Source organism: Zootoca vivipara, chromosome 2 (assembly GCF_963506605.1).
Source record: "Zootoca vivipara chromosome 2, rZooViv1.1, whole genome shotgun sequence".
Classification (NCBI taxonomy): Eukaryota; Metazoa; Chordata; class Lepidosauria; order Squamata; family Lacertidae; genus Zootoca; species Zootoca vivipara.
This window is the reverse complement of record NC_083277.1, coordinates 101,659,522-101,803,700: the sequence shown is the minus strand read 5'-3', so window position 1 is coordinate 101,803,700 and position 144,179 is coordinate 101,659,522. Positions and strand designations below refer to the sequence as shown.

General features: G+C 43.8%; 2 protein-coding genes across 4 annotated transcripts in view; one reads left to right on the top strand and one right to left on the bottom strand.

The window, feature by feature from the left end:
• Window positions 1–8,671, bottom strand: part of ABCA5 (ATP binding cassette subfamily A member 5) — a 71,617-nt gene extending 62,946 nt beyond the window's left edge. For 2 of the 3 annotated variants that reach the window (XM_035104063.2, XM_035104065.2), the window contains exons 1-3: window positions 8,159–8,309; window positions 1,448–1,566; window positions 351–555 (exon numbers count right to left, since the gene is read on the bottom strand). In XM_035104063.2, the coding sequence (XP_034959954.1) occupies window positions 351–555; window positions 1,448–1,552 (310 nt within the window). In that variant the 5' untranslated portion in view covers window positions 1,553–1,566; window positions 8,159–8,309. Of the gene's footprint in view, window positions 1–350; window positions 556–1,447; window positions 1,567–8,158; window positions 8,310–8,383 lie in introns of those variants that run through there. The other variant, XM_035104064.2, reaches the window with a different exon arrangement.
• A 38,104-nt stretch (window positions 8,672–46,775) lies between these two features.
• On the top strand, window positions 46,776–125,801 carry MAP2K6 (mitogen-activated protein kinase kinase 6). The gene is made up of 12 exons (XM_035104067.2): window positions 46,776–47,095; window positions 81,216–81,282; window positions 88,478–88,526; window positions 95,439–95,552; window positions 99,868–99,987; window positions 106,185–106,301; window positions 107,289–107,340; window positions 110,517–110,644; window positions 112,140–112,217; window positions 115,318–115,454; window positions 119,750–119,795; window positions 125,408–125,801. Exons 1-12 carry the CDS (start codon window positions 47,080–47,082, stop codon window positions 125,483–125,485), a joined length of 1,002 nt encoding a protein of 333 aa, XP_034959958.1. The 5' UTR covers window positions 46,776–47,079; the 3' UTR covers window positions 125,486–125,801.
• Window positions 125,802–144,179: the final 18,378 nt, after the last annotated feature.

The following is a 144,179-nucleotide window of genomic DNA, read 5'->3' as shown; positions in this document are numbered from 1 at the left end:
CTAACATCAATGACAAGTTGAATAGTGGGAAACAATGGAGAACGGCACATTGGGAGATAAGGTTCTACTAAGAGAGAAAAGAAACCCTCCTTAAATACGTCTGTCTGAGCCCTTATATGTCGCTGAGCTGGATGCAAGAAGGATTCAGTAGTTGTGTAGGATTAGATAGTATGACCAAAATGTGAAGTCAAAGGTTTTGAGAATGTAGTGTTTACACAGGAGAAACACTCTTCCATGCAGAGAACATACTCGGTCAATCATTCTGATGACTGCATCTGCCAAGTAAATGCAAAGGGGAAAGGCAAAACACGTTTATGGAAAAAAGAGAGTAGAATGAATGCTCACAATACCTTCTGTAAAGTATTCTGCAGACATTTTGTGCATGATTTTTCTTGTCTCATCATTCGCTGGTGTGTAGCCAACAATTAACTCAGAGATGCTGGAGTGATCCACAGAATAAAGATCAGAATCAGGCACCTCATCATATTTCTTGTTTGGATACATCATGCTCATTAATATTAGCCAAAACAAAAAGAAAAGTGGAAGTAGGACTTCCTGCACAAATGAAATGAATAAGTTAAATGGGTAACAGTAACTAACAGTAGCCACACCTAAGGCTGCATTCCTGTACCTAACCCCATGGTAGGCAATAAGCTTAAATATGCATAATAAACAGGACTGTACCCTTTGCACAAACGTGCTCAATATAAAAGAAGTACATCAAATTAATCAACATTATTCAGATAAATTCAAAATCCTTAGAAGCAAATAATCATGACTAGTGGGTACAGCATCTCAACAGGCTTAAATGAGAACCAGCGGGAGGGAAATTTGTTACACCAGGTCTGGGTTGGTGCAAAATTGCTCTGTCAACAGCTACACCCGCTGCAGACTGAAAGGGTATAGGATATGGCATGTCTATTCCGCTCTAGCAGCACTCATGTCCTTTGCATGATTCTGCCCCATTCTGGCAGTTCCATTGCAGAACAGCTCTTGGACTACAGTATTGCTCCTAATATTGTCTCGCAGTCAGTGTGCCCTCGATGATTCATAATAACAAAAAGCATAGTCAGCTAGAAAAGCACCAAGGCTTCTCCTGAGGTTGTGGCAGTACTGAAATGACGGTGTGATTACAGCAATTCACATGGTTACACTGTTTTCCTACTGAGCTCATGATAATTATCGTATACATTCCAAGCTCCACTTTTTAGAAAACGTGGAGCACAAAGGATTAAAATTGGCTAACTAAAACATTGCATTTAACGTAGCCCATCACACTTAAGCAATCTTGTTTTATGATGAAGGGACCCAAGGGCAAAACTGAAAGATCTCTTTAAAGCACAGCCCCAAGAAATAAAGCAATGCCGTTAAAACTTCAGCAACGTTTTCACATAAATCTAGAAAACACAGATAGCTATAAACATTAGAATACTGCTGTTCAACTCACCTGAACGCTGCTCTTTTTTGTTCTCCATTTAACTAGGCAGTTCTTGTATAAAAGAGCTCTGGTTTGTCGCCACACTCCAACATGTCTTGGAGCATCGGTAGGCATTTTTCACACGTAGCCTGAAAAGCAAGCAAAAAGCATGAGGCGTGCTGCATAAAATGAATTTGTACCTTTTAAATTGTTAATTGTATAATAATGAGCAGACTATTCTTACAGGAGCTTTTAATAATTTCATAACTACCCAAGGCTGCCTTCCAAACGACCTTTCCATCAGTGATTCTACACTATTTTGAGTCATTTATTACAAAATTCAATTAATTATTATTATTATGTAAGTGTCAAATGGGGCAAGGGGGGCGAATCACATATTTTAAGCAGGACCAGCTTTGCAAGCACAGGAAAAGCTACTACAGTGGTACCTTGGTTCTCGAACGTCTCCATTGATGAAAGTTTTGGAACCCAAACACCAAAAACCCAGAAGTAAATGCTTCTGTTTTTGAACGTGCGGCAGAAGACAAACACCACCCGCTGCATGTTTTTCAATTTTCTCAACTGAATTTGCAGACAGCCCTTTGCACCTCGGTTTTCGAAAATTTCAGAACTTGAAAGGTCTTCCGGAATGGATTACGTTCGAGAACCAAGGTACCGCTGTAACAGTATAAGCATACGGACTTAACAATACTTAAAAAAGAAAAAGGCATACCACCCAACTGTCCCGATGTTACCGGGACATCCCGGATTTACATAAGCAACCCCAGCTTCTGAAAGTAACCCTGGATTTCCTATTTCGGCCAATACCACCACCGCCACAGTCTCCACCTGTGGTGGTGCTGTCCTAACCAAGGCTCTGGCTTTTCCGGAAGCGTGCCGACAATGCACTTCTGCTGCACCACAAACTCCACCTCTACTGCATCATGGTCTTTGCCTGTAACCGCAGCAGTGGTGGAGAGAGGAAGATAAGGTGGCAGGGGGGTGAACAGGCAAGCAGTGGAAGTGTCCCGAATTCCTCTCGGGAAATGTTGGGAGCGTATGAAAAGAAAATGTACAGTTGTTACAATTGCTTATTTGTTGCTGTGATGGAGGAGTGCAGAAGGAACAATCCAGCCTGGGCGGTCGTGCACTGCTCACCCACGGTAAGCCATGGTGGATGGCTTACCATGTCTTATAATGCCATCAATGAATTTAATTGTGCTCCATGGTAAGCATTACAGACAAGGCATGGTTAGGTTTCCAATGTTTGCATCTCTTCTAAGCCTCCGTCCTCGGGAACTTTGAAAAAGGAAAAGATTGAAAATCCCTGTGATTTAGGAAGAGAAAGCACTGCCCTTAGGAATATTTCATATCAAATGTCTTCTGGGAAGCCAAGTGCAACAATGCCAAACAACATGGAGTTTTTGTGTGTGTGTGTTTTAATGTTATTCCCACCACAAATATATATATATATATAAGCTATGGCTCCACTCCTGACCTAGTCTCCACAAAAGCAAACAATTTATCAAATCATTAAGTTTGCCTGAAAGATGAGCAAACAAACCATAACTCATTTCTCACCTCTGTAGCTTAAAATTATCTGTCACTCCTGCCGAAAAACCTCTTTAAAACATGGTGCAGAAAGTTAACCATATGTACACAGAGATGGCACATTTGCTATATGAAATAAATGTTCATTTACATCACTAATCTTGCTTCCCCTCTTTGAAGCGTTAATAATAATAATAATAATAATAATAATAATAATAATAATATATTGAAAGGGAAGTTATCCCTTCCAGCATTTCCTCTCCATAAGGATCTGGACTGTGAAGAACTCAGGTTAAAGGGATTTCTGACAAAACTGACAACATTGGCTGGATGAGGCAATTTGCACAAAAAGGGAAGAGGATGAACACATAGCAGGCTTTTAGAGTCTCTCTGTGGACACACAGCATTGTGATTACAGCACTTTGCAATCTGGGTGTACTGAAATAAAAGCACTCAAGGAGGAGAAACTGTGTGAAACCTCATCTGGGGGCCAGTAAGGCAGATTTAAATGTCATTACAGTAGGCAGATACACTTTACTTCAAGAAAGCCAATTCCTGACCAGACAGAGGCACTCTGTTTACATATTTAATGCCCGTCATGTTTGACTGAAGCCTCTTTTGAACTAAACGGTATTCTAGTTAGCCCCTTTTGTTAAAGATCCAGATAACGTCACATGTACAGTATTGGCTTACAGAAGAAGTACAGGCAACTTCTGCAAAGGAACCTCTCATTCCTTTCTACATGGTGCTGTAATACTAAATTAGCAGAAGAATCCAATGCAAATCTGAAGAAAGCAGGGGTGGTGTAGCATGGAGGCCTTGCAAAAGTAGATAGCAAATCAGTCAGGCCAGCTGCAGTGCAGTGAACAAGAGACATTACCCCCCCCCCACACACACAAAAACCCTCCTTGCTAATATGATTTTAGAAACCTAGAGCTAATGTTAGAGGTAACCTACAACACCATGTCCTGGATTTCTGATGCGGATACAAATTTTAAGCATTTTGTAGGTCCTCGTTTGAATTCTTTTCACCCACAGCTCCTGAGAGAGAAAATTCCAAGGTCTATATAGACTACACAATGCAAGAAGCAAAATGATTCATCTAAAATCTGCCAATAGTTTATTGGTAACACAAGTTAATTGAAATTAGCCTGTATAGCTCTCACGTACAATCATACTTGTACTTTGTAGGGAAAGATGCATGACATAATACATTGTCATTCTCCCTCCTCTTAATCCAATATCCACACATGATCAACTTGTGAGCATTACAGATCGCATCCCATCTTTTCTGCCAACTGGCTATTATTATTATTTTAGCAAATGGAACAGGATTACTCTTAAATCTGCTCAGAATATTGCCAATACGTCAAGAGATTAGGAAAAGCTGTGCGCACTCTTTAAAATTAGAACCACTATTTACAGGGCAGGGGTCAGTTAAAGGATGCAGTTCAAAGAGCATAGTACCTCAGCCATATGCTCATTTTGTTTCTCAGTCCAAACATTAATATGAACTATTAATGTAACATACTTCTAATTCCTTTAGGAGGGTCCAAGCCCTCTTGATATGGTGAACCATTAAAAAAATACAGTGCGAACAACAATAATGTAAAAACAAAACAAAAGACAGTACAATGTAGGGAATTGGGGGGGATCACAAAAAATATATATCAAAGAAGTGGTAGTAAAAACATATGAGTTTTGGGATTCTCCTTATGCCTGAAGAACCCCAGCTGGCAATTCAATCCAAAAGTATGGAGCCACCACTAAATAGGCCCTCTCCCTCAAGCCAACTAGCTTGACAGCTCTCAGACACAAGCACTCCTAACAATATTTATTCAGAGTTACGCTTATTTCAGCTGAAGTCACTTGCAAAAAAGGAAAGTTAAGAAAGCAGGCTTCAGATAAAGTTGCCATTTAACAAGGGAAACGCAGTTTTACAGTGAGCCAGCCCAATGAGCAACTGTAGGAGCTGCTGGCAAACAGGATGAAGAAATCACAGTGGAATAAGCTATGGGGTTTAATTGATTAATTGCTGGTTAATTATGCACAAATATGCACATTAATAAAACAGTAGTTCTAATGGGGTTATGGTTTGTTTGTTTGTTTGTTTGTTTGTTTGTTTGTTTGTTTAACAAAGGAGAAGCCCGAGTATTGCAGTCCTAGTGGCGTGAACTGCCAAAGAATGGCTGAAATATAAACTTCAACATACATATTTCACTACCACAGACAACAGCTATATTACAGTTAGCACCAGAGGCAGTATGCCCCTGGCTGACAGCTGCTGGGAATCACCACTGGCAGAATGCAGTTAAGGTTCATGTCTTTCTTGTGGGCTTCTGAAGGGCAACTGGTTGGCCACCGTGAGAACAGAATGCTGCACTAGATGGGCCTTTAGTCTGATCCAGCAGAGCTTTCGTGTTCTTATGCAGTACAGTCGTATCTCGGAAGTCGAACAGAATCTGTTCCGGAAGTCCATTCGACTTCCAAAACGTTCGGGAACCAAAGTGCAGAAGCTCCTGCAGCCAATTGGAAGCTGTGACGGACATTCAGGTTCCAAAAAACGTTCGCCAACCGGAACAATCACACCCGGGTTGGTAGCGTTTGGAAGCCAAAACATTCAACTCGCAAGGCGTTCAACTTCCAAGTTATGACTGTACTGCCAATAACTTACTCTGACACTATGCTTATGGCCTGCTAGATGAAAATCAATGTTTTGTTAATGCAATCAACTTTCCACATGAAGCAGGCAATCACTGTCAATCAGCTAACATATATCCAGGGTGTTAGCCATGCAAGCCTGTTGTATTAAAAGCTACTTCTGTGGGCTAGTCTCCACTTCAGATGCATCACATTGTACGTAAGTTGACCGATCTTTACAGTACATATATAAGGTTGCGTGGGAATGCAGATGGGGAGTGGGAATGTGTAAGCGATAAGGGATAAATGCAATACAAGACCAGACTGTGACAATTACATTAGCGGTAAAATCATTGTAGTGACCATTCATATTTGCAAAGCAGTGTTGACGATAACACAAATTTAATGGGAAGTTAATTAGCTGACCATTCTTATTTGCTCTTCTGATTCAAATCTACCATTTTTCATTTTAAAAAAAGATTTTTGCTTTTGTGAAAATGCAAACATAAAAAAACCGTATAAGTTGTCTTACTTTTAGATAATAAAATATACAGCATATGAAGATATGGTTTAAATTTACAACATCATCATAATGTTGGACCTATCAAATAATATATATATGGTTCAATTATCATGGTATTTCATATTCCACTGATTGTAAATAAACACCACTTTTCAATAAACCTGTCTGTTGAGTATCCTCCTTTTAATCTGTGCGTTTTGGTTAGAAATGCCAAATTTCCTCATACCAAAATATTCTCGAGGATTTCCAAGATGCAGCTACCACTTGTCTTGCTATCGCACCTAAAACTCTTCAAATTTTCCAAGTCTTCCTGCCTGGTGTGACCCTTCAAACATCCCAGAAACAGTCCTTTAGGATTTAACAGAACATCATATCCAATCATCTATTTATCGCTTCTGGAACCTCCTGCCAAAACAGCTTGACAAGCCAGCAGCCCTAACATACATGCGTTCAATCTGCATTATTCACTTTTATCTTATGCCTTTGCGCCACAGGAAGATACAGCATCAATTCAGCGTTTGGCATACCATTGCAGAGAGAGCAGTTGGTGGCGATAGGGAAACCAGAGAATTAATCTGTGCTCTTGTTGGTCTTTTTTTATTTCACAGCCTCTCTTTTACATTTACAACAAAATCACTTCCTAAAAACCCTAACCGGAACCCAGAACGACTACAGTAGAAGCGAACTGTAAAACACAGCTGCTCCTCAAAGCAAAACAAGATGGCCTTTCCTTGTCTGCAGCTAGATACGGACTGTTCCTTCCCGTAATCTAAGCATGTGCAGGCATGACCGCATTCAAAAGATAACTGACGGTGGATACATTGATATCTTGACAGCTAGCCACTCTGGTTGCAGCTCTAGAAGAACAGCCTTGGGATTTGTTCTTAAAGCACCACTGTCTGCATTCCAAACGCGAGGAGGCACACTGCCATGTCATGCTACCCGAATGGATATTTCTTATTTAAGCAGTAGGTGTTACTAAAGCCTCATGCTTTAGTAACTAAAGACCTGAGCTTGCTATTCCTCTTCTTCTCCCTCCCCACTCTGTGTGCACATCTCCTTATCTGCAAAACTGCAAGGATGTCAACTTGACCCCTAATTCATATGCAGCATCAGGGATGCCAACTTGAATAAAATTGGGGGGGGGGCTGTAGCCCTGCCCAGCATAATCCATCACACAGCATTTGAATTGCAATGCCCATCAACTTTGGGAGTTGGGAGGGGGTGGTTTGCCCCCCTCAAATATTTTATAGGCGCATAGCTGCCAAGTTATCCCCCTTTTTAAGGGATTTTCCCTTATGCTGAATAGGCTTCCTCGCGAGAAAAGGGAAAACTTGGCAGCTATGTATAGGCGTTGGCTCCTATGGGGCAGCATCATGAGGTTGAGCAAAAGCATCGCTTCTGGAAGGGGGGCGGGTAGGGAGGAAAAGCGCATAAACGCACACAAGCGAAAGGCACGCTTTTGGCAATGCTCACAAAAACCAAACTCCTTCCCTCCCAGCCGCGTAGCAGCGAAGACGCGCTGCGTTCCGCGCCAAGAAGCGGAGAAACCCGACGCCGTTGTGTGAGAGGCCTGAGAGGGTTGCTCCTCAATTATTGACAGCTCCAGCCCGATATACACCTGCAGCAACAGCAGTAGCAGCGGGAGCAGCATCCAAGCCTGTCTGGGCTCGGAGAGGAGCCGCGTGCGCCGACATGCACAAGACAGCCCCGTGGCCTTGGCAACTCTCCCAAAGAGGAGGCCGTCGGGTTGCAGCCCCCGAGCGGCTTCCCCAGCAAAGGAACGTGGGAAGGAGAGAGCCCTGAGCCTGGGGGGTGCTGCTCGCCCTCTCCACAAAAAAGAAAGGGGGGGAGGGAGGAACAAATAAACAAACCAGCCCGCCGCCTCCTTTCCTTCCCCTGAATATCTCCACACGGTCGCTTCTTCCCCCTCGTTTTGGCCTCCCCTTTCCCCGCGTCTTTTCTCGCTCCGTTCCCGCCAACGCGCAGCCCCACACGGCGCCTTCCCGCCGCCGCCGAGCCTGTACCTGAGAGAAGCCGCAGCCTCGCCTAGAAGCAGCCGCCGCTCCCCAAAACAGCCAAGCCGGCGAGACGCAGCGGCGGCACAGCGTCCTCCACCTCAGGCCCGCTTCGTCAAGGGGGGCTGAAAGGAGGAGGAGGAGGCGGCCGGCGCGCGTGGCGCGCAGCTGCCGCCGTCGTCACGCTCCTTTGCCCACGCAGCCTCGTTCCCAGGGCAGCAGCCGGCAGCTTACCTGGCTCTGCCGCGCGAGAGGGAGGCGAGCTGCGCTGCCTTCCGCCGGCGGCCCTCCTTCGCGCTCGGCCCGGCTTGGACAGAAGGGAGGGAGGAAAGAGCGTCGTCTGTCGGTAGGAGCAAGTTTCCAAGCCCAGCAAGTTGCTCTCCTCCTCCCCGCTCCGAGGGAAGGGAAGAAATGGAAATAAAAGGCGCCGTTCTGGAGGCGCCGCTTTAGACGTAACGGCAGAAAACAAGCATTCTCCCGCCGAGTCGGAATGCGACAGATCCCAGCCGCGTTGCCAGGCAATGCATCATTCGGTGGCCTCTTCACACACACACCCAGGAGGATTATACATTAAGGAGCCTATCCAATCCCGGTGGCGACCCCTAGGACAGCAGGTAGAGGGATCTATAGGAAAAGCACGCGCAACACATTAAGCTGCTGGTGGACCACCAGCTTAGCGTGAGTCAACAGTGTGATGATGCAGCAGCAGCAAAAAAAAGAGCTGCTGCATCAACACGGTTGCCATTTGTTGTTGTTTAGTCGTTTAGTCGTGTCCGACTCTTTGTGACCCCATGGACCAGAGCATGCCAGGCACTCCTGTCTTGCACTGCCTCCCGCAGTTTGGTCAAACTCATGTTCGTAGCTTCGAGAACCCTGTCCAACCATCTCGTCCTCTGTCGTCCCCTTCTCCTAGTGCCCTCAATCTTTCCCAACATCAGAGTCTTTTCCAAGGATTCTTCTCTTCTCATGAGGTGGCCAAAGTATTGGAGCCTCAGCTTCACGATCTGTCTGACGGTTGCCATATATGTCCTCTTTTTCCAGAACAAGTCCTTTTCTTCTTCTTCATGGATCTTTGAAAAAAGGGAGCCGTCATAGCGCTCCATAGTTAAAAGTGGAAGTCGGCAAATGTTTTTGGCTCTTCCAAATACCACCTAGCAGTTCGAAAGCACGTCAAAGTGCAAGTAGATAAATAGGTACCGCTCCGGCGGGAAGGTAAACGGCGGTGTTTCCATGTGTTGCTCTGGTTTGCCAGAAGCGACTTAGTCATGCTGGCCACATGACCCAGAAAAACTGTCTGCAGGCAAACATCGCCCCCCCCCCCTAGCCAGTAAAGCAAGATGAGTGCCGCAACCCCAGAGTCGTCCGGGACTGGACCCTAACGGTCAGGGGTCCCTTTACCTTTAACAGAAGTTTTGGGGGTTTTTTAACATCTTTATTTCTTTTTAAAAAAAGAACATCCATATAAATATAAAAAATAGCAGAAGCAGTACATAAGATAACAAAACCAAAAACTGGACATAAAATACAAAACACACAAAATACAAAAAAAGAATTATAGTAGAAATACAGTACAATAAAATAAAAAGAACTTCCAGATAATGAAATCGGTTCCCTATCACCAATCCTATACCTTTATGTTTCTTCCTTATTATATTCCTTCACTATTTTTAGATATTCCTCGGATATGTTAATATATATATGTATTAGCATCTATCTTCCTTGATTTTAATTATCTGTCTAATAACTTGTTGGTGCTAATCTAGACAAATCGCCCATCTTGAACTCACTCCTTCTTTATGAAAATAATCTACCACATAATTCCATTCCGTTTTTACTTTCTGTTTGGGTGTTTTCCTAATTATTGCTGTTATTCTAGCTAAATTCATGTACTCTACCAATTTTAGGTGCCAATCGTGGACTGATGGAACTTTGTCTCCTTTCCAGTTTTTTTGCTAGCACCATTCTGGCCGCTGCACATGCGTACAGGAGGATGTTTCTCCTATCCTTAGGGGTGCTCTCCGGTATTAAACTTAGAAGGAAGATCTCCGGTTTCTTTTCAAATGTCCACTTTAACATTCTTTTCATTTTCTCATATACCTCATTCCAAAATATGTTCACTTTATTACAACTCCACCAGCAGTGGAAATAATCTCCTGTTCTTACATTGCACTTCCAGCATGTATCCGCCTCCTTTTTATATATTTTAGCTAATTTGGCCGGCATCAAGTGCCACCTGAATACCATTTTCCACATGTTTTCTCTTATGCCCACGCAGGCCGTAAAATTTAGGTCCTCCCCCCACAATTTGTCCCACTGAATGCTATAGATTGTTCTTCCAACATCTTGTGCCAATCTGATCATGACGTGCTTAACCACCTCATCTTTCATATCCCATTCCAGTAAGAATTTATAGATTTTGGCCAAAGATTTCCTGGGATTGTCTAATAATAATTCTTGTAATTTTGATCTATTTTCTACAAAGCCAACCACTTTATGTTTATTAAAAATACTTTGAACCTGACAATAATGAAACCAGCTCAAACAAAATTGCTCTATTTGGTGATATGGTTTTAGTACGTACTGTTCATTCACTTTGTCTACCAATTCTTTATATGTTACCCACCTCCCACCTTTAGGCTCCTTGCTCATTGAAGACATCTCCAAAGCTGAGGCCCACCACGGGACTTTTGGTTCTAATAATTCCTTATATTCATTCCATATATTATACAAAGTTTTTTTGAAAATGTGATCGGAGAAGGTATTATAATCTCCTGTTTTTTCTTTTAACACATATGAATGCCAACCCCCTGCGTTCCTGAACCCTTCCAGCTTAAGCAAATCCTGATCTTCAAGCAAGAACCACTCCCTCATCCAGCATATACACGCCGCCGCATGATAAATCTTCAAATTGGGAACCCCCCAGCCTCCCCTCTCTTTGGCATCTGTTACCAACCTGAATTGAACCCTTGCTTTTTTCCTTTGCCAAATAAACCTACTAATATCCTTTTGCCATATGTCAAATGTCTCTTTTTTAATTCTGATTGGTATCATTTGGAATAAAAATAATATTTTGGGTAGTACCATCATTTTAATCGTCACTATTCTCCCTGAAAATGTCAAATATAATCCTCCCCATTTATCCAAATCCTCTCTAATCCCCTTCCATGTTTTAGTATAATTGTCCTCAAATAAATTAACATTATTGGGTGTTATTATTATTCCTAGATATTTTATTTTATTCGTTATTTCCCACTCAATAATATTCTTCAATTTATCCAATTCATCTTTCCTCAATTTTTTTGTCATTATTTTGGTTCCCCCCCCCCATTTACTCCATTTAACAGAAGTATAGTGTCAACATGGAGGGAAGTCATAGTGCTACATCTGCCCTCCCATCAGATGTTGAAGAAATAAAGAACTACAGTATCAGACTTTTAGAAGACATCTGAAGGCAGCCTGTTTAGGGAAGCTTTTAATATTTGATGAATCATTGTATTTTAATAGTCTGCTGGAAGCCGCCCAGAGTGGCTGGGGAAACCCAGCCAGATGGGTGGGGTATAAATTATTATTATTATTATTATTATTATTATTATTATTATTATTATTATTCTGCCTTGGTCAGACCACACCTGGAATACTGTGTCCAGTTCTGGGCGCCACAATTTAAGATGGGCGTTGACAAGCTGGGATATGTGCAAAAGAATGCAACTAAGATGATCAGTTGATCTGGAAACCAACTGGAAAAGAGGATACTAAGAGGAGATAAGAAAGCCATCTTCTAATGTCTCAAGGGCTGTCACATGGAAGCTGGAGCAAGCTTGATTTCTCCTACGCTGGAGATGGCTTCAAGTTACAAGAAAGGAGATTCCAACTAAATGTACGGAAAAACTTTCTGACAGTAAGAGCTGTTTGACAGTGGAACAGTCTCTCTTGGGAGATTATGGACTCCCCTTCCTTGGAGGTTTTAAAGCAGAGGTTGCATGGCCCTCTGTCACCTATGCTTTAGTTGAGATTCCTGCATTGGAGGGGGTTGGACTAGATGACCCTGTAAATTCAGAGCATGTTCAATGCACATGCCTCTCAGCAAAGGAAGGATCCTGGGAACTGTAGTTTAAGGATCCTGGGAATTGTAGTTGCCATGATTCCTTGAAGGAAGTTGTGTAATTTAAATGTACATACCCTCCAACATTTCTCTGATGAAATTATTATTTTTATTATTATTTTTATTTTTATTATTATTATTATTAGTAGTAGTAGTATATTTATACCCCACCCATCTGACTTGGTTGCCCCAGCCATTCTGGGTAGCTTCCGACATATATAAAAACATCATTAAACATTGAAAAAAAACTTCCCTATACAGGGCTGCCTTCAGATAGCTCAGGGCTCAGATAACTCCATACCCTCCAACATTTCTCCAATCAAAATAGGGATGTCCTAAGGAAAAGTGGGACATTCCGTGATCAAACCGAGATGGCTTCTGTAAATCCGGGACCTTTCCCCTGCTTAGAAGTAAGTCCCACCTGGTTTTGTGATGCTTACTCCCAAGGAAATGTGGGCAGGATGGCATCTGAGGCTTTATAAACCTAGGTCTAACAGGAGTGGAGAGAGACTCCTAGCAAGATTACAGATGCTTTAGGTCTGAATCTTAGTTCTTGCCTTTTAATTTCATTCCAGGCAGAAACATGAAGCTTCAAAGACAGGGGTCTAATTTGTTGCTATTTCAAGACACTTTGGAAGGAGGAAAACTGAGCAGCTGAACAGAATAATTCTTCAAAGTAGAAGATGCTTATTAGCCCCACAGTCTAGGAAGAACTAGTGAGCCACTTGTAATCACCCTTAGACTTCTTACCAAATTCTGCTGCATTTAAAAAACAAAAACAACAGTTTGCCACCTGATATTTATATAAACAATGGCATCTTGAGTAGAAATCGTGTATATTTGTTATGTGTATTATGTAGTAGTTACAGGAAATCAAATCCACGCTGTCACCATATGTGTAACTGCAAACTGCAAAAAAGTAAAAACAAACCTTTCTACCATTTTTAACCAAAGAGTGTCTTCTTGTCATGCAGGCAACATTCCAAAGTATGAAATACCAGTTCATTAAATATGGGGAATTATTATTCCAGTTATCAGGAACTTTTGAACCATTGTCCCTTGCAAGTAAACTCCATAATATTTTATAAAACTGTGCTATCCGTGTCAGCTGCAGATAACAAGCCAGGCAGATGCTGGCCTGGGTTGTGAATCACAGGTAAGCGAAACTATGGCTTATGGGGCTATGCAAATGTGCAGGCTCCCAGAGAGGAGTTCAGAACCACTTCCTTCCTCCCTGATCCTCCCCCCCCCATGTCATTGCTGAGCCAACCAGGCTACTGTGCCCCATAGAAGGAATACCACAAGCCCTCCAACACTGGGAAGTGGGATTTTATAAACGCTGTGCAGTTGCAGTGAGCACAAATGTCAGCTTTTGGACAGATATCAATGAGCATTCTCTAATGCATGTTGAAAGGCTGCTGTTGTCCCCAGATGCTGGGTCAGCTTTCCCCCCTGCAGACAAAGGGTTCCTACAGATCCTCTTGCCATGCAGTTTTCAACCTTTTCTGTGCCGTCTGCCTGAAATACCAAGCAGGGTGTTATATAATGTGAAAACTTTTACTGCTACCAGTATATCTGATCTATTCTTTACCCAGTGCTGAAAGGCACCAATGTGTTGCTTGGAACAGGTTGGGCCAATTAGGTTTCATAACCCCTTGTTTTTGAGTTACTAAATAAGAAAATTCCTTCCAGTAGCAGCTTAGAAACCAACTAAGTTTGTCATTGGTATGAGCTTTCGTGTGCATGCACACTTCTTCAGATACACTGAAGCAGAAGTTTCTGTTTTTAGTTACTGTAGTTGTTCATGTTCTTGGGAGAAAAGCAATGACAGACCTAGACAGCATCTTAAAAAGCAGAGACATCACCTTGCCGACAAAGGTCCGTATAGTTAAAGCTATGGTTTTCCCAGTAGTGATGTATGGAAGTGAGAGCTGGACCATAAAGAAGGCTGATTGCCAAAGAATTGATGCTTTTGAATTATGGTGCTGGAGGAGACTCTTGAGAGTCCCATGGACTGCAAGAAGATCAAACCTATCCATTCTGAAGGAAATCAGCCCTGAGTGCTCACTGGAAGGACAGATAGTGAATCTGAGGCTCCAATACTTTGGCCACCTCATGAGAAAAGAAGACTCCCTGGAAAAGACCCTGATGTTGGGAAAGATGGAGGGCACAAGGAGAAGGGGACGACAGAGGATGAGATGGTTGGACAGTGTTCTCGAAGCTACCAACATGAGTTTGACCAAACTGCGGGAGGCAGTGGAAGACAGGAGTGCCTGGCGTGCTCTGGTCCATGGGGTCACAAAGAGTCAGACACGACTAAACAACTAAACAACAACAGTTGTTCATGAGAATGGAGTTCCCCACTCTTTGAACCATACTTTTTCGAATCTTGAAAAAGGAGTTGTCTGTTAGTATTAAAAGTGAGGTAGACAGGAGTTGCTAAATTGCTTGCAGAGAGTTTCCTGTGAGCAGTAAGGATGTAAGGAACAGATTATACACAGTTTGAAGTACAGTACAGACAAAGTGCCTAGGATAAATGCCATGGCAGTTTTCCTCCAGGGAGGCCATTGTTCAGAGGCAAGTTCTGTGGATATATTATATACTGAACCCTCTGTCCACTGTGAACAAACCATTTCGGTCCTTAATATAGCACTTAATGCTTTTAGCAAGGATGTTTGAATAAATTAGAATCTTTGTTTAGTTCAATGATTGGCCTGTAAGATCCCAAATACATGCATCCATACATTCTAGGCTTAGGAATAGCTGCTATTTCAGTTTTTCTCTGCATCTGGGAGATATCTTCAACTTTCCTTAGCTGTGTCTTTACAATGAAATTTTTTAAAATATACAGTGGTGCCTCGCAAGACGAATTTAATTCGTTCTGTGAGTCAATTCGTTTTGCGAAAAAATTGTCTTGCGAATCGCGATTTCCCATAGGAATGTATTGGAATTTCTTTCTTTTTTGCCCATAGGAACGCATTAATTAAATTTCAATGCATTCCTATGGGAAACCGCGATTCGCAAGATGAATTTTTCGCAAAACGAATTCGTCTTGCGAGTCACCATCAAATCGCAAGACGCATTCGTTTTGCAAAAAATTCATCTTGCAGGGCATTCATCTTGCGAGGTACCATTGTATATAAATCCATCTAATCCCCGTGTTTGTTGTTTTTAATATCACTCCTTAACTTCCTCTTCTGAGATTTCTAGAATTGGATTCAGTGATTTTCATTTATATTCTGCTCTCGACTAGGGATCTAAGTAGTAATACTGTCTCCATTTAGCTTACAAATGGACAAAAGCTCCTAACAGTATTCAGCAAAAGAACTTCAACATATTTTATTAAATAATGATATTACATTACCGTCTTTATTGATAGAAAACCAATTTCTTGCATGCTTTCTTCATCAAATAGTTGAGTAAATGTTTAGCTGACTAAATGTTTTGAGTTATAATAGAACTCATATTCATAGCACTTTTGATATGTCATGGTTCAATGCAACTTGCCAGTTTCAAGAGCTTTTCAGTTTTGCTCTTTTGACTAGCATTTTGGAAATAACTTGTGTGCCCCCCCCCCGGTTTATCCAATATTACTGTTGGCGGGGATTCTTGGCTCGATTTATGGCTTGCTGCTGCTCAGAATGCACAATAATGTTTATTTTTATTTTCCAAAAAAAAAAATTACAATTAGACCAACATTTTCCAATATACATTCCATTAGTGATTGACTTCTCTTCCACGGTTTCCTCAAATTATCTATTACTGTTGCATATTGCATGCAGAGTAAATATTAGTCTGCTGCTTAGTGAGAGAGCATCATGCTTGGCAAAAGCAGCTTGGCCCAGTCTGAGCTCTGGGGCTTTACTGAATGTGCCTCGAGACTGATGCTGCCATGGTATTCGGCTCTGTTGCCTACTAGGATCAAACGCACAAGCTAACATGCTAATATGAAAGAGCCAAGTAGAGATGAAAGACATTTAAAATTGTCAAAGAAAAATTATAAATATGGGCCCATCAACAGTTTTTTTTTTTAAAGCAACAACAACAACAACAACAACAACAAAAGAATGGTGCAATATTACCCTCAAGAAGAGTATTTACAGGCGGCTCTAAACTTACGCAGGGTTTACATGCTGGGGATAGTACATAAAGCCAAAATTGTGTCCGTCAGGCATTGTAAAATAGGAAGCTGCTTTCTACTATTGGTCCCTCTCACTCAGTACTGCATTTGCTGACTGGCAGTCGGTCTCCAGGGTTTCAAGATTCTCTCCCAGTCCTACCTAGAGGTTCAGCCAGAGGTTGAACCTGGGACCTTTGGATTCAAAGCAGCCTTTTCCCCTGGGCTGCCACCGCGCCACGATTTCTGTTCTCATCCTGAAGCAAAGTTCTTAACCCGAGGTACTATTTCTGGAAGTGAGAGCTGGACCATAAAGAAGGCTGATCGCCGAAGTATTGATGCTTTTGAATTATGGTGCTGGAGGAGACTCTTGAGAGTCCCATGGACTGCAAGAAGATCAAACCTATCCATCCTTAAGGAAATCAACCCTGAGTGCTCCCTGGAAGGACAGATTGTGAAGCTGAGGCTCCAATACTTTGGCCACCTCATGAGAAGAGAAGAATCCTTGGAAAAGACCCTGATGTTGGGAAAGACTGAGGGCACTAGGAGAAGGGGACGACAGAGGACAAGATGGTTGGACAGTGTTCTCGAAGCTACGAACATGAGTTTGACCAAACTGCGGGAGGCAGTGCAAGACAGGAGTGCCTGGCGTGCTATGGTCCATGGGGTCACGAAGAGTCAGACACGACTAAACGACTAAACAACAACAACAACTATTTCTGGGTTAGCGGAGTCTGTAACCTGAAGGGTCTGTAACTTGAGGTACCCTGTACCGTACGTGGGATGAAGCCTTGCTGACGTAGTAATGTAACAAATCTGTCACTCCACTAGATGTCCCCAAAGAGTAAAAATATTATATTGTAAGGGCAAACTGTGTAACCCCATTAAGGCACTTTATTCAGCGCAAACAGCATAAATACATGATAGAAGTAGTTAAATTGTGTCATATTCCCTCTCCCCGTGTACTACTTCCTAACACATGAACCTCATCACATGTGCCACACAAGCATACATGCATGCCATTGACAGAAGGATGTCTTATAAGATATTGGGGCTAGAATAACTCCATGGTGCTGGAGAAGTTGCACAGCACACTTAAGATTAGGGAGAAATCGGCAACAAAATGCAGACTCCAATTTATATGGAAAGCAAAGGTTCACAGTTATTACAAAATAGAAAGGCAGTCAATAGGTGTGAAATATGGGTACAACTGTAGGAACACAGGAAGCTGCGTTAAACCATTTGTCCATCTAGCTTAATAGTTCCAACACTGACTGGCAGCGGCACTTCAAGGTTTCAGGAAACAGTATGCCTGGCTTCGGGAATGTGTTGCTCCCTCCCTTTGCCTGTGGATAAGCGGAACAAAGCAAAGCAGTCCCTTACCATTTAAGTAGATTTTAATGATCACAGTGAAAGAACCAAGCGTTCACGCTCAGAGTAAAGGTGCTCCCAATTAATGTCTACACCCACTTCCCCACCCTTGTCACTTCCTTGCCTTGCAACCTGATCTCACAACCACTACCTTATCTGCTCTACGTGACCTTGGACTGATAGGCTGGACACTTTCTAGCGAGAGAGTGTCTGTTGGCTCTCTCTCTTTCAGTTCTTCTTCACTCTGCTGTTCACCTCCCCAGTTCGTCCCAACTTTTGTCTTCTGCGCTATGCCCCTCTGCAAACCACTGTTCCAAATCTATAGTGCTTCACTGCACCTGAGCAGCTACAGGATCCTGGTCAGGAGCAGGGGGAGGGGGAGGGGGAGGCTCCCACCATTCCTCATCAGAGCAGTACTCCTCCGCCTGGTCTACAACACAGTATTTCCTAGTTCTAGCTGGAGATGATGAGGATTGAACCTGGGTCCTTTTTCATACAAAGTGTATATTGTACCCTTGGCCTGTGGCCCTGTCCACATTCATGTACAGGCTTACACAAACACAACATGGCCTGGACTGACAACTCAATCGACTTATCCGAGGGAGGGAGGGAGGGAGGGAGGGAGGGAGGGAGGGAGGGAGGGAGGGAAACCGTGGCTGCTGTATATAGAGAGGAGAGGGTGTTGTGGATCCAGCATGCTATGATGGAGGCCTATGCATAATAGGACACAATCAAACGAAATAATGCAGGATTGGGCCACGTGAGGGTTGTGCAACTGTCTAGCTGAATCCAACCCATATATTCACTTTTTAAATGTATCTAGGGTGGAATTCAATGTCACACTAAGGTGATTGCTCAATCCATGCAAGCTTTTCTGCTTGCCAGAATGATCCCCCCCCTCCTCAACCCACCATGCAGTCTTTTTGAAGTTTTTCCCAATCCTGCCAAACAGATTTGGGGAAGGTGTGAGGGATGGAGAAGGGAGATTATCACAGTGTGTGTATGTAGCCAGGATGTAATAACTTAGCTGAATCTTTGTATTGATGAATTGTACGATGGCAAACCTCAGAGGCATGATGCCTTCCAATGTACATTTGCAGCATTCGCAATCAGAAACAAAATTTTCCAAAGGCATAGAGATGCTGCCTTTAGCAAGTCAGCACTAATGTTTTGCTCAAATTCATGTCAGAACTCAGCAGGAACCAAATTTCAGGCACAGAACCTATTTGCCATGCCAGGCAGGCAATGTGTTGTGTGTGTGTGTGTGTGTGTGTGTGTGTGTGTGAGAGAGAGAGAGAGAGAGAGAGAGAGAGAGAGAGAGAGAGAGAGCATGCAAGCAAGAGCGCAGTCCAGTCCAGTCCAGTCCAGTCCAGAGTACTAGCACCCACTTTAGTGATACTATGATATTTCATCTTTAAATTTTTTGTAATGGTACATACTCCCCACCTTGCCAAGTGATGAGAGCAATGTGGGTTTGACTTCCTTTAGATCAGAGCACACTGAGGACTTGTGACATTTTTGTAATGTTTTATCTACAAGCAAGTAGAACCTGCCGTGCTTTGAATCAGTGTTCCTGCCAATCAATCAACCATGCCCTCCTCCACAACACTCCATTCCATTTCTCCTTCACTGTCTTCTTGCCCCAGTGCAATTTCATGGCCACTGAACATGCTCAGGCCCCATTGGGCTGTTCTCAGGGTTTCCTCCCCCCATTAGGATTCCCCCCCCTAAAGAGTTTTGGTAAACCACTTTTTATGTAAACCACTTAGAGGTTTAATTACACTAAGCCATATAATTTTTCAAATAAATATGCTTTTATAATATGATATTACTTAATATCTGTTTTGCTAGATAAGAAAACGGGTGGGGATGCTATATGGCATGAAGCTCTCCTAAATGGGAAGAGGGTAAGATTTAAAAACACCACTTGCAAGAGGTGTCCCCCAACCATTAATGGCCAGTGTTTAAATCACTGGTTGCTGAGATGCACTTTTGTATTGAGTTGAAATTTGCAGGAACCTGCTTGCACCCAGAAACAGTTTATGTTTAGAGTTTTAAAAAGTTTACTCACCCTCAAAGGAGCCCACCAGTCTATGTGTTTTTGTATGAAGAACTGTTCCGAGTATAACTCCTGTCCTGAGTGGAAAGAGATAAGCTCAGGGAAGTGATTCATGCTGAGATGCAATAGGGCTGATTGGAAATGAGGAATCCTCTCTTTGAATCAGATACCTGGAAGCAACTCGGTAGGTTCACATGTGGGTTAAGCAGCTCCATAATTCATTTGAGACCAGGTTCAGTAGTCCGGTACAGTATTGGAGTGTAGAGTGTGCTTTGATTCTGCCCAGTTTGTTGCACTGAATGGCTGCTACAGTGGTGCCTCAACTTACGAATTTAATCCGTTCCGAAGGCACCTTCGTAGGTTGAAAAATTTGTAAGTTGAAAAGCACCATGGGAAATGCGATTTCGCATAGGAATGCATTGGAAATGGAAAAATTCGTAAGTCGAAGCAACCCTATCTAAAAATTCTTAAGTCAAAAAAGCCCTATCTAAAACCACCACGGTTTCCATTCGGATGTCGAAAAAATCGTAAGCGCGCGGCCATTTGCCCCATTCGTAAGTCAAAAAATTCGGTTGTCGAGTTGTTTGTAAGTTGAGGTACCACTGTACTTGGACAGCCAAAGCTATTTAAGCTATTTGGCTGTCCAAGGACAGCCTAAGCTATTAAGCTATTAAGCTATAAAGCTATTTCCCACTCGGAAAATACCCCACTTTTGAATTATGGAATGTTATCTTCAGCACCACGGACAGAACCTATTAACATAAGCCAAAAATAAACCCAAACAGAGATCCAAAGAATAGCAAAACGAAGCACTGAATGCCCAAAGGTCCTTTGGACTCGAGTTCTTAAAATAGCGGCTCACCATGCGACATGACAAAATGAAAGGACTTTCAAATGAAATTTGCAATTTGGCACAGGAACCTGCTGCTCAAAGGAAGGGGAGTTGTTCGTTTTAAAATCACAGGTCATGGAAGAGTATAGTAGCTCTTTCGATACTGGTCCTAGTCTTCAGTGTAGAGCAGGGATTCCCAAACTTGGGTCTCCACTGGTTTTTGGACTACAGTTCCCAGCATCCCTGACCTCTGGTCCTCCTAGCTAGGGAATGTGGGAGTTGTATTCCAAAAACAGCTGGAGACCCAAGTTTGGGAAACCCTGATTTAGAGTGAGAATCCTAACAAATCCAAGTGGAATTACCTTAATAACAATAAGATGCATGCTGTTAGAAAGATAAAGCACGGTGTCCAATTAACACGTCCCATCAGTGAAAGTACAGTGGGACGTCGACTTACGAGCTCCTCGACATCTGACATTTGCGACTTACGAGCAGGAAAAGTGGCCGCACGCTTACGATTTTTTCAACATCCGAACGCAAAACCCGTTCACGGCTAGATGTGGTTTTCTCAACTTGCGAGTTTTTAGATGAGGTTTCCTCGACTTATGAATTTTTCCGTTTCCAATGCATTCCTATGGGAAACCGCTTTTCCTATGGGAAACTCGACTTACAAAGTTTTCGACCTACGAGTGTGCATTCGGAACGGATTAAATTTGTAAGTTGAGGTCCCATTGTACCTGTATTTATGCTTGTGCAGTCAAATTTCCCTCCCTCTCCTCCCTTTGCACACAGCCCACACCCTCTCCAAATCAACTCTGGAGTGTTGGGAAGAATCCAGAACACATTCAGGGAGCATGATGGAAAGGGGGAGGGAATTCCATTGTGCAAGTGTAAATCCTTGTGTTATGTGAATTACTTGGCGCTACATTGGATACAACCCTAAGTTCCTTGTGGCAAGAGCTATTGCGGATAACAGTTCGCTACGCTGGATGCAGGCAATTGACTTTGTCTGTGACAGCGGCAGCTGAAATAAGTTACGCTGCAAGATGTGCCAAGTTAACTTTGAGAGAAAAGAAAATGATAGTTCAAAATGAAGAAGAAGAAAAAACCGGATCACTAAACGTGTGAATGCATATTACAGTTCATTAGGAGGTGATTTGCCCTTTGAAGCCTGCATACTGCCTGCACTTGGAAGTTAAAGCTATGAGAAATGCAATCAAATTGTTGATTCAGGTAGGTAGCCGTGTTGGTCTGACGCAGTTGAAATAAATAAAAAATTGTCCAGTAGCACCTTAGAGACCAGCTACGTTTGTTCTGGGTATAAGCTTTCATGAGCATGCACACTTCTTCAGATACTTCTTCTGTTTCAGTGTATCTGAAAAAGTGTGCATGCACACAAAAGCTTATATCCAGAACAAACTTAGTTGGTCTCTAAGGTGCTACTGGGCCATTTGTTATTTATTGCTATCAAATTGGTTACTTTTCCAATTCCACAGCTTGGTGCACATAATAGAAGAGTAATATAGAAAACTCTCAGTAAGTCAATGTGCACTGTTTGGTGTACAGATTTTTTGCACATAAGAGGAAGGCAATGGATAGGAATACAGGAAACTGCCTTATAATGCAGTTGAGCAATGTTGAGGTGAGTGATGTTGGCTGGGAGTCCAACGGCATTTGAAGGTCAACATGCTCCCCATCCCTGGTTGAAACCAACCAAAGAAAAATTCCAGCTTGTGACTCAGGTTGGCTGTTCTTTTATCTCTTGCAGACTTGGGGCTTGATAAGATCGTCAAGGCAAGTCAAATGCACCAGGAGTTGGAAATTCTTGCCGCAGTGGGTCAGAATCTTATCCTGGGCCAACTTTGACAGGTGAGTGGGGCAACCCACCTGTCAATCACCTGATGTCATGATGATGGTGTCAGTTGCTTGACAGAAACACACAAAAGTGGGTTGTTATTTCTTCCTATTGTTCCGTTTATGAGTTGCTTCTCCTAAAATATCTCAAAACAATTTCACAATAAAAGGATCAACCATAGAAACCATTGCACAGGTTCGCGCGCATACACATTTTTTTTTATAAAAAAAACCTCAATTAGAAACACTTTCATATGTAAAAAGGGTTTTAAACCCAATGCAGAAACAGAATAGGAGAAACGTCTCTACTTAAAAAGCTCATTGAAAAGAAATACGAATGTTTCGTCTTTTTTGCAAATAAAATTATTTATTTGTTTACTTTCAAACATTACAAATCATATAATCACAAACAAAAAAGGATAAGAATTAAATAAAAACATTACAAATCATATAAACACAAACAAAAAATAAGGATGAAACAGAAATGGAGACAAAACAAGAGCAAAATGTAAAAAGTAACTTTTACATGCACAAAAAAAGAAAAAATGAAATAAAATCTCCTCTAATAACATCAAATCAAATCAAAATATACCTCTTTTCAGCATCCTACCACCCTCCCCTCCACCCACCCTAAGTGATTACAAACTTCCAGCCATTTTTGTCTTCCACCTTTCATTTTCTGTCATGCGTCTGTATACCTGATTTCTTTTTTTCTCAATTGAAAAAAAACAACCTTTTATTTCTGAGTCTTCATATGCCTTCTGCAAGAGAGGCGTTTTCCACCATTGTAGCTAAACAATTTCTAATTTCCCCCCCAATCTTTATCTCTTTTATCCTCTTTTATCCCTTTAACTTCTGCCATTTTTGTCGCGGAATTATAATATATTAGCATTTTATTTTGCCAGTCCTCTTTGCTTGGTATCTTTTTGCTCTTCCAATTTTTTCCAATTCATATCCTGGCTGCTGTCATTGCATACATTACAATATTTCTATCTCTTGGCCGAATTTCATCATGGAGCATCCCAAGGAGAAATAATTCAGGGTTCTTTTTGAAGGAATACTTAAGTATTTCTGGGGGGGAAATATATATGAGTGTTTCCAACAGGTGCTGAAAAGGCAGCAAAGAATGTGCCTGTCTAATACGAGGGCATTCCAAAGGAATTCTACCATGCTAAAGGCCCAATTCTTATATCATACAGAATGGACCTCCAGATGACATTTGCAGGAGGCCCTCCCTCAGATGCACTGATCAGCTGGGCATATAAGGGCTGTAGATCTGCTGGGTATATATCCTGTTAGAACAGCAACGTGCCATTCTGCTGACAGACAGCAAGGCACTTCCGCTTCCGTTTTGTGCATGTCGAGAACAGCCATCCTTATTGGCGCATTGTAATCTGTGGTGGGTGGGTGGAACAGTTGTAGCTAGAACGTAAAAGGGATCGCATAGTTGCTTCTGGGAACGTTGAGAGGGGGGGGGGGTGAGGTGAGTGAAGCGACATCAGAAGACATTCTCACCGAGCTGCCGCCTGAGCGTCAAGGTACTGCAGCACTCACAAAGGAGGTCAATCATTACGCAAGAGAGTGCACTGCACTCAAGCAGAACAGGTGAATTGTTTTTACAAAGCCCTGGGAGCTGTGGAGATAAATGGAATCGGAGGGGAATAGCAATAAGCAGGGCCGGATTTAGGTTTGACGAGGCCCTAAGCTACTGAAGGTAATGGGGCCCTTTAAATGTCCAGCTGTCCTTTGTCAACAACAAATTGTCACTGTTTTTTGTGTTGAATATATGCTATATGGTAATTTATGAACCTAATAGGTATCTAAAGCCATTTGCACATAACAAAATACCTATTGAGATAGAAATGAGCAAACCAGTGATATTTCAGGGAGCAGGCTAGCAGGCGGGGTCCATTACTTACATCATAGGAGCCTAAAGGTAAAGGTAAAGGGACCCCTGACCATTAGGTCTAGTCGTGACCGACTCTGGGGTTGCGCGCTCATCTCGCATTATTGGCCGAGGGAGCCGGCGTACAGCTTCCAGGTCATGTGGCCAGCATGACAAAGCCGCTTCTGGCAAACCAGAGCAGCACATGGAAACGCCATTTACCTTCCCGCTGTAGCGGTCCCTATTTATCTACTTGCATTTTGACGTGCTTTCGAACTGCTAGGTTGGCAGGAGCTGGGACCAAGCAACGGGAGCTCACCCCGTCACAGGGATTCGAACCGCCGACCTTCTGATCAGCAAGCCCTAGGCTCAGTGGTTTAACCACAGCGCCACCTGGGTCACAAGTGTAGGAGCCTACACAACACAAAACACGGTTGCTGTAGGTAGACAATATTTTATTTGTTTTTTATCTTACATTTTGGACAAAGCGGTTCAGATGGTTCCAGCGGGATTGCATTTTCATTTCATTGCAAAGCAACAGCATCTCATAGAGGCGAAAATCATGTCCCAGATCTTGGGGTGTGGCACAGACTATCACAGTTTATGGGAGATATCGCTAGTGTGACATAAAAAAATAAATGAAAACTAAAAGGAATGACAGTCATCCCTATCTGAGCTTTTCTGGGGTAGTTATATAGTTGCTTTGTGACATTCTAATTTAGCAGGTTTGTTTGCTAGGAAAGCTAAAGAAGAACTGCAAGAGCTTAACTAATAAAATTAGCAATTAAAAAACCCAATTAAAACATGATGTTAACACCAGTTTAAAATATGCCCTCAAACCTCATCTGCTAAATAACTATGAAGTGTTAACCTCTATTTGCAGATAATGCAGGTATATATTAATGGGAGGGAGGAGTTGTAACCAGCGAGGTCAAAGAGAAATGTAGTGCAAAATGTACAAACTGTGACAATTCATTTTCTTCTGACCTCACTGCTTACTGCTTACAACCCCCACTCCAATACTGTATGTGTATATGTCTGCAATTGAGGATAATACTTCGGGCAGCTGGTGAAGTGGACTTTAGCCCATGAAAGCAGATGCCATAATGAATTAGTTAGTCTTGAAAGTGCCACAAGACAGTTTATTGTTTTTGCTGCAACGCTGCCTAATATGATCACCCCTCTGGAAATTGTTGCATTTAAAACATAAACCAAGAAAACCCTTAATAAAACAATTTAAAAAAAAAACATAAGTAACATGTCTGTTTATTTTAAACTGCAGCTTTATGGAGGAATTGTTTTAAATTCAACTTAAATTCTAAACAGATCTTGTATGGAAATAGATCTTCAGTACACATTTGAGAACTGCCAACATTTGTCTTCATTATTTGGCCTCTTCATATAGATGAAACATCAGCCTATTATCTCTGCTCTCTGACACCTAGGGAGAAAAAATGAGGACATGAAACAACAGACCCAAGACCGCTGTAAAAGAAATAAATAAAAGAGAGTCATGGTGAAGGGAGGAAGGTTGGGTGCATCTTAAATCCTAGTGGACCAAATTCATGGTCAGTAGAATTTGAAAATAGCTGGATAAAGACTGAGCATTATCAGTGACTGGTGAGTTGAGGCTGTAACACACACACACACCCCGCCCCTAACTTGGCATTTTTGAAGAATGGCAAGCTAGAACACTAGCTGTTTACATTACTGCAGAAATAAGAACTGAAAACTCCCCAATTCTGACACAACTGAAATCTGTATTTCAGGTATATATCAGGCACCTGCATGACATTTTGAACACAACATCTCCCAACTCATGTTTTTTCTCTGTTCAGCTTGTTTTCCCCTCAGAACATCCAACGTTATGGAATGCCTGTACAATTCCCCCAAGTCACTAGTGCTCTACACATTCCCTTCCCTATGCTCTGTATCGCTTCTCAAGAAATCAACTCTTATCACTTCAACCTTTCCCTTTCCATACAGAAGTGTCTTAATGTAATCTATCATGTTGGGGGGCAGTGAGGGGGTAAAGGATTATTTAACCCTCACCCCTATAATGGTCCCATTGAACACCCCACCCCCCAACATTTGGGACTGAAGAAATTAGGACTACTCACTTGGCTGAAGCAGTACTTTTTTTGGAAAATATATATATATCTGAGGTGCCAGTACTACAGTATTGATAAAAGTGATGCGGGTGGTGGCACAAAATGGCTGCCATGTGCAGCAAAAGGAAAAAAAAAGAGGTGCCAATATTCTGTACCATGAGTTTAGTCACACCGAAAAGGAAAAAGGAAAAAGAATAAAATTACTATTCCAGCTGAAAACAGACCAGCTGCTGTTAAAATGATGATGTCTAGAAGCACCCTATTTGGGAAGCAGGATCATAGAGTTGGAAGGGACCACAAGAGTCATCTAGTCATCTAACATAACCCCCTGCAATGCAGGAATCTTTTGCCCAGTGTGAGATTCAAACCCACAACTCTGAGATTGAGAGTCTCCTTCTCTACCAACTGAGCTACCCCAGGCCGGTGAACGAAGATTTGCTTCACAGAGCCCCAGAGATAGGGCGAAATGAGACCGACTCCTAAAAAGCCAATCGAAGATGCCTGCCTATTTTATTATCCACAGAGGTGCCTGAGTAATGGAGTGTCATAGTAAACAGACAAACATGTTTAGTATCTTCTGTTCTTGTACAGCAGCAATCTGCTCCCTTCCCATCTGCCTGGGACTCAAATTGATTTGTTTTTCTGCAGAACCCTTCCTCTCCAAAGATAGAGAAAAAGATATATGAGCTTACTTTAGCAAGGAGAGCTTGACCATCAAACACAAAGCCAGTTAAGGACTCTTGTCTGCCTCCTGTTGCTGGGCGGGAAAGGTTGTTCAAGGCAACAAGCCTTTCCTGGACAAAAATCACAGCACTGTGATGGACTCAGAGGTAATATGCTCAGATTCAGGGTTTTAAAAATGAAATAAAAATAAAAATGTGGAGATGTTACAGCTAAAAGGTGATCTATAAATGTAATCAATAATGGAGTATCAATTCTATCAGGCTGACATTTCCTTATTTTGGTTTATACCTATCCCACCCATATACACCAGTAACTTCATTGTATCTAAAGTTCATGAGGTCCTACCATAGCTTGTGGAAATATTCTGAAATACAGTGGAACCTTGGTTCTCGAACGGCTTAGGTGATGAACAAATCAGCTCCCGAATGCCGAAAACCCGGAAGTAAGTGTTCCAGTTTCCAAACGTTCTTTGGAAGCCAAACATCTGATGCGGTTGTCAGCTATTGTTTCTGGGGCACCCGCGCTAATCGGAAACCGCGTCTTGGTTTTCGAATGTTTCCGGAGCGGATTACGTTTGAGAACCAAGGTTCCACTGTATTTCAAATGACACCTGCTTATTCTATGTCTAAGGCATCTTTCCTAGACATAGCCAACCCAGTTTATTGCTTGCTAGTCCATCAGGCCACAAATAAAAGATAACAGACAATAAAAAACAACAATAAGATGCATAGATACAAAACACATTAAACTGGATATCATTTGAATATAATGATATTGTTATAGTCAGGGCTTTTTTCAGGTGGGCGGCATTGCCATTATCACAGAGCCAGTTAATACTGCAAACAGATTGAGTTAGTTTAAAAAAACATGAATGGTACGCTTTGACCTTGAAACTATGAAACTAGAGCTGATGAAGAATAAACCGAAATAGGGCCTTGTCCTGGATTTCTAAAAAATGGATTGCTACTGGAATTTGTCTTATTATTCTCAACTTAAAACTTTCTAAAAATTATTCCTTTACCTGGCCAGAGCTCTTGGAATCTTTTCATTTGATTTTCTCAACTCTCCAAGGACTCCAATTTATTTGTGTTTGTGATTATCAGAGAATAAGGGAGGCATTCATGGTGAGTTCCAGCACCTCTTTTTCAAGAAAAATAGGACTTGTTACAGTGATTCATTAACACACATTCCCATCTAAAATATTAAGCAATTTCTGTTTCCTTAAAGTCAAACTAATAAATTTGGCCGTGTTATACGTCCCATAATAATCTGTTCCAGCCAGTATACAAATACCTTTCTGCCTAGATGAGTTATTTCTAATCCCTGATATTGGAACCTTCTTAGATATATTTTTAATTATTCAGGTGGAGACCTGGCATAAAATTATCTTGATATCTGATATCATCAAAGTCTGGCAATAAAGAGATCTCGTTCCCACTTACTCTTGAAGAAGGAAAAATATATAATGTAATGTCGGGCTCCAAGCTAAGCTACGTTTGAAGTTAAACAGGTGTTTTCCTTGCGTCTCAGCTCCTGTTTGTTTAATCAGCGGCCAACATCTGTTATTGTGTTGCAGAATTTACAGAACAAATCTAGCTCTGAATAGAACATCAGTAATATGTTTTTGCTTTCTTGCTGCTGCTGCTATTGTTGTTAGTTTTTGTTTGTTTGTTTGGCTGAAAATTAGTCTGAGGTGTGGGCATATTATTATGATTGCTCAGCTCCAACAAAGAAAAAGCACCAGAAAATGATGAGCCCTTCCAAATGAATTTTATGTAATCCCCCCCCCAAAAAACCACACACACATAGAACAAAACATTGTCATGAAAAATATTCCAGATGACTAGTGCTATACTGAAGTATTCACTATTACTACTCACTATTACTCAATTAGAATAGCTGGTTCGTGGGGGGCAGGGGTAGGTTGGGCACCAGAGGGAAAGCCCCAAAGGTAATTCTGGAACCAGTAAACCAGGGATTGGGGAAACCTCCAGACTACATCTCCCATCAGCCAATGGCTGAAGAACATGCTGGAAGTTGTAGTGGAGGACCACAGGGCTCCCATCCCTGAAATAGGTGTTTTGAGTGCTGGAAAGATGGTTTCAATGGATTTTAGTGTTATTGTGGCTGCAGATGGCTTCAATTTGTTTTCTGTTTTCCCTGGTCCTAGAATCACTGGTAACAGTTTACTTCATGGCCTAGAGTCTGGTAAATCTGCTGTGACCTTTGCCTTCTCTTTCCAGGACTTGAGGGGGGGGGAATACATTCATAGTTTCAACATTCCACCATGAATTTAAGCAGTGCTATTTTTTCTAGAAAAAGAACTCACCATGAACACCTCTCTCTTAGAATGGCAATGGCACACACCTGAGAGGTGCCGGTAGTGAGTTCTGGCAAGTTCTGGCTGGGGAAAAAAAAGTCCCGAATCTACTTATGCCACCAGGAAAAAGATATGAGGAAAATAATTAAAATCATTGGAGAAGATTCCTTTCGACTTTCAGATCTGTGATGACTCATTTAAGCACACAAGTCACAATTTGATGTTAAAGCCATTAAGTTATGGAAGCGCCTGCGTGAGCCAACCTATGGTGATAAGTGCCACCCCATCCATTTGGGAGTCTGTGTTACGATCGTCCTACACTCCTAGAATCATAGAATAGAATCATAGAATCATAGAGTTGGAAGAGACCACAAGGGCCATCCAGTCCAACCCCCTGCCAAGCAGGAAACACCATCAAAGCATTCCTGACAGATGGCTGTCAAGCCTCTGCTTAAAGACCTCCAAAGAAGGAGACTCCACCACACTCCTTGGCAGCAAATTCCACTGCCGAACAGCTCTTACTGTCAGGAAGTTCTTCCTAATGTTTAGGTGGAATTTACAACTTGTAGTTTGAATCCGTTGCTCCGTGTCCGCTTCTCTGGAGCAGCAGAAAACAACCTTTCTCCCTCCTCCACATGACATCCTTTCATATATTTGAACATGGTTATCATATCACCCCTTAACCTTCTCTTCTCCAAGCTAAACATACCCAGCTCCCTAAGCCGTTCCTCATAAGGCATCGTTTCCAGGCCTTTGACCATTTTGGTTGCCCTCTTCTGGACACGTTTCAGCTTATCAGTATCCTTCTTGAACTGTGGTGCCCAGAACTGGACACAATACTCCAGGTGAGGTCTGACCAGAGCAGAATACAGTGGTACTATTACTTCCCTTGATCTAGATGCTATACTCCTATTGATGCAGCCCAGAATTGCATTGGCTTTTTTTTTTACTCCTGTAGGAAACTGGTAGAGACACATGCCCGACTGGCATGTTCTCTCCCTCCTGGTCGATCGTTCGGGAGCTTCAAAAGCTTTCTTCAGCCCGAACATCACAGTGACTGATACGAAGAAGCATCAGCACACTTACAATCCTGCAGAGTATTTGCAGTTTGCGTAACAGAACTCAGTAGCACAGCATTTTGGCTAATCTAAGTTTACATATAATATACTCGGAGCATTCTGACTTAGCTCCTTCCTCTTTCTCATCAGACAGCAAAGAGAAAAAAGAACAAAGGATAATAGTCCCACTTCACGGAATGTTGTTGTTGTTTAGTCGTTTAGTCATGTCCAACTCTTCGTGACCCCATGGACCAGAGCATGCCAGGCACTCTTGTCTTCCACTGCCTCCTGCAGTTTGGAATATAGTAACACAAAGCATCCTGTCTCCGTCACTTTCCACTCTGTGGAATGAAAACAAACATGACTGCAAACACAGAGCAAGAATCCTAACAGTCTGATCTCCCAAATCACTTGCCCTTGTTAGGTTTTTTTTTTAATATTGTGATTTGAATTATCTTGTTTGTAAGTTTCCTTGTGGTTTTGATTATCTTCTTTGTACATTTAGCTGTGTTCAGAAGCATGGGTAATTTGTAGTAAAACAAAAAGTTCCAGCACTTTTTTGGAACAAAGAATTGGGTGGTTGGGAGAGGAATGCATTGTGAAGAATTACAAATGCTTAGGCTTTGCTGAAAAGAGTTAGGTTATGAAGCCCCACCAGAGTTAAAACAGTGGTTTTACACACAAACACACACACACGGTGGACCTACAAAAAGAATAAGACCTTTCTTTATCTACTGGTACGGTAATCTGCTAGATAAATTCTTATGCTGTTCCTGCTCAAAAAAGTCATTCAAATGACCAGTTAATTGACAACTTTTGACCTGTTTATTGATTGCTAAATGTATAATAATTGGCCACTTAATTGACTAGCTTTCCAAAACAAATTTGGTAATGATTTTGCCTGTGAGCATCCAGCATGTGTAGAACTGTGTGGATACACTGATGATGGGAACTTCATCTCTCTCTCTCTCTCTCTCTCTCTCTCTCTCTCTCTCTCTCTCTCTCTCTCTCACACACACACACACACACACACACACACACACACACACAGAGACAGAGAGGGGGGGAGAGGGAGAGGGAGAGGGAGAGAGAGAGAGAGAGAGAGAGAACACATTTGAAAGCATTGCTGTTTCCTCACAAGCTCTCAACAGTGTCACATCATAGTCCAAAGTGAGCTAAGGACTAATTCCAAAAAGCAGCCAAGGAGGAACAATCTCCCAAAAGGAAGGCCACGTTTAAAGAGCCAGGCAGAAGTCTCGTTCTCAGGAAGTCAAGCAGCAGTCCTAACAGGTGGTGCTAGATCAGGTGCAGAAACAGTACCTTTATACCTTTAGTTATATCTTTATATATATATTTATGTCAGAGAAGAGGATGGCAGTACAGTGGTGCCTCGACTTACGGATTTAATCCGTTCCAAAGGCGCCTTCGTAGGTTGAAAAATTCCTAAGTCGAAAAACGCCATTGGAAACGCGATTTCCCTTAGGAATGCATTGGAAACGGTAAAATTCGCAAGTCGAAGCAACCCTATCTAAAAATTTGTTAGTCGAAAAATCCCTATCTAAAACTGCCGCGGTTTTCTTTCAGATGGCGAGACATTCGTAAGCGTGTGGCCATTACCCCCATTCGTAAGTCAAAAAATTAGGTTGTCGAGTTGTTCCTAAGTCGAGGTACCACTGTATAGATTTACAACAGTGGTTTGCAGAAGGTCATGGCTCAGAGATAGGAGAGGGACAAAGCTGGGAAATCATGGAAGAAGAAGAGGGGGGAGGAGCAGAACCAGAGCAGCTGACTGACATGTTATCGTTAGAAAGCATCCCAGACCCACCTTCTCCCAGAACCTGGAGATCAGTGAAAGTGAGAGAGCAGAAAGCGAAGAGGCAAATGGCCTTAAGCAGCCACTGTAAGGGGTGGTGGTGCTGTTGATGACTGAGAAGGAAGCGGGGGGGGGGAGGAGTTTACTTGGAGTAATGCCATTACCAAGGTGGCAACGTTTCTAAGCCTCTCTCTGTTGAATAAAAGACATTGGTAAGAGCTTCTTGTATATCTTTACTGGCAGCCTGCTGTGAGGGGGAGGGAACAGATTCTCCGCAGCCTGAAAATTTAAGACATTCTATTCTACCTTGAAATTGTCAAAGAATGGTTGACAAAAATAAAAGAATATAATATTGGGGCAAGGAATGCCTCAGTGGGGAGACCATTCCACAGATGTGGAGCCGCCACTGAAAAGCTTTTCCATGGGTTCCTGCAGTACACACCTCATTTAATGTAGGGACCACAAGGAGGAGGTCCTTCACTGATCTTAATGCATGAGCAAGTTTATATGGAGCAATATGTTCTCTCAGATACTTGGAGTCCAGACCGTTCTGTGCTTTGAACGTTGACATAAGCACGTGAACAGGGCACAGAAGATAACTAGCAACCAGTGATGCTGTTTGAGAAAAGGAATTGCATGGAATTGGCCCACCAACCTTATCAGCACCTTGGCTACCACATCCTGCCAGGCGAGGAAGCCAGCAGAGTGGATCCAGGCTGAAGCAAGTGCCAAGACCGGTAACAAACATTGACAGCTGTAAGGAGAGACAGGACTAGGGGAAAATATGCTGGGCGAGTGGTTTTGCATGGAAGAGGAATGTAGCCAACAAGTCATACAGAGGCATTGAAGAACGTAGTCAATTGCATAGACCAGTGGTTCCCAACAGGTGGTCCGCGAGCTATGCCAAAGGGGTCCGCAAGATGCTATTAGAATAAAAAATATATTAAATATATTTCGTATGATAACAGATTTTTTGTTTTGGCCGCTTCCTGCATGAGCAGAGTCTAGCGCAAAACTAGATAGAGGCAGTAGTTCTGCTGTATGCCGTTAGGTGGCGCTTTACAAACACTACTGTTTTGCAAAGAGGCAGCACGCGCATTCTACTAACACTCACCTCCCCAAGATGCTTTGCGCGCGTCGGCTTCATTTGTGCGCTACTGCACAGGTACCCTGTCTTCTCCATTCACCTCCCTCCTCCCTGGCGCGCGCTGCCTCTTTGCAAAACAATAGTGTTTGTAAACAAAGCGTTGTTTTTCATGGAAGCTACAGTTCGCGTAGTTAAAAATGGACCGTGGGTTAAAAAGTGGTTCATCTCATTAAGAACTGAAAATTAAAACTAACTGTATACTGATGGAGTACTCTGTTGTAACTGTAAAAAAACGTATAAATATAAAATATAAAAAGACTCTTAATTTGGCTCTCACTTTTTAATTTTAGGATTAGGAATTAATGGGGGTCCTTGTCACAAGAGCGGCTCGATGAGGGGTCCTCGAGAAAATTGTGTTGGGAACCCCTGGCATAGACAAAGGGTCAGGGAAAGCTGGAAGTCATAAAGGGCTGGGAGCGCCTTGGATGTTAAACAAAAGTGCTGACAGCCGATGTGCCTTGTGTAGCTGCTTTCCTATGTTTCTGGGAAGGTGTCCAAAGGGTGAACTCCAGCAACCCCTGCACAGTAAAATAAATTCAGGGTTGCCAGGTTACAATCTAGAGCAGGGGTGTCCAAACTTTTTCCAAAGAGGGCCAGATTTGATGAAGTGAACACATGCTTGGACTGCAGCTGAGGGACCCCTGACCCCCCTGCTTGCACGCAAGTAGGAGTGGGATCGGGGCTGCTCTGATGGGATCCCTGTCCCCTCCTGCTTGCACACAATTAGGAGTTGGGATCGGGGGGGGGTGCTCCGATGGTAGGGGAGGCATTGCGCTAACTAACTGAGAGATTCCTGTCTCCTCCTGCTGGGCAGGCCGCAGGCCTGGTCTCCCTGTTATATACCTGCTGGGATTGACAAGGCATCTGACCCTCAACTGAATCTCATAGCTCTTCGGACGAGTGTTTTACCAGGCACTCTACTATTCAGGCCTCAGTGTTTTTGTTACAATCCCCCTTCTCAATTAAGTAATCAATTTTACTCTAGAATTTAAATTCTCAAAACTTTCTTATTTGTTAATTCGAATGTGTACTGTAGTATTTATTTATTTAGTTCCCCCCCCAGCTGACCAGATTGGTTGACCCAAGGAGTGACACAGCCAGGGACTCCCTAATGGTGCGGGGGCTAGCCACACGCCCCGCGCAGAGGGGAGAGCTCATGACGAGCCCACAAAATGGAAATGGCTTTGGTGGGCAGGTGCTCGGGGGCCGCAAGAGATTGCTTTTTCAAAATTGCCTGGGGTGGCCATTTGAAACCAGCCTGGGGGCCGCAAGTGGCCCCTGTGCCGGACTTTGGACATGCCTGATCTAGAGATAAGCGTTGCACAGCATCTTCCTCTGCTTATTCCTGCCACCCCGTCCGTTCTGCTGCCTGTTGTAGTAAGCAAACATACGGTAAGTCCAGATGTGCTGCACAGCTTGAGTGTATGAAAGATTTGGAGAAGGAACTGGAGAGGGGGGTGGAAGCCATGTACTCCCCTCAATTTCAAGGTTCAGGGCAGATCTCCAGGTCGTAGCTCAGCAAGCTACATAACTGTTCAACCTGCAGGAGGCCTGTCCTCTTTCAATCATTTATCTTTGGGGCAATATAGCAGAAGTGCAAAAATAAGGTGCACATGATTCCTGAAACACCATTTTGGTTTTTTTGTTTTGTTTTGTTTGCTTGTTTTGCTTCTGGGTGGTCTCCAAAGCCTGAGTGGGCGAGCCTGGGTGAGTAGGCTCTCGCTTTCCCCTCCACAGAACCGACTGAGGTTTTGGTTTTTTTAAAGCAATTTATTAGATTTTCCAAATAACCACATTAAAAACAATAAACAACACAAACATTCAAAAACAAATACAACACACACAATTATCTTTTTAACAATTCTCCCCAAATCTCTCATTCTCGATGCTCTGCTGAGCTTGACTTCCCTCCCCCCCCCTCATTTGGTTTTCTATTCAGTTCTTAACTCACAGTTCCTTAATTCCATCCAATTAAAGTCAATTCGTAGGATTTATTTCAGTCCTGCAAGTGTCTTTAAACTTCTACAGTTCTTTTCCATATAATCCACAAATTTACTCCAGTCTTTTTGGAACCTTGTTTCTCCCTGGTTCCGGATCCTGCTAATCTCCCTGGTTCCGGATCCTGCTAATTTCGCATAGTCTATCATTTTTGTCTGCCACTCTTCAATCGTCGGTAAATCCTGAGTTTTCCATTTTTGGGCTAACAAAGTCCTAGCCGCGGTTGTCGCATATAAAAATATGATATGATCCTCCTTTGTAATCTCTTGTCCAATCAGTCCTAGTGAGAACCGACTGAGGTTAATACCGTGCATGTCTGAATTAAACTATATATTTGAACAGCAGAGGATGCTTTTTAAATATTATAGAGAGGCCAAATCTGTGCGCTAGAAACTTGTGTTTCAGGAGTGCAGCAGATGGCCCAGGATGATCCTAAAAGATTCAGAAGTCAGAGACACAGAGACCAACACTAATACTCATGGAACAAATACAAAACGATCTGCTCAGAAATAACGTCAGAAGTGGGCGTGTTAGTACACAGCATCAACAAGCAAAGGTTGCAGCTGCATTTATCATGCAGACAAATAAAAAAAAAATCACATCATTGTCCAGATAGGAAGGGGGGTGGAATGGAGTGGGGAGCATTTCAGGATAGATGTCTCTTGTTGAGCAGATAAACAACCTCCAGCTCCATTTAATAGCAGGAAACAATTACACTGCTGAAATGATATGCCACACTCTCTTAATTAAACATAAAAGCACCCTAATCTTATAGTAACTTCAAGGGATTCGTTTGAAAATACTCTGGCTTGTCTCTCTGATGTAGAGCAGTCCAAACAGCCTCCCGGGGGTGGCTCAGAGAAGACTGCACTGAACAAGGGCCAACGCCGCTGGAGAAGAGTAGAGAAGAGCCCGTAAATGAAACACGCACAAACACGCAAAACGGACGTACAGTGAATTTTCCTTGGCTCAAAAATGTTGTGGTTGTTATTTGGTCAGAATTTCATTTCCTGACCTGGCCAGTGGCAGCATTTACAAATGTAAAGTTGCCTGCGTGTATACTTGTTTCTGTACTCTTGCAACACATGCTCAGCATCTCTCTCTCTCTCTCTCTCTCTCTCTCTCTCTCTCTCTCTCTCTCTCTCTCTCTCTCTCTCTCTCTCTCCTGAATGGGGTAACTGTGCCCCTGAAGGACCAGGTACACAGCCTGGGAGTCATTTTGGACTCACAGCTGTCCATGGAGGCGCAGGTCAATTCTGTGTCCAGGGCAGCTGTCTATCAGCTCCATTTGGTACGCAGGCTGAGACCCTACCTGCCTGCGGACTGTCTTCCCAGAGTGGTGCATGCTCTAGTTATCTCCCACTTGGACTACTGCAATGCGCTCTACGTGGGGCTACCTTTGAAGGTGACCCGGAAACTACAGCTAATTCAGAATGCGGCAGCTAGACTGGTGACTGGGAGTGGCCACCGAGACCACATAACACCGGTCTTGAAAGATCTACTTTGGCTCCCAGTACGTTTCCGAGCACAGTTCAAAGTGTTGGTGCTGACCTTTAAAGCCCTAAATGGCCTCGGTCCAGTATACATGAAGGAGCGTCTCCACCCCCATCGTTCTGCCCGGACGCTGAGGTCCAGTACCGAGGGCCTTCTGCTGGTTCCCTCATTGCGAGAAGCCAAGTTGCAGGGAACCAGGCAGAGGGCCTTCTCGGTGGTGGCGCCCGCCCTGTGGAATGCCCTCCCATCAGATGTCAAAGAGAAAAACAGCTACCAGATTTTTAGAAAACATCTGAAGGCAGCCCTGTTTAGACAGTTTGGAAAGCTTTGTTCTAATATAATAGATTTCATGTTATTTTCACTTATATATACATTTCTATGCACACTTTCCCCTAATAGATACATCATTGTACACATTATTGGTTGCAGAACAGCATTACAAAATTCAGAGAAGGGTGAATTTTAAGTTGAATTTTGGTTTGCATGTTGTTCCAGATAGTGTAAATTAGGTAGGATCACGTTAAAATCCTAAACAAAGCACATTTCTCTTCCATCCGTAGCAAGAAGTAATAAAATCATTTAAACAAATATGAACTCAACACACTGTACTCTCCTTTCTACAATATACAGTACCAAGGTCCAACTTCACATGCAAATCTCAAACATGCCTGTTCTTGTGCTCCTACAAAAGCTACAAACACAAGAAGCCTTGGAAACTAAAAATGTTGTGCTTGGTATTTTATTTGTAATGAGGATCTCTCTATATATATATGTTCTCCAGGTTCATTGTGATTGATTTACTGTCAGACGCTCTTGGGTTCCACATGATATTTAAATAAAGTGAGGCATCGCATGACACCAAGGTTATCAACACATGTGCTCTTTTAGAGATTAAAAGTGGCAACACCGAAAGGCGTACATTTTTCACATGTGCACACACACACACACACACACATATACACCCAAGCTCTCCACTAGAGTGATGACTTTTTTGCAACCTCATTTCCCTGTATCATAAATTGATGAGCTTTCATTAAAGATTAGATAGAATCTTACTTTCAAAGAGATTTGATTAAAAAAGCCTCACACACAAAATGATTTTAATAATTTTATTTATCAGTTTTTTGACCATTTTTGAAGTCACTGTAAGCAGATATAAAATTGAACCGAAGCTTTAGAGTCACATATATACAACATTATATAGGGTCATCAAACACACAAGGAAGCTTTTTTTAGCTGCAGTAACAGTATAGACGCCGCTAGAGGACGATGTTTTGCTACCTCTCTTGTAGGTTCTTTTCCCAGCATGCCCGGCAGGGTCTGCTGGCTGAGTTTTGAGGTCCCCAAAAGGGGCTTTTACCTTGCGCAGGTGTGACATTTGTATACCCTATGTTGCTAAGAACACTCCCCATTGTGGAATGTGGTGTTGTGTCCAAATTTGATATGAAATATATATAGAATTGTTAATACAATTTTATGAAATGGTAAAATGGCATACAAAAAAATTAAAAACGGTTTGTGTGTGACCTTTTTTAATATTTCAATGGGCCAGTCTGTTGATGGAGGTGACTGACAGGGAGATCTTGGCTTGGTTGGACCCATAACCAGCAACAAGAAGATGTGGTAGCAGATACTGTTTTGCATCTTTGCAAACTGTAGGTTTGATCTTTGTGCAAAGGGGCATGAGTGCCTTTACCCCTGAATACAGTCACCAGATATTTTCTATCTTCCTGACTTTGGAAGACCGACATGCCTGTAATAAAACCCAAATCTTCCATGGGATACTTGAGGCATTTGCCTGGATCCAGAATTAGAGACATTGCTGCTTGCTCTGAAGCATTCCTAGTACTGCACTTCTGACTTCATAACAATTTAGAAGTCCTTTAAAGGAACAGTTAAACCATTGGTGGCATCAGACCTGTCTACCTTGGCAGATTCAAGATCACAAAAAGAAGAATGTATTTTTCATCCTATTAAACTAAATGCAAGATTCACAAGTCTAATAAAAACAAGTCTTTGTCTGGCAGACCTATCCAGTGTATCTCGAATATCTTTTGCAGCTCTAATACCCTGAGTCAGCTGCTGAGTTTTGTTTCTCTTGGCAAGTTAAGGCTCTGTTGATTTGCTGGAAGTTAACTTTTTTCCTTCTTTTGTTTCAGTTACGCTAAGATTTGTCTCCATCATTACTTACCTGGAAGTTCCCTCCTCTCCTCTAGTCTCACTCCCAAGATTGTATTAGGGCAACTTAAAATGTAAACGGGCTTGATTTCCTGTTACTTTTATGAATTACAACTCTTTCCCAGGGTTTTGTAGCTTGTCTCAACATATATGTTACACCGTATCTATACTCATTGATCTGGCTATAAACTGCAAAGTAGAATCTAGCAATTCCTCTTGTCTTGGTTTCATTTTTGCAAGACAAAAGAAAAGCAATCTGGAAATTCTGAAGTTGCTTTGAGACTTATTTATACATAAATCGACTAAGAAATGTAATAAATAAAAATAAATAATTGGTGTGTGTGTGTGTGTGTGTGTGTGTGTGTGTGTGTGTGTACAGGTATATGGGAGAGGTGGAAGGAGCCAGTTGATGAGAACAGCCACAGTTGACAAATGGACAATTAGCTGCAAAGGAAAGTCATCAACACCAACTTCTCTTGACCTGTGGGGAGCTTTGGCAAATAGATACAAAGGACAGCTGGGTTCTCAAGAGGAGTGCTGAAGTGAAAATTTCAGAGCAGTTGGAGCTAGGAATGGGGTGGGGGAATTCAATTAATCTCTCATTTAAATGTGGACTTACCTAGCCTGTTTCCCCTATTTTAAGACATAGTCATAAAATAAGCCATAGCAGGGTTTTTAAGCATTCAAGGAATATAAGCCATACCCCGAAAATAAGACATAGTGATAGGCGCAGCAGCAATGCCAGCAGGAGGAGGAAAAAAACAAGACATCCCCTGAAAATAAACCATAGGTTTTTTTAAAGGCAAAATAAATATAATACGGTGTCTTATTTTTGGAGAAACACAGTAATACACACTTTTTGAAACAATACAGAAACTGAAACACAGCTACCCTTTAAAATTCACACTTCTCCAAATTTTGCAATGCTGTTCTCCAAGCAGGTAATGTGCATACAAATGCATATATTGGTGAAAATAGCCTCCAAAATGTGTTTTATTGGGGAAAACGGCAAGAATGTGTAGAATATGCATACAAAAATATTTACTTTAAGGAGACATTCACACTAAAATGCTGTATCGGACTTAAACCCACCCACACCCACTCACCGCAGAGTGATGTGGAATTGCGGAAAACTAAAGTTATGATTAGAAAAATGATAAACTGAGAGAAACCAGAACTGACAGATTCACCGAACGCTAGTTACAGCTGGTCATTAACAGTGAGGAAAATGGCAGTCGTGGAAATGCCCCTCTCCTTTTCATCTATCAGAACACCATCTTTTTCTGCATCTGGTCATTTGACAGGACATAAAGAATGATGTTACCATCCCAAGGCTTAGCTGGGAGCTCCATGTTCTCTCTGGCTCAATGGAGGATTTCCATCATCATCATCATCATCTTCAAAAAAAGGGGGGGGTGTCAATGGCTAAGAACCTAAGAAGAGGCCTTCTGGATTTACCTAAAGGTTTACCTAATCGAGTTTCCTGTTTTCTACAGTGGCCAACTAGATGCCTCAGGGAAGTCCATGACCATAAAGTGAGGGACAAAAGACCTCTCCTGTTGTTGTCTCCTAGCAACTGCTATTCAGAGGCCCGTTTGCCTTTGATCGTGGCGTCGACATAGCATACAGCCATCACGACTGGTAACCAGCTTGTGCCAGTTTAATACCCTGGGAGAACTTTCTGGGCTTGCCAGAGTGGAACTCTTGCTGAAATGTGGGAGTACCACTGTTTGAACGCCTAGAATATATGTATAATTGTGATACTGAATGGATTCTAAGGCCCTCGCACTCTCTGCTCCTAAGCTGACACAATGCTTATCCCCGCACTTAATACGTTACCTTAAAATGAGAGTGGGCCAGTGTACTGTAGTTGTTAGGTAAAAAGGTAAAGCACCAGCACCCGCAGGACCCAGTTTCGTTGCCCCTCAGTGAGGTCCCACGACACCCAAATATCGCCCCGACATTACTGTAACATCTGGAAACGCCAAAGGTTTCCCTAGAACTATACAGTATTAATGTCTCATGCATGCAGTTCAAAAATATCTTGATTTTTTTGGGGGGGTGGGTGGAATTCAACCACTCTTCTGATAAGCATTAGCATTTCAGTCTGCAAGGAGGCATGATCTTCACTCTCCTCCCCCCCACGTGCTGTTCTGGGGAATCCTCCTGACCCTCTGGACTGAATTTGGGGGAAGGCACAGAAGGCACATTTGAGCAGAGGAGAGAGGGAAAGCCACGTTGTACTACGGTAGCAGGAGCCCTTGTTAGTTGAATCCAGCCCATTCTACTTTAATACATTTAAAATTATATAATTATGCAACTATATAACAATTACATAATTAATATTAATCATATTATTTATTATTTATTTATTGTGCTGGCATAATATAGATTTATATATTAAAATAATATATTAAAACAGAAATATAAAATACAGGTTTAAATATCATACATGCAAAAACAGGGGAAAGAAAGATAAAAACATACACACAAAAACAAGAAAAAAAACTTGCATGTAATTCCGAGCAGGCCATTATCTTATAAAGAGCCAATAATTCCTGCTTAACCTTCCCGAAAGATTTAACTATGTTCCAGTAAACTATAAACAGTATTAAATTGTTTCTAAAGGAAGGAATTTCTATTTTCCCATGATCTTTTAGAATGTGCCAGTTTAACCACTGTTTGTCATACATTCCCACTGAGACGCTAATGTTATTCCCCCGCAATGTTGCATAACTTCTACATGTACTGGAACGGGAAGGTAATTTACAAAATTTGGGTAGTCCTTTTTTTTCTGGATTGACTGAAGTGCATAGGCCAGTTCATAACCTGTAATATATTTCTATGGTAACACAATCTTTCCAGACGGCTTTTATGTATCTACAACTCTGCCATAAAGTTCACATTTATTTTTATTTACAATGGTACCTCGGTTTACAAATGCTTTGGGTTACAAACGCTTCAGGTTACAGACTCCGCTAACCTGGAAGTAGTACCTCAGGTTAAGAACTTTACCTCAGGATGAGAACAGAAATTGCGTGGCGGCGGCATGGCGGCAGTGGGAGGCCCCATTAGCTAAAGTGGTACCTCAGGTCAAGAACAGTTTCAGGTTAAGAACGGACCTCCGGAACGAATTAAGTTCTTAACCAGAGGTACCACTGTATTTAAAAAACAACAACCACCTTTCCAACCACTTTGCTCTCACATGGAGGAGTCCTGAATAATTATAAAGAAGAACAACAATATCAACATTAATCAGATTCATATCCGTACTGCACCCTTTAAATTAAGCAGGACAACTTCACTTAGATGGAGATTACCGGTAATAAAAAGCAGAGTGAAATGAAAACCTCGTAAGGGTTTTCTGAAAAAAGCCACAGGGATTGGACCATACCGACATCATTCGGGAGGGCATTCCAGAAGTGCAAGGCCACCACTGAAAAGGCCCTGTTCCTGGATCCTCTCAGCCTAACATCTCTTATGGACAGACTAGACAGTAAAACCTTGGCTGATCTTAGAACCTGGGCCAAGTAGTCCTTCAGGTTTAAGACTTCAAAGCCAATTGGACATGGAAACATTCAGAGCTCATGACAGGGGGGAGGAAAAGGAGGAAGAGGATCCCAGCATGGGGCGTAGCGAAGACAGGGACACACCGGGGACAAGCAGGGGATGAGGAAGGAAGTACTCATAGGGTGACGGAGGATGGCGAGGAGGCGGGGGTCAACGCACAGTTACCAGAGAAGCAGGACCCATTGCCAGAGTGGCCTCCGTCTCCACAAACACAGCGGGCTCTGAGGCATAGGGAGCAATGGAAGGGGCACTCTAGGAGGCTGAGGCAGGCAAGGGCTCACAGCCCAGCTCCCTAAGTGGCCAGGTGGGGCTTGCTGGCTCTGGGAAGAGGTGTGTGATGCCTCAGGTGTAGGCCAGGAGCAGATGAGGGTCACATGGCTCAACAAGCCCAGATGCTGTAATCAGCATGCCAAGTACAAAAGAGGGGCTGTGTCATGTTGATGGACCTTGGCTTGGATGTTCCTGGACCGCCATGGGACTGTGTTTCGGGTTTGACTCCGGACTGTATCCGGACTGCTGGACTTCAGACTTGGCTACAGTGGTACCTCTGGATGTGAACGGGATCCGTTCCGGAGCCCCATACGCATCCAGAGCAGTACTTAACTTGAAGCGCCGAATCTGCACATGCTCACCGCGCGATTCGGCGGTTCCGTGCATGCACGTGACATCATTTGGCGCGTCTGCCCGTGTGCGAAACGTCAAACCTGGAAGTAACCCGTTCTGTTACTTCCGGGTTTGGCGCGATCGTAACCTGTATTGTTTTTTTAAAATAAATAAATTAATTAATCTTTATTGAAATTTCAAACAAAATCATACAGTTAAAATGCATACAAAAATAATTTTTAAACAATAAAATATATAAGCAAAACAAATCATACACACCTCTTTTTGCATAAATCTGCTAACAAATATCAAAATCATATATTTAAATCACATAAAATGTCTTAATGTTAATGACTTTTATTAATTTTATGTAAATTCATATTCAGATCGACTTCCACTCGTCATCCTCCCGGGCTGATAAATTTGCTTCTTTTTGGACTGCTTTCTTTTAATTATCCTCTTGGGATCTCTACAGAATATTTGACGTAAATCCAAGTCTTTTCTCGTAACCCGTGTTGTATGCAACCCGCAGCATTCGTATCTAGAGGTATGACTGTATTTGGATTGGCGTTGGACTGTGTTTCCGGACCTTTGAACATCGGTTGTGTGGATTGACCCCTGGACTTTCGAGTTGTGGACTTGGCATACTGACTTCCTTCCAGGTAGGCCAGGGGATCAGGACACTTGACTAACCTAATCTATGAAGACCCTTCTTTTCCTTCAGCTTCCCAGTCAATGGAGTTCAGTACGTGTATAACATAAACATTGGAAGAAGGCAAGCGAGAAAGCAAACTATAAAGTGTCCTACAGAGTTGATTGTGTCTCCTACTCTAGAAGCACAAACCCACAGGACAAGCAAGAGGCCGTATGTGTGAGAAAGTGAGAGTATTTGTTTTTTGTGTGTTAAGAGAAAGAAAGACTGTGAATGTGTATGAAAGAGTTGGCTTGTTTTAAGTGAGTGTATGGGAGGAAGTGCGCAACTTGCAAAAGTTTTATAGATACTTCATTCCTTGAATGCTACGTTGTGACTCGACTGTTGTCTGTGGTGAAGAGGGCTCACTCAGCCGTGAGTGATCTGCTGTGTAATGGTCTTCAGTTTGCTCTGTGAATCTGTAGCCTCATTTTTCCTCTGTGGTTTGGCTCACTTCCTTGAGTGATCTGTCTTAGGTGTGGTTCGAGTTGGCTGCCATAAATTCACCGACTGACCTTCAGGACAGGCATAAATTCACTAACTGTCCTCTTGGACCTGCTGTTATCTGAAATGTCTTGTAAATAAAAATTAATTTCTTAATTACGCGATGCATATATGTGAGCAAAATGTGAGATGTAGGTTGCAGCTGGTTCCCCTGCTTATGAATGCAGTTTCTTTATTGTGCTGGTGATTCATTAGGGAGTAAAGGTAATCCCTGCAGCGGGGTGAGCTCCCCTTGCGCTGTCCCAGCTCCTGCCAACCTAGCAGTTCGAAAGCACACCAGTGCAAGTAGATAAATAGGTACCCCTGAGGTGGGAAGGTAAACAGCGTTTCCGTGAGCTCTGGTTTCCGTCATGGTGTTCTGTTGCGCCAGAAGCGGTTTAGTCATGCTGGTCACATGACCCGGAATGCTGTCTTCAGACAAACGCCGGCTCCCTCGGCCTGAAAGCGAGATGAGCGCTGCAACCCCATAGTCGCCTTTGACTGGACTTAACCGCCCAAAGGTCCTTTACCTTTAACCTATTAGGGCAGGCATCCCCAACCTGCGGCCCTCCAGACGTTTTGGCCTACAACTCCCATGATCCCTAGCTAACAGGACCAGTGGTCAGGGATGATGGGGATTGTAGTCCAAAACATCTGGAGGGCCGAAGGTTGGGGATGCCTGTATTAGGGAGTCTGAATTGTGCGCTGGTCTCTGGTATTATGAGTGTTATGTAGTGCTGATTGGTCCGCAGGAGCCATCCAATCCAGCTCCAGGTGGAAGTGAATCCACAACCTGATTGGCCTGCAGGAGCAGCCAATCAGGCTGCTGGCAGAAGTGAATCTGCAACCTGATTGGCCTGCAGGAGCAGCCAATCAGGCTGCTGGCAGAAGTCAACCCGCAACCTGATTGGCCCACAGGTGCAGCCCTGAAGTAGCCAATCACGCAAGGCCCATTGTGTAAATAATGTATATAAGCAGGCGTTTGGGGGAAAGAGCCATACTTCTCTTCTTCTTCTATGGCTACTATAAGCCTAATAAAGAGCGTGGAATTCACTCTCAACTCCGAGTATATTTCAATGAGTATGGTTGCATCACACAGTTTCAGGAGACTGGAAAGCACAACTAATCGTTCTACAGGCTCTGCTTTTTTTAGCACTGGGCTTTTCAGTTTATTTGGCTCTGTCCCTGGGTGCACAAATTCTACCTGTGGGCAGCAATTCGTGACAGCCGTGCTCAGCACCCTCCCTGCAGGCCCCCACCTCTGTACCACGAGGGTGTGGCACTGAGCCTACTAGTTCCCACCCTCTGGACTCTTTTATCTCTGAGCTTTACTCAGATCCTGGGATGAGAACTATACATGAGACTGAGCTCACACCTACACCATAGATTTAGAGCAAATGGCTTCTTCCAAAGAATCCCGGGAACTGTAGTTTGTTGAGGATGCTGGGAGCTGTAGCTTTGCAATCAGTTATTGGGATCCATAGAATGGTACAGTTGGAAGGCACCCCGAGGGTCATTTAGTCCAACCCCTGAAATCTGCTTGAAATGCATAGCACGGGGCAATACTTAAAATCATAACCACAATTATTTTTAATAGCAGCGAAGTAGAAATCAAAAGACTTGAGATTTAGCACTGGATCAACAAATCCTGGTTTGTCCGCCAGCCTTTTAAAAGTAACCTGTAATTAAAAGAGAATGCAAAACCCACATTTTCAAAATATTGTGACCAAACAATAGAGAGTGCCTCAATTAAGATGGCAGGAAAGTATTTATTGAGAGAAACGCCACTGTTTATCTTGGGCAGTGTGTCTTGCTTGCATGCATGTGTTTAGACTAAAAGCTTAAGGAAAATTAATTCAGAAGATGCTCAGTGGCTGCTAGTCACCACTGTTGGAGGCAGACTGCTAGACTGCAGTACAGTACGGCAATTCGTATGTTATGAAACTGCCATTGGATAGTCTCGCAACGTGGTTGCATGCTCGCTCTGCTAGGCAATGCTTCTCTGCAGCTTTCCGATTACATAGCAGAAGACTGTGCGCGGCCGTTTCCATTTCCTGCTTACATCTTCCAGCGGGATCCGTGCGCCCCCGCTGCACAGCAGTCGCCTCCAAGTAGATGGCTCCGTGTATCTTAATCCCACCCACCTCCCTCCTCGAGCATGAAGACAACGGAGTCTCCTTAAAGAAGCTCTCAATGGGCTATCCGGATGAACTACATTACCCACAAGCCAACGCGCTGCTCGTAGAAAGGACGTCTGCGCACTAAGACACTCGGATCCAAGTTTGGAGCTTTTAGCTGCCAGTCCTGGCCCATCATGTAGGTGCAGCAGAGCCTTCCTTACCATTGCAATAGGGGGTGAAAGCCCACTTTGCAATCTGTTTTGCAAGGTGTGCAATTGCAGTTCCTTCCTCTGCAAGGAGATCTGCTGCAGGGAGTCAGAAAAACTCCAGTTGCATGAAGACTGAGCGCTTGCAGTTTGCATCTTTGTTGCAAAACTAGCTACTGAAGAGAGAAGGCAAAGTCTTTTGTGTTCCCCTCCCCCATCAAAGCAGAGGGGAAAATGTCTCAGCCGAGAGGTAAGGCTCCGACTTGCGTTCCTTGCAGATATGCAAAAAGTCGTCCATGCATTATGGAATTGCATGCATGCAATTTTGGGGATGCAATTGCAATTTGAAGTTTGAGGCTTTGAATAGCTCTCAGTTGCATTTCCTGTTTAGAATGTACCTTTTTTTTTTTTTTTTTTGCAGACACACACTGGCGCGCGCGCACACACTCACGCACATACACACACACAGGGACACATAGTTCCTGTAAGGCAGGGCTTGCCGTTCAGCTGTGCATTGACGTTATTTGCATTCTTCTGCTGGGATTACTGAGCTCTTTTTTTTTTTTTTTGCCTTTTGCACAGTCAGGGCAGATAAAGGCTTTTGAAGGGCTTATGCATTTAGCTGCTGTATATTCCCCCCCCCTAAAAAGGCAAAATGCAAATCTGCAGACAATTTACATTGCAAAATTAAGCCAAACTTTGTATTTTTTTTTTAATTAAAATTATCTGGAGGATATGGAAGGTGAAACTTGAGTGGAGTTACAAAGAATTAAATATATGCCTCTGTTTCTATGGGAAAGTATTGTTCTGCTGCCAATGCTGAGCTCATTTTCCACAGACCTAACCCCCCCCCCCCGCAAGCTGTGCGTGTGTAGTTTTAGGACTGGGATTTGAGAAAGTTACGCAAGGAAGTCTACGTTTTCTTATACTGGAACACGAATTTCTTGGTTTGTGATGTGTGTAAATGGAGGCAGAGCAGATCTATTTTCTCAAAGTACTGGAGAAGGTTCTGTGTCCTCCTAAGGCTGGCAACACGGTTTAAAAGATGGGCAAAGGTGGAAGGATAATTGACATGGAATGAAAATGTAGACAAGCGTCCCCTTCAAACTTTACAAGAGTAATATTTAAAGTGGAAACTACTGTACCCGTCCTGCTTGGGTCTTGCAGTTAGGGGAGGAATCTAGTTGTCTATGCATGGATATACGGATTCAAATTTCTGGGTTTTATTATGTTTTGCGTTACAAATATCGTGTGTTACAGAGGTTGCAGGACTTGTGGGTTTGGATTCTGTGCACAGTGGTGCAGAATGCATTTTGGGAAACCACTTGTAGGAGTTCCTTTATTGACGACTTCATCTTTTCCTCTCGAGGGTGGTCTGGAAAAGGGTCTAGAGAGGCAATCGGTGCTAATCGCAGTGTTTAATGTCAAACCCCCCCCCCCCTTCCCTAGTTGCACTTTGTGGCTGCTGAATTGCATAATTTATTCCCTATATTTACTGCAGTCCTCTCTTCTGGCCAAATGGAGGCTGATTGGAAGCTCTCAGCAGAAAAGAGCCCAAACGTGGTTTTTTTTTTTTTTGCCAGTCAAAAAGGATGGCTAGCAGAGAATGTGACACTCTTTCACTCTCTAGACTCTTTGGATCCAACATGTTGATCTAGTTAGCAGCCAAGAGGGGAATCCATCATTTGATACATGGAGGAGGAAAAGGAGAGGATGTGAAAACCTGAATCTCCCTCCTCTTCCCTTGGAAAAACTGCTTAAAGCTGGAGCAGAGAGACAGTGAAAAAATTACTCCTTTTTTGAGGGACTGGATTTGTCTTAATTGAAGGGGAAAGTGCACCAATAAGGTTAGATCTTGCTTTCATCCAGTTTTCTTTGTGGCCAGGATCCATCATCTTGTCTGGTAAGGCCATCATTTACCAGCCTAGAATTTCAGTTTCCTTTCCAACCCTCATCCTGTCCACGTGAAGTAGTTTCATACATATATTTAGATGTGTAGAATACAATTTTCAAGTAGATGAGGTTGGTTTTTAAAAAGGTATTATAAAGAACACAAATGAAGCAAATGTTGGCTCCAAACGCATCTAGAGATGTTTATTTCAAAAGAATAAAGGTGTCTGCATGCAGCAGACAGTAAGGGGTAGTGTGTTAAAACGGCAGAAAGAAAAAGGCCTAACTTTGAGGGTTGTGGGGGTAACTACACGGAACTTCAGATTGTAAGCTCATTGGAGACAAGGGCCTTGTCTTTTGCTCAGGTGACCCTGCAATGTTAACTGGTGGGTTGGACAACAGGGGGAGTGGAGGAAGTAAAACGCAAGGGTTACAAGGCTTCAATATAACAGAAATACAATTGCATTTACAGTACTTGATGTTTCTTTCATCCGAGCATGAGAACTATGGGATTCTGTGGATTATATGTTTCTGAGACGCTATAAGAGAGATGCAATCTTTTTAAGATAATACACCTTGACAACTGTAATGTGTCCAGCATGACTAAACCGCTTCTGGCGCAATGGAACACCATGATGGAAGCCAGAGCGCACGGAAACACCTTTTACCTTCCCACTGCAGCAGTACAGTCGTACCTCGGGTTACGAACACCTCGGGTTACGAACTCCGCAAACTCGGAAGTATTTTCTCCGCGCGCGATTTGCGCATGCGCAAAATGGCGCTCCAGGTTACGACCATTTCGGGAAACGAACTGCGTCCCGGAACGGATCGTGTTCGTAACCCGAGGTACCACTGTACCTATTTATCTACTTGCATTGGTGTGCTTTCGAATTGCTAGGTTGGCAGGAGCTGGGACCAAGCAATGGGAGCTCACCTCGTTGCAGGGATTCGAACCGCCGACCTTCTGATCGGCAAGCCCAAGAGGCTCAGTGCTTTAGACTACAGTGCCCCCCCATGTCCCTAGATTAATAAAAGGAGAAGCTAGCCCCCTGCCATGCAAATGATTACTCAAATACAGTGTCCGAGGGGCTGTCACACAAATACTTTCTTTTGGAAATTCCACAGTAATAAAACAAATAGTTACAATAAAACAAAAATAAACATCACTATTACCGTACATTTCATTAATCACATTCCATTTATAATTGACCCGCCTAATGACAAATAATTACAATTACAACTAATAAAGGCTTGACATATCTTGCTTTGCATGTCATGCATCTATCTCATATATTGGTTTCGCCTTTTAACTTGTGTTATTGAAATACAGTGGTACCTTGGGTTACGTACCCTGTTTCTCATATTTTAAGACATACCCATAAAATAAGCCATAGCAGGATTTTTAAGCATTCAAGAATATAAGCCATACCCCGAAAATAAGACATAGTGATAGGCACAGCAGCAATCCCGGCCGCGGCAGGAGGAGGAGGGAAAAAATAAGACATCCCTTGAAAATAAGCCATAGTGTGTTTTTTTGAGGAAAAAATAAATATAAGACATGTCTTATAATATGAGAAACACGGTACCTAATTCGTTCCGGGGTGCGGTACGTAACCCGAAAAGTACGTAACCCGAAAAATCATGAAAATGAGCTTCTGTGTATGCATGAATTGCGCAGAACTGTTCTGCGCATGCGCGCACGGCTAACCCGGAAGTAAACGATTCTGGATTTGTGCAGTATGTAACCCGAAAAGTACGCAACCCGAAGTGTATGTAACCCGAGGTACGACTGTAAATGCACTTTTCGACAATATTCTAATTTTCTGAGTTTCACCTGTATATTATATCAGACACTGTCTCTTACTGTTCAGAGTCTACTGAAAACCTTCCTCTTCCAACAAGACTTTTAAGCCTGTCTTTCTCCGTCTGTGCTGGAATTGTTCTTAGGTGTTGTAATTCAGGGGTCACCGACCCAATGACTCTGGGCATCACAGTGCCTGGAAATGTCTTCATGGCAAAGGCCCCAAACTGAGCTTTTAAAGAAATGTAAGACGCTAGCTCTCCGAGAAAGAAACGTATGAGGGTACCATTCTAAGTGATTTCTGTGAAATTAGCCAGTTTGGCTGCTCCTACCTGTTAGTTGATAAATGAAATATGCCCCTTTGAAACCCTTTTGCATACTCTGGGACGATGTGTGCAACACCTTAGGAAATACAGATCTAGGCGAAAGCCATTAGGTTGCAGTCCTAACCCTACTTTACTTGTGAGCGTAAAGAATTGTTAGGATGGTGGTCTAAATCCCGTTTTAGTTCAGCCTTTTTGGTTTCTGATGTTGAACCGTTCACAATTATCTCAGGGCTCCTCCAGACATCCTCCTTATTGCACATTCATCCTCACCTGTGCTCGTGATGCAATCAAATTGCTTATGCGTGATGGCGCTTTCAATGCCATTTGCACATGCAAATATTTCAGGGTGATTATACTGCTTTGGCTGCAATCGGTCAGTGTCCTGAAGTTTCCTGCTAAATATCTGCAACTTTTTATACTACAAATCCTTTTAGTCCTGCTTTTAATTTGCTATGGTGCAAGAGCGTCTTGATGGTAATAATAAGAATAAGAATAAGAATAATAATACAGTAATAATAATACAGTCGTATCTTGCTTTTCGGACGCCTTGTGACTCAAATGTTTTGGATCCCAAACATTGCAAACCCGGAAGTAATACAGTTTGCAAACTTTTTTGGGGAAGTGGAACGTCCGTTGCGGCTTCCGATTGAGTGCAGGAAGCTCCTGCAGCCAGTCGAAAGCTGCGCCTTGTTTTTTGAACGTTTTTGGAAGGCGAATGGACTTCAGGACAGATTCCATTTGAGAACCAAGGTACAACTGTAATAATAATAATAATAATAATAATAATAATAATAATAATACTCTGCCCATCTTGGCTGGGATCCAGCAAAATATAAAAATATAATAAAACATCAGTCATTAAAAACAGGGCTGCCTTCAGATAATGTGCCGAATGGTACCCACTTATTTGATGTAACCACTTCTGCATAGTTCCTATTGATCCCATAGTTCCTGTTGATTCCATTGTGTGTGGAAACGAGCTTTGGTTTGGCCCTGCAATCTCAGCCTGAACCCAAACCCTTGAAAGTGTACAAATAGAAGCATGGCATCATAATGCAACTATCTTGCACTTAGTGTAGAGGGTGAGCAATTTTTTTGGGGTGGGGGGTGGGGGTGGAAACATGGAAAACAATGGGTAGAGTTAAAGTGTGGATGCAGTAATGCAGAAACTTTAGAAAGCATAAGAGAACAACTGATAATGTGGGATGATCTAATAGAAATCCGTTTCAGATGCCCTACTAGTGGCATAGCGTTTGCTGGTGCCCAGGGCATACTGGGCGGGAGGGCTGTGCTCACACTGTGCGTGGTGGTGGTGGTGGGGCAGCCTAGTTGCTGACGCCATTGGAGCGACTCCACCCCCACCAGACCAAAGCGGGGCTGTGCTGAACTGCCTGTCTGCCTGCACAGGGGGGAGCCTGGCCGGCCGGCAGGGTCCTTGTCAAGCAGAGAGGAGCATTGGGCCATGCCATGCTGGCACCACCTGCGTGGGGGCACCTAGTTTGTGCCCCCTCAAAAATTGTGTGCCTCCCTGGCACTCCCTACGCTATGCGCCCATGCCCTACTAACGCATAAGTGACATGTTGCTGCATACAACTGCTATTAAACAGCAGTCTGGAGGGGGCCTCAATCTTCCATTAAACCCTTATTGAACCTGGAACGCTTCACAATGGAGTTCAGCAGGTGTATATCAGCCACTTTGAGCTACCAAGTCTAATAATGCCACAGACAGCGCTTCTGAAGGGGTCGGGAGGTTCTCTTGACTTTAGCTCTTTGCTTCGGAAGAGTTGGCCATGATTGCGTTCGGTTACGTTTTGCTTTGCTTTTGTGTGCAATCTTTGATCGTGTAGCTAGCGTTAAGGCAATGCGAATTACTATTTACAGAACTGGTTGCAAGAGAGGTTAAATACTGAAGTAATGCTCTCCATTGTTTAGTGGAAGGATAATTAGTTCTGGGTGCTTGAAATCGGCACTTAGCTGGAATTAGTCACTGAAAATTATCCCCAGGTAAAAGAGAGCACAGCAAAGGTTGAGCTCCAAAGTGCCCTGTGCTGGAATGGAAAGTGCTTCAGCTCATTTTTTTTTGTGGGGGGGGGCGATGCTGGGAGAGAGAATAGGCGCTGCAGACCTTTTGCGAGTCTTCAAGGTGCATTGAGTTCCCCTGACCTTTAGGAGTGGCCTTTCATGATAGGGAGGAAGGGTGGCAATGGGTTTAGGCAGGTTCTGTGGCACGCAGGGTTTTCCCTATGAAATCTAGCTGTGGCATATCAAGAGCAACATCTGCTCAGGTGAAGGTTCTTTGCTTATTAAAATGTGTTCTTTATTTCACTGCTACAAATATACCTAAGAAGCCTGTGTGCCTCCCCCCACTGCAAAATAAGTGGCTCTCAGGACATCCCCCCTCCACCGCCCAGAACAATGGAGGAGAGGAGCGGTGGTTACATCTGGCAAGCTGATATAGTTGCCCAGACAGAATGATTGTCTTAGCTTGACGTTGAATTCCACCCAGTGTGGTGCATGCCCCATATTGCATTACGTTGAAAATTCCACTCTGCATCAGTTTCAAGTTGGGGGCGGAAGGATGCAAAACCAACAAGAACATTAAAAACAGGCTTAAAATACCCTGTACTTAGAAAAACGTGAATCTCTGTGACTTGTGGAATAATTAAATGCGTCCTCTTCTTTTTACAATTGATAATGTGTGTGGTATATTTATCCTCCCCTCTGCACACGGAATAGGTTAGAAAAACCAAAAAAGCAAGCGGGAGAAGAAGCCTTCTTCATTGTTTTCTGATTTGCGGCTTCTAATATGCGTCAAGATTTTGCATGGCTCAATCCCATTTGGATTTAACGACTTGAGAAATGGGGATGTGCAGTGGAATTCTGTACAAGATGTGAACAGCATCTGCTGTCTTTGAAAAGTGGTAGAAAAACAGTATCCATTGCATGCATGCCAGATTTTCGCTGCAACCGTGCCTCTCGGGATAATATTTTCTTGTAGACTGCCATGGTGATGATGTTTGTGAAGGGCAGTTTGAAAATTAAATTTTAAAAGAATTAAAATTAAATACCGGTAACCCACTGCTTGCTAGTTGCAAGGGACTGATTTTGTGCAAGTCTCTTATGTCCCTGAAGAGGGACCTGGAGCCTTGCTGCACACACAATCTGTGGTAGCTCTTTAGACAAAGTTTCATCTTTCTGACTCAAGTCAGGCATGAAGTTTGAGAGTGCGCACTTGGCACAGTGACTTCTGGTAGTGGGAACCCAGTTGCATCAGCGGACCCTGCCTTATGCTGTTGACGCCCCTCTTGTAGTGAGCTTACCAGGGTGGCCGTGGGGTGTTTGAATTTCCCACAGTGCCCCAGAATGATGCTCACAGCTACTTGCCGCTATTGGGCATCAACTCAAGTGTTAGAAATCAGATATATAAGCTGGGTGCCAAATGGCTCCATACGCCAAGGTTGCAGTTGCCAAAAAAGATTGTCTGATTGCCATTTTTGGGGCCAGACAGCTCAAAAGATGTATTTTTTCAATTTGACTTTTTGGTTCCTGAAATTCATTCGGATTGTGCAGGATAGGATTCTGCAGGATGTGTTGTTAGTGTGTGAAAACAGGTAAGATCCAAGGCTTCCCAGGCATGTACCTACAGATGGTGGAGACGTCAGGCACCATCCTGGCAACCGGACATTTTCACTTGGTGGGAAGTGGTGGCTAGCCAGGTGCAAAATGCTGGGAAAGAAACTATGGCTTATCATACTGTGCAAGTTGGGCCAGTGAGATCTATGAAATGCACAAAAGCATGAGATTTATTGTAGACAATATCTTTTTGTATTGTATATTCCATTTTTGTTAGATGCTATAAACTTTTGTAGGAGAGGTGGGAAAAGTTTCAGATTTATGGAATATTAGTGCGGAACAGGAAGATGTGAAAAAGTGAAAAGAGGTTGCTTAAGTCCACTTATATAACGTGGGCACAGATCATGTTTATTCCACTTTTGTGCGTTGGTGGTCTCATGTCTTTGTTGATATATGAAAAAGGGGTGTAAAAAAATGGTATTTGACGATCATACGCTGTAAGTCACAGGGGCCAGCAAACTTTTTCAACAGGGGGCTGGTCCACTGTCCCTCAGACCTTGTGGGGGGCCAGACTATATTTTTGGGGGAAAAATGAACGCATTCCTATGCCCCACAAATAACCCAGAGATGCATTTTAAATAAAAGCACACATTCTACTCATGTAAAAACATGCTGATTCCCGGACTGTCCACAGGCCGGATTTAGAAGGAGATTGGGCCGGATCCGGCCCCCAGGCCTTAGTTTGCCTACCCATGCTATAAGACCTAGAAAACAAAATAACCGTAATATCATTGCTAATGATGATTTACAGAAAATCCCTTTGCTTATTGAATTTGTAGCTTCTGACTTGCATGTGTTGTAATCTGAGCTTAATACGTTTAGCGGAGGTTTAAACTTCGTGAGTATTGGAACCATTCTTTGCTGCTAAAATCTTCCTTATGGCACGATAGGGATGCTGAACATGTTTGACGGAATCACTGAATGTATCTGCTATGTGGTTGGTTTTTTGGGGGGTGGGGTGGGGTGTTTCATCCAAGCCTACTACTACCAAGACTAGTTTTTCCAGAGGGTCACTTTTGCCCACCCCTGTTCCTCCATTCATCGTGAACTTCTGCTGTATGTCCTAAACTAAAGCAAAAGACGATAACCTATCCCATGGTCCCCTAGTTTGCAGTTGAGGGAGGGGACTGAACATATGGCACGACTTAGGGGGCTGGCTTTGACCCAAAGGATGCCAGCTTCTGATCCCTAGACAAGTGGCTTCTATGTTCTTACATGCTAAAGTGTGGTTAAAAATGCGTTAAAAGGCTGCCTGTAACCCTTCCCATTTCACAATTTGTTTTTTATGATCTCCATCACTGATACTGGACAATCTTTCCACTTCGATATTGCTGAAATACAAAGCCCCCCCCCCCCCGTTCCCAGTCTCATGAAGAATAATATATATATTGTTTTAAGAGGCAGAACTGAACCTCTTGCATATTTAAATAATAATATTTGAAGCCCTGCGGTGTTGGGGTGTCCGGAATTTAAAACGAGAAAGCTAAGTTGAAGATTGGAGAGCAGAATAATATCTCCTAAGCTGTTCACTACCGTTGGAATGCAGAGCGGCTCGGCTGCCTAAATAGATATTGTTGCTTTGAGTTCATTCTGCCAAATGATTCTCCCACCAAATTTTGATGTTTTGCAATGGGAGGTGGGGACGGGTGGGAATTTCCTGAAAGCTTGGCGATCTATTCTCTGCGCGTCTGTGATGAATGTCGTTCTTGGATGTGTGATGCCCTCTGTGTTTCTTGGCAGGTGCCAACTCATCTTGGAGCCGCACCACTGGCAGGAAACAAAACATTTTAAAAGCCTTGCTGTGTGCCTTAGAGGGGCTTGTAAACATATAACAGCATGAGCAGCTTGTGGGACATACTTAAATATGTTGCAAATGAAACTAGTGCACAAAAATATTACATTAGTACACCTGCCCAAAATGAAAAAGATCACCGTCTCTTTTATAGCCCCCTTGCCTGGTTGTCTGGAGGAAATTCTGCCGGGAACCGGACCGGTGGCTGTTTACAAGCTTTCAATATTGCCTTTGTTTTTCATGTCACCGCACAGGTCTTGGAAAAGAGAAATCATCCTGTGATGTTGTATCAGGTTGTATAGGCGACATACACAGAGATGCCATGGGAACTGTAGCAATTTTCCACAGTGGTCCTTTGCCGTACATGTGATTCTGGAGCTTTATTATCATTATTTAAATAAGCTACATGCAGTGCCTGCAATGAGACAGTGGCTGCAGAGGGTGCAATTACACTTCAGATGCATTTTAGGAAATCCTTCTTTCTTATTGTGACCAGCTGGTTGTGCAATTGTGTGTGTCTATGTCTATATCTGCGGGAGGCAGTGGAAGACAGGAAAAATATTTGAAAAATAAGACTTTAGAGTGGTCTTGCCCCAAAATGACAACTGCAGCCTTGGTGTATTGGAGCCATTTGGTACCTAGCTTATAGATCTGAGTTTCTAACACAGGTGCCATTCACACTGGAAGGGCCAGTGTGACCAGTGGGTCCAGTGCAGAAGCACCCTCCTATGCTACTTCCACACCACCTGCTCCTTTGACTATTCACAAAGCGTGGGCATGTGATTTTTCTCCCCCACAGTTCAACCTGTTTCTATCTCCAGGCTGCCTCTATGGAATCTGAGCATTCTGAACTTCAGACGGGCCACATGGAGCTGAAGCAACTTGGTGCAGCTGGCTGGGGATGGGCGAGAGTTTTTCTCTTTTACAATCTTGTCCAAATTGAGTTGCCCGAGGGGGCAAAGTATTTTATTGAGAGCCAACAGCTGGGAGTTGCCGATGTGTTCAGGAAAAGTGTAGGGGATGTGTGTGTTTGTGTGTGTTTTAAATTGTCTCCCCTGCCCTGTTTTCCCACTCTTTGAACCTTTGCTCTGTTTTCCAGATCTGCATTTTGTTCAACACCCAAGAGATCAGTTGCTGATCTTGGCGGTGTAAGGTGCAGTTGGACCCTCACTTTCTTCTGCTACAGCCTCTAAGGGGAGCACTCAGGCAGTGGTGGCCTGGTTGGGCTGTTCAGGTGGAAGGAGAGAGAGGGGCTTCCTACACCTGCCCCAAACCATCCTGAGTGATGCACCTGTGATGGCTGCAGGAACTTGACTCCCTTGATTCGTTCCATCCTTTAGGGAAAGAGCAGCCCACAGACTTATTCGAGGAGGCATTGCAGCTTCTCCAGTTCTTGATCACAGCAGACATTCTGATGCTCTGCAGAAGAACAATCTGCTTACAGTATCTTCCAAGAGATGGGATAGCAAACTTGGAAGCCGTCTTATGCTGTCATGCTTTTTGATCTATCTAGCTCAGTATGGTGCTGGAGGAGACTCTTGAGAGTCCCATGGACTGCAAGAAGATCAAACCTATCCATTCTTAAGGAAATCAGCCCTGAGTGCTCCCTGGAAGGACAGATCGTGAAGCTGAGGCTCCAATACTTTGGCCACCTCATGAGAAGAGAAGACTCCCTGGAAAAGACCCTGATGTTGGAAAAGATGGAGGGCACAAGGAGAAGGGGACGACAGAGGACGAGATGGTTGGACAGTGTTCTCGAAGCTACGAACATGAGTTTGACCAAACTGCGGGAGGCAGTGCAAGACAGGAGTGCCTGGCGTGCTCTGGTCCATGGGGTCACGAAGAGTCGGGCACGACTAAACTACTAAACAACAACAAGCTCAGTATTATTATTTGTATTTTCAAACTGCCCTTCAACCTACAGGTTCCCAGTCTAATGAAATGCAAAATTTAGGAAACCGTACAACTGTTCCTAGCACAACAAAATTCCAGCAGAACACAATTCCAACACTTCCATCGACCTGACTTGCAGACTGCTCTGTACTGTATGTTAGACCTGATGTCAAAAAGACAACAGTGATGGGAACAAACAATATCTCGGTGCAAGGGATTTCTGTAACTGGGGTGCTGCCTCTCCAGGGTTTCAAACAGAGGTTCTTCCCCGTCCTTCTTGGAGGTACTGGAAATTGAACCTGGAGTCTCTTGCAAGAGAATCATGTGCTGTACCACTGATCTGTGGCAACTCTCCATGAACTGTCAAAGCCACTACACTTGATCGTAGCAGGAGCAGAATGGTTGCAACGACGATTTTTTAAATAAAGCTTGCTGTTCATCTAGCTGGCGTCTTTCTGGTGCCCGTTTCTTCCTTAGGTTCCTGAGCGATTAGATGCCAGATATCTAAATGGCCTCTTACAATTCTTAAAAGTACTTTTTTCCTCTTCCACAACTTTTCCATAGCAACAGATTCCCCGCCCCTCCTTGTTTGCTTGGTTGTTTTCTTCTGTAACTGTTCAGTAACTTTCTTCTGCATCCTCTAAATCGGGGATAACCAACACGGTACCCTCCAAATTTTGTGGCATCTACATCTCCTGTTATCCCTGATTGCTGTCCTTGGTTACTGGAGCTGTAGTCCTAACAGCATCTAGAGGGGACATCATGCTGGCTACCCCAGCTTGTCTACAACTTTATTGAAATCTGGACATCCAAAATTTTAAGCCCTTTTTTGCATGGATGGGAAAGCGCTCTCTCTCTCTCTCTCTCTCTCTCTCTCTCTCTCTCTCTCTCTGTGTGTGTGTGTGTGTGTGTGTGTGTGTGTGTGTGAGAGAGAGAGAGAGAGAGAGAGAGAGAGAGAGAGAGATGAGAGATGAGAGACTTCTTCCTGCTCCTGAGATTGGCCTATCTCTTGTTAGTTGGGAGATGCTGGCATTTTCTCTTTTTTTATTTGACTGATGGAAGTTTTGTTTTCTACGCGTGTCTTTTAATTCTTGCATTGTACTTGTGGTTCATGGGCTCAGGGGCCCATGGCTGCAAAGTGGAATAAAAACGAGCTTACTCCCCCAATTCCTCATGAACAGAAAAGAAAGGGAAAGGAAGAAAAAAATATGCCCCCCCTTTTTTTGGTTTAAAGGGAGCAGTGGGAAACACTTTCCCTCTATGTGCATCTTCAACCCTGCTTCCATTTGCCCAGAGTGCACAGACACAAAAGTTCTCTCGTGAAATTTTATCATTACGTAACTGGTTGAAGTGAGACCTACTAGCATTTTTATTTTTTTTTGCAGGGAAGAGCCCTTTTCATTGAGCACCTCGAGATGCTCATCGCACTGTGAACGCTTAAGGCTGCAGTTCTTCTGTTGGGAGTTTTCTATGGACTTCAATAGGAGTAGGATTGAATAACGTAACAGCTGATCTGATTGGATGCTCGGGAACCTCTTTAAAAATGCAGAGATGACATGGGGTGAAACCACAAATGCTCTGTATATATTCGTGAGAGAGGAAATGGTGGCCTTTTGCATGGCTGCTGCTTTTGTGCGGCTGGGTTTTCCACCCAGCCACGGGGGCTGGAAGGCGACCTAGAAAGCGCAGAAGACAGGATATCTCTCCACAACAGCACTGCCAGTCTCGAGGAAAGGGCCCACATCATGTGTTTTGCCTGTCCCACCCACTTCCCTGTTTTAAATGCTGACTTGCATTGCTCCATGACTTCAGCACCTGGAAACAGTCACTGCGCTGCAGCTAGAAGAATTTCCCCGGGGTGTCTTTGGGCATTCAGATACGGTGCTTCTGATTTAAGAGGCAGCGCATAGAATTATAGAATGGTGGAGTTGGAAGGGGCCATGAACGTCATCTAGTCCAACCCCCTGCAATGCAGGAGTCTTTTGCCCAAAAGATTAGGGATAGGGAACCTGTGACCCTGTTGCTGGACTCACAACTCACATCGTTTTCAGCCAGAATGGCCAACGGGAGTTGTCATCCATCAACATTTGGAGGATGGAAAGTTCTCAAACATTGATGGTATTACAATACCATCAGTTACATGAAATGTTTAAATCAGATAGAAAAAAAATGGTTTTGCGGACCGAAGCTCACAATTCGAAAAAGAACTGCCACAAAACAAAGAGACACTTTTGTCTAAAATGCATAATTTGTTACTAGACTGGGAAACAAAAGATGAGCTTGTTAAAGCCACAATGACACACTGGGCAATAGATATATGACACAATATAGATTTCAACCTCTGGGAAAAACTCTGGAAAAGTGACTTGTTATTCTTTGATGGAGAACTACCTGAAAATGATTCACAGATGGTATTTAACCCTGAGTAGGTTTGCCAAGATGTATAAGTCCAAATCAGATAAGTGCTGGAGATGCAAAGAGGTGGAGGGAACGTTCTTCCACATGTGGTGGAATTGTAAAAGGGTGAAAGAGGATTGGGAAATGATCCATAAAAAATTGGAAAAAAAAATGTTTAAAAGTACTTTCCCTCCCCAGTCCATTCTGTTGGGGATAATTCCGGACTGAAATTCCCAAGTGACAAAAAAGGTTATTTATGTACAGTAGAACCTTGACTGTGATGTGGGTGGCGCTGTGGTCTAAACCGCTGAGCCTAGGGCTTGTCGATCGGTTCGAATCCCCGCAACGGGGTGAGCTCCCGTTGCTCGGTCCCTGCTCCTGCCTGCCTAGCAGTTCGAAAGCACATCAAAGTGCAAGCAGATAAATAGGTACCGCTCCGGTGGGAAGGTAAACGGCGTTTCCATGCACTGCTCTGATTCGCCAGAAGCGGCTTAGTCATGCTGGCCACATGACCCGGAAAAACTGCGGACAAACGCCGGCTCCCTCGGCCTATAGAGCGAGATGAGCGCCGCAACTCGAGTCGTTTGCGACTGGACCTAACAGTCAGAGGTACCTTTACCTTTAGAACCTAGACTTACCACTGCCCCTACTTGCGAACAAGCGGCTTCTGCTGATTGCATGTGCGCAGAACGGCGCCAGCGCCGAATGCGCACTCACAGAATGAAGCAACCTGGATTGACTCACGAACAGACCTCCGGAACGGATTCCGTACGTGAGTAGAGGTTCCACTGTATGCCACTACTGCGGCCCGTGTTTTGTTAGCCCCAAAATGGAAAACGAGCGAGGTCCCAACTAAAGAAGAATGGCAACTTAAGTTGACGGAATATGCACAACTCACAGACGTAACATATAGAATAAGAGAACAAGAAGAACATACATTTAGAGAAGATTGGAAAACATTTATTCAATATGTGGGAAATCTGTACAACTGAAAACGCTGGCAGCATTAAGATAAATTCAACAGTGTAAGCAAGTTTTGATGGATGTAATAATGGAATACTGAATGGTATAGTTTTTGTAAAATATGCAGGGATTTATGATATGTAAAATGAACCATGGAAAGAGAAGAAGGGAAATCATTGATGTTCTGCACCCTACTGGGTTGAGAGTATACAGTTTGTAACAGATTCCCTGTTGCATTGAATTGGTTTATGCTGTGTTCTTAAACTCTCGAGCTGAGATTTAGGGCACCTTGTGTACCTGCACAGAGTTGCATTTGTGCTCGGGTTACCCCCTCCAAAAAAAAGAGGTGGAACGAAAAGAGGTAGGGAAGGGAGTCAGGGGTAAAGTGGTGTACTCATTTCGAGGCCTTCCAGAATGTGTCCTAATAGCTCGCAGTTGCTTAAATATGTGACCTTCTTTAAATACTTGCTGGGCAAATGACCACATACTGTATCCATATAAAAAAATAATCCTGGTATAATTGGCTGATTGTCGAAAGCAAGCAGAGTCTGCTTAACCGTAGCTAGAGAAATGCTAGGCACGTCTGTGATTGTGGAGTGCCTTTCTTCCTGGGATGACGTTTGTCCTGGAATTGGAATTTGAAAGGGGAGGCCATGTGAACTGGAAGCAGAGAAGCAAATAGAGGACTGCCTGCCGAGGAACAACAAACAGAGGTCACTTTCCTGGCTGGCCAGAATTACTTATGTAAAGTCACTCTAGCAGACAGCGAGAGGCCTGTTGCTACAGAGCATCGAAGAGCGAAATCATGAGGACATGGATTCTGCTTCTTTATTTGTGCTTCAGGCCGTTGCCCTTACCCTGAAGCTTTGCCAGAAACGCTGCATTTCTTCCTAATACCTGGCGTATTTGTAACTTCATCTTCTTATTGGAAAGCTTTAAAAACACATTTTTGAAGTGTGTGAACTAGTGGGTTTAAAAAAATAAAACAAAAGTTTGATTATAACTGCAACAAAATCCTGAAAAGCAATTTTCACCTAACTTTATTGCCCTCTCTTTTTGATTTTATGGAAGCCTTCAGATTATTATTTTTTGGGGGGAGGGGGGAGGAGGAAGGTAATTACACATCTTTACAGAACAGAAAAATGTCAAGCTCTTTTTTTGCAGTGTATAACCAGTTTCTGCATGGTTGCAAATTGTAGATAAAATCAGAATGGTTTTAACTGTTCTACTTAATCATTTCTTTTAATGCAACCTAACAACATCAGATATGCAGATGACACAACTTTGAAGGCAGAAAGTGAGGGGGGGTATTAAAGAACCTCTTAATGAGGGTGAAAGAGGAGAGCGCAAAATATGGTCTGAAGCTCAACATCAGGAAAACCAAGATCATGGCCACTGGTCCCATCACCTCCTGGCAAATAGAAGGGGAAGAAATGGAGGCAGTGAGATATTTTACTTTCTTGGGCTCCATGATCACTGCAGATGGTGACAGCAATCATGAAATTAAAAGACGTCTGCTTCTTGGGGGAAAAGCGATGACAAACCAAGACAGCATCTTAAAAAGCAGAGACATCACCTTGCTGACAAAGGTCCGTATAGTTAAAGCTATGGTTTCCCCAGTAGTGATGTATGGAAGTGAGAGCTGGACCATAAAGAAGGCTGATCGCCAAAGAATTGATGCTTTTGAAGGAGGAGGAGACTTTTGAGAGTCCCATGGACTGCAAGAAGATCAAACCTATCCATTCTGAAGGAAATCAGCCCTGAGTGCTCACTGGAAGGACAGATCGTGAAGCTGAGGCTCCAATACTTTGGCCACCTCATGAGAAGAGAAGACTCCCTGGAAAAGACTGATGTTGGGAAAGATGGAGGGCACAAGGAGAAGGGGACGACAGAGGACGAGATGGTTGGACAGTGTTCTCGAAGCTACGAACATGAGATTGACCAGGCTGCGGGAGGCAGTGGAAGACAGGAGTGCCTGGCGTGCTATGGTCCATGGGGTCACGAAGAGTCAGACATGACTAAACGACTAAACAACAACAACCTGTTTTAACTCATTCCAATTTTGGTAAAATGGAATTAGCTTAGTTTATATGCCATTGCAGTGAGATACAGTACCTACATTTTGTGCCATATGACGATAAAGTGTAGTATAAAATGAAAGCTATCCATAATGATATGGCCACCCTGTGGCCAAGTTCTGTCCAGATTTTTCTCTAGGAAACTAAGCATTGAGGGCCAAGCTGCACGTTATATTGGATGTTTTGCTATGTCTTATTGTTCTTTATTCTTTAATGACAGGTGGGGAGTGTTGTTACTGGGAAGGGAGGTTTATCTTCCCCCCCCTCGGAACAAAAATCCCACCGCATTGTGGCTATAAGAATTTGAAGAACGTTCCCATTAGCACCATTAGAAACCTTTCTCCTAAGGCTCATAGCTGCACAAGGAGTTTTGTTCCAATTGCAGCCAGGGTGGGAAAAGATAAGCCTCTTTTTTCCCTTTTGAACTGCTTTTCCCCTAACAACACCGCCTCCCGGCAGCACCTCTAGTGGGAGATAACACTAGGCAGTGAGTTAGTGGGAGATATCACATAGGTACATTCGAAGCAGTTGAGTGTAATGTGATGCTTGTCCCTGATACACTGTGATCCATCAGAGATTCCTGATACCTTGGTTCTCAAACTTAATCCATTCTGGAAGTCCGTTCCAAAACAAAGGTGCGCTTTCCCATAGAAAGTAATGCAAAATGGATTAATCCGTTCCAGATTTTTTAAAAAACAACCCCTATAACAGCAATTTAACATGAATTTTACTATCTAACGAGACCATTGATCCATAAAATGAAAGCAATAAACAATGTACAGTGGTACCTCGACTTACGAAGGTAATCCGTTCCGACGGCACCTTCGTAAGTTGGAAATTTCGCAAGTCAAAGAAAGCCGCTTACCGCGGCTTCCCCCATGGGAATGCATTGGGGGGGGGAGAAGACGGAACATTCGGAAGTCGAAGAAACCGCATCTAAAACTTTGTAAGTCGGGGAAACCCTATCTAACGCCGCCCACGGTTTCCCTTTGGATGTCGGAGAATTCGTTAGCGCGCAGCTATTTTCCCCCTTCGGATGTCGAAAATTTTGTAACTCGAGTCATTCGTAACTCGAGGTACCACTGTACTGCACTCACACAATCAATCAATCAGTAGCTGAACTGGGTTCCACACAGTCACAAAAACAAATTAACCAAAAAAGCCTCAAATACAAAAATGCAAAATAAATAGCAAAAACAGACAGACCTCAGTATAACACTCAAAATGGAAGCGTAACACTCAAAATGGAGTACATTCGGCTTCCGAAAAAGGTTCACAAACCAGAACACTTAGTTCCGGGTTGCAGTGTTGGGGTTCCAAGTTGTTTGGTGGTATAAATTCTTATCCCCTCTTGAAACTGGGTATTTAAATGTGAAATACAAAAACTGGGTCTTGCAAATGGGGACCATATTTTTTTCTGATATCTCAATATCGAAGGGAGGTATGTGTTAAAAACAAAGAGTGTCAAGTAGGTGACTTAAAGACTTTGCTTAACTCAGCCTGTCAAGTTTTTCCAACTACAGTTCCTGTTTTCTTTTGTGTGGTTTATTATGTTCCACAGAACTATTTATTGGAAAATAGGTATGTCCACATGCGCACAGCAGTGATAATTCCCCCCACTTTGTTTGGTTTTAGAATCAACAATGCTTTAAGTTACTGTGGTCTTTTAAAAGGTTCAAAAGGCAATGTGCAAAGGGGAAACATTTCCCTTGGAATCCAGTGACCTGAGAGGGCTGGTCACAAGGATGAGAAAATTAAGCATCTGCTAAACAAAAAGGATCCCCACTGAAACTGAAAGGACTCCGAGCCTCTCACAATCCAGTTTTTTCTTTCTCTTTACAGCTTGAAATTCCTGTGGTTTTCCGTGTTTGAGATAAGCAGCAATGGGGAAAACACTATTTGGGGGATGAAAAGGCAGCGTAGCCGCTGGACTTTGGGTAGAAAGGAACTGCAAGTGTGATTTATGCACCATGGGGGAATCACAAGCAGTGGTCCCCCAGCTGCCTATGTCTCTGGATTTTTATTGGTATTGGTTTAAGAGATAACTTATAACAGAGGTTACAAGGGCTTGTGAATTTTTTTGTCAAGCCTAGTGCTGTATTGATTCTCTCCTGAGCTGAAAAAGAGATTTATCTTCGCTGTGTCCGTGTGAAATCGGGGTGGGCACGGTTGGCCTATGAATGAACTCGGTACCCCAATATTAAGTGACCAACTGGGGTTCATTTGAATGGCTTTGTCTGCATCCACATCGTTTTCCAGCATTCACCTGCTCCTGTGAGGTGATGAGCAGTTGCTCTACAGTGAGCCTCCAGGATGGGAACAGAGCTCTGCATGCAACCATCATTGTTGTTGTTTAGTCTTTAGTTGTGTCCAACTCTTTGTGACCCCATGGACCATAGCACGCCAGGCACTCCTGTCTTCCACTGCCTCCCGCAGTTTGGTCAAACTCATGTTGGTAGCTTCGAGAACACTGTCCAACCATCTCGTCCTCTGTCGTCCCCTTCTCCTTGTGCCCTCCATCTTTCCCAACATCAGGGTCTTTTCCAGAGAATCTTCTCTTCTCATGAGGTGGCCAAAGTATTGGAGCCTCAGCTTCACAATCTGTCCTTCCAGTGAGCACTCAGGGCTGACTTCCTTCAGAATGGATAGGTTTGATCTTCTTGCAGTCCATGGGACTCTCAAGAGTCTCCTCCAGCACCATAATTCAAAAGCATCAATTTTTTGGCGATCAGCCTTCTTTATGGTCCAGCTCTCACTTCCATACATCACTACTGGGGAAACCATAGCTTTTAACTATACGAACCTTTGTTGGCAAGGTAATGTCTCTGCTAAAAAGCTGTCTAGGTTTGTCATTGCTTTTGGCGCAGCAACGGAGACATGGCTGGTATTTCTTAGCATTTTTTAAAGCACACCTCACATCTTTCTGAGTCGCAACATGCCACTGGGCCGCTTTCGTGGCCATTTTGTGGCTTTCGGTATGAGCGTCGCTGATGGAAGCCTGCAAGATTCATCTTCTGCAAAATGTCACTGTGTGGCACCTGTGAACGCATGCTCATTCCTGGAGCAACATGACCCGAAGCCATAGTCTCTCCAGTCACCATTCCAGTCTCCAGTCCTCTCCCTGGCCGTTGTGTTGTTTTCCCGTTTATTCCTTTATTGCCCTGCGACTGACAGGACCAGGCTTGTTCTTTGCCTTTTCAGTTAACTTTTCCTAGAACGGGAGACACTTTTTATCAGAACAATCAGTCTTGTTCTTTCACTCCCACAAGGCCGTAGCTTTGCAGCAATTTTAAAATACCTGGATATGAAGATGTTTTCTTTTCTCTCTGTCATTTTTTTTTTTTGACGTTTTTGGTGTTGTCAAGACGCAAGTCACTGCACCAGAGTGGGAGATGCTATAATCTAGCCTCCAAGATACATTGGTTAATCAGTGAATCTTTGGCTTGGTGCAAGGTTGAACATTATCTCCCGACTCACATTTTAATCTTAGTCACTCAGATTAAAACTCTTCTTTCCCTTTTCATGTACGGTTGCAATGGGGAAAGCCATGACTACAAAGCCCATCATCCCTGGCTATTGACAGTGCTTCCTGTACTGATGGGAGTTGGAGTCCAAACAACATCTGAAGAGCCACAGTTTCCCTGTCCCTGGCTTACTCAGTGACAGCTGCTTTGGTAGTGATGTTACCAGAGGGAGACAGGGAGGGAGGCCTTGCTCTTCAGAGGAATCCTGGGACCAGTGGTGGTGCAGCATTCCAAGAGCCAGGGATGGACGATGGAGATAGAGACATTCTTCTGCTGCAACCTCAGAGCAAGTTATGAGCAAGTTTGGAGCTCTGGAGGAAGGTGGGGAAGTTTCAGTTGCATTCCAAGTCCAGCTTGGAGGAATTTATCCTTCGCCAACCTCTTGTCAACAAAGCTCTGAAATCCACTCTTTATTTTGGAAAGTATTTGTCCGTTCTCTGTACATTTGTACACTTCTTAAAGTATCGTAACCCAGTTTTGCACGATGGTCCCTGAAATGAAGGAACAAGTTTTTGTCTACATTTTGAACCTTTATAAAATTGAACACCGTTCGGAACCAAGGTGGTGGACAGGACCTGTCAAAACTGCTCTGGTTTTGTGTTTATCCAGTAAGAAAATAATATAAAATTAGGAACCGCCAGGGGGGGGGGAGTTGCAGAAAACATAGGTGGAATTCGTTTATTTTCTATTGTCGAAACATTGTAAAATGCAAAAAACAAAACAAAAACAACTGTTCTGATTTCTCAGAATTCCCAAGCAACACCAGGCTTGTGGAAAATATCTGCAACTCGAGATTTATTGACAGTTTTAAATAACTTGCTAAATATAAAAGCGGGGTCAGAAGAATGTGAGTTCTTTTGTAAGTGTGAAGAAGAACAATCTGGTGAACCCTTTTCGAATCCCAGAATATGAATAAATTGCCGAATTAAGCCTGCCTTGGAATGCAACAGTAAAACACAACAAAGGGCCAATAACACCCACCCTCTCATTTTTTAAAACTTCATTTCCTCATTCCCTCTTAACAACACACATGGTCCAGTGTGAAACTGACCCATTTTCAGACAAATCAGTGGGGCTCTGCATGCTGTGGCAGGATGGAAATCCCTAGTGTAAAGCATTTCCTTATTTCAAAGTATGTTAATAGATAGCAGTATACAGTCATACCTCGGTTTAAGTACGCTTCGGTTTGAGTACTTTCAGTTTAAGTACTCCGCGGACCCGTCTGGAACGGATTAATCCACTTTCCATTACTTTCAATGGGAAAGTTCGCTTCAGGTTAAGTACGCTTCAGGTTAAGTACTCCGCGGACTGTCTGAAATGAATTAATCCACTTTCCATTACAGGTACTGTACTTTCAATGGGAAAGTTCGCTTCAGGTTAAGTTTGCTTCAGGTTAAGTACAGATTTCCGGAACCAATTGTGTACTTAAACTGAGGTACCACTGTATAAATCAGTATAAACAAGGAACATCTAGAGCAGGGTCCCCAAACTAAGGCCCAGGGGCCGGATGCGGCCCAATCGCCTTCTAAATCCGGCCCACGGATGGCCCGGGAATCAGCATGTTTTTACATGAGTAGAATGTGTTCTTTTATTAAAAATGCATCTCTGGGTTATTTGTGGGGCATAGGAATTCATTCATATATTTTTTTTCAAAATATAGTCCGGCCCCCCACAAGGTCTGAGGGACAGTGGACCGGCCCCCTGCTGAAAAAGTTTGCTGACCCCTGATCTAGAGGGCACTACATAGTAACCTCCAAATGTTCATATAAACGGAACATCAGCTTTCTGATCTCCAGCAAGTGATGTGTTAAATGCAAGACTGATGTAACAGCTCTAAGAGAGGCTTGATTGATTTAGGAAATAAAAGTGGAGTTAGCAGGATACGAGGGCCTGTTGAAAGGGGAAGAAAACAAGTGCCAGGATTTGCGCTAGATGGGATGATGGCCACTCTCTTCTGAGACTGAATGATTAATAGAAAACGGAGTCATCTTTGCAGGATTTCCTGGCTTGTAATAGAGGGGGTGGGATAGCAATGTATAGCAAACTCTTGTTTGCGGGTTTTTGAAAAGACAATTGGCTGTTTGGAGGCCACATTATAACATGTGTTGCAGTGAGATTATCTGTTTGTCAGGAAGTAGTAATTGTGGTTCATGGTCCTTGTGGGGAAGGGTCCATTGACCAGCACTTGTTTACATATGCATAGTTTGGCATCTGTACATTTTCCAGTGCATTCTTTGGCACTAGACTTTGGACACTGGGCTTTACGCATGCCAGATTACTGTGAAATAAATAACAAAAATGGCAAGTGTGTGTATTCTGCCCATGGAATAGCAACACTTGAGTTTCCAGATATACAGTTGAAACTCGGAAAATTAGCATATCATCGAAAAGTGTGTTTATTTCACTAATGCAACTTTTAATTTTTTTATTGTTATTTTTATTTTTACAAATGCTTTCTTTTGGAAATTCCACAGTAATAAAACAAATAGTTACAATAATACAAAAATAAACAAAAATAAACATCACTATTACATTTCATTAATTACATTCCATTTATAATTGACCCGCCTAACGACAAATAATTACAATTACAACAAATAAAGGCTTGACATATCTTGCTTTGCATGCCACGCATCTATCTCATATATTGGTTTCACCTTTTAAGTTGCATTACTGAAATAAATGCACTTTTCGACGATATTCTAATTTTCCGAGTTTCACCTGTATACATAATAATACTCAGCTATTACTCTATTTTTCTTTCCTCACCCTCATTAATCTCAAGGGATAGGACTTTTAAATGAAGTTGGATAAAAAGTTTAAAAATTTCCATGTGGTTGGGTTTTTTTAAAAAAAAATGATCATTGCAGAGCTTCCTGTTTAGTTAATCTTATTTTCCCTAAGCACAGGCAAGCCTTTACAGCTGTCAGTTGTGAGACTATGCTATCAGCTGTGATGGATGGCCAATATCACTAGGGTTCTCTGTCTCAGCATAAATGGCTTAGTGAAATTACTGAGAGTTGGTCTTCCATACTACATGTGTTTTGTCCTTCATACTTAGAAGCCTTTTTAAAATTTCAAGATACCGTACTATTTTATTGTCATAACACACCTTTAGCGGGCTTAATTTTGATGGTAAATCTGTTGTCAGATGATTTTGTTTTGCTTGACTTGTGTGGTATCACTTTTTTTACATGGGTTGGCACAAGGATCTGTGCAAAGGTGATTTCAAAAATTGCCCTCATGCCATGATTTGATGAAGAATTCAAGTTTGGGGATGCCTGATTTAGGTGCTGACCATGCGCGATGAAAGCTTGTCCCAGCCTTAAACCCCCCCCCCCAATGTTTTAAGGTTGCTGCTGGCATTACTGGACGAAGTTCCCTTTATGCCAGGGTTTGCTAACCCTGAGCATGGCCAATTTTGATGTTTTTTTTAAAATTTATTTTTATTAGGGATAATTTTGAGGGAACTCCGGGCAGTCAGAAAAATCACAGCAAGGGATCCATGGAAATGTTCAGTAATAACTAAATGAAAATATTAAAGTGGGGAAAAATTAGGGAGGCCACGAAACAAATATTCTATTTTGTGTTACCCCCACCCCCCACCCCACTGAGAGGACATTATGATTGTAAGTGCAAAGTCATCAAATAAATACTTTTTTTAAAAAAAAACGTTTACACGGACAGAGATTTGGGCAGTTGAGCTCCATTTTTGGGGGGGGGGGTTAATTGCAATTTTCATATAAATCGGCTGCTTAAAATCTCGCCAAAACAAATTCCAAGCCAACCCCCAAGTAGGCTCTCCTTCTTCTGCAGGTGCTAGAAATAAGCGGACTTTCCTCACACGAAGGGTCATATTTTGAGACGCCAGTAACCATGCCGTGCTCTGAACTGAGACTATACAAACATCCCTGCAATTTTCACAGTTCATCTAGTGCACGTCAACCCTCACTAGCAACTACCTTGTTATTTTAGTTTTTGCCTCCCCTCCCTCCAAATTGCACTTTGTAGAATGTAATCCTCACTGTATGCTGTGAACTGTGGAATGTTGTCACGGCACAAACCTTGCAGGTTGCCTGTTTGCACTGATAAACAGGATACCGATGCCTTTGGAGATGGTAGCAAACTTACTGAAATGCTTTACGATGTAATTTCCCCCCCCCTTCACTGTATATCCCCACTTCTGGCTTGGGTATGCATTGGGTTAGATTTTTTCCCCCAGTAGCTGCCTGCTAGAATCTTTTTGTGTGTGTGTGCTTAAAACCAGAGTAAGCCATGCACTGTGTTACTTCTGTTTTGCCACTTAAGGCAAAGAACATGAAAGGAACAAATGCTGTTTGCCCAGATGATGTATTCTGGCACTTGTGTTTCCTGAGGAGAAGCAAAGATAGATTTGACTGTCTGGACTGAAGTTAAAGAGAAACATAAAACACACACACACACACACACACACACACACACACACACACACAAACACATGCCACCCAGTTTTCTCCTACACTCCTAGTGAGCACTGAATGTTAAAACGTTTCCCTAAGTTCTTTTTTTAAAAACTAAGGCCCAAATATTCAACATTAGTGCAGAGATTCAGAGCAACTGTTCTTAAAATAATAATAATAATAATAATAATAATAATAATAATAATAATAATAATAATAGATTATTTATACCCCGCCCATCTGGCTGGGTTCCCCCAGCTACTCTGGGCGGCTTCCAGCAAAATATTAAAATACAGAAATCCCGGGCCTTAGTTTGTCTACCCATGATTTAAGTGGAGTAGGTTTGCAAGTGCAAATGCTACTACAGTCGAACCTCGGAAGCCGAACGCCTTGCGAGTCGCATGTTTTGGCTCCCGAACGCCACAAACCCAGAAGTGAGTGTTCCGGTTTGCAAACATTCTTTGGAACCGAACGTCCGACACGGCTTCCGTGCCTTGGTTTCCAAATGTTTAGGAAGTTGAACGGACTTCCGGAACGGGTTCTGTTTGACTTCCAAGGTATGAGTGTACTCCACATCAGAAGTCTGATCTGTAGAAAGCTAATAGATCATATTGAACTGCCTCTCCCCCACTGCCTTCTGAATATGCAGCATGGCCGTCTTACCCATAGGCGCTAGGGGTGCGGGGAACCCGGGCATTGGGCTCTCAGGGGCGCGAGGCTGACAGTCTGGGGCCCGAGAGTTGAGTCCAGGGAAGAGCCTGCCCATTGGCTCTTCTGCTGCGGGTGGCTCTGCGCTACGAGTTTGGGGGCGACCGAGCCAGCAAGATGCTGAGGCAGCCGGCCAGCTCCGCCCTCCTGCGCGCTTGGGACTGGGCAACCGGGGGGGGGGGCTCTGGGTGGATCTTTGCACCCCAGCGCCGCATATGCTTAAGACAGCCCTGATCTGCAGTTACAGGTAGTGAAGCTGGGGAATGTTTCTGCCTTGGTGAGTGGCTAACAGTCAAGGTCGACAGTACTGAAGCTAAAGTGGCTTGTTTGAAGGCAGCCCTTTATAGATCCCTGAAATCAGTACATGGTAGCTCTTGGAACCAGTGTATTCCACCCAGTGGGCTTGTCATAACAAAGGAGGCCATTATGAATTAATGTAGCATTAGTCAGTTTCGCTATAACAGCAGCAGCAGCAGTCTCTAGGAGCAGCAATACCACCCAGTGTGGGGTGTGAAGTTCATGATGTATTGAAAACAGGCTACACTTTTTCAGCTTCTGAGGCTTACTGTAAACAACTGGGATTAGGGAAAGTGATCCTAGAAGCTGCAAGCTGAAATTCTTGGCAATGTTCTTGCTTTGAAACATTGGCGTCTCTCAGCGCTTAAAAGATTTCCATTCTGCCTTTCCTAGATATACTGAGACCTAGTACACGCTCCTCCCATCGTGCAAGCAAGTGAACAAGCCCAGGAGCCTTGGTTAACCAGAGCTTCCAGTTAACCAGAGCTTCCAGGAGCTATGATTAATGGCTTCTAAAGAAGCCAGGCTCTGGAAGCGAGCGCTAACCATGGCTTCCTTCTGGTTTCTTCAGAAGCTGTTAACCGTTTGTGATGATATCCCTGTTTAGAAGCTGCCTTTTAGGGCAAAGCCTTCACAAAGCACCTTACCTAATCATGAAATGAAATACATTTTGAAACAACGAAGAATCCACAGGATAAAATGTTTTTAAATGCGTGGATCAGTTAGTTAAACAAAAATGAATAGGATTTTGGAACGGGATCCAGCACAAAATCTGTGTCACAAAAGAAACCTCATTTAAAAAATACAGTACAGTGGATAGATAGATAGAAAAGAGAGAAAGAAAGAGAAAAGAAAGAGAAATTAGATATGTTGGAGCTCCACGGAGCTTGAAATGAATTGGATTTCCATAACCTGGAGACGTCTCCAAATAGACACAACCAGTTAAGATGCCATCACTATGCCACGAATTGGATTTTCTTTACATTGAGCCATGTTTGTTGGTTCACCTGGTTCAGAAGAAATCATTTTGAGGTGTGTACAGTCTGCTTAAATATTCACTATCTTTAATAATATGTGCCATACACAGACTTTGGCTTCCTCACTTCTCAGTCCTGGCTCTATACCATTTATGAAGACCAGGGCTGGCTCTAGGTAGAGTCCTGGTGGCGCGGTGCGCCAGGGCGCTGGGCCGGTAGGTGGGGCGCTGCGAAGCCGCGCGGAAACCATGCTGTACCCTGCGAGGGCAGGGGTGCCGGAGCGATCTCTGCCTCTCAGCGCCAGGGCGCCCGACCTGCTTGAGACTGCCCTGATGAAGACAGAGATCCAATAGAGATCATTCAAGTCCATGTCTACTTGAGCCCTGTCTGCATGTTTTTGACAAAGATGGGCTGGGCTGCCCACCAGCCAGCATGGCATTAGGGGACCCAACTTCAAAGGAAGGAATAAGGAATGCACTTAGAGTGCATTTCTGAATTCTGTCCTTCCTTCCTTTTGCAGGTCTGGTTTGAAACCATGCCCGCAAGAAGGACAATTTTTGAATGCAAGTTGGTCTGCAAAGGAAGATTCCTGCGGAAAGTGGGCCCTGTTTTCAGCAGGGACCAGTGACGCTTGGGAGCTCAAAATTGAGAACTCTCAAAAGCAGCCAATCCCAGCAAGGCTTACAGTCGGCGCCTGTCAGTTGAGAACTACGAACTGCAAGCCCGACTTCCAGAAGGGAATTGTGCTACTTGAGAGCTCCTGAGTGGACCCCAACACAGTGAGGCTTGCTATCAAAAGGCCCTGAATACAACCCCTGCTTGCCAAGGAACAATTGAGAGTGCACTTTGAGGCTCCCGATTGTTCCTTCGCAGCCAAGTCTTTACTTCAGGTGTGGATGCAGAAAACAGGCCAAATTAGGATCCCCTGCCGAGCCAAATTTGGCCCATGCGCTGGAGGTTCCCTGTTCCTGCTCGAAAATGAATGCAGTTGCAAAAAGCGAGTGACCAATATATTGGTAAACCCAAGGATTCACAAACACAGCAGTTGCCAAATAGCCCCCTAATCTTCTTTCTTGATACCTAAGCAAATAAGACCATCATTATAGATCATTATCTAGGACTGTTAGTTAATGATTCTAGCACAGCCAAGTTAATAGCTGCCTTGCCTGTGCTGGAATCATCAAGTAACAGGCCTGGAAAATGATCCGTAATGATGGTCTCATTTTGAAGATAACTCCCCCCCCCTTCTTTCATAACAAGAATACAAAACTGAAAATGAATGAACTGCAACTAAAATATTACGTTCATTTTTCACATGGTCTAGTCCTTCCCCTGCCCACCCGACTAATATTATTAAGAGGGTCTCTTCTCCAGTCTTCAGAGAGTAGCTGGAAGTGGGGAGGCAGAAAAAGGTCCCCCTTTCCTTCCACTCTGCAGTTTTAATCTAAAATCTTAAGCACACTTCTGTGCCCAGAGCTCAGAAACTGCTCACACTAATGAAATTCCCTGTCATAAAATGCGCCTAGTGCAATGGGTGTTTCGAACACTGCTTTACGTGCTTGACAGAAAGATTACGTTCATTTTAAATGGGGTGAGCATTCGGGAAAATGACTTTGGCAGTCCCACCCACAATTGAACCCATTCCCCCACTTTTTTTGTGTAACTGCACGATTTCACGCACGATTTCCAAAATGTAACCCCTGTGTAAGTTGAGAGCTGCCTGCAAACAGCATTCACTTAAGACATACAAGCAACAAAAACCAATCACAGCTGAAAGACTAAACCCCTCGCCTTGGTTTTTACTCTTTTAGTCCCGTCCCACAAACAAAATTTTAAAACTGCTAATATTGATCCAAGTTTTCTGTCTTTTGAACTGCCTACCAGGGCTAGCCTTTGGGCTGCTCTGTATGTTATCTGTTGCCCATACAGGAAACTGCAGTCATATTTTGACGTAAATATGTTTAGTATCCCACATAGGTGGGAGGGGCAGCTGATGTGAGTAATGGGAAATAATGGAGATAATAATAATAATAATAATAATAATAATAATAATAATAATAATAATATATTTATACCCCGCCCATCTGGCTGGGTTTCCCCAGCCACTCTGGGCGGCTTCCAACAGAAAAATGAAATAAAATAATCTATTAAACATTAAAAGCCTCCCTAAACAGGGCTGCCTTCAGGTGTCTTCTAAAAATCTGGTAGCTGTTTTTCTCTTTGACATCTGGTGGGAGGGCGTTCCACAGGGCGGGCGCCACTACCGAGAAGGCCCTCTGCCTGGTTCCCTGCAACTTGGCTTCTCGCAATGAGGGAACCGCCAGAAGGCCCTCGGTGCTGGACCTCAGTGTCCGGGCAGAACTATGGGGGTGGAGACGCTCCTTCAGGTATACTGGACCGAGGCCATTTAGGGGTTTAAAGGTCAGCACCAACACTTTGAACTGTGCTTGGAAACGTACAGATCAGTGTCTGTAGGAAAGGATAATGCAGGAAGCAGGCCTCATTCTTCCTCTGGTGAACCTTTCATACCTGTGGATGGTGGGAATCTTTCCTACCTGGTTTGCTTTTTTTTTTTTAATAGTCTCCAAGATGAATGGAAGCATGGCCTAGCTGCAGTCAGCTTGAATGAGAGGGCTCAGGGATGTCTGTTTCTGCTTTGTGGTTGCTATGTCCGTGTTTCGTCTCGTTGCCCCGTCATTAGCAGATCAGGTAGAATTTCATGTGTTAGGCTGGGAAGGTGGGAAAGGGTTGGTTGGTGGTGGTTGTTGTTGTTGTAACGAAAGAGGCGCAGAGCCAGTTTGAGACAGTTGTTAAGCGGAGGTCCTCAGGTTTGGTCAGAGGCAAGTACGCAGGTGTCAAGGCAAGTTACCAGATCAGGGGGATTTCTGTTAAGTTGTGGGTAAGCATAGCAGACGACACAGCAATCTCTCCAAAGCAGCTCTTTATTCGGAAGCTGGAACAGAACTCAACTGCATTGCCGAGCCGGCCTGCTTTTATAGAGGCTGGCTCAAACAATGTATCAAACATAATTCAAAGTTCCCTCCTAAAGTTCCCTCCTAAACAACTGTCAAGGACCTGAGGACCTGAGGGAAAACCATATACACCAATACATAACAATTTCTATGAGATTGGAGGAGTATCAGTGCAGCATATTAACTTGCCAAAAGCCTAGAAAAGGGAGAAGGCAGGCATACGCGCGCGCGCGCACACACACACACACACCGTATTTCATAGTGCTTCGTTTTCTTAAGCAGGTAAAGAGAACCCATTCCATACTTTGCAACTTCAAAAGTTGCATTGAAAGCATCAAGACAAAGGTGGAAAACCTGCTATGGCTATGTAATTGTGTTTGTGGGTGATATATAGAAACCACAGTGCTAAGTGATATAGACCGTATTTTTCCGCCTATAAAACGCCCCCAATGTATAAGACTATTTTCGGGGACTCCCAATTTAAGAAAATGAGAGGGAGATACTATCCGTGTATTAAGACGAGCCCAGATTTTGAACATTATTTTAGAGTAAAAAAAACATAGTCTTATACATGGAAAAGGACGGTAAAATGCTGAAATTATCAGTATACACAAAACAGGAAGGATGTCTTATTTCAAACAAATGCCTAACAAATATTGCTGTGAAACCTCCCCAGGCAACCTGTTTCTTGGGCGGCTATTGATTTCCATTATTGAACTTGATGGTAAGCCTGCAGGAAAGGTGGTTCTTTAATTCAGTCTCTGTAGAAAAGTCATAAATATCAAGTATTCGTCACACCTATAACTGGAACCTTAACTTACGGAGAGTTAAGATACATATACACTGATTGAGAGTACCGCTTGTGTGATAATTCATTGAGGGAGAGAGCAGCCTGTGCAACTCTGTGCATGCACTGGGGACTTGCGTGCTGGTTAGAAATGGCTGAACCCTGAAGAGGGTAATGCAAACTCTTCAGTCTAGAGATGTATCACAAGGTCCTCTGGTGTTTGGATTTTTGAGAGGGCAGGGATGCCATAGACCAGGCACCCCCAAACTGCGGCCCTCCAGATGTTTTGGCCTACAACTCCCATGATCCCTAGCTAACAGGACCAGTGGTCAGGGATGATGGGAATTGTAGTCCAAAGCATCTGGAGGGCCGAAGTTTGGGGATGCCTGCCATAGACGGTTTTAGAGGGCACTTTGTCTCCCTGGTCAGAGATGCCCTCTGGTAATCTATGGCTTCTCTCCCTCAGGATGGGGAGCCTGATCCCTGGGTCATAACACTTTAGGCCGCAAATCGTCTTGGGCCTGTCCTAACTGAACCATGATACAGACATTCTGAAGGGCTGGGTAAACACTTGACCATCATCATTTTTTAAAATTCTGTTTTATTTCTTCACCAGGGGTAGGTTGCAGCAATTTAGAAATGAGATATTAAACACAATACACAGTTTAAACGAAATTAAAGTCACAAGGGGTTCGGTGGGCCCTGAAACAGTGAATATATTCTTTTTTTAAAAAAAAGGAAACCCAAGACTTGATTTTATTCCCACCCCACCCCAAATCTCCTTATTGCAGCCATGTTGGGAATATACTTCCCTCTTCCCCCCCTTATTCCCATTCTTACAGTTGAATTTGGCTTGGAAATTTTTTCCCTTCAAGGGCTGTGTTGCTCTTTGTGCTCCTTAGCAACCTGTAATTCTCAGCTACTTGGGCAAATGAAGGTATGTGTTCGTAGAGTGGCACCTTCATTTTTTTATTTATTTTTGCCAACCCAGACATGTTGCAATGACTGGAAGCTACAGGCTAAATATCAAGAGAGGCATTTTTTAACGAGGAGAGTTAATTGACGAATGTTGCAATCGACGCCTAAGGAGGTGGTATGGTGGTTTGTCCATCATTTTGAAGTTGCTGAAAACAAACAGCCCTCTTTTAAGGCTTATAACTGGAGAATCATGGTTTCCTGATTTTGTTCAAAATGAAACCGAATGTGTGTGGTAGTGGGATTATTATTATTACTACTGTATTATTAGTATTTATTGAATTTATATACCGCCCTATACCCAGAGGTCTCAGGGCAGTTCAGGGATGCATATAATGTGATTTATGTCTATTGTGCCAGCACATCAGTCTTTTACTTCTGTCTGTTGAGAGGAAAGACACAAAACAGCCTCGCAGATTTGCTCTACACACGTTCCTGTATTTGAGTTGGGGGGTGGGGAGGAGATCCGTCCACCTGACACCTGAAATCGAACAATCACAATAGCAATGGAAATCCCGTTGAATTCCTTCCAATATTTTGTAGCATCTGCACATCCCCCCCAACATTGTATTGTATGTCTTTGTTTTTGGCTGTTTCAAATTTGGAAGTACATATATGTTGGTTTGGGAAATTGTTGTGTGATGGGCCAATGGCCGTAATAAATATCAATAAACAATAAACATCCCCCCCCCAACAACACACCCGTGAGAGTATCCCTTTCATTCCCATTTTTGATGCTGCACATCATGCGGTTCCACAAGGCTCCTGCTGTGTGCAATACAGCACGTATTTATTCCTTTAGAAGACTTGTGTTCTGCTTCCTGCCTAAAGCCCTCAAAGCAGCTGACAACGCCTGTGTAAAACACAACAGATCCACAAGGGCCACGAACACCAAAACACCACCACCACCAAAACAACCAGGAACACTTACTTCTCACATGCAGGGGGCGGGTCAAAGAAGTGACAGTCTGACTGGAGAATGTCCTGATGTTGTCTTAGCCTGCCTCCCTTCCTCCCCAGAGGGCAGATTGTCTCTGTGGGGATTGTGGAGGGGACTGTCCAGGTCTTCAAATACCTTGCCTTCTGTATGGATGTGACTCGTAGTGCAGAGTGCAGTTTTGCCGTTTCTAGTCAACCTGCTTTCTGCTCTTGCCACATCTGGCTGCATTGCTTTTGCCTCCCCAGGAGTATCCCTATTGTTGGCTACAAAATGGTCAAAAGATGTGGATAGCCAAGCCGCATCTGTACAGTCATACGCTTCAGGTTGAGTACGCTTCAGGTTGAGTACTTTCAAGTTAAGTACTCCGCGGACCTGCCTGGAACGGATTAATCCACTTACCATTACTTTCATTTGGAAAGTTCGCTTCAGGTTAAGTATGCTTCAGGTTAAGTACGGACTTCCAGAACCAATTGAGTACTTAACCTGAGGTACCACTGTACTCTTGGCCTGAGGCTTTGCTCTCTAGCTACTTCTTCTCCTGAAGAACTGGAACTTGATGCTACAACAGATCTGCATATTACACCTTCTGCAGAGGTGCCAACTTGAATAAAATATTGGAGTGGGGCGGGTAAGCCCCGCTCCGTGCAATCGATCACATGACATGGCACAGATACCCCATTTGAATGGGAATTCCCCTCAACTTGGGGGGTCCCCCTTAAATATTTTATTAGGGAGGGGAGAAGGGACCTCAGCCCCTAGGAGCCCTAAATGACCTTGGCCCAGTATACCGGAAGGAGCTTCTTCACCTCCATTGCTCTTCCTGGACACTGAAGTCCAGCTCCAAGAGTCGTCTGGTGGGTCCCTCACTGCGAGAAGTGAAGCTACAGGGGACCAGGCAGAGGGCCTTCTTGGTAGTGGCGCCCGCCCTGTGGAACGCCCTCCCATCAGATGTCAAGGAGATTAGTAACTATACAACCTTTAGAAGGCATCTGAAGGCAGCCCTGTATCGGGAAGTTTTTAATGTTTGACATCTTACTATGTTTTTACATGTGCTGTAAGCTGCCCAGAGTGGCTGGGGAAACCCAGCCAGATGGGCGAGGTATATATTATTGTTATTGTTATTATTATGGATTTGGCTTCTATGCTTGTCTGGCTTGGCTAGTGTAACCTATTGGTTTTTCCTGGGCTGATGCTTTAACATAGTTTGGGCTAACATAGTAGCCTTTTCACAGGGTTCAGGTTAAAGGGATTTAGAGAAGAGTTTGGCAGGTCAGTGTATAAACAATTGCTTGCTGCACGATCCATGTGCCTGCTTAATAGAGACTCACTCCTTCAGACCCAGCCACCCATTTTCTGTGCTAACCAAGTCTCCGTTTTGCCCTTAGGATAAATTCATTCATTCCTGCAATTTTCATTCCATGTTACTTCATTTTTTGGCTTGCGTGGATTTCAAAATACCAGGCACAGAAAGAATCAGGAAAAGTCAGGGTATGGGGCTCTGAGCTATTTTAAACTGCAAAGTCTTTCACAACAGCTCTTTTGACTGGAAGACATGATCACAAAGGTGTCCACTTTGGTTTCCCAACTCACCCCCACCCCCACCCCCCCAAAATCACCTGCACATTTTCATTTCCTCTCTCCATATAATGTGACGCTAGAGAGTTAAAAAATAAATTAAGGAAAGATGGACATGTCAGGAAGCCATATTATTCTGCTGTGTTGAATGCAGCATTGAGAATATGCAGATGTGTGCCTGAACTGCTGACTGCATAAGTTAGAACTCGAAGTGTATAATCTGAATCCCAACAAAGAAACTTTGTATTTTGAACTCTTTCCCCTTAAGGATTCAGGTGCCTGTGTCAAATTAGACCTGGCACTTAAATCAAGCACTACAATCAAGCCCTGTGCTGCAAGAAGTTTCTGAAACCCAAAGAAAAATTGTTCTTATTTCCCCCCCTCTCTGTTCTTTATTTCACAGGCAGGAAGAAAAATCCAGGGCTGAAAATTCCTAAAGAAGCATTTGAACAACCACAGACGAGCTCTACGTATGTCTTGAAATCTCAGCATGATTGCTTGGGGTTGGGTTGGGGGGGTTGAAGCAGGGGTTCATGAATGTCAACTTGGTGTACTAGCTAGCTATTATTTCTGGTCACCGCCAATCCCCTTCCTCATTTGAGCCTACAGGAATCCAGACATGGCATGGAAGTGAGGAAGGGCCCTCTCCCATTTGTGCAGAGTACATAGATCAAGAAACAGAGGGAGTCTTTCCAAGTCTTGCCACTTGGAACTTTCTTCTGTTTCTTAACCTGCTTAAAATCTGCAGTGGAAGCGAAACCTCCAGGGTAGGGATGTGCATGATCCAGGAGGTTCTGATTGCTAGAAGGCTAGGCAAGTGGATTTGTGGGTGCCTGGATTGAAGCGATTGTACGCAAAATGGGATTCTTCATAGAGCTGATGTTCAGGGTGGCACGGGAGTGACGAAACAATGGAACAGTCTGCAATTGTGCAAGTTAGTGAAAAGAGACTCTGGGTCTACATTCTAATATTCCAGTGCAAATGTGGAAAAGAAGAGAGAAAGGGAAACTACACTTTAAATTATTTTTTCTATTACAGTGGTGCCTCGCTAGACGAAATTAATTCGTTCCACGGGTCAATTCGTGTAATGAATTCTTCGTCTAGCGAGTCCCGGTTTCCCATAGGAATGCATTGAAACTTAATCAATGCGTTCCTATGGGCTCCGGGGGACTGGCGGCGGGGAAGGCAGGCAGGCAGGCGCTTGCTCTCTTGCTTGCCTGCCTGCCTTCCCCACCGCCTGTCACACGAAGATGGGGGGCGCCGCTTGCCAGGGCTTGTCAACCCCGGCAAACAGCGCCCACCGATCTTCGGATCTGTCCCCCAATGCGCTACGGCTCGGAGAAGCAGGCAGGGAGACGGCAACAGCCCGCAGCTTCCCGGACTGTTGCCATCTCCCTGCCTGCTTCCCCGAGCCGAAGTGCATCAGGGGAGGGAGCCAAATTCCTCCCCTTCTTCCCGCTGCCGCCAAGCCAGTCCCTGAGCTGAAGTGCGGTGCGGGAGGGGGCTTTTCGTCGTTTGCCTCCCCCTTGGGGACATCGGACGGGGCTTCGGAGAGGCGCAGCGCTTCTCCGAAGCCCCCTCCGATGCTCCCGGGTGTCCATGGCATGGTAGTGGGGGGAGTAGTGGGGGAACAGATCAGTTCCTCCACTTCTCCCCCACTTCTTCCCACGCTACAGCCCTTTGTGTTCTGCTGGTCTCTGTCGGTTGCCCCTCACCGGCAGAGACCAGCGGAACACAAAAGGGAACGAACTGCAGCGCAGGAAGAAGGCAAAGGAAGATCAGCTGAGAGGCGGTGACAGCTGTCAGCGCCTATCAGCTGATCTTCCTTTGCCTTCTTCCTGTGCTGCAGCTCATTCCCCTTTGCTAGACGAATGCCCCTAGGTTTTGCAATCAGAGGTTTTTATGGCCACACTTCGCAAGACGAAGCGGTGGCCATAAAAAAACTCATCGTCTTGTGAGGCAACCTCCGATCGCAAAACCTATTCGAAAAGCGGAAAATTCGTCTTACAGGGCATTCGTCTAGCGAGGCACCACTGTACTGACTATTTAGAAAGAGAGTTAATGGCCCAAAATTAAGTTGTCTTGCGAACATGTGCGGTGAGCTTTAGATACCTGTGTAAGTTAACATGATAATATGGTGCAGTGCTTGTTTCAGATGGATTTTGGGAAGAAGATTTGTGATGTGAATGCTCCACAGCAAAGAGAAACAAAACAAAACAAAACAAAACAAAACAACACTGCATGCCTTATGGCCTATTGACTTAAAACATTTTCTGTTGGCAAGCTCAACAGAAAACATAGTCCAACATAGTACTTAGGGGACTGTGTTTCAATGAGAAGGTGAAAACCATAGGGTTGTATCCTATGCCACACGCAAACAGAGTTCTGTCCACACTATAGAACATATCCTTCCTTTCCTCTCCCCACATATTGTACGAAGCAGGTGCCAGGCCAATGCCATTTTACATTGTCTTAAAACATTGGCACGGGACCCAGGTGGCGCTGTGGTTAAACCACTGAGCCTAGGGCTTGCTGATCAGAAGGTCGGCGGTTCGAATCCCTGTGACGGGGTGAGCTCCCGTTGCTTGGTCCCAGCTCCTGCCAACCTAGCAGTTCGAAAGCATGTCAAAATGCAAGTAGATAAATAGGAACCGCTACAGCGGGAAGGTAAACGGCGTTTCCATGTGCTGCGCTGGTTCTCCAGAAGCAGCTTTGTCATGCTGGCCACATGACCTGGAAGCTATACGCCGGCTCCCTTGGCCAATAATGCGAGATGAGCGCGCAACCCCAGAGTCGGTCACGACTGGACCTAATGGTCAGGGGTCCCTTTACCTTTACCTTTTTAAAACATTGGCAAGTCCATATAGGTTCTTCACAGACAGGTTTGTGAGGCTGCTGGGAGAGCTTTGCTTTCTTTCCCCCTTACATATAAAAAGAAGGGAGACCAGGTTTCATCAAAGGTATTTTCCTTTATAACCCCATTTGCAACCCTTCTAAGACCAGTTAGTTGCCCTGAACTGGCTATTTCCCAAATATTATTGAACTACATTTCTAGAGGGGGGGGGGAATTAAAAAAATTCTCCAGTAGCACCTTAGAACAGTGTTTTTCAACCACTGTTCCGCGGCACACTAGTGTGCCGCGAGATGTTGCCTGGTGTGCCGTGGAAGAATTACTTTATATATAGTCAATATAGGCACAGAGTTAATTTTTTAAACATTTTCTAATGGTGGTGTGCCTCGTGATTTTTTTCATGAAACAAGTGTGCCTTTGCCCAAAAAAGGTTGAAAAACACTGCCTTAGAGATCAACTAAGTTAGTTCTGGGTATAAGCTTTTGTGTGCATGCACACTTCTTCAGATAGAGGTAGTTCCACCTGGGATTTCCAGTGCACATTGGTAGATGTGCAGCTACCAATAGAAAAAGAATTAAATCTTTATGCCAAATCGTAGGGTCAGGATCTCTGGGTTTGGTGAAAGCAAGGCTAAGGCTGGGTTTGTCTAGAGCAATGATGGGCAACCTTTTGAGCCTGGTGTGTCAAAATTCACCAAAAAACCGAGCATAACTCGGGTGGTGTGTCACTTCGGGGAAAAAAACATAATTTTGCGATATTTATAGTTTAAATAACAAAAATGTATAATTGTTTCCCCTTTAAAAAAAAGGGAAAGGGGGAGAAAAAAAATTATAAAAGTTTTTTAAATTACAAAATATATTTAAAAAGGGAAAAACCCAGAGGCCTTTCCCAGTGGGTGTCTGGGCTCAGGCCTTCCTCCAACAGGTCTGCCGGTGGGGAGGTGGGCTCGGGTTGGGCCTGTGCCGGGGCTTCCTTTTCTGCCTCGAGGCTGTCCGTCATGTTCGCGGGATGGGGGTGGGGTCCGGCAGCTCCCCAGTTGCTGCACTGGTGGCGGTGGCTGTTTCGGTGGCTCAGGAGCCCGTTCAGCAGCTCCTGCAGCACTGGTCACTTTCAGGAGCTCCACAGCTCTGTGCCGACCACCATCTTGCCTCCACAAGGCCCCCAGTGATGCGTCGCCTGTGGCATTCCGCCGCCGGCCGGAAGTGAGGTCTTGGCATGCGGCCGTGTGTCACTGAAAATGGTTATGCGTGTCAGTGCTGACACGCGTGTCATAGGTTCGCCATCACTGGTCTAGAGATTCTCAGATTTTTTTTAAAATATATATATATACCATACTTCGCAAGCTCTTGGCTGCACGATTATTGAGTTGTCAAATGACCCATCACAGACCTTGCACCTTATGTAAATGAAGTAAACTCTGGGGACAGTGGACAGCTGGCTGTTGTGCCAACAGAGAAAATAATCAGGAAGAAAAAGAGAGAGAGAGAGAGAGAGAGAGAGAGAGAGAAAGAGAGAGAAAGAGAGAGAAAGAGAGAGAAAGAGGAAGGAAGGAAGGAAGGAAGGTAGGTAGGTAGGTAGGTAGGTAGGTAGGTTTTTCTATATCTACCTGGCCCCTCAGTCATAATTTCTCAGTCTGTCCTTCACCTGGAAAATGTGCTCACCTTTATCCTAACCAGATTTCCTTGGAAGTCGGTTTCATTGCTTCCAGATAAAATACATAAACCTGCTTAGTCTTGGCAGCCTCATTATGCACATATTGGATCCTTGAAATTTGGTGACTTGCTTGTTACCCGAGGGCCCCCTGACAGTTCTTTAGGTAGCACAAGAGAGACTCAACTTTTCTCATTGGACCAAGGTAAGATATGGGTTATGTCAAGGAGGCTTTTCTCTCTAATCTGCCCTGTCTGGGACTGGGCAATGCCCTGTTATTTTCTCTTTCATGTACTGTGTTTGCTGCTTGTCTCGCTCTCAAAAAGGGGGTCTGTTTTAGCTTATGGTGCCTCTTTGAACACGGTCTTCAAGGCTGAGCATTTGCTGCCCCCCTCCTCTCTTCCCACAATCTCTCCACAACCCAAAACAGTGAAATGAAGCTTGATCTCCACCAGGAACCTGAGACAGCCCTTGCAGTCAATGAAAGGACTTATTAAGACAGAAGATTCTCTTAGGAGGGCTTTCAATTACCTTGTGGAGGGCAATTTTCCACCCCCCCACTCCCTTCCTCCTTTGATCTTCCAAGGGGCCATGCCTGTGCCATCAAAAGGTACATACATGGGTCTGCAGCATTATAAAGTCAAATGCCAGGACGCCTAAAATGGTGACGTTAAAATATGCCCATAAGAGAGGACTGCCTAGGATAGAGAAAGTGATGTGGAAAGGGGAGAATGCAGAGCCAGAAATGGAGATTCTGTAGACTTGCTGGACTAGAATGAGATTCCTGGGGCTCAGCTTTTAGGATTGGAGAAGGATTACAGCTGGCACTATCAACAGACGAAATCATCTTCCTGTCCTTCAGTCAAAGTGGTGGGATTATAGTACCAAAGGTACTTTTTTTTTAAGGCTTGGGCTTAGCAATATCAAAAAGTGCGGCTGCTCCTATAAACAGCCACCAAATGTCTACGTATACTGTCCCCCCCCACCCCCCGGTAATATCTAGTTGAACTCGCCTTGTGTTGTGATGCTACAAAGTTCTCAAGGCATCTCAAGGCAGCCCTGTTTAGGGAAGCTTTTAATGTTTGATGGATTTCTGTATTTTAGAATTTCTGTTTTTTTGGAAGCCGCCCAGAGTGGCTGGGGGAACCCGGCCAGATGGGCGGGGTATAAATAATAAATTATTATTATTATTATTATTATTATTATTATTATTATTATTATTATTATTATTATTATACATCCCCAACCCATCGCTCCACAGGCTGCAGCATGCTGACCATAATGTCTAGCTTTACCTCTAAGGTATAGAAGGAAGTATAGCTTAATTTGATGGGACCCAGGTGGCGCTGTGGTTAAACCACTGAGCCTAGGGCTTGCTGATCAGAAGGTCGCCGGTTCAAATCCCTGTGACGGGGTGAGCTCCCGTTGCTCGGTCCCAGCTCCTGCCAACCTAGCAGCTCGAAAGCACGTCAAAATGCAAGTAGATAAATAGGAACCGCTACAGCGGGAAGGTAAACGGCGTTTCCATGTGCTGCTCTGGTTTGCCAGAAGTGGCTTTGTCATGCTGGCCACATGACCTGGAAGCTATACACCGGCTCCCTCGGCCAATAATGCGAGATGAGCGCTGCAACCCCGACTGGACCTAATGGTCAGGGGTCCCTTTACCTTTACCTTTACCTATAGCTTAATTTAGCAGTTTACATCCACAAGCTGCTGTTCGTTACTAGAAGGAAAGACTGCTTTCCTATTATGCAATTAAAGGCTTCGGTGATTGAGTGGTATATAATGAAAAAATAAAAGATTTGCAATCTATCAAAGCAAGAGCTTTTGAAGCATACTTTTTTTTAAAAGAAAAGAAAAGAAAACTTTTAATGAAGATTGTCACAATGGTCACATTCAATGACCCACTTATTTTGGGCTGTAGATAGTCTGAGGGGGCGTTATAGGGCACACTTTTATATATAAAAAAAGAGGTGCTGTGCAAGCTGGCATATATGTTAAACCCATGGGGTACACTGTGGATTTAATTCAGCTGAGGGCCTCCTTACATATTAGCTTAGGAGTCATTTGCAAAACAAGAGCATGACCGACCCTTTATGTTCCATCAAAACGAAGGGATTTATGGCAAAGCTCAGCATGGCTCACCTTGGTCTTAGCTATTTCTGGTGCAGATTAATAAAAGATAAATACAGTCTTTTTTTTTTTACAGGCTGCCCATAAATAGAAGAGTATTTCTTATTTATGGAAAAGATGTTGGCTTTTGCTGGGGGTTACCTGTCTTCATTAGTTTCTTACTGCACCATGTAATTTTTGCAGCCCTGTTTTTTCTTAGTAGAGAAACCCCAAGCCAGCGATTTCTAAGGTGGAGAGGGCACTAAAAATAGATATTGCAGTGGGGTGAGAGAAAAAAGAGTGGCAAGTCCCAAAATGGGGGCTGGAATTTGGAGATGAAATATTTCGAGTCTGCCACAGGCCGATTTCAGATCAGCTCTAGGATCGTGCAGGGTATGGTTCAACCCAATATGTGTTTGTATTGCTACTGGGGGTGTTCCTTGCCCGCCCGCCCGCCCCCATTTTGAGCTAGAAAGGGGAATATGTGTCAGAAAAACTCTGCAGGCAAGAAGGAAACGCTCAAATGTTTGGAGGGGCTTGTCACTTGGGAGGGAGAGACCGAGCTTTCTCTTTGGAAAGCTGTTTTAAAAAGCTGCTCATGAGGGTCAAACTTGACAGCTTGTGAAAATTGTCCACTTCTCCCTTTGTAGACAGTAGTTGCAATTTTTAATCTCAAAGGAGTGACCTTTTTTTTTTAAAAGGAAAGAGGAAGGCCCATTTTTGGGGGGTTTGGGTCAAAGTTGTTGAGTTTTTTCAGGGAGGAGATAAAATGTTGAGCTTTTTTTAGGGGAGCCACAGTTCAGTTGTTCATCGCCTTTGTGGGGAGCCAATGGTCTACCAGTGATCTACCGCACAGCGCACCAGCCTCACTGAAGCTAAGCATGCCTTGGATTTCCCCATGCCTGGGTGGAAGACTGCCTGGGAACCCTGCCTGGGTCACCCTTGATTTCCTTGAGGGAGGAAAGGATGGAATAAAAACGAAGTGCTTGTATGTGTTTATATGAGCCCTGGAATACTTCCTTCCTAATCTGTTTTCTTTGTCTATTTCGCAGGCCACCTAGAGATTTGGACTCCAAAGCCTGCATCTCCATTGGTGACAAGGTACGGTGACCATCAAATACAACTTCTAAAGAGTTCTGTGCATCCATCTGGGAAGGAAGTGAACTTAAAAAAAGGGGTGGCTTATAAGTAACCTCCTAATCCCATTCCTTGGCACAGAAGTCATTGAGCTTCTTGTCCCCCTTTACTTGATTCACCTGTTCGCTTCATTAAAAATTTCGCCTACCAAAACAAATGAAAAGTTTTGACTTTTCGCCTCTTTGCTGATGTCGTCTTTGTATGTGGACACTCTTGGATTAAAGCTGTGTATTTTCTCCCACATTGCTTGGGGGGGTATCAACCCTCTGTCTTACTCAGGAGCAATGCTAAGACCTATGTGGGATGTTGCTAGGGAGTCTCTGGCTGATATATGCAGGCCCTCATTGGATGCCATTATGCGCAACCACTTTCCTAGTGGTTGACACCAAGTTGTTGTAGTGGTTTGTGCAATCACACGAGTGCACTTTTAAAAGCAGCTTCACATGACATGGGTAGGCAAGCTAAGGCTGGAACTGGCTCAATCGCCTTCTAAATCCAGCCCACAGACTGTCCGGGAATCAGTGTGTTTTTACATGAGTAGAATGTGTCCTTTTATTTAAAATGTATCTCTGGGTTATTTGTGGGGCATAGGAATTCGTTCATCCCCCCCCCCAATATAGTCCGGCACCCCACCCACAAGGTCTGAGGGGCAGTGGACCGGCCCCCTGCTGAAAAAGTTTGCTGACCCCTGACTTACGGTATTGCTTCCTTGCCTTCAAGACACTTGAGTCGAACACCACATTTTCCATATAAATGTGTATTGCAGCATCCCGAGGCCCACAGATTCAGTTGACGGCTGACTTAAGGTTTTCATATACGAGAGCATCTGTTTGTGAATAAGAATACCGTGTAAGCCCAACAGTTACTGCTTGGCATCCACCTAAGTTTGGAAAATGAGATGCAAATGATAACCAAATTGTGTTAACGCGAAACTGTGTCAGGCAACCATCTGCCTTTGCTCCGGAGAGGCTTGACTTGGTGACGCTCGCTATGCTAATAGCTGAGACCCACTGGCGCAATCGTAAGTGTGTTTTCGAACAGGCAATATTCACTTCCGTAGAACTGCGGTTCTGTTAAGTGAAGTCTAAGACTGGATGTGCCGTTGTCATAGGAATTCCCTCGTGTGACTACAGTAGATGCAGGCTAAATGGTCAAGTCTTGCGTATTTTTAATAGTTTAAGATGTAAGACACATGTGAGATGGCTGCAAAATCAAACGGAAGCCAGCTGTTTGACCACCAGTACAGAGAAACCCAAACTGACTCACAAAAAGTCTGTTCCATGTGGGATTTAATGGCTGGTTAACTAGAGCTCTGATTCAAACCAACTTTCATTAAAAAAAAATTAAAAATCTTTTAAGTCCTCAGGCTTTGGTGGGTGGGATATTGAAATACATTTTTGTACCATTTAAAATGTACGGGCATCTTTTGATTACAGTGATGCCTCGCAAGACGAATGTAATTCGTTCCACGAGTCAATTCGTTTTGCGAAAAATTCATCTTGCGAATTGCGGTTTCCCATAGGAATGCATTGGAATTTCTTTTTTTGCCCATAGGAACGCAGTAATTAAATTTCAATGCATTCCTATAGGAAACTGCAATTCGCAAGACGAATTTTTCGCAAAATGAATTCGTCTTGCGAGTCACCATCAGATAGCAAGACGCATCAGATAGCAAGAAAACCAGATTGCCTCATTCTCCAGTGACTCCTACTGCTCCGTTTAGGAATAACCCAAATTAATAGGCCTGGTTGCGTTTCCCAAGCCCCCTCCCCCTCCAGCTTTTTATGTAACATCTCTACAGAGGCACCTGCTTACTGATATTAATAGCAACAGTTGCTCAGCGCCAAATGCTTATTGCTAAGCTCTGGCTAGCATTAGCAGCTACCTCCAAACACTTGCTCTCGCTGCTGTTAAGCAAGAAAGCTACAAGGCGTTGTTCTCAAGGCCGTAATTTTCAAGTAGACCCAGTATTCAACTTTTACGGCAGGGGGACGGCTAGTAAAACAAGTGTCAAGGTCAGGGCCGTCTTAAGCATATCCGGCGCCGTGGTGCGAAGATCCCTCCGGCGCTCCACCCCATTTCCCAGACCCAGAGTTGTTGACCTTTTTTTAGGAAGGGGGAGTCCAGAGAGGAGCTTGCCCCACATTCCCTATAGGGGGCGGGCAGTCACGCAGGGCACACGGTTTGGCCCAAAGACCAGCGAACTTCCCGCTCCTGAGTCTCTAGAGCCCGAAGGGGGAGCCCCGTGCTCTGGAGGGCGAACAGCTCTCCTCCTCCTTGGCTCAACTGCCGGGTGGGTGGGCTCTGGCCACGCTCTCTGCGGAGCCTTCATGGTCCAGGGCGCAGGCAGCGCTGAGCGCGGCAGCCAGGAGCTCCATGCGAGGCGGCAAAAGCGACAGCTTTAGAGTTGCAGAACCAGAGTGACTCCTCGCGTGGTGCCACTCTAGGCAGGAGTCTTGCTGGTTCTGCAACTCGCTGCTAGTGCCATCGCTTTTGCCGCCTCGCATGGAGCTCCTGGCTGCCGCACTCAGCCGGACACCAGCCGTTCGGCGCCCCTTCGCCCCCCTGGCATTGCGCCACCCAGCCCGGGCCTAGAGACGGCCCTGGTCAAGGTGTGCCAGCAGGTCCACTGCACCTATTTAGAGGAATTATGCGAGTTTGTCAGCAGAACATCAGGCGTTCGTGTTGCTCATCAGTGCTCTTTGGGTATAAAGGCAAAAGGAGGAATTCCATGTGTTCTGAAATGTCCCATGTCTGCATGCCACACGGTTGCTGCAGATGTAGTGAAGCTTAATCTGTTGGGCTGTCACATTTTTGTCGAGTTTGTGTGTCTTCCTATAGGCTTCTAGTTGGTCATTTAAGAAGAAGAAGAAGATGCTGCAGGGTTGATCTGATCCAAAAGAATTGAGAGAGAAAGAGCACACTTTTTCTGGGGGGACACAGGGGTACGCATACCCCTAAACATTTTGTGAATCTTTGTACTTTTGTCCATTTACAGTACTGTATTTATTTCCCCCGAATTGAACTATAAATTGGTAATTTTCTTGACTCAAAATGAGAGTACCTCTAAATATTTTTTTAGAAAAAACCACTGTATGTATGTGTGTGTATATATATATATATAATACATATACATATACATACATACATGCACATATATAATTTTTATTTAGTTTTCAAAAGTTTACATACTTTACCATCAACAATACCTCTAATATACCCATTGACTTCCCATCCCCCTCTCCATAGTATTCTATCTCCATAGTATTCTATGTTTATCCTTGAATGCTGCATATTTTAACCGATAACACCCCATGTACACCTCCCGAGTTATTAGCCTTAATGTGTGTTTAATATATTAAATGGTATGGAAATTAAACAATCGGTCAATCACTATTTCTCCCATCCTCTCTAATTTGGAATTCTCCACATCCCTTTTCAGGTACAGTGGTACCTCGGTTTAAGTACACAATTGGTTCCGGAAGTCTGTACTTCACCTGAAGCGTACTTAACCTGAAGCGAACTTTCCCATTGAAAGTAATGGAAAGTGGATTAATCTGTTCCAGACGGATCCGCAGAGTACTCAACCTGAAGCGTACTTAACCCGAAGTATGAGTGTAATTGGTTCTGGAAGTCCGTACTTAACCTGAAGTGTACTTAACCTGAAGCGAACTTGAACTTTCCAATTGAAAGCAATGGAAAGTGGATTAATCCGTTCCAGACGGGTCCGCGGAGTACAGTGGTACCTCTACTTACGAATTTAATGTGTTCCGAACACACATTTGTAAGTCGAAAAAATTTGTAAGTCGAATCCCATAGGAATGCATTGGGAGAAAAAAATTCGTAAATCGAAGCAACCCTATCTAAAAATTCGTAAGTAGAAAAAATCCTATCTAAACCACATCCAAGATGGCGGACGGAGCTCCATTTGCAAGTAGAAAAATTTGTAAGTAGAGTTATTCGTAAGTAGAGGTACGACTGTACTCAACCTGAAGCGTACTTAACCCGAGGTATGAGTGTAATTGGTTCCGGAAGTCCGTACTTAACCTGAAGCGTACTTAACCTGAAGCAAACTGTACTGTATTACTTGAAGGCCTGTTCTTACCAAATCTGTGACATTTTTCTTGGTTAGAAGAGGGAAAATGCAGCAGGATTGATGTAAAGGCTGATACAGATGGGCACTAGTGCTGTCTGAGCTTCTTTTGTGCAGTCTCACACCTACGGTAAGCTGCAGAGTGCTAATTTATTGGCAATGTTGTAAATTCATTAGCATTTTATAGGTCTGCCTTTCAGAGACCTAGCCCCCCCCCCCCCCGCCAGCCACTTTTGGTGTTTGGAGATGGGAGGGGATGAGAGAGCCATCTGGAACACAATGACCCAGTATTGTATCAAAGAGATGTCTGATGTAGAATGCCTTTGTTCCAAGAAAAGCAGGTTCCCTTCTGCCTTTCTGTTCCAAAAAGGTTCCTAGAGGAAGCAGATTTTGATCTATAAGTTGTACATGCATTTGCTGTCGCAATCTCCCCTTCATCCCAGCTCAGTCTTTTAAAGAGAGCTGAAATTTGGTCCACTGCTTTTGTCAGCAATTAAAGGCACAGAAGAATAAAGCTGTTTCTCCCTCTCAGGGCTCAACATGTGAAAACCCACAGTAGTTTATCTACAACTAGAAAACAAGGGAGGAGTGTGTAAAATTCAGGCATAGGCCCAATGGCCAAGCCAGGCATCTGAACTGGAAGGGATGGATGGGGACAGGTCGTCATCCTTGCAGATGAGGAGATCAAACCTTCTGTGCCAACTACTTAACTTATTGTCGTCTAGCTGAGGAAATAAAAATGTGGGTATAGAAAGCAATGTGTACCCAATGTGTCCAACTTTTGTCTTGGTGTGTGCAAAAGTCACAGCAGGTGTGCACGTTTCCCCCTACCCCAGTGAACAACAGTGCAGGAGGGGGAATGACGTAAATTTGCTCGGAAGGGGGAAACACTTCGAACCCATTGAGTAAACTGATTTTTTTAAGTAAAGTGTTTTCTAGTTATGGAATCTAGAAATAGACTTGCTGTTTCGTGGTAGAAGTGTTCACGGTCAAAGCCATGGGTAGGCAAACTAAGGAATTCTACAAAATGCTAAAGACAGGGCAACATAGGTGCCAACTCCCAGATTGAAAAATCCGGGATCGGCGTGGCACGACACCGGAAGTCGCGCTGTGGCCATTTTGGAACTGGGCAGAGTGGCACCGGAAGTTGCTTCTATGCATGCTCTGCCCATTTCCAAAACGGCCGCAGCACCAGAAATCGCTTCTGTGCGTGTCCAGAGACTCCAGACATGCGCAGAAGGAGCCTCCCCGGGCCGATAAGAATCCGGGGGATTTACGGGGTTTTTTAAAATCCGGGCTGCCAGCGGGAAACGGCTGGGAAAATGGGGGTTTCCTGGGGAATACGGGAGACTTGGCAGCTATGCAGGGCAATGAGACAAACACGGAAGTAGCAACCAGAAAGCAGAAACAGGCATTCCTGAGCCCTCTATTCAAGGTGACTGCAGTTAGGCCATGGGTAGGCAAACTAAGGCCCGTGGGCCGGATCCGGCCCAATCGCCTTCTAAATCGGCCCACGGACGGTCCGGGAATCAGCGTGTTCTTACATGAGTAGAATGTGTGCTTTTATTTAAAATGCATCTCTGGGTTATTTGTGGGGCGTAGGAATTCGTTCATCCCCCCCCAACATATAGTCTGACCCCCCCACAAGGTCTGAGGGACAGTGGACTGGCCCCCTGCTGAAAAGGTTTACTGGCCCCCTGGTTAAAGCAATGCCCCATTTAAAGAAACGATTACCCATGCCCGTAAGAGAGGTGCTGCCCCCATCTTCAAAACTTGAATGGCATAATAAAATCCATCCAAGCGCTTTTGAAGAAGTAAGGATAGGTTGGTGCTCCAGATCAGCCTTGCATGGGGAAAAAGCCAGCAGCCAGCAATTGCAGGCTGGCGCAGTAGGGTCAGACCTCTCCCTTCCTCCTCGGCTAGTCTGGTTTGGTTTCTCTGCTGTCTGCAAAGGAAGGGAAGCGCATCCTCAGCTTGGCCTCTTCTACTCCCACCTGTTGAGTAGAAGGTCATACTGCTTTATACTGAAGCCTCATCCAGATTATTGTGCCACATTTCTAGCCCCAGGTCTGCACTTTAGGGCTCTGTGTCCAGGTAGGGATTTTTTTTATTTTTGGGGGGTGGTAGTTCCGGAGCTTTGCCTGCGAAAACCTGCGTTTTACTGCTGAATCGGAGCAATAGGGTTTCTTGCAGATTGACACTTGCTCCGATTCAGGGAGGGAAAAAAACCACCCAAAGAGCTTCAAAGCATTGACCCGTGCCTGAAAGGCGCGGCGCAAAAGGAAGTTAGAAAATACTGAAACAAAATTTTTCTCCCCTTACAGTAGCACCTTAGAGACCAACTAAGTTTGTCATAGGTATGAGCTTTCGTGTGCATGCACACTTCTTCAGCTAGTCCACCTAGCTCAGTATTTTCTGCACTGGCTGGCAGCAGCTCTCCAGGGTTCCAGGCAAGACTCTCTTCCCAGCCGTGCCCTGAGATGGCGGGGATTGAACCTGGGAGCTTCTGTGTGTGGAGAAGGGAACTTCCTCCCTCTGTCGCCAGCACAGAATTCCAGCCTAATAGACTCGTAACTACTGTGGGCTTATTTACAAGCCTGCTCTGTATGCACAGGATTTGGAAATTCAGAGCTAAGTAATCCATCGAGAAGCTGCCAGTTTGGACACGTTAGAAATGGAGCTACCCAGTCCGATGAGTGGGGTACGAATGGAAGCATTATTATGATTGGATAACTACACTTTTTGGCTCCTGATGACGCTCTCTTGGCTTTATCTCTCCACAGAACTTTGAAGTCAAAGCTGATGACCTGGAGCCGATATCAGAACTGGGCCGCGGTGCATATGGCGTGGTAGAAATGATGCGCCACATGCCCAGCGGGCAAATTATGGCAGTGAAGGTAGACTCCGTGGTTATTCCTTCTTTGAACACATTATCCGTCCAAATTAACTCCCTACCTTCCCAGCAGCTGTTGACCTTTTTCAACACGTGTGTGTGTGTGTGTGTGTGTGTGTGTGTGTGTGATGTGTGTGTGTTTCTCTATCACACACCGAGAGAAACATACACAAACACACATGCACAAATGCTTTGATAACTGATTCATTGATTTTTAACGGTAAAAGCAGTATTTACTGAAGTGCTGACCTGGTAGGAGGACTCGAGCCAAACTCTGGGGGTTTGGGTAGAGCAAGCTTGAATTTTAATCATTCATTAAATCTAAAGAAGTCCCAAAGATTTATTCCGGATTCAGGTAGAGCAAGCTTGAACTTTGATCATTCATTAAATCTAAAGAAGTCCCAAAGATTGTTCCGGATTCCTTCCACTGAACCGGAGGATTGTGTTTAATTAAGCAGACATCAGTAATTTGGAGTAAAGGGGTGGGACTTAAGTTATGAATCCCGTCATCAGAAGCCAAGCGTAAGGGCTTTCCCAATAGGGCTTTCTTCTTGCCACTTTCCCCTCCATGCTTTGCCCCCCCCCAATTGGCTCTTGGTTGGGAGAACCCCCAGAACAGCAGGAGTGGGAAATCGTTCTAACTGGCAAGCTGAATTGCTTGCGCAGATGGAACATTCAGCATAGCATGACGTTGAATTGCACCCTAAGACATTTGCATCCTAGCTGCCATCTATTGGGTCAAACCACAAAATTGCCTTGCATTCCGCTAGTTATATTTTTATATTTAAGAATTAAACTTTTCATTCTTGCTTTGGATTTGGAGTAGATTTTAGGGTTGAAATACGTGGTCATGTTTCCCACCCAATTACCACCTGTTTGTGCTCCAGATCAGCCTTACAAAAACTCCTCCAGATCAGCCTTACAGGGGTGCCAACTTGAATAAAATATGGGTGGGGGGCAGGGGAGGTAAGCCTGCCTTGTATAACTGATCACACACACTATTTGAATGGCAATACCCATCAACTTGGGGTGGGGGGCAGCCCCTCATATATTTTAGGGGGGGCAATGCCCCCACAGCCCCTAGGAGTTGGCTCCTATGCTGGCTCATGTTAGAATTGGGGTGTTTGACTAGGTGAATCATTGGTCTGATTCCAGGCCTCTTGACTCTTGTAACTTGATTGTTTTGGCTTTCCCTTAAAATGTGTTGAGTCTCTCCAGGACGATTGCTTTCAAAATGAGGGAGCAGTACTTTTCAACGTTGAGGGCTATTTGCATCTGCTCTCAGCTTGTCTTGTGTGAACTGAACTAGGGGGTGTAAGAGTTGGTGTACAGGTGTGCATATGAATGCATTTTGTTAGTATACATCTTTTGAGTGTGTTTGGATGATCACATCTTGACTTAAGCTGCGGTATGAAGAGACCACGTGCCCGGTCGTGACACTTAACTAAGCTGAGACATGGCTATCAGAACTGGGCCTTTGACATATTGTCAGTAGGACAGGTTTTCTTAATCTTTGCAATCTGCCTTTAGGCATGAATTCCACTCTGATAGCAATCTATTAATGTATGCTTACTCCTGTTCCCTAACACAGTGGTTTGGTTATGGTCTTTATTATCAGCCAATATTGTCTTTGGGCTGGGTCCAGATGGACAGCACAACCCTGTTCACATCTATTTAGAAGCAAGTCCCAATGAGTTCATGGAGACTCCCCCCCCCCCCCGGTTAGTGTGCATTGGATTGCAGCCGAACAGTTGAACTTGGTTGACTTGACTTTGTCCCATTTATTTCAATGGAAATTGACAAAGGTGGGCTCCAACCTTTTCTGTCCATATTTGAGCCCAAAGAGCTGGTCGAAGACGTAAATTGCCTTATTCTCGGTTAGGATGTTGTAAAACATTAGAGCCCGATGTATTTCCATGTTAGATAGTCCTCACTGGAGCAAAACCAAACCTGTAAGTATATGAGCTTTGTGGATGGCTACTATTTCAAGTACTTGCAAGCATGTATTTCATAGAGGGCCATGTTTAATTAGGTATTACTAAAATGTTTTGTTTATAATGATTTTTCAAACTGGGTTTCAGTTTTAACGAAAGACTTTAATTTTGAAATCTTCAAATCGGAAAGAGGTGGGAGGAATCATTTTATTCCAAACCGTTTCACATTCTCAGTGGATTAAAACTCTTGGGGGAAAGTTTTACTTCTGCTTATATTGGCATGTCCCACTGAAGCTGATGATCCTACAAACTGGAAATGTTGGTTGATATTCTCATTTCCTTTCTAAAAGCTGTAAAAAAAGTATCATGGGCCTTTGGGACAGTGGCAGGTACTGGCACCTGTGTCAAATATGGTTACAGAAGCCCTCTGAAGAGGGTACTAACCATGGTTAGCTCACTGTTAATCCAAGGAATGAGCAGCTATAACCTACATTTCCCCCATCTGGTCCATGGTGCCAAACTGTTTTACACCCCAGCACATGGTACTACTGCCTCCCAGGGATTTTGACACATGGACCACTGAAAAAAAATGATTTCATCTTGGTTAGTGCTAACTACATTTCAGTCCGTTAAACCTTTTTTTAGGATCCCAGTTGTATAGTAAAACCATCGTTTAGCTTGCTGAGCTAAGTTCTGCTGTTGTGCAGGGCATGAATAAGGAGACACCAGCAAGGCATGCCTGTTGTCTTGCAAGCAAAAAGGCTGGAGACGTATGGAAGTTACCTTTAACCATGGTTCACTTAGCACAGAGGCAACAGATTACCATGGTTAATGCAAACAATGCCCTGGGAATCCACTACAGTTTGTGACCAGTCTTCCATTATGGTTAAAATATTCAAAATACTGGTTGAGCTTTATGGCCGTGTAGGGCGAAGTTGATCTGAAGCTTCACAGGAGCTTCGATGTACAGTCATACCTCGGTTTAAGTATGCTTCGGTTTGAATACTTTCAGTTTAAGTACTCCGCAGAACCGTCTGGAACGGATTAATTCACTTTCCATTACTTTCAATGGGAAAATTCGCTTCAGGTTAAGTACGCTTCAGGTTAAGTATGGACTTCCAGAACCAATTACACTCATACTTTGGGTTAAGTACGCTTCAGGTTGAGTACTCTGCGGACCCGTCTGGAACAGATTAATCCACTTTCCATTGCTTTCAGTGGGAAAGTTCGCTTCAGGTTAAGTACGCCGTGGACCGTCTGGAATGGATTAATCCACTTTCCATTATTTTCAGTGGGAAAGTTCACCAGGTTAAGTACGCTTCAGGTTAAGTACAGACTTCTGGAACCAATTGTGTACTTAAACCGAGGTACCACTGTAAACCCTTTTAGGTAACCAGGGGCCTCCTGTGTACATTAATATTGGTGGGCATGTTTAGGCATGTAGGGCTGTGTGTATCTATACCTATATCTATATATGTATGTGTGACACACACACACACACACACACACCTGTTCTTGACATGAAGCTGAATGAGAGAGTCCTTGCTGGGTGCATCAGAGGAACCACCAGAGTGGGGCAGGTGAGGGATGTATTGCTAAACCAGAGCCTCTTTCAGTAGCTTCCCTCCACCAAATGTTCTACCATCATAGCTTTGTTAATGATGGAAAAGCAGAGAAGCGAGATAGAGAGAGAGAGAGGAGATAAAGCACTTCTGTAGTAACAATAATCCTTTGCCCTTCTATAGCACCTCACATCCGAGGATCTCACAGTGCTTCCCAGACATAAATTACGCCTGTGAGGTAGGTAAGCATTATTATCCCCATTTCACAGAGGCACAAAAGAGGCTTAAAGAAAAAAAAGCAATGTGCAAGCATGGCCTCTAATTTGGGGTGCCTGTTATGAGACACTTGCAGCCTAAGCCTATGTATGTTTGCTCAGAAGTAAGTCTCCCTAGTTTCAATGGGAATTACTCCCAGGTAAGTGTGCATAGGTCTTATTATCCATTGCCACTAAAGCACTACTTTGCCATTAATAACCAGAGTTCCTCGGGAGTCAGGGTTTCCCAAGTCAACATCTGTGCTGGCTTGAGCTTCTGTGGCTGCTCCCGCGATCCATTTTTAGGTTGTGAGATTTACCTAGGTTTGAGGCTTCCTTGCTTTTAACTGTTAGGCCACAACAATTTGCCTTTTCGTTGTTGTAAAGTATGGAGCATTGCGGAGGTGAAGCTGCCTTAGGAAAACGGAGGCGGCGCTGTTGACGTTTGCTTGGTGAAATGACCCAAGCGAAGTCACTTTTTTTTGTACCTGGTCAGTGAGTTCTTGGATGAAATTCACACAGCTCAGGGGAGGAGGAGAGCGAAAGCTGAAAACGAGTCTTTCTTTCAGCGAATCCGAGCGACAGTGAACAGCCAGGAGCAGAAGAGACTGCTGATGGACCTGGATATCTCCATGAGGACAGTAGACTGCCACTTCACCGTGACTTTCTATGGTGCGCTGTTTCGAGAGGTATGGCTTCATGGGTCTCCTCTTGTGTCCTTCATTTGGGCTGCAGTCCTTCATAGTACAGTGGTACCTCAAGTTACAAACTCCGCTAACCTGGAAGAGTTACCTCGAGTTGAGAACTTTGTCCCAGGATGAGAATGGAAATCGTGTGCTGGCGGCGTGGCAGCAACAAGAGGCCCCAGTAGCGAAAGTATGCCTCTAGTTAAGAACAGTTTCAGGTTAAGAACGGACCTCCGGAATGAATTAAGTTCATAACTAGAGGTACCACTGTACATAGGAAATAGCCTTCTTTTTTAAAAACAACAACAACCAGATCATAGTATGTGCTGTTTATTCTGACTTACAGTGGCTGTCCAGGGTCTCAGTCGGGCTCCATCCCTTGCTTCCTGATTCAGGGGATTGAACCTTGAACCTTCTGCATGCCAAGCTCCTGCTATACCACTTGTGCATATCCCCACTGAACACGGATCGTTCTTTTAGTATATGTGCAAGACCGTAGTTGAGTAATACTGGGTGGTAATGTTAGCTAGCTCACAAGTAGGAAAGCAGAGCAAGGTATCTGCAGAGGGCTAACAGAAATATCTACCTTCTCAACCACTCCAGAGACTGAATAGTACAGGAAGTGCATACCGGGAGCCAGTATGGCGTAGCGGTTAGAGTGTTGGACTAGGACAGTGGTGGCCCAACTTGGCCCTCCAGCTGTTTTGGGACTACAGATCCCATCATCCCTGACCACTCATCCTGTTAGCTAGGGATGATGGGAGTTGTAGTCCAAAAACAGCTGGAAGGCCAAGTTGGGCCACCACTGGACTAGGACCTGGGAGACCAGGGTTCAAATCACCACTCAGCCATGAAACTCACCGGGTGACCTTGGCCAGTCACAGTCTCTTAGCCAAACCTACCTCACAGGATTGTTGTGGAGAGGGGAAGATATGCCACCTTGGAGAAAAGTTGGAACATAAGTGTAATAATAATAATAATTTTTGGTTCCCCCTTCCGCCACTGACGAAGGCTACCCATTTGGAGAATTCCATAGAGCATGAATTACTTCTATCCTTTTCCCACCTGCCAAAATCTGAACGAACAGAGATAACGGACAGATTGGACGAGTTGTTGCTCTGGCTCCGTAACTCAGAAGACCATGCCCATATAAATAAGATGAATCCCCCCCCCAATTTTAGACCATCCTACTGAAGCCCAAGTGGAGCCTGCTTTAATAACCCCCAATCTTCAATATGGCAGTACATTCCATGGGGATGCTAAGCCTGTGCAGGAACCAGTGGGAGATTCGACAGCCCTTTGGTCAAACTCGGAAGCTGTGGCACGGCTGAACGCCCTTTTGGAGGCAAACCGAAAAGGTTGCCTTCCACCTGCCTTACATTGCATGTTCCCTACAGCAACTGTTGACCTAAAAGGTCCATCTCCCTCCACCTTAGATGCAGAGGCCATGGATCTGTCACTAAGTGATACCCCTGTGCATCAGGACTTACCCCTGCAGTTACCAATAATTAAGCCCCAGTCTTTGGCTGTTGCTGCAGTAAGTGAGGCTCGGAAACTGTCTGGCAAGCAAGCTACAATTACTTCCTTCTTCCAGCCTATTGCTCCCCCTTGTAGCAGGCATTCCCGGGTGGATTTCTCTGAGCAGATTCCGCAAGGGCCAGCATGACCCAAAGGGGTGACCAGGAGGTCACTTACTTTCTTATCCTGGAATGTAGCTGGTATTAAACCTAAGTTGATGGACCCATCCTTTGTTGCTTACATAAAAAGCAACCGTATCCTTTTACTGCAGGAGACATGGGCTTGTGAGGACTTCTTTTTATCAGGGTATAAGGGCTTCTACCTGAGTGCAAAACAGAATCCGTCATCACCAGGTAGGCTGCAAGGTGGGCTGGCTACCTTTGTCTCCTTGGCCTTAAATCTCCAGGCAGAACAAATCGACATCCAATCGTCATCCATGCTAGGTGTAAAGCTACAAACAGCAGAGGAAGTGTTTGTGGTAATCAATGTCTACCTGCACCCAGTTTATAAGAAAAATCTGGTTGACCAGAGATGGAAGGAAATTCAGTCGACACTCGAAACTCTCCTCGATAAATACTCTGAAGCCACCTTCCTGGTCGCAGGAGATTTTAATGGCCGATTGTCTTACTCTGATAAATCCTTATTTACTAAATACAAGAAATACCCTCCATTATCCATCCTAACTACAGACCTTTTACCCAGGAACTTCAAAGACAGTGTTGCCACATATGCAGGCCTTAAATGCAGGCAAACCTTGTTGGCCCTTAATTTTCATCTGTTAAACGGAGCTCTTAGTTCTGATTACCCAGCTGAATTTACTTTCTGGTCAGGTTCCCGAGCCTCTACCATTGATTTTATCTGGACATCAGTAGAGTTGATTCCCAAAATCACTAACTTTAAGGTGGTAACAAGGCTGGAAAGTGATCATTTCCCCTTAGAACTTTCCCTGACCCTGGCTGGAAATCTGGACACGTATTCCTGTGTGCCTTTAACAAACAATCAGCTGCAGATGAGGCCTATTGCCTCAAAATGGACTGACAAAATGGCCCAACAGGTAAATGAATTCCTTTGGTCTGACCAACTTCAAGCGACAAGGGACTCCCTTATCCAGGCAGATGAGCCACTGCCAATATATGATAAGCTAGTAGATCTGCTAAAACCATCTATGGCTCGGGTTCCGGTAATGAATAGTAATCATTTCCCTCATAAAAAGTGGTTCGATGAGGAATGTAGACACTTTAAGAGCCATCTGTATAATGAATTCTTGGCATATAGGGCATCAAATGATCCCGTGCCTAGTAGTCACCTTATGAACCTCAAGAGAAAATATAAAGCTCTATTAAAGGATAAGAAGCTTGCGGCAGAAAGAAACAACTGGAACAACCTTCTAAAAGCTGCAGAGAATAGAAATCCCTCCTCCTTTTGGTATCAAATTTCCCAATATCTGGGCAGACCGTCGATAAGGATAGAACCCCAAATTTCAGCTGACACCTGGGAGAGCTTTTTCGCTGATTTATATGCAGCCCATGCTGCTGGCGGAGAAAGACCAGATTTGGCCCCCATGCCTGAGTGGGACCCAGTTACCTACTCTGAAGTGGAAACACTTATAGACCAATTTAAGGCGGGCAAGGCACCCGGAGATGACCTTATATCCATTGATGTTATCAAAGCTAATAAGGATTGGTGGTGCCCACTCCTAGCAGCACTTTATACTCATATAAATAAAACAGCGAAGTTCCCCCCAAGCTGGAACTCAGCACTGATTGTATTAATACATAAGAAAGGGCCGCGTACTGACCCGGCCAATTTTAGGCCAATCAGCTTGCTGAATGTTATCGGGAAGATTTACTCAAGGTTTCTGCTCAATAAATTAACGATCTGGATGGAGAGCAATAATATTATCGCAGAGGAACAAGCGGGTTTCCGCCCTGGAAGATCGACAACAGACCAAATTCTAATCCTGAACCATCTGGCCGACAAATATGCTGGCAAAGGCCTAAAAGCCCTCCATGTCGCCTTTATCGACTTTAAGCAGGCCTTTGATCTAATCCCCAGGAACCAGCTATGGACAAAACTGGCAGCGACGTCTATTGACCGCCGCCTCCTTTTGCTGATTATGAATCTGCATACAAATACCTTCCTGAGAATTAGGCTAGATGGCAAGGGGCTAGTCTCTAATCCGGTTGCCACCACTAGAGGGGTAAGACAGGGCTGCTTGCTTGCCCCTGCCCTATTTAATTTCTATATTAACTCACTAGTGGCCCATATGACCAATGCTGCTTTCCACCCGCCAAAATTAGCAGGTAGAGCCTTGAATGTCCTCCTGTATGCGGATGACGCCGCCCTTTTAGCTACCTCCCCCATTGGGTTAAGGAGGATGCTTCGAGCTCTTCATGAATACGTGACCCAACACGAGCTCCATCTTAATTATGCCAAGACCAAAATAATGGTCTTTGCTGCTCGACCAAAACCTAATTTGTGGTCAATTAATGGTATTCCCATAGAGCAGGTTAGTTGCTTCAAATACCTGGGTCAGATAGTTCGATCAAACAGGTCCTTCTTGGCACACAGAGAATATATAGCCGCAAATGCTTCTAAAGCAGCTCTGTTGATTAGATCCCTGTACTCCAAGAAACAGGCACAAACAGTGGATGTTGCCCTGCGACTCTTTAAAATGAAAGTTCTCCCACTACTTTTGGTGGGCATTGCCTTGGGTACGCGTAGGGACTTTGTAAGATTGGAATCCATCCAATCACAATTCCTCAGGGCCATTCTCAGGATCCCCCCTTCTGTTGCGGGTGCGATCATGAGATTGGAGACCGGTTGCCAAGCCTTTACGTATGTGGCCCTGAAAGCGAAATTATGGCTATGGCTCAAACTATGTTTCAGACCGATGGGTTTGGCCCCCCTGATTCTGAGGGATAATTTTAAATCTCCATGGGAAAGGGAAGTGGTAGAGGAAGTGCAAAAGTGCGGTCTGTCCTCCCTTTATATTGAGTCCATGACGTTCAGTCGCGCTAAAGCGATGATCGCTCAGAGATTGGGGGATATCGCCAGACAGGAGGACATAGCCCGTGTGAAATCTGGGATGTTTTTAGGGGAGCAGGTGTATCGGTCTGCACCAGCCCGTTACCTGGCGGATATCCACTACGTGGAATACCGCAGACTACTTACTGCGGCTAGACTGAATGTCCTTGATTCGGCGGTTTTGAGGGGAAGATTTGGAGGAGTCCCATATGGTCAGAGAATGTGCCATTGTGCCTTGGGTGAGGTAGAATCCACAGAACACATTCTACTGAGTTGTCCCTTTTATAATGATTTAAGGCAATATCTTATAGACCCGTATTTATCTCAGTTTAGTTCCCGACCAAGAGAACGGCAGGCAGCATATTTGCTAAACAAGCCCACTGGGAAAATAACCTTCTCAGTGGCTAAATTCCTTTTCCTGGCGCTCAAGTGTCGGAAACGTATAATCGAATGTCTTGATGTGGGTTACCTGTAGGAGGTTTAGTAGTGCGGTCATACCCCATTTATGTATCCCGCTGATGCCCTCAGTTTTATATTTTTATGTATCCCGCTGATGTCTTCAGTTTTATATTTTTTATATTTTATGTATCCTCCTGATGCCTTCAGTTTTATATGTTTATCTTTGTATTGTGAAATGTTTTTGTTCTGACTATCGGTCGAATAAAGTATATTGATTGATAATTTTTGGTTCTCTCTTAAAACTTCCATTTGGTGCACGCAATCTGTTAAATGGTTAAAGAGCGGTTGATTAAAAAGGTTGGCTCCCCTGCCCTTTTCCTTCTGTGTTAACTTTATTGATGAAATGGGGATTCCAACCTGTATGGCAGCTTGTAACTTCCTTTTCTCCTTTCTCCAGTGCCATGTCCCTTCTTCCTCTCCCAACACCTCGTGTTTCCCATTGCTTCCTAAAAAAGCAAAACAAAATTCCACACAGCAGGAAAGCGAAGTTTAGTGCCAGAATTCCGGATTTCTTTTTTAAATTGGTGTTTTGCTTGGCGTGAAAACGATCACTGCAGAAATTGAAATCCTGCTTCTGTTTCCTCATTGCACCAATTGGAATTTGTTTTGGAGGACGGAATTCACATGGGCCAAATAATCCTTCAAATAGCCCTTCTTGGCTACTGCTGTGCTTAGCAGACTTGTTCCCTTCCTCAAGGAAGTTAGTCTTGAGGCCCCGATGTTTCTGTGGTCAGAGGGGAGTCAGCTTTGTGGTGCTATGCTGCAGCTTCAGAAAATAAAATAGCTACGCAGCTTAATTTTACATTGTTAGTGAAATGGCTGAGATAACATGTGGCCGAGACTGGAATTCAGCCTCTCAGCTCCCCGCGCCCCTCCTGACTGCCTCACTCACGGGGGGCACCGGAGGGATCTTGGCACCAGGGCGCCAGATATGGTTAAGACGGCCCTGGCCCACCCTGTGGAGTGCCCTCCCATCAGATGTCAAGGAAGTAAACAACTATTAGAACACATCTGACGAGAGCCCTGTATAGGGAAGCTTTTAGTGCTTGATGTTTTACTGTGCTTAATGTTTTAATTTGTTGGAAGCCACATACACTTTGTTGGAAGCGGGTGTGTGTGTGTGTGTGCTTGTTTGCAGTTGGCACTCCAGAGTGGAGAATTATTAACACCATTCTTCTCCCTCTGCCTTTCCCTAGGGAGATGTTTGGATTTGCATGGAGCTGATGGACACTTCACTGGACAAGTTCTACAAGCAAGTCATTGACAAAGGCTTGACGATTCCGGAGGACATCTTAGGAAAAATAGCTGTCTCAGTGAGTGCTTCTGTTTTTTTGTTTTTTTGCTTTCATCCTCTTCCAAAGGGGATTCAGCTCCCTTTCCATCTTTGCAGCCCACATCTGCCAGTCAGCTGTTAAATGTAAGAAGTTGCAAAGGGAAAATGGAGAACGAATAGCAGCTGGCTTCTCTTTTAGGGCTTATCCCTGGTATTTATGAGCCACATCTTCCTAAAAGTAGCCTGGAAAGCCCTTCATGAGAGAAGAGCCAGAATTTGTTTTGCAAAGCGGGGTTAGGGAGCCCTGTGGGGAAATGTTAAGAGAGAGGTGAGCTGAGGGCCAAATGACATGCAATGAAAATACCCGTTTGTTCTATGACTTTATTTTCAAAAACTGAAAGTTACCTGAGGATGAGGGACTGGTGGCTTGATCGCAGATTGCCATTGGAGAGGGGATGCTTAATTGTTTCCCCGAGCCATTTTTCTGCTACGGGGAACTTTCCCCCTTCAACTCCTTTCTTACCTGTGAAGGAAAACAATATTTTTCCTCTGCAGGTGAGGAACAATCCCAGGGCTCCTTTCTTTTTGTGTACTTTGCCTCTTAGAAGATGTGTTTTGGAGACACAGTATACTGGGTGTATAACCTGGAATTCCAAGGTCCTTTGGAATTTAGAACTGCTGGAATTCAGCCATCAAAACTTCCTAAATAGTGATGCCCAAAGCTTGAACACTGTGATCCCTCGAAGGTTGTTACATCAGTGTTTTATTTTGAGCACACTGCAAAGAGGGCGTTGGAAGAGCAATGAATAGTATGAATCATGTTTTATCACCCTGGTGCCAGACTGCAGGCTCAGCGCTCTCCTGCCTGTTAATTGCCCAAACGCCCAACCTAGACTGTCTCCAGCCTGGTTAAGTGTTGAAAGGAGATCTAACCTGTGGCCTGGGAGGAAGGAGCGAAGCAGAATACTTCTGCTTCAGCCAGCTGCAGCTAGTTCTTATCTGTCTGTCCCTGTTCCTTTTTTTCCAGATTGTGAAAGCGTTAGAGCACCTACACAGTAAGCTGTCTGTAATTCACCGAGGTAAGTGCTACCAGAGTTGGACGCCATAACAATTCTTGGTTCTGGAAAATGGTCGAAGAGCGCTGTGTAGAGTGCTAGTTCTTTAGGTTAGTTTGAAGCTGCATCAGCGAACAAGACTTCTTCTCCCTGACGGCAGAGGGTACTTAGCACCCATGCTCTTTCCAGGCACAACTCAGGAAGCTGTTTTTGACCTGGCCAGTACCCTGTTTCTCCGAAAATAAGACATAGCCATAAAATAAGCCATAGCAGGACATTTAAGCATTCAAGGAATATAAGCCATACCCCAAAAATAAGACATAGCGATAGGCGCAGCAGCAATGCCGGCCGTGGCAGGAGGAGGGGGGAAAAAATAAGACATCCACTGAAGATTAGTCATAGTGTGTTTTTTGGAGGAAAAATAAATATAAGACGGTGTCTTATTTTCGGAGAGTATTGCTTTCAGTATTGGCTTTGCCAAATGCCCGTTTTGGTACTTTCCCTACATCGGCATCCCCACCTGCATCTGAGATAATGGAATTGGCCTACCTGTACATTGCGGTTGTAAGGATTACTGAGGTATAATGGATTGGACCCAAAGCGATGCAAAATGGAGCACTGCTACCGCAGTGGATTCCCCCCCCCAATCCCTTCCAGTCTCCTGTGTCTCACAAGCAGCCTCACTTGCAGAGTCAGGGCCTGCGCTAGAGTGGAGGCGCTTCAGTGATGGGGATATTACCTGAAATCGGGCAAAAGGACTATCTGCTTCTGCAACTTTGGGTCCAAGTAATGTATGTGCCTTGATCACTTAAGAAAAGCACACAAATGCTTACATATCATCATCATACAGGCAAAGGTAAAGGACCCAGTTAAGTCCAGTCGAATTTGACTGTGGGGTGCGGCGCTCATCTCCGCTTTCAGGCTGAGGGAGCTGGCGTTTGTCCGCAGACAGCATTACTATGGGATTTGACAATGGCTACTGTCACATATAACTCTCAACCAGTAGTCTTCTATCTCTTCAGCCCCAAGACTCACCTTTATCTCAAACATAGGTTTTCTTAACTTTTTTTTTTTATAAAAAACATAGGTTTTCTTAACTTTTTTTTTAAAAAAACACCACGTATATTTGTTTGTTTGGAGGAAGGAAACCTCCAGTTTAGATGTCAGACAAGCTAAACTCTGACTTGTTTCATCAGCGATCAGGGAGGAGTGCTGTCAGAACTTTTGAGCTCAATCACATTAAACCATAGTTTGTTTTAAACGGTGGTTGGATAAGATGCTCATTCTGCACATAGTTCTAAAACATGGCTTAGCATTAAGCATAAATCACTCATGTCCGACTTCCAAGAGACTGTGGTCTACTCCCACTATAAATAAACTGGCAGTGATTTACCAATTGGATTGACCAGAATTGTTGAGCTTTTTGGGGGGGAGGATGAGCCAAAGTTGCTGAGCTTTTTTTTTTTTTAATGCCTGGCATAAATTTGACCACTAGCTCTCCTAAGTCTCCTTCCCTGCCATAGAATAAACCAGGGTTTACGTAAGCCTTGGGCAATCTGGCTGGTATAACTGTTGCTAAATGTTGGTGCTAACCATGGTTAAAAGAAAGACAGTGGTTGTGCTCCAGGGAGAAGGAGCATGGGTTCTTAATGCTGGCTCCCGGCATGGGTGTACCCAGCATGGGGCAGGGGGTGCAGCTGCCCCTCCCTAGAGAAGCAAAAAAAGGGGGGGGAGCTCCCACGCAGCAAAAAAAACAGCCGGCAGCGGAGAGCGGAGTTGCAGTGTTCATCCTCAGTGTGGACCATTCCCTGGGACAGGGAAGGATTGCTGGGTCACCTCTGTTGGTTTTTGCATCGTAAAGGTTCCCTCTAAATCCCTTTCTAGCCAGCAGCTAAATCACTCTAATCCTAGTTTCTTTGTTTCCCTGATCGCCGTGCAGTCCTGTGTTGGGCTGAACTGCTGCTTAAGGGCTTGGCAGTTTGTAGCCAGCAGCTAAATTACCCTAATCCTACCCTACCCTACCCCCTCTTTGTGCATAGCCTCGGGCCCCTTTTATCAGATTTGTTTTGGCAATTGCTCTTTCACCATATGAGAAAGCTGCATATTATTGCGGTACAGGGGGTTGGACTAGATGACCCCCAGGGTCCCATCCAAACTTTGAGGTACTATTCCTGGGTTGACAGGATAATAGTGCTGATAACCCCTATGATGCAGGTTCAATCCCCGTTTGGGCAAGCTGCATATTATTGGTTGGCAGGATAGTAGTGCTGATAAAGCCAAATTTTTGCAGGCCCAATCCCCATATGGGATAGGTGCATGTTCTTGCATTACAGGGGGCAGGACTAGATGACCACCAGGAGGAGATGTAGCTTGGGGGTCGCTTAACACCATAATCTTCAACATTTTCTGAGGGAAAGAGGGGCACCCTACCGTACTCTCTTCCGGTGAGAGTACTCCTTAATTTTCCTACATCTTTAAAAGATGTGGTTATTGAATTCAGTTTTGTTCCCGGGTGAAGAGTTTGTGTAGCACAGTAGTCTGCTTTAACCAGTGTACATGGTGGCAGGACTGTATATGCATTACTATAACCACACAACTGCCGGTTTGTTTAGTCCAGGTACGTAAAAAGGCCGCACCAAACAAACCTCAACATTTTCTTCAAACCCAAGAAAAATGATATTAGTATAAGACATGTAACTAGAATAGAAATTTTAAAAAATCAAGCAAATAATTGTAATAACTACCGTAATAAAACACTGCTATAATTATATATAATAAAATTTTGGTTTCATTCGCCTTTTCCGTGCTGAAATGTCACAAGCTGGATGACCATGGCTTGCCCCCCCCCCCCTAGATTTGTTCCTGGGTACGCCCATGGCTCCTGGTCTCTTTAACTATGGTTAACAGTGAGCCAGAACGGAACCTGCATCTCTGTTTGGCCCTTGTGACTTCTACTTAAACCTGTACCCCTGTTTTGGGACTTCCTACTGGGTAGGAGTCCAACTTCCGTATGGTGGCAGGCTCTCTGTCCCTGGCCTCTACAGCCTGGGAAAAGACATTATTTTCTTATCTCCTGTGGTTCTCAAAGCTGACAAGTGAAATGTATGATGGTGCCCTCTGGTGGCACATGTTTGTCCTCTTCCATTTCTGCTGCAACACGACTGCAAGCAACCTTGCTTTCTGTGCATTCCACCTTGCAGATGTCAAGCCCTCCAACGTACTGATCAACACACTGGGGCAGGTGAAAATGTGTGACTTTGGAATCAGCGGTTACCTCGTGGATTCCGTGGCCAAGACGATGGATGCTGGCTGCAAGCCTTACATGGCAGTAAGTCCAAAATACCGGGGAAAGTTCACTGTACTTCCTGACTCTTTTTACCTGTATGGGGGAAGGTTTTTGTTTCTCCTTTTCAGAAGGGCTTCCACTTGTGCAATGGGATCTCCCCCTCCCCAATTGCTGAAATTGGCCAGGGGAGAGCACCCCCAGACCTGCTGCATGTCCTGGAAGGAGAGGGGGGGGGATCTTTCTGTCTGGCAAGCCAAAGTGCTTTCACTGACAAAACTCCCAGAAGAGTGTGATGTTAAATTCCGCCCCATTATTGCAAGACTGTTTAGATGGACTGTCTCCCTCTGTACTTGCAGGTTGTTGGGCACAAAAACCGAAACAAAAAAAGATATTTTGTGGGTTCATTTTTATTTTTATTTGTTTAGGTTGTCCTTCTCTGCTCTGCTTGCATTCTTAAGCAAACTGGGGCTCCTCCATTTCCCGGGGCCAGTGTGGCAACAGCATTTCAAATGGCCTTTCACCCAGTCCGTTTACACTTGTGTTGGCTCTTTAATTAAAATCGCTTGTGACGAAATAACGTTTTTGTTTATACAGTGGTACCTCTACTTATGAATAACTCTACTTACGAATGTTTCTACTTACAAACGGAGCTCCGTCCGCCATCTTGGATGCGGTTTAGATAGGATTTTTTCTGCCTACGAATTTTTAGATGGGGTTGCTTTGACTTACAATTTTTTTCTCCCAATGCATTCCTATGGGATTCGACTTACGAATGTGCATTTGACTTACGAATGTGCATTTGGAACGCATTAAATTCGTAAGTAGAGGTACCACTGTATAAGAAAATAAGTTGCTTACGGGAGATGCAGGCAGAGGGCCTTCTCGGTAGTGGCACCCGTCCTGTGGAACGCCCTCCCATCAGATGTCAAGTAACTATACAACCTTTAGAAGACATCTGAAGGCAGCCTTGTATAGGGAAGTGTTTAATGCTTTATTATGTTTTTATACACTGGAAGCTGCCCAGAGTGGCTGGGGTAACCCAGTCCGGTGGGGTGGGGTACAATAATAAAATGATGATGATGATGATGAAAGATGGCAGAGCGTGATGAAGGTTCAGTGGGGTGATGGTAGCAAGGGAACCAGCACATATTGATTCTTTTTGCCATCCTGACTTATTTCATAACCAGCGATGTGTTTTTATTTGACTGGCTCCCAGATTCATGCTCCCTGTTATGATGTTGAAGATTAACCAAGCACATCATCTTAACTGGCCTTCCCTGAACGCGGTACCCTCCCAAGTTGGGCTGATAATAGCTTCAGTCCCAAACATCTGGAGGGCACCAAGTTGGGGAAGGCTACTCTTAACAAAAATCAGATTAAGACAGCAGTTACACACTGAATACACCTTCATTCATTTGCATGTATACAAGAAGTCGAGAGAGTCTTCTTTCCCCATCAGCTGAGGGATTTACAACTTGGGCAACTAAATATAATACAATATGTGTTCTATCTCTTCTTCCCACCCCCCCACCCCCAGCCTGAAAGAATCAACCCAGAACTAAACCAAAAGGGATACAGCGTCAAATCCGATATTTGGAGTCTGGGAATCACTATGGTAAGAGTTTACACAGGAAGGCCTGATGGATTGTGTCTACTGAAGAGAGTTTTGGCTGTTCGGCCTTGTTCCACACGTAAAATATTTTGCAATCTGAGGCTGATTGTGATTAACAAAATGCCTGAATACAGCTCAGGCCTTTAGCCTTCAATGCAGTGAAGACATGGTGAGCTCGAAATGTGTCCATGTTTAAATGCAGGACATTCTGTGAGAGGAAAGATAGCAATTTCACTGTTTTAAGTTCGCCACTGTACTTACAGAGCCCACTGGGGTATACAGCGGTCACGGGGGTTACGTGAGAGCAGGAGAAATGTGTTTTGACTGCTTTTGCCTCTTTACATGGGCATCTGTCATGGATGCTTTAGCTGAAATTCCTGCATTGCATGAGGTTGGATTAGGCAACCTAGCTTGGGGTCTCTTCCAACTCTACAATTCTATGATTCTATTATTTTATTGAGGCTGGAAAGAGCTGTGAGTCCAGAACAGTAGCCTTCAATCTTTTTTTCAAAAACAAGACCCATGACTCTTAGTTTAAATGCGTGCATTTTTGTATTCCATTCTATGCCATATATTTGTCTGGCAGGTATGTGTGTGTGAGTGAGTGAGTGACAGAGAACACTATTACGGATAAGGCATATAGCAGTGGTTTTCAGCCTTTTTCTTTTTAAGGGGACCCTTTCCTTAGGCACAGTCTACTGGGGAACACATGTTGCAGAAAACTGGGGGGAATATGAACATCCTTCACCAACCCACCACGTGTTTCGGACTACAAATCCCATCATCCCTGACAATTGCCCATGCTGGCTGGGGCTGATGGGAGATGTTGTCTAGGAGTGTAGTCCAAGATACCCGGAGAGCAAGAGAGATGGGGAGGGGGGGAGATGGTTCTAGGGCAGTGATGGGCAACCTTTTGAGCTTGGTGTGTCAATATTCGCCAAAAAACTGAGCATAACTCGGGTGGTGTGTCACTTCGAGACAAAAAACCATAATTTTGCGATATTTATAGTTTAAATAACAAAAATGTGTAATTGTAATATATAACTGTATTTAATAAACCAAAAACTAATTATTTAACCAAACCAAGCCAAAACCCCCTTATTTATCACAAAGTGCCCAGAGTTGTTGAGCTTTTTGGAGGGAGCTGCTGACCAAAGTTTTGGAGGTTTTTTTGGGGGGTGCAAAAGTTGCTTTACTTTTTTTGGGGGGTGCCCCAAAGCTGCTGCGCTTTGGGGGGGAGAGAACAGAAATAAATGACAAATAATACCTTTGCTGGAACTAACACGCAGCACTGCCATAGTCTGCCAAAGCGCCAAAAAACCCAGCACAGAACGGGTAAAAAAACGAATGCGGTTACACCCATCATACTCTGCCAAAGCACCAGAAAAAACAACAACACAGAAAGGGTTAAAAAACCAATCTCTGGCTACCAGCAACAGTGGAGACAAGCTCTATTGGAGACAAGCTGTAGGAGGAGTGGAATAACAAATGGGGGGGGAAAACAACAACAACAGTGCAAATCGGCTGATGGGGTGCGTGCCAGCAGTGAGGGCTCTGCATGTCACGTCTGACACGCGTGTCATAGGTTCACCATCACTGTTCTAGGGCATGCGTTCCTTTCAGGTGGGGTACAGGCCTATTGAGCCTTATCACCACCACATGTGATTTGAGAGTGTGCCATGGCACAAACACAACGTCCCAAGTTGTTGCTGATCGCCAGGGATGATCTGTAGTTGCAAGTAAGCAGACTTTTGAGGAAACTTGCCCACCAGGACTAACCTTCTCATTGAGGAGCCCCTGATACACTTCTTGAAAACTTGGAGATTTCCCCCCCCCCCCAATGCATTTTGAGAGCCACTGGCGTGAAGAAACACCTAATTGGAGCAGTTCACTTTTCCCCCTTTTCTGGATTTAAAAAGCCCAAAACGCTAGTGGAGTTTTAATGTTGAAAAGCTGCACGGGTGGATTTTATTTTATTTTCCATCTTCAATTTTGCTTCCCGCCCTCCCTTCTCCAGCTGACCTCTTGCGGACCTGAAGCTGTGCCTTCTCGTTTTGTTTGTAGAGGTGCTAATCCCCCCCCAGAAGTGTTTTCACTTTGCGTGGGTATCTGAGCTTCCCTTGACAACGTTCAAAAGACATCAGATGAATTGTGCTAAGAACCGCAGGCAGAAACAGGTCAGAAGGAAAGCCAGGCTGCCAGGAGAGACGCCTAGATTTCCGGATGTAGTGTCAGTTTGTATGCCGCCAGTGGCAGCCTGTTTTCTAGAGCAACCAAGTCGGCAGCTTTGAGCATCCTTGGGATTGATCAGTTTTTAAACTCGGGACTGGCTTCCTTTAAAAAACAACAACAACTAAAGCAGACTGGTTTGGGTAGGCAGGTGAATTTCAGCACGTACAAGCGTTCCGCAGCCTCTTTTAAAACAGTGCTTCCGATAAATGCTAATGCAGCTAGGCACCAATGTGCATGCGTAGGTTGTTTATCTGAAAGGAACCTGATGCCCTGCAGTCATAATCTGTCTCCATACTTGCTCAACTGGCACCATGCCTTCTGCAGGGAATCAAGAGCATTCAGAGCAAACCGACAGCTTCTTTTGGCAAGCTGGGATCATTCTCCAGGGAACGACGAGTCCCCTCTGGTTGCAACAGTCCCGGTGGGTAGGGAATGGGGAGGGAGAGGCCGGGAGGGCAGAGAGCATACCTTCCCCTGGCATCCTGCATTCTCCAGGGAAGGCTGTGGGTACGTGGCGCAAACCAGCTGAACTGGCCTCACATGCTGCTACTTTTAAATATTCCCAGAAACATTCCGTCTCCAGGGATTCGCACAGGCTGTGCCTTCCAGAGGTGCCAAATGAGCCCAGGGTTTCTAAGGGGGGAAAGAAAAGAGGGAGCAGAAGCCGTTAGAGGAGGTCCGGTGCCATTGCGGGGCCATGCCTGCAGATGGCAGCAAAAGCTATGGTTGTTAGGGAAACGGAACAGTGTTGTTTGCCTCCTGACTGTACTTTTTGGATAAGGTACCTTAAAAAACAAACAAACAAACAAACAAACAAACAAGAGCCTAAGAAAGTGATCTTGACGTCTCTCCATCTTCTCTCCACGCCCAGATTGAACTGGCAATTTTGCGGTTTCCGTACGAGTCCTGGGGGACGCCATTCCAGCAGCTCAAACAGGTGGTGGAAGAGCCATCGCCTCAGCTCCCAGACACCTTCTCAGCAGAGTTTGTTGATTTTACCTCACAGTGGTAAGCGTTAGACATTTTGGGGGTGGGTGGGGGTGGGATGGGGCGGGGACCCCATAAGACCCCAACCTAACTTTTGAGCCTGCTCCCAAACTCAAGCAGTCAACAGGAGTGGGGGGCGGGAGAGGCAAGCCTGTGGCTTTCCAAATGTTGTTGGATTCCTAGCTGCCATCAGCCTCTGCCAGCATAAGCAACGGCCAGGTATTATGGATACATTTAATCACCTTCCAAGCAAGCATCTCAAGGCAGTGTATCACTTAAAAACAACAACAACCAGTTAGAAACACAAGAAGGAACCAATACACTTAAAGGAAGACTAAATCCATACCACGTAGACCCTTGTGGGTGATAGGAACTGTAATCCAACAACATTGGAGGTTCCTCTAACGCTGACTTACTTTATTGTTGTTTGTGTGCACCAAATGCTGTTGAAGACCTTTGCGGGCTCACCAGGCACTTGCTTGGTTTTAATACCGAAAGGAAAGATACCAAGAACTCTGGCCAGAAATTTCAATGCTAGGAATAAATCCTACTCACGAGTTGCAGTCAAATAAAAGTATGTATTCTAGTAAGAAGAGCAGATTTCAACAGAACACGAAAATAGCTTCAAGCTCAAAAGAGCATATGCAGCTTCAAATGAGTATTACAACTAGAAATCACAAAAATGTGTGTACATAATAATACATTACGATGTAAAGACACAAAAGATATCAATTAACAATGGCAGTAAATATCAGACCGATTCCAAAAGTGTTCTAAAGGGTCGTTTTATATAGAGCCGAAGTGCCGAATCGATTCAGGAAAAAAACCCAGGACAGGGCCCTGTTTCGATGTGGACGCCTTCGTCAGCTGATAATATCAAATAATACATAGATTACATCAACATTCTAAATTGGCATGTCTTAAATTTTGCAATATCACATAGCATTTTATAGCAAAGGAACCAACGTATTATTTGGTTTAGAACACTTTTGGAATCGGTCTGATCTTTCCTGCCATTGTTAATTGATATCTTTTGTGTCTTTACATTGTAATATATTGTTATGGACACACATTTTTGTGATTTCTAGTTGTAATACTCATTTGAAGCTACATATGCTCTTGTGAGCTTGAAGCTATTTTCGTGTTCTGTTGAAATCTGCTATTCTTACTAGAATACACACTTTTATTTGACTGCAATTCGTGAGTAGGATTTATTCCTAGCATTGAAATTTCTGGCCAGAGTTCTTGGTATCTTTCCTTTTTGTTTTAATACTGAGCTTTCAGTAGAATTTGACTGGTTTTACTGTGATTTCTTTTATTTTGGAGTATATCAATCTGTCTGTCTGTGTGTATATTGTTATGCATGCACGCGCGCGAACACACACACACACACACACACACACACACACACACACATGTATGCATATAAATGCATACACATAATTTAAAAGTATTAGTTCTGCACCACCCTTCATTTCAGGATAGTTTGCAGTAACAAAATAATGTCTACATTAAAACTATTTCAATAAATACATAAATCAAATGCACTACCTTATTAGTTTATTTATTTTTTAATAAAGAAGAATTACATGCTGCCTTTTTCGCTCTTAAGAAAAAGGTACAAAGGCAGTTTGCAGCTATAAGGGTCAAAAACACTGGGTTGGGGCCAGAATTCACACTACAGTAAAGGAGAAAAAACAAAACAGTAACTTGAATCAGATTCAAAATGCATTAAAATTCTGCTGCAACAACAACAACAAATGGGCCCCACTGCTCGTCCCAAATGACCAGCTCTGGTGTAGCTGAACTGAACTTGCTTTTGTCCCCCTGGGTGAAATTTTAAATTGTAAGCTCATTGGGGCAGGAGCCAGTCACCTTTTACTTTATAGAGTAAAATATACCCATGCTTGTGGGGTAAACCACACCTTGTCCCCAGAATTCATCTTATCAGTTAAAATCTTTGCAGGATTGAGGTTATGACAGGTATAAGAAGCCCATCCCTCCTTGAAAATTTGTCACAAATATCCATAAAATGCTGTAGGAGGAGGTAGGGATAATTATTTTAGTCCACTACTTGCTTTTTTAAAAATAAATAAATAAATAAATAAATAAGCCAGTTTAATTACTCAGCAGATGCTTGCCTTTGGCTGCTATGGCACGATCACGATACTTGCTCTGGAAGTAGCTGCTCCATTGTTTTGAAAACAGGCAGAAGCTCTCAAGGGAATCCAGGCAAGGTGCATATGTGAGCCTGGTCTTTACGTCAGCCGCCTCTACTTCCACTGCCTTCTTCCTGAGCCAAGACACGTGTGTCTGAGTGAACTTTCCTCAAGGACTTTTTCCTGTAGCTTTCAGGAAATGTCACATTGACCTCCCAGTGGTCTATGTGGGAAGTGACACAGTGTGTCAGAGTTCTGGTCCTTTACTTCTCTGGGGCAAGATGTGAAACACCATTGTGCCGAGGCAGATCGCATGTGGAGATGGACCTGCGAAGTAGATGGGAGTGTGAGGAGAAGAGAAAGGACCGTTGAGATAGAGCAGTGTAGAGTCTTAGGTTCCTGCAGGCTGCCTAAAAAGATTGGAGCTCTTTTTGTGACATATAAATGGGCGCTGTTTTACTTCATTGTTCCACAGTGGCCTTTTTTGAGCCATTTAGTCCTCACACTGTAAGTTTGTTCTTACAGACGGCCAAACGTGCCATCCCATCTAGCACCTTCAGTTTACATCTTGCATCTTCAGTTTACCCCTATCTTTCCTTCTGCCTTCTTATTGCTACTTTCATCCAAATCCCCCCCCTCTCTCTCTCTCTCTGTGTGTGTGTGTGTGTGTGTGTGTGTGTGTGAGAGAGAGAGAGAGAGAGAGAGAAATACATTTAAATTCTACAAAAAAGCACCCTAGGTTCATAGTTAAGTTATGAAAAGTTTATGGGAAAGGAATAAATTAGCAGGAGAATATGAAATTTCCTCATGGCCAGCTTGGATAGGGTTCGATGCTAGGTTTTTTTAAAATTAAAATAATTTAATTTAAAAAACCCAACAGTTTTGGACATACACACTCTCTCCTGTCAGTTTGGATAAGCAAAGACATGGTGTGTGTATGTATATATGCACACACGAAAGAATCATAGGGTTTTGTTATATCACACAGTATAAGAGTTTCCGTAAACCTGAGCTCTGAGATGATGCAGCGAGAGATGGGCAGGAAATATCCCTTCTGTAAGCATCCTTCACTTCCCCCCTAACCCCCCCCCCCGCAAATCCCAGAAGAGGGATGTGTGTTTGCTATAGCCCGATGATCACACTTTTGTTTCTCTCAGTGTGACACTTTACACCTCCTTCCCCTCTCTGCTAAAGCATACGTACGTGTGGAGATCTTTTTTCAAGTCACTCCAAGCATCTTCCCCATAAATACTCTGCCAGGAAGTGAGTTGCTATTACATCCTGTCTTCAAAGCTATTTTCTGCTGCAGGGAGACCGGAATAAATGGATCTTTTTTACCCTTCCATCTCGCCCGTTCAAGTCGCAGACAAACTTTCCCAGCCACCCATTGTAGTAATAATAGCTATTTGCAGAAAGGATGAAGCATGCCAAGCTGGCCTGTCTTGGCAATGGGTGAAGCAGATCAAAGGTGATGGGAAGGTAGAACAGCCCACAGTGTTGTGTACAGCTGATAAATGAATATTATATGTGCTCATCTCTTTGGGGGGTGGAGGTGGGAATGTCTGGGGAGGCTCATCTACAAGTAAGTATTGGTTTTATGCCTGTTCAGCTGTCCTGGTGCCCTGCAAAGTATCCTGGGAATTGAAGTTTGGCGAGGGCACCGAAACAGCTTGTCACCAGCTGTGCAGAATTTAAAGTTTGCCTTGGAATCCCAATCACCCTTAAGTCACCATACAAATGATCTGCCCAAAGGGCTCCTCCCGTGATTGCCAGAGAGCAGGGCAGAACAGCTTCTCCTGGCGTCTTCTCCAAGGTCTGCAGTTTTAAGGGAAGTTTAAGCATGGGAATTAATGCAGGAGGGGGTCGGGACGGAATTCTGTGTGCATAGCTCTCTACATGCATAGGCAGGCATCTCTGGGATGATGCATGATCTAGTTACATGTGTGGGTGGACATCAGTTGTTATCACTTTGGTTCCATTTCTGGTGTCCTTTAGTGCTGAGACTGGTGCAGAGCAAGTCCCATCACCCTCCTTTACAGGGACACAGATAATTCCTTGTGTTTTCACAGGCAAGTTGGCTGTTTGCTTCTATTGGTTGAAACACACCTATAGCTTTCTTTCTTTCTTTTTCTCTCTCTACCCCCACTCCCCTTCAAGCTTGAAGAAGAATTCCAAAGAGAGGCCAACATACCCTGAACTAATGGTGAGTTTGTAGTTGCAACAGATCCAGGTGCAGTACAGTGGTACCTCTACTTACGAATTTAATGCGTTCTGAACGCACATTTGTAAGTCGAAAAAAAATTGTAAGTCGAATGCCATAGGAATGCATTGAGAGAAAAAATTCGTAAGTCGAAGCAACCCTATCTAAAAATTCGTAAGTAGAAAAAATCCTATCTAAACCGCAGCCAAGATGGCGGACGGAGCTCCATTCGTCAGTAGAAACATTCGTAAGTAGAGTTATTCGTAAGTAGAGGTACCACTGTACAGGCAAAAAACACAAGTTTTGGTTCTGACAACTTGTCGTTGCAGATGCTCATTCTGAGAATTGGTTTGGTTTTTTCCTCTGGGTGGACGGAAACCCACAAATGTTAGCGTTCTTTTATGTTATCTGAATCATGTTTTGAGCCAATAGCTTACCTTAGGAAGTCTGAATCCAGCGGCTGCCTTAAGTCCCAAACCCACACATTACTCAGGGAGGTGCAGAATGGGTGAATTTGTACTGGAATTCACAAAGATCAAATTCATTAAGTAGCCTTAATCAGCACTACTGTTTCTGCCGGATGGAAACTCAAGAACCAATTAGGGTTGCCATATTTCAAAAAGTGAAAATCTGGACACAAAAGTTGTTGAGCTTTTCCTGGACATTTCAGCAATTTCTGCCCGGATGTTGCTAAGAAGGGCCCTGCAGTTTGGAGGGAGATGACTGTAGTTTTTCTTTCTGAAGGGGCTTTTATACAAATATACAAGCTGCTATTACTGCATGGGATCCATTGTTACGGTAGAGAAGTTGCAGTTCCTTTTCTCTTCTGTGACCTGCACCCATGAATCACTATATCAACTGTAGTAAAGACTACATGAATTTCCAAAAACTTTTGCGGCAACCACCACCATGTCTTGCTCACCTCTGTGAAGTCCCTGGGGAAGGGAGGTGGGGACTTCTGGCAACGATTTCAACCCTCACATCCATGTATGTGTATAATATAGCAGTACACATTTCCTTCTTAATGCTGATGAAATTCTGAGATGCTCCCAAGCCTGCCACCTTGTTTTGACTCTTACTAAATGGTGGTTCTGGTATCCAAGTTTATGAACCATTATCCTCTTCTTTTCTTGTAAAAGAAATTTGTATAAGTAATTCCTAGGAACAACAACAAGCAACAACAATAACAAGCAACACAGCATCAGCTTACTATACTTTTATTAATTTGCTGGTGAAGGTTTATCATTGAAACAGTTTGTTATCCTGGAAGAACTGTACTGTCTTCTGCTGTACTTGGAGCACCCAGTTGCGACATTTGGAGCACCTATCACCTCACGTTTGTAGGACATTGTAGGACATTGACTATGGACATTGACTAAGGCATTCTGCCTCCATATCAGAGATCTCTGACAATGACTTACCACTCCTGCCATTCCTGTTCATGGAACGTTTACAGTGGGACCTCGACTTACAAATTTAATCCGTTCCGAATGCACACTCGTAGGTCGAAAACTTCATAAGTCGAGTTTCCCATAGGAAACACGGTTTCCCATAGGAATGCATTGGAAATAGAAAAATTCGTAAGTCGAGGAAACCCCATCTAGCCGCGAACGGGTTTTCCGTTCGGATGTCGGATAAATCGTAAGCGCGCAGCCACTTTTTCCGCTCGTAACTCGGAAACGTCGGAGGTCGAATAGCTCGTAAGTCGAGGTCCCACTGTATTTGATTCTTATTATTCTTTGTGACTCCATGCACATATTGTATGTCTTCTGTTTATGAATTTTGAAACAGTATAGTGTTATAAAAATATTGCCAGTATATTATTAGCCAACGTGTTGCTTGTTGTTGTTCAGAATGTTCTGTTTTGCAACACGGGGTTTTCTTTGGTGGGTTCAAGCCCCACGCCGGGCAAAAGATTCCTGCATTGCAAGGGGTTGGACTGGATTAACCGGGTGGTTCCCTTCCAACTCCACCATTCCGTGATCCTATGTACCTTTCATTAACAGCTTTTTAGGTGGAGAAAGGTCTCGATTTATTGGCTCTTGTTTAAAAATGTACCATAGGTGCATTTATATAATTTACCCCCCACCCGCTTCCAAATCACACAGCGGTGTTTTTTTCACGTGGCTTTTTAGCACGCACTGGGTTCGCCAGGGTGGAAGTGAGGAAAGGCATGTGCTTCAGCCAAGCTCTGGTTGGCAGCTCTGCACATTTCTATTGAATTAGGATATTGGATCACCTCTGAAATCTATCTCAGCATTGTGGTATTTTATGGCTGACATTATTGTTGTAAGGTCCTGTGGTTTGGGCATTCCCCTCCCTAACCCTTTTCACTTTCCCATGGCAGTAGACATTGCGGTCCTGGAATGGGCTTGTCTTTTAAGGCTGAGGCTGCTTCTCTTCTGCTTTCCTACGTCGTTGAGGTTTCAAGTGGAAAATGAGAGGATGACTCGGGCACGGCTAGAGAGCTAATTTTCTTACTTACTTACGCTTTGCTTTATATTACCGCCGTGGTTTCCAAAAGGCATCCTGGGGAACCCTGGGGTTCCTTGGAAGCTGATTGGAGGTTTCACTTGGGACAATAACGTCCATGGCAGACTAAGCTTCCTTCAAAGACAGATTGGCCAAAAGGGTGTTCGTTAGGCTGGGCAACAGGCCCAAGTGTCCAGCCTGAAAACAAAGACAAATTCTTCACCCCAGAATCCTTTGCAACATAAGCCAGTTCCATGAGACAGGAAATTGCAGGAGGCTGAAAGTTTGAAAACTCGTCGTTTTCCTCATAGTTTTTTTTTTTTTTTACTTTTCGGACATTGATGTTCAGATTTTCATCTGGCTGGTTACCATGAAGTTCTTAATATTAGTGGCAGGATCCCATATACAGTCATACCTCGGTTTAAGTATACTTCGGTTTGAGTACTTTCAGTTTAAGTACTCCACGGACCTGTCTGGAACGGATTAATCCACTTTCCATTACTTTCAATGGGAAAGTTCGCTTCAGGTTAAGTACAGACTTCCGGAACCAATTACACTCATACTTCGGGTTAAGTATGCTTCAGGTTGAGTACTCCTTGGACCCATCTGGATCGCATTCATCCACTTTCCATTACTTTCAATGGGAAAGTTAGCTTCAGATTAAGTACGCTTCAGGTTAAGTACAGACTTTCAGAAACTATTGTGTACTTAAACCGAGGTACCACTGTATTTGACCACCTTTTCCCAGGCCTCATCTCCAGCTGGAGAGAATGAGTGTTGCTCCTTCTCCCTCCCTCACACCCTCAATTCCATTTGCTGATGATGCTCTACTCACATGCTGGGGTACCATGTTAGCTATACCCACTGCTCTGCATTGCCTGGGTTCAGGGGAACACCTCTTCTGAGCATGGGAACACTGTCCCATTCCTACAGGGCTGGTTTACACATTGCTCCAACATGTACAGTGTGGCACAAGAATATTCCTGCTTAAACACACCTCAACACTTCGGACATTTAGTATGAATTAAGCTCTATCGGTGTACTGTTGAGTTGTTGTGTGTACTGTTGTGTTGTTGTATATTGCATGCAAGTAGGCTCCCACACACATGATTTCTTGTTGCATATATGTTGCATGGGGAGAGATTACTGGCAGACACCCCAGTCCATACATAATGGCCACTTTATGGAGTTTCATCTGACCCCACCATGTGCCATGCACATACTTGCAAATGTTTTGTTTCGCTGTACAGTGGTGCCTCGCTAGACAAAATTAATTCGTTCCACGGGTCTTTTCTTATAGCGAAAAATTCGTCTAGCAAATCCCATAGGAATGCATTTTTTGTATTTTTTTTGCCCATAGGAGCGCATTAATTGAATTTCAATGCATTCCTAGGGGAAACTGCGATTCGCTAGACGAATTTTTCGTAAAACGCATTCGTCTAGCGAGGCAAGCTCCGCTCGAAAAATCCTTTCGTTAAGCAGAAATTTCATTAAGCAGGGCATTCGTTAAGTGAGGCACCACTGTACTTATTTACTTGCTTTTATCCTGTATTTTATTCTGCGAACTGCCCTGAGATCTTATGATGAAGGGCAAAATATAAATCTAATTATACATACGCACATACTTGCGTTTGAGCCAGCCCTAAATAATTCTGAGACGGGATTTAGATGAATAGATTCTTCTCTCAACTCAACCCTGGTGTGACTGGAGCTACAATGCATAATCTAGGAGCCAGACAGAGAGAGATCATATATGAGAGTCACACCTCATACCACATAGGAATGTCCCCCGGCTCCCGCAAACCCTTTGTATTTAAAACTCATTTGCTCATTGACTGAAATACTTTGGAAATCTCTTTTAAGAGACCAGGTGGGTCTGCGTTCATTTTTGACGACCTTTGCAAGTCTTTCCTCACAAAGGAAGCCCTCTCTGAGTTGAGTCCACTGTAGTGGTTAGGGAGGAGCATATTCCAGTCCTTCCTGAACTTTGAACTTCCAGTTTTAACATCCTTCTTTTTCAATCTTGGCTTTGCTTATCTGTAAAAATTGTATTGAATACACAATGGGATTATTGTGATAATTAATGAGAGAGAGAGAGAGAGAGAGAGAGATGAAAAGCACTTCCCACACAAGAAAGACGTTAGGAATCTTTCGCTTCTTGTTCTTTTAAATCTTTATGGAAGTTTTTGTTGGTGAGTTGTGTCCAGTTCAGTGGTACAGTGGGACCTCGACTTACGAATTTAATGCGTTCCGAATGCACACTCGTAGGTCAAAAACTTCGTAAGTTGAGTTTCCCATAGGAAACGTGGTTTCCCACAGGAATGCATTGGAAACGAAAAAATTCGTAAGTTGAGGAAACCGCATCTAGCTGTGAACGGGTTTTCCGTTCAGATGTCGGAAAAATCATAAGCGCGCGGCCACTTTTTCCGCTCGTAACTCGAAAACATTGGATGTCGAATAGCTCGTAAGTCGAGGTCCTACTGTATTTATTTCTTGTTTCAATAGCTCTCAATTGCTTTTCAAGGTAAGCTTTTCTTTGATAGCCCTGACAGAATTCTGATTGCCATTTTAGCAATAATATTGTATCCAGCGCATTTATATTTGACCATGGGTGGGGAGGACATCTGTATTTTGCTGTGGAGACATGGGTTGCCTTTGGATCCCACACTAAGCCATAAACCATGGGTGAGCAAATCCGTCTCTGCATGAGCTCCCTGCTCTGCTATTTCCTGTGGCCAGCAGAAAAACAAACCAAAGGGGGGCTGGCTGAGCATTACACCCAAACCAGCCCTCCCCAAGAAGCCACAATTGGGAACCTTGGCTTCCTATTGTGGTTTGTTTGCAGCAAAACTGACCGGGGACAGTGGTTGGGATGTAAGCTAAGCCGACCAATTTCATGGCTTGTTTCTGCATTGGAGAAAGAGAGGCTCATGCACAAACCCACCCGGTTAACCATGGTTGATGGCTCGGTGCTGCATCTGAATGTGTCCCACGGCCCACTGTCGTCATCACCCTGCTTGGGAATTACCGTGGTCCTTTTTATAGGTGATGTAGGGAAATCTAGGGTTCCTGTAAGAGGTGTAATGGAAGGTTTTGACATGTTTCCCCTCTCCTCACCGGTTCTCTCCCGCTTTCCCTTTCAGCAACACAGTTTCTTCACCCTGCACGAATCCAAAGAGACAGACGTGGCATCTTTTGTCAAACTCATCCTGGGGAACTGAGAAATGGACTTGTACATGATTTTACCCTTCTGTGGACTGGTGGGCTTTAGGAGGAGGGGCACATGGCAGGGCAGCCCTCATCGGAGAACCAGTAGGAGAACCTGCCACTGGCCAATTTTTGTTTGTTTTTTAATTATTATTATTATTAATATTATTATTATTGCTAAAGTCCTATCATCATCCTCTTGAAGGTTTTTTTTTTTTTAAAGGGTTCCTTGGTAACCATAGTGACTTAGAATGAACTGGTTAGTGAAATGAATTTTAATAAGGTTGTCAACTGTAAACGAACAAAAATTTAATAGAGTGATTGAAATGACGACAGTCGCAAGTTCTGTTAGCGTCGCCTCAGTCCCCCCCCCCGCCTTCTCATGTTCCCTGTCAAACCAGATTTGCTTTCGTTTATGGTAATAGGTGCTACGGTAGTTATGAAGTTCTATATGTAGAGTTATATTTTGTCCCTACCATTGTTTTAATATTTATGTTAAGTGCTTGATTTTAATAGAACCTTTTTTTTTGTTCTTATGTGAGAGTTGGAAGGTATTGGGGGGGCGTGATGACAGCTGCAACAGCTAAAGCTACAAAGATTAGTATTTATAGGGCTTTGCTGGGAAGCGGAGGAGGAGAAAGGATGGGCCATATAGATAAATATTATATTTATGTATAAGGTGGAAGACTAATTTAATTTCAATGAAGAGTTTGGCTTATATGTTAGGCAGCCCACTGAGACGGCTTGCATCCTTCTTTAGGAGGTGCCCAGAGACGGCGTTGTTCTTGCACAAACATCAAGAGAATGCAAAAACATTGCTGTGGTGGCTTCTTACTCCATTGCTTTGGTTATGCCTCCGATGAATAATTATATTCTGAAGTGCGGGATACGTATATCTCACACATTGACTGTTGGCTAAGCGGTGGTGAATCAGTCACCTTACGACCTACAGCCAGTGCCCTCTCTGTTGGCTATAAGTCATGGGCCAATGCATTTGACTGAAGAGAACATGATGCCCTGAAGGAAAACGGAACTTGGAGGGGTGCGGCTCTCGACGAGGATGCAAAAGCCGGTGGCAGGGGCCAGTCAGTTTTGTACTCCTAGTTTTTATACGGGCAGGAGTATTCCTTTTTTCTTTTTTTGTCTCAAACACTCACACGTCATACACAAATTGCCACTTCGTTGCTTATCTCCCACCAACCCCCTCACAACTTTTCACTTTTTCTGGATGCTTACCTGAGCAAGACTCGCCCCTACACGTCTGGCACAGGCTCTAACAGTGTTTCTGTTTGAAAAACATAGCAAAACCAAGTGAATAGGAGTTGGACAATAAGTGTTGCGCCCCTAATTTGTTGCTGTGACCATTATTATTGTTGTTGTTGGTTTTGTTTTAAAAAAACTCTCATTTGGCCAAACAGTACTCTGTCAAGAACTCTTTTGCTCCTGCCTGAAGCGTTTCCATTTCCTGAACTGAACTGTGGCAGTGTTCACAATGGGTGAGGAATGCTGTACTGCCGGTTTGGTGTTGAGGGAGAAAGCGAACGTTCTTGCTGGAGCGTTGTCCTTTTACTTGGGACACACTACTTCTGCCCCCGAGTTCAAACACGGGGGGCATCAGTGTGGAGCAGCTCAGAATTCAGACAAGCAGCCACACCAGGTGAAGATCCAAAGCGCCAGTGTTGATTTTGATTCACAGAACTTGCCGTCCTGTTCTCCTGCAGTCCACATTTTACAACGCAACCGGTCGTTTGTGCGTACGCCGATTGGAAACCATTCAGGAGACATTTGACTGCAGACAAAACACTAAAGTGGGCTCGCATTTCTTTGTAATCTTAAAGGCCTAGAAAGGCTTGTAACCTGCTCCTAGTTTTCCATTTTATGTGCATGCTTCCCCCCCCACTTCCAATTCCCACCCCTCCCCATTGATTCTGAGCTGCTTTGATTGATTGTCTGCAGCTGCAGCCGCATCTCAGCCAGCCAGTTTTTAGAACTGGTTCCAGCATCAATTCTCACTTTGAAAAACATGACATTTAAAACCAGCTTTTTGGTTTTCCTACATATGGATCTGATGCTTGCTGTAGAGATTGTTTTTGCTGCTTTCCTCTTGGAATAGAAGACTCGTTTGGACACCACATCCTCTTGACCTCAGAACACCTTTATTTGAGTGCTGTGGTAACAGACAGGCTGGATTTACGAGATAGGATCAGTGTTAATAGCCGATATTAATATCCCCATTGGTTTCCTATAGTAGAATGCCAGTGCTGTCTACAGCAAGTCAGTTTAGAAAGGATTATTGCACTGTGAATCAACACTACATGCCTCGGGCTTTATTTTAGGAATTAAAATGTGGAGTCTAAGTTCCTTAATCACTTACGTGCTTTTGAGTTTTTTGTCAACCCTTGTCTCTGTATAATTTGTCCTTTGGCAGGTACATAGACCTCTATCGAGTCTTAGAATAAAGCACACCCAGGTTATTTCCCCTTTCCAATCAAAACTGCGAAGCTTGTGTGTTCTTGTTATTTGAAAGTTCACATAACATGTTAGTGGAGATTGTTTCTAGGGATATCTCAAAGTGGTTAAGGTGCAGTCAGAATTATTCATTTCCTAAAGGATGTCAGAAAGAAGGGTAGATGATCACATAGTCCACCGATGACAGAACCAGAAGCAATGGGTTTAAATTACAGGAAAGCAGATTCAAATTTACAGATTTGAAGAAGCCTCGTTGACTCAATGCATATTGTTCCTCAATAGGACGTGCTGCCTGGGGAAGTTGCAGAAACTGCATTCTTGGAGGTTGTCCAGTACAATTGGGACAGGCATCCATTTGGGGTGTTTTTGCATAAAAGATGAGGCCTTAGGGTTTTGGGGTGGGTGGGGGGTGTATTGGATGAGATTACTCCATAGCCTTGTTCTGTGTACATGGTTCTGTGATTTTTTAAAAAATTGGAATTAGCAAACATTAAGTAGGGGCCACAATCATATTTGTACAAGATACATGACGTTTGTTTACGCTGCCAAAAGGTAACCCAGACATGGGTAGGGAAACCAGCAAGTCTTAGTTTTCATGATCAGGGGCTCCCAGGGCTTTCATTCTTCCTTTGTTCACTGTCTTAGCTTCACATACAACAACTGATACTGTTATATTGAGAAAATTTCAGGTACCTTCCTTATGTGGCATCACATGTGCTAGATGCCTATATGACGTCTCCTGCAGTAGGAAGCCCAACTGATGCCAGCTGCCCATCGTGTGTAAACAGAAGTGCAAACAGAGGTGTTAGTGCATGTTTGGATACATAAGACAGTTTTGTGCACCGTGGCCCAAAGTCACTTTTGGGTCATTGCGGAGAATTCTGAACTTGACATAATCTCCTTTGCAGATGGTAATGTTATAAAGAAACAATAGATTATGCAACCACGTGATGGCTTTCAGTTTTCCGGAGGCTCATCCTGGTTGATCTCACCTTCCACTAAATCCCCTGATCAACAAAGTGGAAGTAGTTGTAAGAAATTAAGGAGTTCTCACTGCAGCCTATTATGGGTATGGAATTGGTTCCGCTCAGTGTGCGGACGCAACTGGGGTTAATTTTCTGCAATTCAGGCTTTCTAATAGGTTTTGTGGAGCGTCAAGTCATTGTAGTTCCAATGTATCTTTAATTTCAAAGTGCCTAACCCACTTTTAAAGGACCTAAATTTACTTAGGTGCTTTAGAATAGCTTTTTGAGCAATGTAGATGTCCTGTGATTTCTTACGTCTGCTTTCTCCTTCTGCTCGGATTTCTTTTTGCTGCCGATGAGAAAAAGAGATGAGCATGCTGTTGTTCAAATACTGGCAAAATCTGAACAAGGAGGAGCATTTGGAAGCCATGCATCGAACAAGATCCTGTTATTGACACTAGCATATTTGGCCATGCATGGAATCAAACTTACAAGCACTGCATTTTAAGTGCACTGGGCATTCACATTATTCCCGGCTGTCCCCACTGGGTTGAATATCCTAGAAGTTTGAAAACCAGTAACGCTGTCCCTTAATGATTACTCTTTGGAGCTGTGAAGGAAAAGGGGTAGTTCTGAGGCTTGTTCAGGCGCCCTGATTTTCCCTCTTGCTTGCTGAACCAAGGGATATTCTTTGCAATCTTCTCTTTTCTCATGCCACCCTACTTGCTGATTTCCTATTTTCAGATGTAGACCACGGTATAGCATAACTCTTTCCTCCATTAAAACAAACAAAAACAAATCACAACCCTTCCTTTCAGCCTCTTAATTATTTTAGGGCTCCTTTTCTCTGAATATTGCCACTTGGTCAAACACATCTTGTTGCCGTTGCTTTTAATTGGAAATGGAGGGGAAAGTGATCAATGAAGTAAGGCCACATTCTCACCACACATTTAAAGCATTTTGCTTTACCTGGAGAATCCTGGGAACTATAGTTTACCCCTCACATAGCTGCTGCTGCTGTTATTATTACTAATATTAATTTCACTTGCAAGTCTCTTTTTACAGTAAGAAGCATCACAAACGATTCGAGAAAAATAAAATACAGCATATAGAAGCAATAAAAACCAGAGGAAAATTTTGGAATGCTAACAATGCAAGATATATAAAGCACTCATCCAACAATAGATGGATAATGACCAGTTCCTATCCACTCCAATGAAATATGGTAAAGGTAAAGGACTCCTGGACAGTTAAGTCCAGTCAAAGGCGACTATGGGGTTGCGGCACTCATCTCACTTTCAGGCCAAGGGAACCTGAAAGTGTTTGTCCGCACACAGCATTTCTGGGTCATGTGGCCAGCATGACTAAACTGCTTCTGGCGCAACGGGACACAGTGACAGAAACCAGAGTGCACAGAAACACTGTTTACCTTTCCACTGCAGAGGTACCTATTTATCTACCCGTGCTTGTGTGCTTTTGAACTGCTAGGTTGGCAGGAGCTGGGGCAGAGCAATGGGAGCTCACTCCATTGCTCAGATTTGAACTGCCGACCTTACGACCAGCAAGCCCCAGGGGCTCATTGGTTCAGACAACAGCGTGTCAGGTGCCAGAGGATCCAGTCCCCCCACGGTAGGCTGTCAGTTCTTAGCAATGCCTTTCATTCAATATTCACAGAGAGAGGCTTAGAGCAATAGAAGCCACCTTAGAATGCTTCAAAGGATGTGCCAAATGTATCTCGCCCTCAAATTGGCTTAGTCATTCTTTACTTTTAGGATAATTACATAGGACTACTTGGTGTTTCTTTAGGATGGAAGAGAAAGATTGCTTGTTGTCAGCCTGTTCGTTCCTTAAAAGATTGTGATCCTGGCTAGGTGTGATGCTAATGGACCCCACTGTGAGATATGCTCTTTTATTGCATCCTGTTCATTAAGGTCTTCCTGGAAGTAGAGGGAGTTTCTATTCTGTCTGAATGCCATCTCCCTTGCTTTTGGCTTAAATTTGGCATCCTTATAATCTTTATCCAGCAACTTAAAAAGACTGTAAAAATGGAATCTTATTACTTTGCCCCTTTGAACTAATGCTTCTCTTATATTTTGTGACCTTTTTGCTTTTCTGCTTCTGGTGCTTATTCCCATGGTTATTTAGGCATTTGTTAAATACTTCTACCCTACTAGTCTTGACAGGTAAGTCAGAGGGGATTGTCTTATCAGGCCCAAGGTGATGAAGCCTCTGAACTTTTAAGAAAGTCCTCACTTGCAGTCAAAGGATGTGAGATCCAGCCCCCTGCAGCTTTTGAATTTTTGGTGCTACACCTCTCTTGTGATACCCACCTGTAAAAATTTTCTGAGCTAAAACCCTTTGTTAATTCTAATGTCTGATATCCCGAGGTCAAATGGGGAAAGTGCTAATTTTAAGGCTGCCAATTTGTCCAATAATTTCTTTTCAGTTAATCGCCCTTGTAATAAACACAGTGCAGCCGAAGATCTAAATTTGGGCAAGAAGCTCTAAATATGCAATCAGGCTTCCTATTGCCTTCAAAAGTTAAAAATTGCACTTGGTAAGTTGGGGATAAATTGCCCAAATCATGCATGTAGTCATCAATTAAAACTGCTTGTTGATCCTATGATACCAAAATACTCTGCTCTAGATTAGTTCCCTTCATTCCCTGCAAGGGTTTCAAGATGGGTGGGGCTGTTCCACTTCGCATGCTTCTTTCTTGCAGGGCTGGAGTGATTTGAAAGCTTGCTTTGAATCACAGTACAGTGGTGCCTCGCTAGACGAATTTAATTCGTTCCACGGGTCTTTTCTTATAACGAAAAATTCGTCTAGCGAATCCCATAGGAATGCATTGAAATTTTTTTTGCCCATAGGAACGCATTAATTGAATTTCAATGCATTATTATGGGAAACCGCGATTCGCTAGATGAATTTTTCATAAAACGAATTCGTCTAACGAGGCAACCTCCCCTCGAAAAATCCTTTCGCTAAGCGGAAATTTCGTTAAGCAGGGCATTCGTTAAGCGAGGCACCACTGTATTCTGAGCTTTCTTGTTACCACCATTCCTGAAGGATATGTTACAATATATCAAAATCATTCCATGAAACCTATTAGATAATATACGTAACTCCCAACAAACGAGAGCAATCACTCAAAACCCAGGCTTGGAATATCCTTTGCTGAGCTCTCTTAGGCTACCTTCTGACAGCACTTTATTCTGTTTTCCTGATGTTTGCTTAACTGATAATTTGCATGTTTTACGTGATCTTTTTACATTGTGGGAAACACAGTCCTGGAAATCTAGTGGAAGTTTAGCACTCATTTCTGTGTTAATTGTTTTCAGGGAAAAAAAATCCATTTGCAACCCTGATAACCTGGAAATTTTTGCACTGTGATCAACATTGTCCAGATCAAGGGAAGTAATAGTACCACTCTAGTCTGCCTTGGTTAGATCACACCTGGAATACTGTTCTGGGTGCCACAATTTTAAAAGGTTATTGACAAGCTGGAATATGGGCAGAGATGGAAGAGCAAGATGATAAATGGTGGGAACTGAGATTTATGAGGATGGTTGAGGGAGTTTGATGTGTTTAGCCTGGAAAAGAGAATGAGAGGAGATATGGTAGCCAAATATCTAAAAGGCTGTCACATGGAAGATGGAACAAGCTTGCTTTCTCCTGCTCCGGAGAGTAGGACTCAGTGGATCCAAGTAACAAGAAGGAGATTCCGACTAAACATCGGGAATAATTTTCTGACAGTATACAATCTCCATTGTCTTTTGCTGGATCACTTCTTGCAAAATGCACATTTTCTGCCATTATTCTTGGTTGAGTTTTTGTTCCAGCACTTGAAGATCTTGAGACAGCGCCTTGAACTCAGCCCATTGATTTACAGGGATATAATTCAGTTCTGCCTCCCAGATTGCCATCTTGAAGTCACTGCACTTTTTCCATTGGTGATTTAATGTGTCCTCTGGATTTCCAAGTAGATTGACAATGTGACTCACGGAAGAAAATGAAGCAAGAATGCCACTCAAAAAAACAATGATTTGCCATCTCTGAATGAGGACTTGTGACATCAGCAATCTGGAAGTTGTTGACAGCAGGGGCGGAGGAAGATAGGGGCGGTGGGCGCGGTGCGCCCCAAGCGATGCGATCCCAGGGGCGCCATTGCCGCTGCCCACCCCGCCCCCAAAAAACACACACGGCATGCCTTCGCCCCCAAACATGTGCCATGTCACTGCACACGGCGTGCCTTTGCCCCCAAAATGTGCGCCACGTCAATTTGCATGGCGCACCGCACCCCCAGAACGCGCGTCACGTCACTGGGGGCAGCGCACCTGCTCTCCGCCCCCGGTGGTGGAGCATGAAGCTCTGCCGCTGGTTGACAGCAGATTTGGCAAATCACTCTCTGTTAATAAATACACTTACTATAGGTAGTAAGCCTTAAAAAATCTGGGGCTATGCAGTTTCAATCATCACCGGCATCCTGTAAGCTGGGCCATAAAATCCCAGATATATTTTTTTTCTTGTAAGGAGGATTCCATTTCCTAATTAATATTTCAGCTGGACCCGGTCTGGGAACGGTTGGACTGATCTAAACTATAACATATGTTCTGGTGGCTTATACCCCCCTGTACAGGAACACAGGCAATAGACACTTTAAAGTAGGAAGAAAACAATATCTGAAGTATATAAAATGACAGACAGATGTGTTTCTAAATTAAGGCAGGTTTATAGTCCCCAATGCTTTCTCATCTCATCACCTTGGGTTTTTCTTTCTTTCCATAGACCATACCATCTCATTTTCCTTCTAAAGAGGCTCGCTGGATTTATTGAGTTCTTAGTTTTGTCTGGCTATGACAAATTCATCAGAACCGCAGTTCTGGATGGACTTGGGAGCCCAGAAGTGCCAGGATGATAGGAATCTTCCTATGAACAAAAGGTTTTCCATATTTATCTCAATGCGTGTGGCATTTGCTGCAGAACGTTTTGCACATCCACTTTCTCTCCAGCCATGACAAGTGCTAGGAAGGATGTTGTCCACAGTTGAAACAAGCAAGCAGTAATAACACAAACAGCTGCTGCCACCCTTTAACCTTTTGCACATCACCCATTTTTAAGGGGGGAATTCTTTATGTTGTTCTCATGCGACATCTTTGTGTGGAAGGTCGCTAAGAATCCTGTTTGAAGATGAAGTGTTGAAATGCAAGGACAAGGAAGAGCTGTAAAGGAGGGGCTGCAGTCAATCAAATCAACCTGTATTGGCATACGGAGAAAACAGGAATATATGAATCGAAACATACTGTAGAATTGGCATCACTGGAGTATATGGAACGGACACTGGAAACTCCCAAAGGATGCAGTGCTTATTACTTGATGATCATTTGGAAACCACAATTCCAGTGCATTTTGAGCCAGTATTCCTACTTTTATTTAGCTGTTCTAACAAAGCAATTTAACACTTGCCTGCTCATTCGTTCATCAATCATATTAAAGAACCTGAGCTTAAAAACCCTCTAACATGCAACCCTCTAATACAGGCATCCCCAAACTGCGGCCCTCCAGATGTTTTGGCCTACAACTCCCATGATCCCTAGCTAACAGGACCAGTGGTCGGGGAAGATGGGAATTGTAGTCCAAAACATTTGGAGGGCCGAAGTTTGGGGATGCCTGCTCTAATATATAACTGCAATTGTTTGTGTTATGCCACTTGCATTTTAAACATACATGTTAGCCCAAAGAGAATAATTTTTAGCATCAGATGACAGAAGCACATAATTATATATATATATAAGAAATATATATGTATTAGAAAAACAACAACAAAGCATGACAAAATATATGGCTCACAAGGGTCAATATACTTCAAAGAGTGATATTTTATCCTGAAACGCATTCAGTATTACAATTGCCTTATATTTTCCAAGTTCAGTTAAATCTGCATTCATGCATAATTACCTTTCACTATATCTTTGTTTTGCTTATTTTTTTAAAAAAGAAACTCCATCAACATCAAAACCGCTGATCATGCTGCAACAGAAGTGACTGCCATATATGACTGAGCAATGAAATCCAGACCTTGCCATCATGGTCATTAAACCCTTCTTTTTTGATTGCGTAAGATTCAGATCATACAATTGTAGAGCTGGAAGGGACCACGAGGGTCACCTAGTCTGACACTCTGCAATGCAGGGATCTTTTGCCCAATGTGGGGCTTGAACCCATGACCCCACGACAGGTGTGTGTGTGTGTGTGTGTGTGCTCTAACAAGGGACACTACCGATAGTAGTATGTTGATTTGTCTTGTTCCTATGATCCTTCCACCTTCAGAAAAGGGGTGGAGGAGTGCGGTATACCTACGAATGTAGGTGTGTGTTTTTCAGAGTGTGGAAACTTTGGCCCTCCAGAAATGGTTGGACTCCCAACATCCATCAACCCAGGGCTGGCATGTTTAATGGTCAAGGGTGATGGGGGCTGCAACCCAGCAGCATTTGCAGATCCACAATTTCTCTATCCCAGGTGTGTCCCTAATGTATACATAGTTCAGCAGCCAGAGCTGATTTGAAAGCCTTATCCCATTGCATTGTTCTCAGGTACACCACTGAACCAGGAATTCCAAGCATTCGGACTTGGGGGGGGGGGTTGGCATTAATTGGTTAAACCCTCAGCAGAAATGAGGGAAATATGCTTCAAACAGTGTATGGGAGAATAGCCATGATGTAGCCGTGGGTTTGTGTGGATACTTCCCATAAAGCAAGGGGAAACATCAGCACTTTGTGTTGCCTTTGCGGTTTGAGTCGAGACAACCCAGTCTAAATGGGGATTTACACTATCGCAACAAAGTTCTGAACTCCGTTTGAGCGTACACCATTGAGATCTGCTTCCTAGAAAGATATTAGATTCATTTTTTTTCAGATTCAGGAAGAGCAAACATGAGGGCTCACCAAGTTCTGCAAGCATTCAGACGCATCTTTCAACTTTATAACATATCGGAAATCAGCATGGAAATATCACACAACCTTAGGCACTGATTGGGGATTTCCAGTATTTCTGTGGCTTTGGCTAGACCATGGATACCATAAATTATGGAGGGTTCCCCCCCTCCTTTTTCCTTTGCTTCCGTTTCTAGGTCAAAGGGGGAGGTTACACATATAAATATTAACCAAGATCTGGGAACTTGTCTAAATGCTTTGGTTAGGTTAGCAACTACTGTACAGGAGCCTCAACCATTTTCCAAGTCCAATTCCTGCTTCACTTTTCTGCTTGATTTTTTGCTGAAGGGATGGGGGAGAAAAAGAGAGATGATTGAACCTGAGTAGCCAAAATAATTGCGTTTGACATGTTTCTCTGCAGTTCCTGTGTGACATAGCTCTTCATGGAGGTATTGACCTATCTTGCATTCAAAGAAGATGTTAAGCCAGGCATCCCCAAACTGCGGCCCTCCAGATGTTGTGGCCTACAACTCCCATGATCCCTAGCTAAGAGGACCAGTGGTCGGGGATGATGGGAATTGTAGTCCAAAACATCTGGAGGGCCGAAGTTTGGAGATGCCTGTGTTAAGCTGTCTTCAGGATTCGGCTCCCTTCATTAATCACTAAGCGTCAAACGAATACAGTAGCGGGTTACACAGAAGCAGCACAGAACTTAGGGCAGATGCAATGTCCTATCCAATTGCTGTAAAGTGTAAATTGTCCTGAGCACTGTTCATAGCTACAGCAAATGGTTCAGAGAGGTGGCAATATGAGAACGGGCCTTTTCTGCAGTGGCTCCCTGTTTGTGGAATGCTCTCCCCAGGGAGCTTTGGCTGGCACCTTCATAATCCACCTTTAGGCGCCAGGCAAATAAGTTCCTCTTTAAGCAGGTCTTTTAAAATGTGTGTGTGTGTGTGTGTGTGTGTGTGTGTGTGTGTGTGTGTGTTGGGGATTTTTGGGCTGTTTTATTTTTGTGATTTTTGTGTGTGTTTTCATAATGTCATTTTATGTTGTGGCCTGTGGGTATAGGGCAGTATAAAATCAATCACCACCACCACCATTTATTTATTTTTAAAATAAGTGGGTATTATTAGTATTATTACCAAAGGAAAAAGAGGAACATCAATCCATGGGAATAGAGATGACAGACTTGAAGCTGAAGTAATGGCAAATTTATTTTTCTTTACACGGTAAATAGAGCCTCAAAGGTTTAAACACAAAATGCATCATTTTGGGGAAGAATGGTCAGGGGTGTGAGAATCTATGAGCAGGATTCCTCACAAGCTCTGTCTCACAAAATGTTCATCAAAAATGGTGACTAATTCCCATTTATCAGAACCAGCCCTTTTTTAAAAACAAACACCCTATATATTATAACAAAAGATGCATTCCTGAACTTTTCCTATGGCTGGTGTCACCTTCCAGAGAATCATTTGCATCCTCAGCATTCTGAAAAGGATCACCTTGACTCCCAGGGTCTTTTGGGAACCAGGGGCGGTGTGTCTGGTTTCACTGCTTGGGATGAAATGGGAGGTATTGCTGCCTAGTCCACCAGAAGAGACATGGCGCCAATTTTGGGTGAAACCTTTGCTAATTTTGAGTGATATCTTTTATGCTCTCCAAGATCTCACATAATGTTGGCGAGATCTCATCCGAAACGGCACAGATGTCAGGGCTGCTTCTCTGCTGGTGGTAGGGCAGGTGCGGTTCCCGTGGGGGAGCTGCCTGAGGTGGTGGCCTCACCCTGCCTAAAGGCTGCACCAACTCTGTTGGGAACCAACAGTTTTTGGTATTGATGATGGTGGAAGCCAAAATATCTAGCCACACGGCTTGAGGAGGCTTCCAAGATGGCGACAGAGGCAGAAACCATGAGTGTGGCTCGGAGTTTGCAAGGCAAGTTAAGCGTTTTACAGCCCAACCTCCTGTTTTACTATATTAGTGCTCTTTTTTATTTTTATTTTTAATAACCACAGGGCCTGGGCAGATCTTGAAGAGGAACAGGTGCAAGAAGCATATCTCCTCCCTCACCCTTGTGACTTTTTACCTCACTGGAGTAGTATAGGAAGTTACCAATGGCTGGGAAAAGAGCCATATGGTTCAATCTGATTAAAGGGAGCCAAGTTGAAGTTGTGTGCATGTGATTCGATACCACTGGTATGGTTAAGGTCAATAAGTTCTGCAGAACTCTGGAGTCTACCACTGGAAATGTATACTTGGTCCGACTTTGGCTTCTGAAAATCCTTCAGACGTTGCCCACATGATTTGAAGTGGGTCAGTTGAGGATGAAGTGTTGATGAAGACCAGATTGGGAGCTCCTTTCTGATCCTCACCTGGCCCGTAAGTTAAGGCCCCAACCTGGAGTTATGCCAGTGATTTCCTTGAGCACTAAGGGGTACCCCTGGCAGTGGATAGTCTGCCAGTGTGATCGATGCCTCCGAAATGTGTCATGTCACATGTGTTTGGAAGGGTAATGAAACCTGTGCCCGGATTTATCAAACCGATGTGTTCATTTCCATCCTTCCCTGTTGTGGGCAAAATAGAAGGATACTGAATTCTGCTCCTGAACAAAATTGTCTTCTTAAACTGGAATCATGACATATACCACAACCTTATAGGGATGCGGGTGGCACTGTGGGTTAAACCACAGAGCCTAGGGCTTGCCGATTAGAAGGTCGGCGGTTCGAATCTCCACGATGGGGTGAGCTCCCGTTGCTCGGTCCCAGCTCCTGCCAACCTAGCTGTTCGAAAGCACGTCAAAAGTGCAAGTAGATAAATAGGTATCGCTACAGCAGAAAGGTAAACGACGTTTCCGTGTGCTGCTCTGGTTCGCCAGAAGCGACTTTGTCATGCTGGCCACATGACCTGGAAGCTGTACGCCGGCTCCCTCGGCCAATAATGCGAGATGAGCGCCGCAACCCCAGAATCGGTCACGACTGGACCTAATGGTCAGGGGTCCCTTTACCTTTACCTTTACCACAACCTTGGCATGAGGGTAAGTTGCAGTTCAATCACAATTAAGTGTTGTTATATGAAACGTTGAGATTTGAATGACATTCTACCATATCCTGAATTATCACTTAACTAAGCAGATGTGCCACAGATTATTAGAAAAGATGTTTGGGTAACTTAAAAAACAACAGCCCTGTAAATTCACCTTTGAAATAAAGTGTTTGATTTATGCTGAGTTTAAAATTCCTTGCTCTTATGTGTGTGTTTTTGTGTGGAGATGGGGTTGCTCCTGTCTAATAAATATAGTCGTATTGACTTAATGAAAGGAACTGGACATTGCACATGATCCATTGCAAAATGAAAGTGTAATGAACTCATGATAAGCAGCAAAGAGGTGCTATTTAACTGAGTCCTACTTAGAACAGACCCATTAAAGTTAATGAACCCAAATTAGTAATGCCTGCTAACATCACTGGGTTTATTCTGAGGAGGACTAGGATTGAAAAACACCCAGACACTATTATACAACATTTCTGCTACCATATAACTTCAAGCTAATTATTGCTTCCCTACCACTTGCAGGCTAGCATTATATCATCAAATCCGGTTTGGGAGAAGCTGCTGTCACTGACCACAGGCTAAAATGTACCAGACTGGAGCGACACTGTTCACTCATATTCAAGGTGGATAAGTGTTTCTCATTGGTGGAATGACTTGTTAATTTCATGTTCATGGGGTGTTCTTTGAAGATGGTGGAAATCCTCAGAACTCTCAGGTGTTGGAAATCAAGAATCTGCCATGGATAAAGAAGACCATTCAATGCACCCAAAGTAGCTTATGTAAAGTAGACAAATGGTCTTTGTTTCAGGAAAAGAAAAGACCATTCATCAAATTGTCAGCTCTTGAAATAGTTGTTTTTCGCAAAAAACCAACAACCACGTTTCTATAAAATCCTTTATGCCTTAACTATTATGTGCACTCCTTGAGATGAAATATCTCTCAGAGGATTCATTACTAAAGCATTTCAGATAATGATTATTTCAGGTTTTTATCACACTGATTCTCTGCTGAGTTGAAGGCCAAGTTATCCTGAGAAAGATCAGATGGAAAATCTGGATTTCTTCAACTGGAGGGATCAAGTCCAAGTGTCTGAGATGCTATGTATTTCTCTCATATACAGGTGAAACTCGGAAAATTAGAATATCGTCGAAAAGTGCATTTATTTCAGCAATGCAACTTAAAAGGTGAAACCAATATATGAGATAGATGCATGACATGCAAAGCAAGATATGCCAAGCCTTTATTTGTTGTAATTGTAATTATTTGTCGTTAGGCGGGTCAATTATAAATGTAATTATAAATTATAATTATAAATGTAATTAATGAAATGTAATAGTGATGTTTATTTTCGTATTATTGTAACTATTTGTTTTATTACTGTGGAATTTCCAAAAGAAAGCATTTGTAAAAATAAAAAATAAAAAGTTGCATTACTGAAATAAATGCACTTTTTGATGATATTCTAATTTTCCAAGTTTCACCTGTATGTACACCACCATTGTTGTAAATTGGCAGTGCCATCTGTATGGGTTTTCTTTTCCCCTAGCCATTTGTGTTTTGTGTTAGAAGTTTTGGTTTCCAGCATTTGTCAGTCGGTGGTGATGGTAATTATACTTTATTAAATCAATGTTTGAAGCTTCTAGATGATTTACAATGTAGGACTAAGAAATAAAAATTTAAATACATACATTTTAAATACAGTGGTACCTCGGGTTAAGAACTTAATTCGTTCCAGAGGTCTGTTCTTAACCTGAAACTGTTCTTAACCTGAGGCACCACTTTAGCTAATGGGGCCTCCTGCTGCCGCCGCACAATTTCTGTTCTCATCCTGAAGCAAAGTTCTTAACCCGAGGTACTATTTCTGGGTTAGCGGAGTCTGTAACCTGAAGCATCTGTAACCTGAAACGTCTGTAACCCGAGGTACCACTGTACATAAATGTAATAACTTCTATAAAAATATCAGCAACCCATATCTAGAGGTAAGAAAAAGCTCCCCCATACTCTGTTAAATGTTGCTACATGAAAGTACGAAGATCTGTCCTTCTGTACAGCAGACAGGGAGAGGTTGTCTCACTTTCAGATATGTCCCATTGCTCTGAAATTCTCTCTTAGGTCAGCATGGAATATATGTATAACAAAGACTGAGATCCAGAGAAGCATGTGACTAATTTGGTACACCCAAGGGGCTTTCCCCACCATCATGCCATATGACAAACCACTTTTGCACTTGAATGCCAGGGACTTAGATACAAATATGCAAACAATTTTTTTGAGGACAGCCTACCAGCCTATCTGTTTGCTAGGGGTGACCTGGAACTTGGATTTAAGTTTGCAGACAAGGAATGGAAAGCTGAGTAACAGCTGGAGGCACGTAGACACACAGACAAAGCGATCAATTGCTTTCTGGTCTAAACCTGTTTTGATGTGCTTCTTGCAAAATGGTCCTTTTGTGTTGGGAAGTCAACTAACTGGGGCTCAAGCTGATGGTGGGATAAGAGTCACTGGGCAGGCATGGGGAACCTGAGCGCCTCTAAATGTTGGACCCCAACTCCCATCAGCTGCAGCCAGCATGGCCTATCATTAGAGGTGATGGGAGTTGTAGTCCAGCAACATCTGCAGGGCCACCTGTTTCACATCCTTTCTCCAGGGCTTATTGCTTATTGTTATGAGTCCGTGTGATGAATTCAACATTCATGTAGCTCAGCTTGCAAGAGGGTAACATAAGAGAATAAGCCTTAATACAGAGCTGCCTGAATACTGCTGGCTATTAAGGGGAGTGCGGGTGGCAATATAACTTTGCTCAGAAGTAAGGACGCGGGTGGCGCTGTGGGTTAAACCACAGAGCCTAGGGCTTGCCGATCAGAAGGTCGGCGATTCGAATCCCTGCGATGGGGTGAGCTCCCATTGCTCAGTCCCAGCTCCTGCCAACCTAGCAGTTCGAAAGCACGTCAAAGTGCAAGTAGATAAATAGGTACCACCACAGCGGGAAGGTAAATGGCATTTCCGTGTGCTGCTCTGGTTCGCCAGAAACGACTTTGTCATGCTGGCCACATGACCTGGAAGCTGTACGCCGGCTCCCTCGGCCAATAACGTGAGATGAGCTCCGCGACCCCAGAGTCGGTCACAACTGGACCTAATGGTCAGGGGTCCCTTTACCTTTAAGCACTGTTTACTTACAGGTACATGCAACCTGTAAGTGGTGGTGAGCCTCTTGGGCTTGCCAATCAGAAGGTCAGCGGTTTGAATCCCCACAATGGGCTGAGCTCATGTTGTTCTGTCCCAGCTCCTGCCAACCTAGCAGTTTGAAAGCATACCAGCACGAGTAGATAAATAGGTACTGCTGCAGTGGAAAGGTAAACAGTGTTTCCGTGCACTCTGGTTTCTGTCACTGTGTTCCGTTGCGCCAGAAGCAGTTCAGTCATGCTGGCCACATGGCCCGGAAAGCTCCCTTGGCCTGAAAGCAAGATGAGCGCCGCAACCTCATAGTTGCCTTTGACTGGACTTAACTGTCCAGGGGTCCTTTACTTTTTTTTTTTACCTATTAAGGGGAGAGATTGTATAGCTCAATGACTTTGCATGCAGACGGTTCCAGGTTTGATTAATGTCATTTCTTCTTGAAAGGCTCTTGGTTGTTTGAGCTGAGGGAAATCTTTGCCTGGGATGTTGGGGCATCAGTTGGAGAAGATTGTACCAAGCTAAATGAACACATGCAGAAGGACATTTAATACATGTTCACAAGGCAAGGTTGAGCCTTGCAGTGTTGAACTAAAAGAGCAAGTAGCAATAATATTTTAGAAATAGGTGAAAATGGGGGCATTTTAGTTTAGGAGCAGATACTTAAATCTATGCTTCTGCTGAGCGCTTCTAATTTTGACAAGATATGTGTATCCACAGCAGCCACCAGAGGAGGAATGACCACTGGGAGGAGCACAGAGAGAAGAAATGCTATGGTGTGCCTGTAACAGCGAAACCAGGCTCCTACCATCTGCCCCATCCACACTAAAACATGTCTCTCTAATATCGGTCTCTACAGCTACAGCAGGCACTGTAACTCTTCAATGGTTTGACTTCACCCCTAAAGGTGCACTCTTCCATTGTCTCCCAGGAGAGATGGGTGCCAGCAATAATGTATATGCCCCTTTGTACCTCACTCCATTACACTCACAATTATGTACAAAAAGAGGCTCTTTCTACCAATTGTAGTGCATGATAAGAACTGCATAGGCATTTTGCAGGGAACCACAATTCTATTCCCTAATATGGCAAAACTAAACCAGCTAGGAACGGCTCCCAATCTATTCCATCTTACGTGAGGCACCTGACGCAAGGATTAAGTGCTAAAACTTGTTGATTAATGAGAATGACAAATTGATATTAAACATTATCAAAGTTTTTGTTTGGGGCCAAGAAGGGAATCATCCAGACATGTTGTAAGTTGAGCCTCACACAGTACTGTTAGGCAACGTTTTTTTGGCAGCCCCAATGGAAATTTCAGGAGCAGATGTTAATATTTTGAGATGTATGAGTTTGCAACAGCTACTTCATTTTCCAAGCAGGAGAGAAGGTTGCGGTTTTATACAGCCTTTAGGGCTTTAAAAAATTGTTAGATGCTTGGGGAAATGAGAGGGAAGTGGCCAAGTTATGCACGCCACAGTTTCCTGTAGATGCTACCCATTTGGTTACCTGATGTGGTCTGTCTGTCCGTTTGATCTACTTCTAAAGCAAGGTTGAGGTGTACGAGCATTTGCTCATACCTGGGGAACAAGATAATAGCCACAGGCGTCTATTAATTTATAAAGATCAGTCTGAAGATGTTAGCTGTATTTTTTTACAGTCCAAGAAGAATGTCAGCGCCTCTGCCTGACTTCACTCAGGAACCCTGCTTGAAAATAACCATCAAAATTCTGTGTCACAGTAACCCAAACCCTGTATTGTACATTAAGCAAATGAGCATGTTTTTAGTTTTGCATAACTTCTGATGTTCCTGCTACTCATGAGCAAGGGGGGGGGGGAAGGACTGCAGGTTATCCAAACTCAGCCCATTCCTACTTCTTACCGCATTCATCTTTGGAGAGTTAACCAAAGTTTTTTCCAATTTACTTTCCTGCCAGTATTTGTTGCCTTTGGAGCTTGTCGGGTGAGCCATCCCCTAATGTGTTTACAGGTGGACATGCAGGAAATGACCCCTCCCCCTCCAAATGATCTATGCACTAATATTGTGACGCGTAACTGGGTAGATAGGAATATACATCCTTACACCTCCAAGACAATCCAGTCACCCCTATTTTGAGGTT

Excerpts from the sequence above, each read along its gene's own strand:
- MAP2K6 (XM_035104067.2), top strand. Across the intron at positions 88,527-95,438 it reads GCATCTCCATTGGTGACAAG|AACTTTGAAGTCAAAGCTGA; the intron begins GTACGGTGACCA and ends ATCTCTCCACAG. Across the intron at positions 112,218-115,317 it reads GGAGTCTGGGAATCACTATG|ATTGAACTGGCAATTTTGCG; the intron begins GTAAGAGTTTAC and ends CTCCACGCCCAG.